The sequence below is a fragment of the Agelaius phoeniceus genome, chromosome Z (genome assembly GCF_051311805.1).
Source record: "Agelaius phoeniceus isolate bAgePho1 chromosome Z, bAgePho1.hap1, whole genome shotgun sequence".
Classification (NCBI taxonomy): domain Eukaryota; kingdom Metazoa; phylum Chordata; class Aves; order Passeriformes; family Icteridae; genus Agelaius; species Agelaius phoeniceus.
Window position 1 is genome coordinate 79,165,672 of NC_135303.1, and position 144,179 is coordinate 79,309,850.

Genomic DNA, 144,179 nt, shown 5'->3' on the forward strand with positions numbered 1-144,179 from the left:
AAAGTATGTATCTCAAGAAATACAGCTACAACTTGCTCAAGCCCAGAGCTGCGCAGAGCTTTAGCATTACAACCAGAGTAGAAGGGCTGGTCAGATCTCCAGAATACTGCCTTTTAGTCCATCAGTTCTATTCTGCAAGAAGGCAGAGGTATGCTGCAGTGAAATGTTTGTTTGCTTTACCCACAAGCAGTAGAATTATTTTTTTAAATTTTATTCTGCTTTTATTTTTTAGTGAGTAAGACATACAGATATTAGTATCATTGTGCCAGAAGGCTGTGCTTGTGTGTTAGCTCACACAATGTTGCATCCCAAGAAAAGGAGACAGCATTTTGAATATTCAGGTCAAGAGACCTCATGCACAGCAGGTAAATGTTTTTTAATACATCTTTTAAAAACTAGCAAAAGCTAGGAATACAAAGTCGTTCAGAGCACAGGTAAACATACAAGCAGCAAGAGGTAAACATGCAAGGAGCAAGAGGAAAACATGCAAGGAGCAAGATGGAGCATTTTCTTCCCTCAACTGCTTCAAAAATTCAGGAATCCTGAGTTTGAAAACTCACGTCTCTTGTAGATCTGATTGTCTGGAAATTGTCTTTATGTAAAGATGGTGTTTGCCATGTAGAACTCAGTCACTAAATTGTGGGATATGTGGTGTGTGTCCTGTTAATTTTGCTCTCTCAGGTCAAGTGGTCTGTGGTAAAAGGCTGTGTTTCTTTATGCAGACCTGTCACAGCTACAAGTCATGTGTGAATGAATGGCTCTGCAAACATCAACAACTGTAAGATGCTGAGAATATGTATGTAAGTTTATTACCTATGTTTAGGAACAATGTTGAAAGCATTTCCTAAAAACTTGATAGGGTCATCAAGCAGATATGAAGGCCCTGTTGCTCCAAAATGTGGTAAACAGGGGTGGCTTTGAAACATCAGGGTGCCTAGTGATGCTGTAGGCTTAAATGGCAATACTTGCATGAGCAGCCACCCAGAAATCCATTACAAGACACTGACTGTACTCTTTGAGACTCAGCTTTCCCCAGTCTTCAAACATGGTCAGGAAAAAGGTGTTACTCTTTAGGTCCTGATCTCAGAAAACATATTCCTCTTCCTCCAACACCACAGGTTAAACACCACAGACTCCTGGAATTTCATTATTAGAGCTAATATGCACTCAGAGGCTACACCAAAGGGCACAGAGCTCAGTTTTGCAGCTGAGTGGTCACAGCCCCCATCTTAAATCCCACTCAAGCCTTGATTGTGTCTTAAACAACCAGTAAAATTCAAAAGTCAGCACAAAGCCTTTAAATTTCTTGATTAAAGGAGGTCAACAACCTTGCTTAACAAAACGTATAGAGTTATAAATATTTGTGTGCATATGTGTGTTCTTCCAAACAGCCCATGAATCATTCAGTAATTACAAAAGGCCAGGCATAACCAGTGGCATGTAAAAATGCAATCTTTAGAATAATGATTTGTTAAAAACCTCAAATTTGTTCAGAAGATATGTGGGGTTTATGAGTTGCCATGCTAATGGGAGGCTCTGGGAAATATACTGAAGGAGCTTACAGTCTAGATGGAGAATTAGTGTCTTTCTCAGTGTGTCTGTGAAAAAAATAGCAATATATTTGTATGAAAACAGAGATTTTTTTTTTTTTACCTTTTATTTCATGATCTAGATGAACTAGACCTGCAATTAGATGCCAAGCGAGGTAAGCTCTTTGCTTTGCACAATAGAATAAAATTCCTAAAAATTCTTGTAGTGATGAGCTAAGATTGATCAGAAATTGCTCCAGATTCTTCTAAACTTCTCTGAGAGTAAAAAAATATTCTTGGCTTATTTCCACGTGGTTTCAGTTTTTGATAATAACATGCCTCTCCATATTCACCCAAATCTCCAAGGGCAATTTCAGCACGTCTGTAAGATTAAACAAAAAATGTCAACTAACATCTGTTCCTGTATGAACTCAGAAACACAAGGATAATCAATATCCAGGTACACAGAGTTATAAATGTCACTGCTCCATACTCACGGCTCTCAGATTCCAGGTGGGGCAGCTTGCAAAGATCAAACCTTTTCATGCTCCAAACAGCTGGCATTATACTGCCTGTATTGCCAAGAATATGAAACAAACAGGCAATTCCAGTGTTGTTGTGTAAGAGGCTTTCATTCATTTGTCAATTTATTATTTGTTAATGAACTGGTGGTTAAAAAATGAATAAACAGCTCTAGATACTTTTCCTTGAAAATACTAATGAAATTTAAGCTGTTCCCAGAAGGAGTACCTACTGAAGGCTTTCTGCAATTAGCAATTAGGTAGTATGCTAGACTGCATTAATAGGAATAAACTTGTAAAATTACTAAATCCACACAGCTTCCTCTTTTTTTTTTTTTTTTTTTTTTTTAAGTAATGGAAATGCCAAGATTGGAACAATGCTGTGTTTACCACAGCACAACAGGATGACAACAGGATGATCCTATTGGTCAGTCAAGTGAAGTTTGTTACCAACAGAATAAAGAGAAGAGCTGGTAGGGGATTCATTTAATAAAGAATTAAAGGTGAAGGGTGTGATTAATGTAAATTAAGATAATAAAAAAACAGGTAGCTTACAGATCTTGGAAGGTAATTGTTAATAAAAACAAGAAACAAAATGTAATATTTCTAAAAGAATTTGTCAGCAATCAGAAGTCTCTGCCAGAAAATAGTTTTCTCATAATGCAAGAAAAAATATGGCACTAAAATTGTTTTAATTCTGCCTTTGAAATTCTGTGTTAAAAAGGCAATTACCATCAAGAGGATAAAGTAACCTCTTTAGCCTCACATAACTGCAGGTCTCAAGTAAGCTAAACCTGATACAAGTAAATTCAAAGAAAAAATAAAATGCTTTCAGGAGAGCAAATGAATAAATATTAACTCAGCCAGTGAAGAAAAGGAACATTTTTTAAACCACAACAAAAAACACACCCAATAAAGAAGAAGTAATTATAAACAAGAAAAAAAACCCTATACAGAAAGCCAGGCTAACATTCAAATGATCCCTTTAGCTTCAGAATCCCTAACTCTAGTCACCTGTTTTCTGTCTATATACAGAGGCAGTTTTCTTTTAGTAGGCCAAATTTTTATTTTCCTTTTTTTCCTCCCAGTCTGGAAGTTAAACTTCTGGAAGACTTCCTGTAAGGTATTGGAGACCAGTTTTTTACCCATTTGAAAGATGGGGGAAGAGTGATGTCTCATTTTGCAGACTCAAGGTAACAGAGTGTATAAAAAGGTACATAATGGTATTGGTTTCATTCAGTAGCAGTGGAATTCATGGCACATATGGCCATGTAATCACCATTCTTTTTCTCACAAAACTGAAATATTTTCAATGTTTTCCAACCTCAATTCAACTCTGCTATTGATTACACTTCATATAATGTGTATCTCTCTGTTTCCAGAAAAATTCAAAAGCTATAACAATAAAAGAGAAAAAAAAATCACATTAATTGGAACAGCTGCTCTTTAGTTCTAGAAAAAGAAAACATGAATAAAGCTACTACAAAGTGCATTTTACTCATGGATTATTTGATCTTTTATGATCAATTGCTGTCTACTTCCCTGTGATAATGAATACCTAGTCTACTTTTGCTGCTCATAGAAATTGCAAGTAAATTTTGAGAAAGTTGAGAAATAACTTGTTATCCCTATTTGACTTTTCTTGTAGAGAGCTCCACTGTGACAGTTCGTGCCTGTAATAATATTTATGTCGGTGTGGAGCAATTCAGGATCAAGGTCCCTGAAGAGCTTATGCATATAACTATTGCAAAGTCAGTACAACCCTTTGTAAGTCTGCCAGGAAAAGCTACATGCATATATTAGAGTTTCTTCCAATATGCTTTCCCTTACTTCCTTCTTTTCATTACCATTATTAATACATAAATTATATAACAGTACCAGTTTTATATCTTCTATTTAAGAGGAGTATTTATATGCACACATCCAGTACATTTTAATACAAGGTTTTTGCTGTCTATCTAAGTTATTGTAATTGTATGTATGCCTTTCATTTACTAAGGGTACTGTTTGTTTTTCTTTAAATAGATAGATACTATTGGCAGGAAATAGAAAACAGTAATGCCAGGGGTTTTCTGGGGTGGAATTAATTTCTTCTTCCCTGTATGTAGTGTTTTCAGACTAGACAGGAACTGAAGGGCTCTGGAGCATCATTTTCTCAGTTGGCTGGACACAGAAAGCTGAAAAATTAATTTAATGTCTTTTAGTTGCAAGCCACTTAGAGTGCTGTGAGCCACAAATACAAAATATTTATGTTATTTATGATCAAAAAACATTCCCCCACATAACCCCCACACCAAAAGCTGCATATTTTAGATCACCTGAAACAGCTTAAGTAATAAGTAGCAAACAACCCAGAAAATAGATTACCATTGCTTTATCAGTTTCAATATGGTAAAGCTGTCTTTCTATGGCCTACACATTTTACCATGACATTTCTTGCCTTCAGCTATTCAGAACACATTCTCCTAAGAAAAAGAATAAAGCATGTTATCCTGAGCCATGGCCTCCCACTGTTGACTCAGGAGACCCTGGACTGCCTCTCTTGCTGCCACTGACCAGTACTGAATCTTATGGGTTAGCATCCACCAGGAATATATGGAGCACCTGTGGAAAAATCATAGTAGACAGAGCAAAATATTGTGTCCAGCTGAAAGTTCAGCTAAGGATCAGGACTAATTTTGATCAGACCTGAACAGTTAGCTAACACAATCTCTGTAAATCACTTTTGTGAAAAGCCTTTCTTATCTGTCCCCCTCTAGACATAAGTGCAGCTGTTTTACTGTCTAAAATATACTTTCTGCTTTTGGCAGTCTGAGATGAATTGTAATGTCCTTTTCTCCAGACATACTGTGGTGACCAGTGAATGATGTCCTTTCTTTATGAAAGAGATCTTAAAAAATACTACTTAAACTATTAGGGTATTTGTTGCCATTTGGACCTGAAATATCTGATCTATTCCATCCTAGGTATTTTCTCCCAAGGACTTTTGTAAATGGTATATGATTGAAATAGGCTGATAAATGGGAAATTTAAGTCTGTGACTGAAGTTTAGTAAAAAAGGAACAATAATATACTAAGATAAAATTAAGAATTTTTAAAGACTATTATTAAAATTAATTTTATTATAAATATGTGCCAATATGAAAATTAATTTAGATTTTTCAGGATCAGCCTTAGGGTTGGAACTGAAGAGAAATGCTACTCACAACTTCTCAGGAAGGGTGAAAATTTCATGGATAACATAATTTAAAGCAACATGAAACTGCTCTAAGAGTCTGAGCTGATTAATCCAGTATTAACTACATCTGCAACTAATGTACTCATCATAATAAACAGAAAAAGAGTTTTTCATCTCCATCACCCTTAGTGCCCCACCACTATGATCATCACACAGATGTTTTGATACCTGCACTGTTACCCTAAGCCCTTTTACAAGTAACAAATTGTTTCTGTAGCCTAAAGCGAAATTTTAAAAAGTAAACCCACCTTTTTTAGTTTTGCGCTGTTCAGCCTTAGGATGCATCTTAGGGCCCAGGGACATCAGGCACTTCAGAAAGGAGATATTCAGCAGGAATGGACCCTGTAGTGAAGAACCAGAAACATGGAGGAAAGGTTCTATTTTGAAATCCCATCTCCATGGGGCTGGATTTCTTGATCCAGAGCTATCAGGATGTGCCTCTACCTTTTTGGGACCCCCTAGCCTACAGATTTATGCTAAAGCTGTCATCTTGAACCATTCTTTTCGAAGAACAGAGCCAATATGTTTTCTTTTAAAAATCTGTATGAAGGTGGCTGCCTGCCTTCTTGCACCATGCCATAATGGATTGGATGATTACCTGCAGAGGAAGGAACTGTATCAACCAGAGGGTGGCTAAACCCACGGCTCAGATCAGGTGAAGGAATATCCTGCAGTGACTGGCTTCTTCTTCAGGAAAATTGTGCTTTCCTGAAAAAGCAGGATAATTCAAAATTCACAGGAACAGAGAAAGGGAAAACAAGGAAAACCATAATGTCTCTGGAGCCTGATGGCCAGTATATTCAACTAGAGGACACATTGCATTTCTGTAGAATATTAACATATAGAGCAGAAATGTTACAAAACTTATCTCTCAAAAGAAAGAAATCTATGTTTCAAAAGCTGAGGTCTTATTTTAACAATACGAATAGTTCTGTATATAATTTTTGATCTTAAAACTTTGCATTTTAAGATGAAGAGCAGTGTGTTTAAATTCCCATTCAGAAATAAAAGTATAGTGATATAATAGTTGAAGCAGTACAATGAAAATGCAAAGTTATGGGTTTAGGTTCACACCTTCATTTTCACTACTTTAGCCAGGAAACAGTGTCAGCTGGACTATTATTTATGTAAGATCTACCAGTACAGATTAAATCAAATATCTGGGAAAAGGAAGCTATAAATATTGTTAGCTCAATCGAAAGTCACAGCTCTTCACTCCAGTGGTTTTAGTTGGTTGCATTTGCTGTGCTTCAGACAAACCAGTGTTCATTAGTTTATATCAGTGAGCTGTTGAGCAGCCCATGTGTTTTCTTGCTACACGCAGGTGTGATTCAATAGCAGGAAAGAAACTTAAAGTGAAAACTTGATTAGGCAAAGGAAAGTTATCTGTTACCACTGAAGTTTTAAACTTAGGAGGGTTGTATTTTGGCACTTAGATTTTGAGACAAACAAGCTGGCTTGTGGTAGAATAGTATGAGCTCATGTCGGGCTTTTGTTGTATCTTGTACAAAAGGCAAAATCCTAGAATTTCCTCTCTTAATGTTTATGTCAAAATAATCACAAAGCAGGGGTGCATAGCATGGGCTTCAGAATAGTAAACCTCCATGTCTCAGGTATCATAGATTAGTTGAATGTGTTTTCTTTATGTTAAAAATCATAATCCTAAAGGCCAGTTACTTTTGCTTTTAACCTGTCATCAGCCTGAGAGGTGTGCTCCTCTGGGGGTTAGATACTTTCTCACATAAACATAACCTCAGCTTCTGTTTTTATGGGAGGATGAGAAGATTTATTAGTAAAATAGTCCCCCATGCAGGACTTTGAAAATATAAATATATGTTTAAATGTCCAATATTTCAATTGGTCAAAACAGCTACAGTCTCCTTTTCAAATTAAATGTTGCTCCTGTTCTTCATATCCAGCCAACATCCAATATCGTTTTGCTGCAAGTGCATCAAGATGCACAAGAGATGTAAGATATGCAATATGTAAGTAGGAAAACATGATGTAGATCTAAGTCTACATCCAGTAGATGACTATTTGGATCTATTTATATTTCCAAGTGGGTGCATTATTTTGTCAGGTAAGGATATCCCTTGTCCTTGATATTAATATCTTAGCCTTAAGCATTTTGTCTGAATGAAAAATGTTCATTTACAAATGAATTTCAGAGGAGCCATGGTATTTGCATATTAAAAAACACCCACAACCCTTTTTTCTCCAGCTAGCAGGATGACTACACATTGTAGGATGAGATTAATTAATGTGTCCTTGAATTACCTACTAGTGCTTAGTAGAAACAAATAAAATCCACTTTTAAAACTGTGAAAACCCAAACTTCATAAAAATGCAGAAAAAAATCCCCAAATCCCCTCCCCGAAATTAATTTTTTAAAAACTACAAGTTCTAAAGTAAGTATTTTAAGTAACTAATCCTTTACACTTAATACACTAATACACTTAAAAGAACTTCACCAGATGTCTATTAATATTAAGACACAACTTTGCCACCATTTAAAGTGAAACTTGCTTTATATGCTTATTACTGATACCAGTAGAAATACTGAAATTTAGAGGTACATAATTCACTTGCAAATGTGAATTCATAAAATTCATTTATACAGTTATGATGGTGCTCTCCCATCAAGCTTGCTGCTGTCTTCACCCTCATTATACATATCTTTTTCTTTAACGTTAAGTGGAATGGAAAATGTACTTTCAGAATTGCAAAAAAAAAGAAGAAAGTAGCAGGAGAATCATAGTTTCTGTACCTTAATGCAAAATCTATTTTCCTAGAAATTGATCACTTTTCACAGTTTTTCATACAGAACAGTTTTCCAACTAATTTGAAAGGTTGATATTGAATAATTAGTAAGGAGTATCTAACATAGTCCTTTTCTGATATTCTCTTAATCTCATAGCTTTTGATGGTGGGATTTCTTCATCCATCCATGCTGTGGAGACAGAATTAATTTTCTGTAATCCATGTTGAACATCTCTGTACAACCATTCCATAGATTTTGCACCATATTGCGAAATTTATTCTAGTGATGCTGGGACTCTCACTTGCATATCTGCCCTTTCAGGTTTTTCTACTAACAGAAATGGTTCAGTGTTTAAAACATTTAAAACTGCTTTTAAAATCAGGATCAATAACTTTTTGGGGAAGGAATTGCTTCTCCATCTCAAATTCCAGTACAAGAAATGTTCCTGAGAATTTCACTCAAATAATTCATGACAGCTCTGACAAGAAGATTCACAGTTATTACCTGTATCACAGAAACAGGTTTGATCACCTCACTTTTGTTCTATTGTTCATCTATCACATATATCTATTTTATTTGCAGCTGACAAGGGGGAAAAACCCACCCAAAACATGAGTAACTTTGAGTTTCTAAGAGAAAAGGAGGATGAAACAAAACTGCTGTCTTAGTAGTCCTATGGTCACAGCCTTTTCAGAACATATATGAGGCAAAATCAAACTTCTCAGCATTGCAAAAGAAGCAGTAAGGTCAGGTGTTTAATGAGTGAGGTAAAAGGAAGCAGTGCAGGTGGTGAGAGACACTGGGGGAGCCATTAAACAGCTGGAATCATAAGACGGGTGAATACAATTCTACAACACTTTAGAAAAGATTCTCTGCTGCACTCTGTGATTTTCAGTTTTTGAAACCAGGAAATGAAAGGCTAAGAAGGGATGTATCTATAAATACACCAGGACTGTTATTACTGGGGAGGATAAAGAGCTATTGCAGTTAAAAGGCAACACTGGCACAGTTACGAATGGTTATAAACTTGAGCTGAATACATCTAGTCTGAGAATTAGAATACTTTCTTAACCATCAGGGTAGTGGAACCACTTCTTAGTGCAAGCACCGGAAACATAAGCCTGAGCTAGATTTTACAAGAAGCTCTACTAAATGTGTTTCTGGGATTATAACCCTGAAAGAGGATTTGACTTGATGATGTGAGGAGCACCCTTTGAATGCTTAACTTTTAATTCCATGAGAAATAATGGAGATACTCCATGTGACCACATGAGTAGAACTGTGCATAGGCAAATTCTGTGGAAAAGTTGCAGGAAAAAAATTATTCTGTTCTTTTCCAGCTAAATCCTAGAAGATTTTAAATTTATGCCATTGCTATTAATTCAAGTCGATTCTTAAAATTCAAGTCTGCTGGAATCCTGTAATCCTTTCAGAGTGCTAAATTACCATCTCCAGTGCCTGTTGCACCACGTGACAGCAGAGTACTCTTGTGGTGGCAAAGGTTATCCACTTCTGTGGATATTGAGCTGTGAAAGTGAGGTCAGCAGGTAACTTGTAAGGAGATGCAGGTGGAGGAGAGGGAATCTCAGTGCAGCCTTCTGAGTTCTGGGGGAAATTACTGGGAAAGCAGAGGCAAACTCATCTCCAGGGTGCAGAGCAATAGGGCAGGCAGCAGCCAAAGGTCGCAAGCAAGGTAAGAAAGTCAGTTTCATTAAGCAATGAAAAAGGTTTCTCACAGAGACTGGAATCTCCATCATTAGAGATTTTCAAAACGAAGCTGAATAAGGCCATGAACAAACATCTCTAATTTTGGAATTATCTCCACTCTGAGTAGGAGTTAGAGGTTCCTTTCAGATGACTTTTTTTTTTTTGATTGACACTGAGAATTGTTCACAAATTAATTTCTACTATGATTTTTCCAGATAGACGTGCACTTTAGATGCCTAACTTAAAACATGTAAGGATATTTCTAAATGCATATTTAAAATGCCACTTTTGCTAAGCTTGCCTTCTGCCCATTAGGTCTATCTGCTAAGTAAACATCTTCCTGCAGATAATTCAGCTAAGAGGCATGCATTAAAACTTTCTGGCTGACTTTACCAAGATTACACAAAATAAGCTTCTTGGTGACTTTAAGATTTATCTTCTCAGAATGCATTTAAAAGGTGCAGAAATGCTCAGTCTCCACATTACCAGTTGGATGCAAGATAGGTATTGAAATACTTGAAAAACTAATATCCTATTTTAGAGTCTGTTAACTCATTTCAGCGTTAGATATTATGATATGTGATAAAACCTCTGCAAAACCAAATCCACAAGAATCTTAGTTTTTAAGAAAAAAGCTAATGAAAGGAGGTTATGACACTAACAACTGTTTTTCAAGGAGTACCTTGCCAAAAAGTCTTTCATTTTCCTTCTTCTGACTCCATGCTTCTCATATCATGGCAAGCCCACTTTAATGACCTACTGTCTCATAATTATAGTTCTAAATCCATACTTTTTTTGGTTTGTTCGTTTGAAGTTTAGGATTGTGCAAAATGATAGTTATAAATAATGAAGTGTGAAAAGGAATATATCCAGATTCTCCAAAACATTGTCACTACTTGTCATTACCAAGTTATTTGTACTGTAAGTACTTAAAGTGTGTTGCAATAACTTACATTCCCCCTCCTACCCCCCAGAAAAATCTGTGACCTAGTGACATTAATCACCCATTAACTTTTGTGGAAGTTAAAATCACATTTTGAATGTGGTGAGTACCATATTTCAGTGATTTCACATTTGATTTGCACTTCCTTGGACACAAGTTAGTTGGAATTGTCTCATAATTGTTTATCAGTTACTTTTCTCTTCCTAACCACTCTAAACAGCTCAAACCTGGCTAATGGGTACATTGTTGCACATGGTGCGATTTGTTTTCTCTACTACTTAACTCTGGAAATGCAAAGTGCTCCCTCAAATAAAGTCATTCTACTTTATTCACGGTCAAAGCACACAGTGCACTAGGTCCATTGCCTTTTCAAAGTGGTTTCTTCACTATTTCAATAAAGTTACTAGACTGAAAAGGCTAATATATAAAATATATATAAAAATCCAAGAAACTTATGTGCACTTATCCCTCCTTCAGAAGGAAAATCTGCTGCCTGCATAAAGTCAGTATTAATCTTCAGAAATTGTTGCAAGCAAAACTTTCCTTGCCACTTCCTAAGAATTAGAATCCATGTCATTTAGCCTGATATTGTCCAAAACTTGACATTGCTCTTACTTTGTAGGTATGAAATTTTGTGTATGTTTGAAGAAATTAAATTAAGGAAGGTATTATTAAATTATACTGAATGTTTCTGAGAGTATCTCAATGAGATCAAAGAACATTGAAAGTAGGTTTGATCATTTCTCTGTATGACAGGATCACTAATGGAAACTAAAGGAGTAAATGGATTAAGGTATTGGAAATGGGATGACATAATTTTCTGAGCTCAGCAACCTGGTTCTGCTTTCAGCATCCAGGTGTATATTTTCTGAGCCTTCAATCAGTTCACTTTGGAGTGTGCAGAATTTGGATTTCACCATGCTCTTCTACACTTGGCTTGGATGTTAAGATGCACTTAAATTCCAAAAGGCATTTCACATGACTTGTAGAATGGCAAAAATAAACCCTCTAATAATTGCAATGATGGGAAAAATTCTGCTAATTTGAAGCCAAAATATCTAAACATATTCAACATATGCCTTGCGTTTCAATTTTGTTTTTCCATGTTAAAAATTTCCAAGAAAACTAATAGCATCGTGCTTGCATATTAACTATAAAGTTCTATGACTATTTTTCACAGAATCATAAATCATAGAATCATTTATATTGGAAAAGATCACCAAGAGATCACCAAGTCCAACCCTTAACTTGGCCAAGTCCACCATTAAACCATTAAACCAGTGTCATATCTGCATGTCTTCTAAGTAGCTCCAGGAATGGTGACACAACCATTTTCCTGGGCAGCCTTCTCCAGTGCCTGACAACCCTTTCTGTGAATAAATTTTTCCTAATATCTAATATAAACCTTCTCTGGTGCAAGTGAAGCAACTTTTTACTTGGGAGAAGAGGCTAAGCCTTGATCAAAGATTTTTTTCCTATTTCAGACACATGTACCCCACCTGTTGCCAATGGGCCTGGTGCCATGAAAACTGAATTGTGATCAAAAAAATGTCAATACAATAGGTCTCAGCTAAGCTTGACTATATATATTGCAATAAAGTTACTGTATGGATTAAATGTCTCTCCAATTTTCTTCAATCCCACTGATAGAAATTCATGTTGTGGTTTGCCAAAATAAAATGTTAAATACAACCTCTAACTGAAAAGTGTCAGCATGCACACCATCATGGTGATTTGCTCTTATCTATTGGTGGTTCCACCACCTGAACTATTGGGAACAGTGGCAGAGCCTCTCACAGCCTGATCCATAAAAATGCTTCTGTGCACATGTGGGTTACCTGCACATAAGAGTTACTTAAATTAACATTCATGAGAGTTACTTGGATTAACATTCATGAAGACATTCATTCCAGCAGAGAGACAACAATGTCCCTGCTAACTGCAAGAGAACTGTGTTATCTTGGGAATATATCCATAGTCCCTCTCCTTGGTCAAAGTGATATTTAATTATGTGTGAGGGAGTATGTAACCGTACAAGGTGCTTTACTGATAAATAAGCTGAGAGACTTAAGCTCTAAAGAGTTGTCTAATGGCTGAAAAGTATGGAACACAAGTGGTACAGACCTTAACCACTAATGTACCATTAATTTTACTCTTTGCCTGTGCAGTCGTTGGCACTGGGACACCTTTGAAAAATCTCATTACCTAATTGCTCCTTAGGTACTTAAACCTCTTACTAAATCTGGCCCCCCAGACTCCCATCATGACCAAAAATCCATCAGGAGCTGGGCATATAAATGTTACTATTGCTTAATCTTGTTTTTGTTATAAGGAGACTTAATATATCTTTAAAAATGAGCATAAATTTTACTTTTATTGATATTCTATGAAATTTGTGTAATATGCACTTGTGATATGAATCTTCATTTTTTGTCATCACACACTTCAGCTGTTTCCAGTTACCTTGATGGACATGAATTTGAGGCTTCAGCAAGATCTTATTTAACACATGAATAAAAGGAGTAGGTTCACTTGAGATTCACTCTCTTTCTAGTGGAGTTATTAATAGATTATTGTGCAATAAGGAGAATGAGTTCAGTCTTGACTATTCAACAGTTTTCATAATGCACACATTACTCTATGCAAAGAAAAAGAATGAAATAAAAATTATTCTAAAATAAAAGTAATTGAATCATGTAGTTGGAGGAACAAAATGGAAAAGCAGCCAAAGGAAAGCATTAATAATACCTTTTTAATCAACAAATGAAATTGAAAAATAAATACTACATTCTTATTGACTAAGAATCTAACTCAGAATTTCATTTTTCTCAGTAAATTCCCAAAGCATCAGAAAATTAATGTACAAAATTAAGCTTATATTGAACAAAGGAACTGCAGAAGAAGTACTGTATGGAACATCTATTTTTTTAAAAGACCCAAAACCCAACCAAAAAGAAGACCAAGAAAACAGCATTGGTACCAAAAAAAAGTACATATTATTCCCTGAATAATCCATATAAAACTTAATCCACTAATTCAAGATGTTTCCCAGTCATTTTAGCACACCTCCTGTCTGTACTAACCTTGTCTGTTCAATTCCAACTCAGTGCCTCTGTCTGCTCCTGATCCTTCCTGAGGAAGGACTGTGCTCTGAACAACATGAGGAGAGCCACCCAGGCTATCACCATCCCCATGCCATGTGGGTACATCACTCTCAGTCTGATTTGAATTCCTAGGAAGATTTTATAGCTTCAGAATCATTGTGGTACCTTCAGGTTGTTCAGACCCTCCATCTGTGCATCAGACTCATGTGCCCAGCATCAAGGAATTTCTGCCTTCTCCACCAACCAACATGCTAAATTTATGATGCCACCACTTGGAGGGCACCCAGCTTCACTGATCTTTGTGTTGCAGTCTTGTTTTCCAGAATTAATTTTTCTGACTTTAGATCTTAAACCCCCAAATTAGGAAGTGTATTACCCATAAGGTGAATACCTTTGCTGAAACAGCAAAAGGATTTTAGAAAGCTATCAAGGTTTTCATGTCCTACAAACAACAGCTTAGTATTTTACCGTACTCAAGATTCATTCACCATGAAAATCAAATCTGTCAACACACACACTGAAGTTTCAACTTGGTTAACTGAACCAAGAATGAACTCCTGCTTTGCAAAGATCAGATCTGTACCTGTGGTGGCCAGTCACAATTCAATACACTTAGGATGTACCCTAATTTTCCATTTGATTACTCAAGAACATCCGAGTTAACCTGTTCAGATTTTGACAGCTCAGTATGCAATGTCACATCTAATCACATATCAATTCTTCCAGCCTGTTTTATAAATCAGATTGTGGGATTATTAAGGACAAATAGAAAACGCACTGAATACAGAAAGCTATGAATTTATTGCTAGTATAAATGAAATCTTAAAAATATAATCAGAAAGATATTATTAGAGATTATGTATTTTAATGAAAAAAGAAATTTAACACTGTTACAGAAAAGAAGTTCCAAAATAATGAAATTAAAATTCATATAAATTTTTTTCCTGATGTCTATGCCCTTTTTTCATTTTGTCCAAACCCTTTCATTGCCTCTTAGATTCCTAATGTTGACAGCAACCATTTGATGGTACTAATGAAATGCACAGCTGGTCATCACCATCTTATGTCCTTTGCCATGTGCTGTTGATATTGATGGTCTCCTGTCCCTTGCTAGATGACCTGCCTTACAAAATTATTAAATTTGCTCATATGTTTTTTACAATTTGATTTCTCTTCATTTTTTTGTAAGTTCATGCTACTTCCATTATACTATGTGTGGTGGTTTTCATGTGGCTGCTCATATGGACTCTTTGTTCCCTTTGTCCTAACCCCATCCTGAGCCCTGTAAGATAGTGAAGAGGTCTCCAGTGCCAGCTTGTGACCTGCCTGTGTATCAGGTCCTCTGATCCCATTTCTCAAGGCCTCATCTGTGATACCACAACTCTCTTTGTCCACAGTTTATCTTTATACTGTCCTCATAAATCTCTTATTCTGTGAAGACTATATTGTTTTATACTACCTATATAATAACATAGCTACACCATATGAAGAAAAGTAAAAGAAATTACATATAGGCATTAGAAAAGTTGCTGTTAAGCTAAAGTAAGAATGAATGAGGCTCCAGCCAGGCCAAGGGAAGTTCATGTGAAGCAAGCATTACAAGCCCCAACGCTGAGGCTTTGCAGACTCAGTACAAAGCTTTTTGTTTTGCCAGCAGTGCCACTATTGCAATTACTGTAGAGTTACAGGACAACTGACAGTCACAGCTGGAAACAGAAATCCTAACCTGTACCTGTGTGTATATAAATAATATCCAGATACAGAGTAGGATCACACCTTGCTGATCCGACCAAAACAGGGTGCCATTTGGGAAATACTTATTGGAGAAATATTGCAATTGCAAGTAAAACTGACATAATATATGTAATGAGTCCCAGCAAGATATCAAAGCCAATATCAAAGCTAGTTCATATTTGCTAGGGACAGCTGGAACAAATCCCGGAAAAGTTTAAGTCCTTTAAGTTTGTCTATACACTGAGACTTTAAAAAACTGTATAAATTTGTTTGATATCACTAAGTTTCTGTCTCATCATTTTTCTGAAAAGAAAAGGGGACCCATACTGGTTCCACTTGAAATAAACTAAAGCCATTGCATGTGTTTAAGAGAATGCTATGCACATGGCAGTCACTTTATCCTTTCTTCCAAATATTTTGTAAATTTTAATTGTTTTCTCACATATTTCAGTCAAAACCCATAGGCCATTAGAGCATTTGTGACTTCTGTTAAAATTGGAAGCTTACATGTTAGTGATTCAGCAAAATCTTCATAATTTTTACCTTCATGAGTGAATTTTCACCATCACAAATTGTTTACACCTTAAGTACAAAAATAATGGAATGTACAGCCAATCTTGACTTTCCCAGTGTAACTTTTATAATCTATTGTCTAATAGTAACCTACATTTGTTAAGATATTGTTTCTGATGATTTATTCGGTAATCAAACAGTAGATATTTAATTGTCATAATAAATAAAAAATGTAGCTTTTCAGAGCTAATGGGTGGTAACTTGTGGCTGTGGATTCTGGATGGATTTTGTAGGAGTGAGGACCAGATATCATACGGCCATTCTTTTTTTGTACATGAAAATAGCTTTTCCCCCCCATTTTCCTCCTAGCTGCATGCCCATTGCAGTAATAAATGGCACAATAAGCTTCTTCATGGTGATATTGGAAACTGTATCCAGGCAGAGATTAATCAAGTACTATATAGGTAATCTCTCTACATTCACAGCTAAATGTATTTAGATGGTTTGGCTAACAGGGTTTAGATGGGCTGTTACCATCTGAATAGATGTTAACACTTTGATAAGGGGTTTTATTACATTAGCTACATTTGGAAAGCAACTTGCATTTACTTATTGTGCATTAAAAGCAGAAAATTAAGATATTCAAACCAGACCAGTAATGAGATTGATCTGAAATAGCCATAAGTGCTCAGTTTGGAAAAGAAGCTGATTTAAACACTGTACTACCATAAAGAGCAGCTCTTAAACATACATTTATCTTGGCCATTTAAATAATTCCCTAGGGATTAGGGAGGCACTAATGAATGAAATATCATAGGGGAGTACTGTAGAGTCTTGCAAGGGTAAACTGTGCAGCCCAGCAGATTTGGACTTACAGACTTATCTATATTCTCTGCAATACCTCTGCCAAAATCACCTTGGACTCCAATGCTGTACAATAATGGGACTTCTATGATATTAGTGCAGGTTATTGTATTAAAAAATCAAGAAAGACATTTTCAAGAACATGAGATTTTATTTAAATGAAGAGTCTTCTGCTAAACTCTCTCAGCAATTATAGCTATTTCTACACCAGTGCCTTGGTTTAACCATTAATTATGAAAAGTCCCAGATTATAAAAACTTTACATAAGAAACAGAAAAATAACTTTCAGATGTAGTGTCTTCTGCAGTCCACATGGGAATGTATGACTGCTTGTGGGCATGCAGTACTTTCCTCCACTGAAAATCCAAGGAAGGAGGGATATTTAAGGAATAGTATTCATGCTGAGTAGTGTTGGAGAATCTGGGATGATAGACTGGAGTGTCAGGCATGTGGGCACAATGTTAATATAAGCACTCTGAAACCTTCTCTCAGCACCTTTTGTTCATCCTGGGTGGCTCAATAAGAGCAGCCTTGTCCTTTAGTACCAAAGGACAGACAGGGTGAATTCCTACAGTGTTGCACATTATATTTATGACCTCTACATTCTTCAGTGCTCTTTCATAGTGTATCTTCTTTGGCTTGAAATATGGGAGCTCACACTGATTAAGTGATTAAATTTTCCATTGGCTTTCCACAGCATTATAAAACTTTGCAGAGTAGCAAGATCATTTTTAAATGTAGCTCCTTATTTTGGTTACCTACCCTCCCAGTCCTAGCCAGGACTCCAGGATTTCTGGATCAAATGTTATTATTTCAGCAAATTGTGGTTATCAGCAGCATAGCAGCAGATGTAAAACACCTTGCTTAGTCTGACAAACTGATATTAGCCAGATCAAATAAGCATAAGCAAATCTGCCTGCCTAAGGTCTTGTGAGAACAATTTATACAATAAAGAACCAGAAGAGAATCCATTCATGAGGAGCTGTTGTCATGCAGGCCTTAGCCAAATTTTATCCTTTTCCTTCTGCCAGCCCTATAAAAATATATTCTAAAAGAGAAAGAAGTTGAAAACAGCTGCCTCAAATGTGCAGACTGCAGACAGAATGTTGGGAATACCAAAAGAAAATGATCACACATGGTCTATTAGATGTTCAGGAAGAACTGAGACAAGCCACATCTTTAAATGACAGTTTGAAAACACTGTACCAATATTTTTCTGAAGTAACAGCTCAAGTAAAAAAACCTGTTAGTCTTGCTTAAGAATCTTCAATATAGCAGAAGTGAACCTCAAATGAAAGAAGAAGAGGGACAAGAGAAAAAAAAAACAGAACTTGTTTTTCAAAGTTATTGTGGCTTAACACGAAAAAGAAACCCCTTGTAAACTGTTTGTGTTTGGCAGTCGAGAACTGAGAAAATAACCCTCTTTTATTATGACTGTTCTTCTTTGTGACTTCTCATTTCACTCTAATCACCCATTTAATTTGTGATTGTAAACATGTTTAATCATTTATATTCACAGATGCAGAATCTCCACCTACCATTTAGTGCTCTGCTGCAAGACAACTTGTTGAAGTGCAAGTTAGGCAACAGCATTAAACATGCTGATACACCTCAACCATTTTTCATAGTGACTATTTGTTTTGAAAGTGGACTCATCTCTTCACTAGAACTTCACTGGGTACATGATTTCATTCAGAGGAAAGAACCTTTCAAATGGTGTTACAGATAACCTCTGCCCCAGCCTGTAATGTGTCACATCTTGAAAAGCATCCTATAAAAATGAAAAGCCAAAGTGAGATCTTCTGTGGAGATCAAAGAGAGCCCTGTAATATAAAAGGCACCTGAAAATCAAAGGAAAGAGGTTTCAGAGCAGGCTGTGGGGTGAGGATGTCCAGCTAAACCTAATAACTCAAGCTAAATGACAGATTATTCTCTACCTCTCTGCCATTTCTGTCTCCCAACATGAACAGGAAGACAATCTATACAAAGAAGTACTCAGTTCTTGACATGTTAAACACTATTTTTGTTTTCCAGAATTTAAAGAGAAAAAGGAATTTCCCAAGTTTTGATTTTGTTTAATATCTCCAGTGTATGTATTCTGTCTCATGTACATGTACTGGTACATTCTTGCCTTTCCTAACATGTTTTTCTACATTCTTAGATTTCGCAAACATGTAAACTCAGATTTTTACAAGACATTTAAGCAGCAGATGTGTGAACAGTGCTTTGGGGTGCAGATGTTTCCTGTAGATGCAGTATTTCTCCTTAGACACTGAGAGCTTTAATCTATGAAAATAAATCTTATTTGCAAGATATGTCTAGACTAAAAGAAATGCTAAGCACAACAACTGGGTTTTAAAAAAACCTAGTGAAGATGGTTTCCTCAGATCAGTTCTGCACACAAAACAAAACACCAAACAACAAAAAGTCTTCAGATCTTTTTATCTAAAAAAAGTGTCTTGTCCTTCTGAGCAGATAATAGGAAATCAGAATGTTCCAAGTCCATTGAGTACTACCTTCTATTTCTCCTAGGTTCCCTTATAGTTCTCTGATCAAATACCTTCTATCTCTGCTTTCAAATCTTTTATTTTTATTTTTATTTTTGTTTCTGGCTGTGTGTGCACAGAGGGACGGGCGAGCAGATGTACTTGCTGAGAGATGCAACGCTGTAAATGAAAAGTTGTTTTAACGATGCTTAATCTGCATCTTTCAAAAAATATCTACTCAGCAGAAGCACAGAACTTCACATGGTAGCTGATTAAAACCATCGCCAATTTTTTTCCGGGGAATTTTAAAACTCTTTGATTTTTATCCCTGAAACAAACTATTGAAGCAGCATGTTGTTCTGTTATGTAAGGGATCTATCAGTCATAGAAAAAATGAAGTTATATAAAATGTGCAAGAAGAATTGTTTGCTCTTGATAAACATTAACTGTTGGGATTTACCATAAAGAGATCTCAAGATAGCAAAAAATTCTTCAGATAATTAAAAAAAATATCAAAAGAGAGGCATATTTATTCTCTATCAGGAGGAAAACAATAAAAATGAAGGGATTAAAGTCTTTAATTTAGCAGTCTTTTAAATTCTTTTTAGTGTGAAACTGAGGCAAAAGGCATTACTTGCCTATAAGCAGTTAAGTGATCATTTTTAGAAGCTGCATTTTTAACAATAATAAGAGAATGGAAAATGACCTGTTCAATTTTACTTCACATTGAGCCAGAATTCACTGTAAATCACTGATCCTTAGCATTCAACATTCAATTTCCTTCTATTTAAATGTGTATTTTTAAGAGATTGAGCTTACATGGGCTTCATGTATAATTTAACCTCCCCAGGCAAAGCTATTTTATTACTATAATCACATTAAATGTAAGTGATCTATAGAAAAAAATATTTAAGTGGGATGGAAATGGAAACAAATGGAAATGTGAAATGAAATGTAAATGCTGCTTGAATATATTTGTTAAGTCAAGTCTGCAAGTGAGAGAATATGGAAAGAAAAGTGGTAGTGGAACTCCATCTCTATGGAATCTATAAAAAATGCAGGAAACTGAAAAATCAGTGAATTGAAGATTCGTCTCTTGAGTCAAATAATTCAAAAGGCAAATTAACATCTCCTACATGGGGACTTGAGTTCTTTCCAAAAATCTGATCCATTACTAAATGATAGACATTTTCAAAAGCTCTGGAACTCAAATGGGTTTTTGGATGGGATACTAAACCCAGAGGTACACAGACTCAGCCCCAGGAAATTCAAACTACTCAGCCAGCTTTTCAGATTAATTTATTCTACAGATTTATAGAAATGGCTAAAAATATTAAAGACTACACTAGCTAAGAATTGATGTCTTCCATGTATGCAACATTCTTAATAGGTTTACATTAATACCTGCTTCCTGTCTAAAGTGTATGGATGGAGAAGGAAATCCACAGTAAACAACCTAACAGAATAATCCTGCTGTTAAAGAAGGGCCATCCTGAATGGCAATTGGAATAGCTGCTGGCAAGATAATTAGCAGTACCACTAGCACCTTTAATCTAATTGGACTCATGCATGCAAGTTAAATTATCCTCAGGATTTATGTCACTTAAGGGAAAAGCTGAACTGAATCAAGCATTTAAACATTATTTTTGGATCTGGCTCATTATACCACTTGGGATGGAATGTGCTGATCTGCTCTGATCTGCACTGACCCCTATCAGTAACAGTCTCTGCAGCCCAAAGGTTCTGGACTGGCACAGGAGCTCTGCACAGGTGCTGGGATCTTCACAGGCACCCCTGCTGCTGCTGCTGCTGGTAAATTGAATTAACTTGTTCCTAAGTGCATCCAAAATGCTGACACCACACCATGATCTTAGGAACTTGTGCACTGCATGATTTCTAATATTCAGGGAGGAGAGAGTTCTCTTCCTTTCTCACCAGATTTTTCATTGAAAACTATGTCATTTTTCACAATTATTTTCACTGTGAAGCTTCTGGTTCACGTTGTTGAATGAGAATCAACAATGAGGATTGGATTATTGAATTGCTGTAATTTTAGTGTTTAAAATGATGATTATTTTTAATCTGTTCTGGTTAGGACCCTAATGCCCTGAAATAATCTGATCCCAGAGGAAGAGAGGATTTTTCCTGTCAACCATTTTTTTCCATCTTTGATTTATTCTTCATAAGTAATTTCATGACTCATATTTTGTGTCCTTTGAAAGGATTGATTCAAGCCACTGTAGAGACCTTCTGTGAATTCAGCACTGGAATTACATGGCATCACTAGGATGCACCAATAATATTCAAATTCAAGTGAGAGATGAATTATGGAAAATTTTAATTATGATCCATCACTCTGGTGATGTTTAATTTATGAACATAACCTGGACAATGTTAGAACCTGACTCTCTGTATGCTCTCTGGAAATGCTTCTCAAAGTGGAATCCCACAGAGATCTTCTACAAGATGACAAATAAGTCAGAAAGTGACAGAAAGTGTGTCTTGCACTTTCTGGAGAAATACAGCAGACAATTTAGGAATAAAGTCTAACAAAGGATATTCAATGAGTATACATTTACTCTAAAGGCGAGAGTTACAAAACCTTGCAAAGTCTCATCCTCCTGTGTGGTGGGAAAAATTTTTGGCACTTCAGTCTGGGTGAAGTCCTACAAACCATTTGCTTTCCAGTCTCTCCCAGTGTGCAATATCCTTTTGAGTGGATATTAAGACATCTAATTTGTTTCCTGCTACTCCTAGGGTATTGAATGGAGATTCCATTGTTTTGCAGGGACTGCTAAGAGCTGGTGAGTCTGCCAGAGTCAATGCTCCTGCTTTTGTCTTGAAAAGGTTTTAAAGATCAATGTGCAATAATAACAGAAAAGTGGCCTCAAGATTGTCACAAGGATGTTGGGACAAGAATCAATACATAATTTATGACAGACAATTGCCAATTTTTTGGACAGAAGATTCCAACCTTCTCAAAATTGTTGTCTTCCTAATTTCACCAACCACTTACAGAGAAACAGTAAAGTGAAAGTACCTCCCAGCCTGACAGTCCTAACTCACCTGGTCTTTGCTGATAGCTCATACTTCCCAGAGTGCTCTCCTAGGCAAACCTTGATAGCAGCAACAACACAGGATGTGGCTTGTCCTAAGCCACATTCTTCCCCGCAGCATCTGCATCATGTTCCCCATATATTTTGAACATTTTAAGGCTGCATGGGCCATCCTCTGGGGTGCTGGTCTCTCCCTGCAGGACTGTAGATAGTTGCAGGAGAAACACACCTCTTTCAGTTTGACCTACCTCAAATAGCTCCTATCCTTAGCATTTGAAAATGAAAACATTAAGTTCACAACAGAAATTCCATGAAATACTTTTTTGCTTTGTGCTTTAAAAGAGACTCATTCTTTTGCTAACATCTGCAAAATCTTTCAGAGTTTTTCAATTATTACTATGATTTCCTTCCTTCCTTCCTTCCTTCCTTCCTTCCTTCCTTCCTTCCTTCCTTCCTTCCTTCCTTCCTTCCTTCCTTCCTTCCTTCCTTCCTTCCTTCCTTCCTTCCTTCCTTCCTTCCTTCCTTCCTTCCTTCCTTCCTTCCTTCCTTCCTTCCTTCCTTCCTTCCTTCCTTCCTTCCTTCCTTCCTTCCTTCCTTCCTTCCTTCCTTCCTTCCTTCCTTCCTTCCTTCCTTCCTTCCTTCCTTCCTTCCTTCCTTCCTTCCTTCCTTCCTTCCTTCCTTCCTTCCTTCCTTCCTTCCTTCCTTCCTTCCTTCCTTCCTTCCTTCCTTCCTTCCTTCCTTCCTTCCTTCCTTCCTTCCTTCCTTCCTTCCTTCCTTCCTTCCTTCCTTCCTTCCTTCCTTCCTTCCTTCCTTCCTTCCTTCCTTCCTTCCTTCCTTCCTTCCTTCCTTCCTTCCTTCCTTCCTTCCTTCCTTCCTTCCTTCCTTCCTTCCTTCCTTCCTTCCCTCCCTCCCTCCCTCCCTCCCTCCCTCCCTGCAAACCTCTATCATTTCCATTTTTGCATTGCTGTATTTCAAGCTGTTCAAAAATGTAAATATCAAACAATCTTAGCCCTGTGAGATGCTCTCATGTTTCACTGGTAACATCTTTTGCTTTCAGCACAGTTGGTTGCTCTCTATGCTCTAGCCTATCCCTTATCTTCCACACAATTCACACACTAATCCCTATCTTCTCCCTTCTAAATAATGATTGTCACATCAAATACTTTATTGAAACCCAGAGGGATTACATCTACTTCATTTTTCTTGTTTAACATGGTCTTATTTTATCAAAGAAAGTATCACATGTGTCTGGTGGTATCTTCCTTTGATGAGTACAAGATGGCACTCACAGACTCATCCAGATATACCCTAATCATATGCATTAGCAATTTACATCTCTTTCCCAACCCAAATGGACCCCACCACTATAAAACCATTTCACTCCTACAAAAGTCACACTTCTTCTAGGAATTAATTCTAATTTCATTCTTGTATCTTGTGATCTGAACCACTCTGAAGATCCCGTGTAAGGCCAAAGGTGGGACTAATACCAGTGGAATCAAATATCAGTGGTATATTCTCTGGGGAAAGTGACTTAAAAAGAACTATACCTGTGATTGTCACACCAGATAGATTTTATCTATAATAGTTATTGTGTTAGAGGCATTTTTCTGCAAATTCCCTTCTGTGAAAATATTAGGTTTTACAGTACCTGCAAGGAAAACTGATGTGCAGATATTCCAGTAATATCTTCTCTAGTCCCACTCTTATACAACTCAGCCAATGCCAGTAGCAAGAGAGAAATGTTCCAAGAAAAAAAAAAAAAAATTCCTTTGAAACTATATAGGATTTGGCATGAAAAATCAGTATATTCATTCCCTACAGTAAATACAGGATCCCATTCTCAGGTGAGGGAGTATTTCTGATGCTTCAGAGTAAAGACAAAGAAAAAAATAGTACAACATCTAATACACCTGACTGCTTAATAAAATTCTTCCCTGACTTTCACAGTGGATATAGTGAAGCACCCATGAAATATTCTTACATCAAGTTCAATGGAGCTGGTGTCTAAGTTCATGCAGGATTAACTTAACACTAAATATAGCTGCACTAAGAACATTGTCTCTATGAACCAATAGTTCACACGGGAGAAGATCAAATCAGCCAGATTCTTATCTCAGAGTTGAGAGAAAGGGATTAAAAGCACTTTCCAAGTTTCATCAGTTCATATGCTCAAAATCAGAGCTTTGGTCATGGTCCCACAAGTTTCCATAGTGAAAAATTACAAAGATTTTGAAAGCTGCAGCTCCATTTAACTGTCCATCACTCTCTAGCTCTCCTGTCTTCAGTCTCTTTCTTTTCAGGGTTTTCTCCTCTCTTATGTCACAATAAGAGACATAATTATATGTCTCTTATTATATGTCTCCCTGCTTCAATAATTACAGGGAATGGTTTTTCAGCCATCTGACACAGTAGATTTGGGTCTGGATGATGCCTTTTCTTTTCTTTTTGTATGACCAGATTGGGAAAGTGGTCTGGAACTGAAAATAGAGATGAGAAAGAAAAGGAGTTAGGAAAAAACTGTGAACTCTAGTACAGTCATCATGTATATTATAACATTAAATGACACCTAAGATGATCATGGAGAAGGTTCTAAAATAGTAATTTTTTTTCCCACTTCCAGCTAGATGAAAAAAATCCAGAACTTTTTTCCTTTTAGCTGAGAGGAGGGTATTACTAGAAAGGAATAAGTAGGTATCCACAGCACAGAAGCTTGGTGACTGGTTGACATTTACATAGGAAGTGTGAAAAGTAGACCAAGTAGGTCATCAAACCATGTGCGACTTGAAGAACACATAAGTCTCTTAATGGTGTAAATGAATCAGAAATTGTGACCGTGTATGCATTTTAGAAGGGCAGAATTTGTCCCATCATGTTGTCTGAAGAAAAGTATGACACACTGTAATGTGCTTTAATTTATTCTCCTGTGTGCAAACTCATTGTGAATGCAGAAACAGACATTGTGGTGATTAGATTTAATAGGATTAGGACTCCCTGATGCCTTGCTTGTACAGTGATTGTTCAAATTCTTGTAGAAGGAGCATTTTAATTTCATTTCTTTGTAAAATTCAAACTTCATTAGCTCTTCAGCTCATTTATAATTTAATTCATTACATAATATTTATTTTCTCTTCTAATAATGACACCATTACTTCACCTTCCTAACTGTGCTGGTAGAGGGCTGAGTTTTGGATTTGTGCTGAGCACAAGGTTGATAATATGGACATGGTTTTGTTATTGCTGAGCAGGGCTTGCATAGAGCCAAGGCCTTTTCTGCTTTTCCTACTCTTGGAAAGGAAGTTGAGGGCTCATGGGAGGTTGGGAAGGGTCACAGCTGGGACTGACCAAAGGGATATCCCAAATCACATAACATCATGCTCAGTATTTAAAGTGAGGGAAGAAGGAGGAAGAGGGGGACATTTGAGTGATGGTGTTGGTCTTCCCAAGTAACCTTTATGTGATGGGGCCCTGCTCTCCTGGAGATGGCTGAACAGCTGCCTGCCCAAGGGAAGTGGTGAATCAATGCTTTGCTTTCCTTTTGTGCGCAGCTTTTGCTTTCCCTGTTAAACTGTCTTTATCTCAACCCATCAGTTTCCCAGCTTTTATCCTTCCAGCTCTCCCTGAGTGGGCTGCTGTCTGGGGTTATGCTATGACAAGAACAAATGATCACTCTTTCTGTACAGTACTCTCTCTAACAGGCTTGGTACTTTTATTCTGTGGCTGATTTTCTGTTGCAATTCTCTCTTTAGTCCTAATGACTACCAGACCCAGGTTCCTTTAACAGAATGCTCCTGTATATACAGGTAGTTACTTAATCCTTCCCTACAGTGCAAAACTCAATGTCCCCTTTTTGTTTAAGCACAGCTTTACTGGAGAGAATCAAGAGATTAAAGGGAACAACTTTCAGATACCTCAGACTCATTTCCCTCTAGGTATCCATTATGCTCAGGTTTTTTTAAATCATTCTCAATTCTCTCTTGTATACAAGGTGGTGACTTAACCATGACAATGACCAAACAGAGGTTCTTAGGTCATTGTTACTGCCGTGAGCAGGAGCATATTTCTGGCAGACTGTTGCAGTCTCTAGGTTTTTGTTGTACTAACTGGGATTGGACAAACAGGGTGTCACCATGCTGTTATCACTATCGATTCAAGATACTTGTTGTTGGTGTTATTGGTATTGCTTGGAAAATAGGGCTGCATTCCTACTGCTACTCTCTCCCCCTTTTAATAGGAACTGTGAGCTCTGGTGTTAGTATGTGGGCATCTTCTGGAGCTTCAGCACAGGGAGGTACCTGTAACATTTGAGCCCCTCCTTCACCCTAATAATTGACCACATGATTCCTATACATGTGCTTTGTAACCAAAGCAAGACACAAGCTAGCTCATCCATTCTATAAAGAATACGCTTAACTCAGTGTGGTCTAATAAGAAATCAAAGCTGGAATCATAGTACCCTTCTATAACAGATTGTAAAAAATATCTAAATTAAGCCACATTCAGATGACAATTTTTAAAATTCTACTCTGCAAATGGGCCAGCGAGTTAAATATAGTGTTCTCTTTAGTAAACTGTATAATCACAGTGGTCTATTCTTCTTAAATATGCCAAACCCCACAGTTTCTAACATCTTCTCAGTGCCAAAGCAATGGCTGGAAAGTTAATTTATTAATGTGGTCTTATGGTTTGGGTGCAACTGCAGTTTATCACCCAAAGCTCTAGAGATGAAAACTTCTATTTCAGAAAAATAGAAGCCATTTCTTTTTCCCCTAAAGATCAAGGCAGAAGTTAACAGTCGGGGGTCACACTTGTCACTACAGCTTTGTAGGAATGAAGCCTAAAGCTGTGAGATATTTGGTGATTTCTTTCTGTTCTGTTCTACTGTGCTCTGAATTCTGTTCTGTCACAGTGATGTAGCAAGACCCACAGCCTTTGTAATCGTTCTTTTTTTAACTATCAATAGCTCCCTTTTACATGTAAAGTGTCTGCCCCCCATTGTTGGTGCAGGATATTTGACTACAGACTCATGTCCTCTTCTTCCAAAAGTATAAATTGACATTTGAAATGCTCCATGGCAGAGGATGAGAATACAGCCCCATCTGCAGACAGGACATCTGCTCCTCTCCCCAGAGCAGAGAGGCCTCTTCGGTAAGATTTGCCCCTCTGCCTGTCTCAAAGCATTCATGGATGCAATTAAGCTCAATTAATGGTAAAGTTAAGCTTAATTAATTGCCAGTTATGGGATTTCTTTGGTTTGGTTTGGTTTGGTTTGGTTTGGTTTGGTTTGGTTTGGTTTGGTTTTTTGGGGTTTTATTTTTGGTTGGTTGGGGTTTTTTTGGTTTGGGTTTTTTGTTGTTTGCTTCTTTCTAAGATTTAGCACTAAAACATTAAATGCATTTTTCAATGGCAATTCCAGACTTTTATTTCTGTTGCTTCAATGAACCACACTATTCATGAACCTACAATTGTGAGAGTTCCTCTTGAACGTGACCAGGCTGAGAGCGACAAATGGGCTATAATCAGAATAAATCCCAACCACAGCCACCCCCTCTGATCTCTGAGGAGCAGATGGAACACAAGGAGTTTCATTTTCTGCTGAGTTTCTGTACTCTTCATGCAACAAGTTTCATTTTACCCAAAATTATATATAAATTGATAATGGTAGGTAAAAGATGAATACTGTCACTCTGCTTGACTTGTAATACCTGATCTTTCACATGTTGAAGGTAAAAAATGTATGGTTTTTATAATTATTTAGTAATAATGTATAGTTCCATTTGGAATAGGATATTTGGAGGTACTTTTTTTGACATTGCATACAACATGGACTGTGAATGATCAGCCACAGTGTGGAAACACATTTCTCCAGCTTCTTAATACTCCCAGATGATGAGATAAAGAGTGAGATTGAAATTATCACTTTAGCATAAGTAACTCTTTCTGTAAATCGTTTTCATGATTCATTATGTAAGTTATAGTAATGTTCCAGTACTGTATGAGTATAATTATCAGTGGTAAAATGACAAAAAAGCCTCTAATTAAAGAAAAAGAGACATGTGAACAAACAGAAGATGCTTCCAATGAAGTTGAGGAAGTAGAAAAATATATCTTGGGCATCAATTTCATGGAGAGTAGCAAATATTAGTAATTGAAAGAGTAAAAAATCACCAAGTATTAACTGACATTCCTTCATGGACTTTTTAATCAGACTATAAAACTTTTAACAGTGCTTGACAGACTGCCTGCCTCAGTCCTAATTTTTCACATGCTTGAAACTATCTCTAATCAATTTAGTTACAGCTTTCTAAAGGACTGGAATCATATGAAGTATGCTTATCACCTTTTAAATATCTCAGATCAAACATTGCTGCTAAATTTCCTGTTAAGAATTATGTAAATCAAAAATCCTATGAAACTATCATAGGAATTATATAGGCCTATTTTTATAAACTGTACCTTGGTTCTTTGAAGATTATTATTCTATTAAAGATAAAAGTGTTCAAGGATGCATTATAATGCTAAAGTGATAAGTAGATATGGATTAATTGTGATTTCCTATAGGTGAATACAAGTTTGGATCACTAGCTTCTGTGGCATTAAATGCTCTTGGAGTATTTTATCTACCCTTCATTTTTTTTGTATACATTTTAAAATGTTGTTCAGGGCACAGAGTTAAACTTAGCACTTAAGCAAAAGCGTGATAGACAATTATCTTTTTTTTTTTTCCCCTAAATCCAGAGGATGCATGAAGGTTACTTTGGCTTATGCCCACACTTTGAGATTTGGAGAGAACTTAATTTGTGACTTACTAAGCCTGTGATTTTTTCCAAGGTTAGTGACAACCTTGATAGTGCTGTGTCTAGTGACTTCTTCACTGTTCAGTTTTTGGTCTAAGATGACACAATTAATAGCAAGTGACCATGTTAGAAAATAAAAGGCAGAATTAACTACCAGTTTACAAATCATTCAAGTTCAACTGAGGCAAAAGAACTCAGAGAGAGGAAGACTCAGTGGGTCTAGAGTAACACAGGGCATTAATACAGGAAAAGGTGATTTTTAAGCATAGAGGTCATTTGGACAGACGTTTGCACTGCCCATTTACTAAATTTTCTGTTCTTTGCTTTGTTAATTCACCTTACCTTCTCTTGCTTTACATACTAACTTTTCAATGGCGTATTTAGGTTGACCAAGAAATCCACACTAGAATTACATGTTTTGCCATGGTTTTGGGGAGGGAGACAAATAAATCAGTTTGATTAATAGCACAGTTCATTTAAAAAACAGAAGAGGCTAAATCAAATTATATAGACTCTCCTTCTTTACAGAATTGGTAAAGGACATTTTGCTGTAATTTCTTTATGAAAAATTTAATTTTCATGTAGGCATACTTAAAATCTACTGTTGCTTTAAAGAGCTTGAATAAATGAAAAGTCATTCCTAGGGAGATTAATGTAATGATTCATTATCCTTGTTATTAAAAATAAAAATAGTGCCTTATTTTTTATAGATTAATCTAATTTCTGTAGCCATTAAGACTTCTGATAAAATACAGGCCTGTCTACTACCAGAAATTTCTTTCCCACATAGGAATTATAAGACCACCTGGTAAATTTTCAGTGAATGACTGGATTAAATTTCTCTATAGTATTACTGGAAAACTATTTCTAACATCTTAGATCACTTTTTTTCTTCCTGATGAAGCTTGAGTAAACTTCTTGTATTTTGATAATGACAAATAGACCTCAAACCAAAACAAACATGGGTGCATATCGATATCTAATATTGCCTTGGTATTTCCACACTGACATAGTCTAGAGTGTTTTAACCTTTTATTCTATGTGAAACAGAGAATTTTTACTTATTTTTGGCTAGATTGAGAACAACTTTTTCACCTATTGAGCAAGCTAGGACCTGCCAGATCCTCAAAGGTCAGTTGCTGCCTGAGTGATAGACACCCACTTTTTCATAAGGGCCTCCAAATTTTTTCAGAATAGGTGCAAATTTAATCTTATTCCAAGTAATTTTATTTTTATGACTGTTCAGAAGTCTGGACCCAGCTCACCTTTACATCCTGTAGAAAGCCATAAACCAGATGTGTGTATTTTCTTTACTGCTTAATCTGATTGGTACTCTTAAAGCACCACTGGCTGAGGTCAGCCAAATAAAAAGATATTACCTTCCCTGCTGAAAAGTACCCTTTATCCAAGTTCAGCAGTAAAAGTTGCTGAGTCAAGTTCCAACTTTGCCAGGTTAAAACAAGACCTATTTCTCCTAATCTCTTATGATTTCCCTTTTAGCCCTTCCTTCACAAGTTGATATAACTTTACAAGAAATAGGTGTTCATTAAGAAGAACCTGTTCTATAAGGATCCTTAATTATAACTATCTTTATTCATAATCATAACATTTAAGAATACTTAAATTTATATTTATGCAGAAAGGCATATCTTACCTCCTTTGAGAAAGAGAAAGGTTCTTCTCTATCTTGACAGCCTGTTTCTGGGGCATTTATTTATTCAACATGGAACAGAAGAGCTTCAACAGCCATTTTGAAACTAGAGAGCCTCTAGAGCCTGTCTTCTCCCACCACCCCATCTGCCTTCCCTCCACCACTGCAAAATGTTCTGTAAATGGTGGTGCAAGGCTTGCTTTCAGTGGAGGACAGACTTGAACCTGAGGCTACCATATGATACAGGGATTGCTTTGGTATTGATGATTATTTTTTATTTGTATTTCATAAATGAATGTATGCATCTTTAAATTCCAAAGAGAGACAGTAAACAGAGGCCCAGAGAAGTTGTGAAATTTCCATCCTTGGAGAAGTTCAAAGTTCAGGGGGAAAAGGTCCTAAGCAATCTCATCTGATAGCAAAGTTAGATACATCTTAAAAATTGGCGCTGTTGGAAGATGAGAAAGAAACAGATAATTGCATTCCAGCCTGAATAATCTTATAGTTCTGAAACTGTGTTCAGTTCTACAAAGCATTCCTCAGCCTTGGGAAAGATTGAGTTACATTCCATCTGTGTCCTCACAATTTCATGTTGATTGGGGAGCCAATAATTGTACTCAGAATTTATTGGTAGCATTAAACTATTCATAAACATTGCCACATTCCACAGATTACTATGGAAAATAGGAATCTCAGGTCATTAAATAACTGCTGGGAGCCTAAGAGCTAGGAGCTAAACAACTGTGCACTAATGTGGACTTCCTTTGTGGATCTGTCTGTTCACTAGCAAAACTGAAAAGGCCTTTTCAGCTTTTGTGTAGCTTTTGCATGAAGCTCCCATTACTGAAAATTGAGTTTAAGTTTTCTAAGTCTAAAGGTATGACTTTTTTTTGCCATTGAAATTAATTTTATTACTCTATTTATTTAATAAAATAAATTAATTTTATTACTCTATTGAGGCTGTATCCTCATTTTTTTTCCTAGTTCATATCATTAAAACACAAAAGAGAAAAAAATCTGAGAGTTCTTACCAAAAATTTGACTACTTTACAAAGAAATAGAAAAGCTATAATTTTTATTCACTATCATATTTGTATAGATTTGGAGTATGAAATTGTTTTGGTTGAAGAAAGGCAATCATTTGCCAGTTGAACAATGTCACTAAAATTGGCAAGGATCCATCATTCTCCCAGAAAACACAGCAGACTTGTGGAACATGATTACCACAAACGAATCTGTCATTTCACACACTTGAGAGCGACATAATTGTTGCCTAATGTGTGATTTTGTTTCAGTTTACATTACCCTAAAAAAGGAAAGAAGTGTTAAAGCCTACTATTCTTACTCAGGTTTGTTGGGGGTTTTTGTGTAAAAACTGGATATATTTCAAAGATTTGTGTGAATTTTAACTGTAACATGTTCTAGAATCCCATCCCACTTCTGTGAAAACTGACGCTTTCCTGTTTGAATAAAAGAGAATTTTCATGTGGGTTGTAAGGACTGACCAATCCACGCTGTGGTCTGGCTGCACACTGCCAAACACCCTGGTGCATTAATTTGGTGTCTTCCTTGAGAAGCTGCACCAAACCAAACATCTGTTTGGAGCTCTCCATAATCCAAACTCCTGGTTTATGAGAACTAAAATTACCAGCCCATACTGGTTTTTGCCACTGGAGGATCTCGTCCATCAAAGAGAGCAAACAGAAGGAAATCTATTCCAGAAGGACAATTTACCTAAACCTCCTGATTTTATACCCCCTTTTCAAATGCACTATTTATAGCTGTGATTAATTAGTTTTAACCCTGATGAGGTAGTTTGCACAGCTTGCATGTAGTTTCTGGCACAGAGGTGGGCCCAAAAAATGTGGATGTACATAACATTATTGGTTGCAGGCATCAAGAAAACTGACTTGCATTTTCTTTACAGAGAGCTGGTGAATCCTGGATAGTTTGAGTAGGCTCCTCCTGGTTTAGACAGACTTTCCAATGAAATTTTACTTTGCTCCAAGGTAATGTACAGCCATTTTTCACTGTCAAATCAACTCCACAGAGGTATATCTGAAATTGCTCTACATGTTCTCAAATCAGATTGTGGCTGTCAACACTATATATGTTCCCAGTCCTACGTGAGGTTTTTGTATTAGATATTTTATAACCATTGCTGCTTTGCCACCTTTTGTTATGTCTTAGAATCCGCAACCAATATCTAATATTTTAGAATATTACGCTTCATAGAAGTCACATGTCCTGAATTCCTTTGAGGGGAGAAAAGGACCTTAGCAAGTAGACTGAAAACCTATAACCTAGAGAAAGCAAGGTCTTGTAATTTTCTGTATATGTACTAGTACACTACTTTCTGTAAAAAATACATTTTCAGAATTTTTTTTTCCTCTAAGAATATGCTTTTTGGATTAAAAAATTATTTTTTGCTTTATATGTTTTGATGATGATGTAATTGTTTTTTCTCATTTTCATTGTGGTCATATAGTCCACCGTCTGGATAATTTCTCTATGTTCTTTACATACATGTAGAGATAACTGGGCAAGATTAAGGAATGTGAAACATAACATCATTGTGCTTCTAGGCCATTTCATCATTAATCCCATTATTCAGAAGACAAATCACTTCAGGCTGGATGTTGGTATAGATATATTTTGATTCTAAGCATATCATATATAAGACTTTTTGATTTTTGTTTTTCTTCCACCAGAGCTATATCTTTAGGCTTGTTATAGTAGCGTCAATATCGTATAAGGCTGCCCTAAATATTTCCTTATATAAATATTGCCCAAAGTAAAAATTTTAGTCCTCTAGTGCATCATATCATTTGCTTACATTAAATCAATGGTAAAATTGGTACACTTACAAGAAAAAATCTATTGCAATTACTCTGAACTTAAAATAAGCCTGTTGCCACCTTTCTCCTTCTTCTCTTTCATATCTTTCTTCTCTTTCTCATCTTTCTTCTCTTTCTCTTTCTTCTAGGGCTGAGTGGCTTTAGAGCCTCTGCTACCAAACCCAGTTTCTTTGGCATGTACCTCCAGGCCACATTAGCATGCAGCTACCTTCATATTTTGAAACATTTTTCTCAGGCCATGTAGGAAACATAGAGCAGGTTTTGGATAGTAGTGGTCTAGAGTCAAACCAGAAGATCACACTGACATTCACATCAAGATTCAGAGCTGGTCCTCATTCATGAATTGTAAAAGATCAATAGGAATATCTGAGAAACGGCCTGAAGAAGGCTGAGGGAGGGATCTAGGAGCTGGTTTTGGTTACCTGAGACCCCAGGTGCACAGTGAGAGTAAGAGGCTGCTGACACAGATTGCAGCAGGAGAGGCTCACTGTCAAGAGGGGCTGCTGGGTGTCCATCCCTGGACATACTGTTTGGGGATAATGAAAAAGAGCAACTTTTGCTGCAGTCTCTCTGAAATTCAGCAAAATTTTCTCAGCTAACACAGAAACCTGTTGACAGCTATATAAAAAAGAGGGCTCTCTTAATAGGAAAGATGGTGTCATCATGCTCCAAACTCTATGAGAAAGCATAGAAAACAAAACTCAGCCAGTTCCTGAGTAACCTAGTGTGACCTCACAGCTGGCTTCACTGGGGAGGCTGGGCTGCCCAATTTTCACTGCTTCCTTCCAGAATAAGTATCTCATGAATCTGTTCCACAGCAGTGAGGTTCATCATGTTAGCAAAAGTTTATATTACCTCCTCAAAAAATACTTGAATATGAAAGCAATTTCTTCTATGTTTCCCCAAGAAACTTCCCAATACAAGACCTTGTAGTCTTTTGTAAAAAAAAAAAAATAAAGTTCCAATATACTGGTAAATTGTCTGCAAATATTACATTCCTCTTAATTCTCATATTTAACACAGTCATCTCAATTGAGCAGAAAAACTGTTCATGTTTTAAAAAAAGATTCATGTTTTCACCAAAATAATTCCTATAAACTATTAAAAATATATTATATTATATCATATTATATTTAAAATATGTTTTAATGTAAATCATATATCCTGAAATAATTTTTGAACAATAAATACTTTTTTTTTGCTATCTCACTTTTTCAATATTTTGGTTCTGTAACTAGCAGAAATATCTGTAATCCAATTATGTAAAAAGCCTACTTTTGGACTTTAATTTCATTTTCAAGAAGGCTGCTAGAACATTCTGAACTTTCAAAACGTTTAAGAATGCACAAAAAGACTAATGAGAAACTTATCAGAACTGGTGACTTTCTACAAAATATTTTTGTTTTGATCAGTCTTTTTCTGATGAAAATTACTTCCAAGATTTTAAATACTACTCACTCAGTTATGCTCTGAACTCTATAAAAATCAAGCTGCTGCTGGTGCTGCTTAGATAATAAAGGCAGGCTGATAAAAGCTTGCTGCAACAGAAATTCCAGTTCAGCCTTTTATAGGTATCCAGACTACATGAAAGTCACCTCTCTCTCCTCCATTCCCCTTCTCCTTCTTTGCCCTTCAATGTGCAGTCACTCACAGCCTACAAGAGTGAAACAATATTAAAGTAAACTCAATATGAAAGTAAGATCCAATTTCTGCAGGCTTTTTAATTTTATCTCTGCTGATGGTCTTTAAGACCTAAGGACAACTTGAAATGAGATCCTAAGGACAATACTATTGTTGTTTACTTCTAATGGAATTAATTTTGCATATTTTTTCTCATAGTTACAGGCATAGAAATGTCATTTCCAATTACTCTTTGTGAGGGGATGAAATAGAATAGATAAAGACATAAAAATACAATAAAGAAGAGTAAGTAGATAAGAGTGAATAATTCACATTTCACCAATGTCCTTCTTTTTGATGGATATCCTCCTTATCAGGCCTATATTTGCCTCTAAGCCTGGCACTATCTGACTTCTATTACTGCAATAATATTGGCAATATTGAATTGTGGTACTAAAATGCTAGACAAATGACTTAAACGTAAGAGTATTGCTTTCACCCCAGTTAAAGCTGCTTGCACAATCGTTTTGTCCTCATTTTGCCTCAGTACTCTGTTTGTCATGCTAATGAATGTTTGCAGAGCCATACTTGCCAGCAGCCCTAGGCAGGATCAGCTCTGCCTCCTGCCATAAAGGCAGCAAGGAAAGTATATCTGCTCATGGAAACTTCCTAAAAAGCAGCTCATGGAGTCAAGGGCTGATCCTCAGAACCAGAAGAATTTTTTTTCTCTATGACAGTTGTTTGCAGGCATAAATGCTTGCAGATACCAAAGTAGCAACAAGGGAGTATCAAGACTGAGCAAGATGTAGAAGGCGAGATATATCAAAAATACTAGCAGAATGTTCTTGTTGAACACCTTGCAGCTGTGGATTTGCATTCAAAGCAGGGACTCTGATTTGCAAAAAAAAAAAAAAAAAAAAAAGAAAAAAGAAAAAAAAACCCAAACCAAACCAAACCAAAACAAAAAAAAACCAAAAACAAAAACCACCAACAAAAAAGACAGAATCTCTCCTAAGATGTGATCCATTTAGTTTTATACATCCAAAACAGGCGAGCAGCCCCAGAAATTTTGCATGTGAGTTATAGTCCTGGCTAGATCAAAGAAAACACGGCAAGGTAGAGAGAAATAGATTTCCAAATGCCTGTGTATGGCTGCAGTGATGTCTAGATATTGGTCCTGTCTTACTCTCTGGTGTCAGGTTATAGCAATCTTTCAGAAGGTGGGAGAAGCAGAAAGGACAGGTTATTTAAACACACTGCAGTTTTCTTCCTCTGCTGTTAAATTGTGAAGATAAATTTAGCATGCAGCTACAAAACATGAGATTTTATCCAAGCCTCTGCTATCCTGAGTCATAGTAACTTAAAAGGACCTGTCAATGGCAACAGTGGAAAAAATATTTGGCAGAATAGACTCCAGTCAGAAAAAAATGAAGAAATAATAGAATTACCTTAGTGAACTTTCTAAGGGTTAGAAACTAGAAAGATCATCACCCAAGTAGAAAGATCATCACCCAAGAAGAAGAAAGATCATCACCCAAGCATGGAAATCACCATCTCTATACAAGTCTTACGATCCTTTGGATTTCATGTGTCTGGTGAACAAAACAATGGATAGAATATGGTTTGGATTATGGTTTTGGTTATAAATTTATGTCTATTTTTATGTCCATATACATGTTTGGGAGGCTGAAAAAAAAGGCATAAAGCAGAAATCAAAATGTACCTATTAACGTCCTAAGAAAACCAAAGAAAGTAAGAAAAAGGTAACTTGCTTGAGAGTCAATATTTTAAGGGTGAGTTGATATTTTGAGAGAGATCTTGTACAATGTTCAGACATCTGTCTTCTGCTGAGTCAGGTTTACTATGCTTGAAAAATCCAAAATACATTTCTTTCTGTTTCATTCTTAAAACCTCTTCTTAAAGGTGTCCCTTGGGATAGAAAAACACACTGCACAAAACTGCATGAGAGAAGCTTTGTGATGGGATTGCACAATTCAAAATCTAAATCTCAATGTAAATTCTTATTTACAGCCATGTTAGTTTGTGAGAAAACAGTTTAGTATCCTTTTTTGAGAGACAGAACTCAGTGTCAGATATTTTTAAAAGCAGCATGCAGACCTAAGCTATCACCCAGGAGTTAGTCTTAGCTTGAAAACACTTTCCTGTCATGGTTTATATATAACTCATGTAAGTTTGCACATCATTAAGTACCATCACCTATCCTGCCACCTCCCAGTATCCCAAGATGTGGGAACATTAACAGGCTAAGGACCATGTAAACATTCAGCTCAAATATGCCTCTTGAATTTCTCAGAATATGTTTCAAAACCAGGAAAGGATCTAAGTACATAAAAACTAAATAATTGCAATAAAAACCTTTCCAGGACATGACATTTTTCTGCTATATCTATCAGTAACTCAGCATGTAATTCCTGAGTAGTTATATATTTTTGTAAGAAAATCAATTCTAGAAATATTGTCTCTGTGCCTATCTTTTTATTTTTGGAAGAAATGAAAAGTACTACAGTACTACAGATAAAATACTAAAGTATTTATCTGTAGTACTAAAAGTAGTACAGATAAAATATTTTAAAGAGATTTCAGTTGCTAGTTCTCAACATCAATGGGCATGGAGGACCTAAGTATCTTTTGAAAATCTGACCACTTTCACTGGACTGTTTTTTCTGGCAAATCCTCTCTGAGCTCTCTGATGAAGTTAAAAAACCCCAAAAAACTAAAGAAAACAGAGATTCCTATCAAAATTTTGTCTTTAGCTTATCATTTATCTTAAAAATGCATTGTTTAGTTGCAAGACATTTTGAAATTATGTTTTGTTTGTTCCTCTACACCATAATTTTTCCTAGAAGCCACATTAGATGGGCAGGAGAAAAATGATATATTTGCTTTCAGGACAATTACTAAACCTGAAAAATGAAGTACTACACTCTTCTTTGACAGGTCACCCACAAAACAGACCAAAAGGTCTTTTCAATCTTTCTGCTTTCTCACAGAGTCTGGAGCATGATGACACCATCTCTCCTATTAAGAGAGCCCTCATTTTTGTATAGCTGTCAACAGGTTTCTGTGTTAGCTGAGAAAATTTTGCTGAATTTCAGAGTGACTGCAGCAAAAGTTCCTCTTTTTTGTTATCCCCAAATAAACATAAATCTCAATTTTATTGATAAAGTAATATTCTTTGTTTCTTTCTGCTGGTAAAATGACAGCAACATTTGCTTGATAGTAGTGCCCTGGAACATATTTTAATCACTGAAGGTGGTAAGAAGCTCAACAAAATTCTTTTGTTGACAGAAGGAAAACAGGCCTTTAAGGAAATTAATTTTGTCCTTGGAAAAAAAAAAAAAAAAAGGATGTTTTATAAAAACTCCTTCAATTTACCACAAAACAGCTCCAAAAAAATGAGTTTCTTACTCAGATTTCATATCTCCAGCTTCCTTACCCCTTGCATTTCTTCTCTGATTGTTTAAGTTTCATACCCTTTTAAGTCACTAAAAAGATATACTTAGACTGTTATATACATCTCCTTCTATTCCTTTAATTCTGCATAAATTGCTTTTTGGAAATGGCAAGCCAAAGAAATTTTTTCAAGCTATCATCTATATTATTAATTTCTTACTATTCATTCTTGAATTGAGAATGAATGAATGAAGTCTTCATTGTGAAACTTACCTCTAGAAAACTAAAAAACTTTCTGTCTCCAATATGAGCTACCTGAAAAACTAAGACAAATTTAGGGGGGTATGAATTTTCACATGAATTTTTATTTACCATAAATAATTGCTTGGTTTTAATTTTTTCATTTATACTGCATCGTATTTCAGATTCAACATGTAATTATTTAACAGAAATGTAGAACTGATAAAAAAATCAAAAGAAGCAGAAAATTCTGGAGAGCTGATGTTTGCACAGCTTGACCAGATAGTCTGCAAGACAGAAATGTTTCTGAGTCTGATACTCTCTGCAAGCATGTCCCAAGAGCTTTCACTTGTATTATCTGCATAATGCAGGTAATTTCTTATGTCTATAAAATAGGGAAAAATCAAATATTCCTTTACCTGATGTCAGAGTTTCATCTGAATTCCCCTCATTCTATACAGCTCACTGAATCATGATTGATTTTTCTATGATGCCTGTCACCAAGGTTTGTCTTTGAGCTTTAATGGTTTTTTGAGTTTCCTGCCTAGTCAATCATCTAAAAAATCACTGTGAACACAACTCCTTTAAATAAGCATCAAATTTACAAAAAAAAAAAAAAAAAAGGGGGTCGCTGGGTAAACCATAATTTCTGCCAAAAATATAAATGTTTTGTTAATTTATTTAGACCTCCCAAGTTCATATTGCATGTATGACAGCTAGTGAGAAAAATACATTATGCTAATCTCTATTACATATGTTTTAAGTATTAAGTTTCCTGGAATTTTTAGGAAAATTTTGGAGAAAAATCCAACATTATAGTGTTTTTGTGTATGGAGTACATGCAATTCTAGCCAGTTTCCCGTTAGATCATGTTTTAATCTGCTAAGGTTATTTAAGAGCAAGTGCCAAAAATCTGATATGATACTGTAGGTCAGGCTACCCTTCACAGGATCACTAAAAAGAAGGCACTACAATCAGAATAACATCCACTGAATGTTTACAGTCCAATAAAAATATCATCCAATAACCTATATAAAATTTCTTAAAAATCAGAATAATTATGTTCACTATATTATTATTATTATTAATAACAATAACAATAACAACAATAAAAATATAACCCTACAACTCCCCAGTGTAACAAGGATACTGTAAAACTTGGCCTCTAAAAGAACAAGTTATTGCATCCAGAGTAACTGAGGCAGGGGACCTCCATTTCTGAATGTCAGGTAAGAAGTGCAGTAAACACAGAAACATTTTCAGGATCCCTGAAGAATTAATCTTCTGCTGAAATCCCACCTATAGCAGTAAAACACTTCTATTGCCATCAAATCTGCAACAAAAAGTGGAGCTGAGGTATGTTTCATAGAGATAATTTTTTTGCGAGTCCTATCTCTGGAGGTTTGACACCTCTTACCAGGTGTAGAGACTTCCCAGCCATCTCTAGCAATGAAAGATTTGAAAACTTGGACAGGTATTTCCTGCCACTGAATTCAACAGTATAGCCTTAATTTTATTGTAACAATAGTAGTTAGATTATCCAACATAACAGAGAAGGGATGTCATCTATAGCAAAGATGTGAGAATACAAAATGAAGCTGTTCATAAATATACAACTTGTAAAATATAAATAAAAAGAGCAAAACCAGTGGGATTCATCTCACTTGACTCCTATCACCCAAAATCCGTATTGGGGGTTAATTCCTGCATTTTTGCATACCTATTTAACAAGTAAAGGGTGTGCTACAGAACCTGCTTGTTTCCACTGACCACAAGAGCTTTAATGCTGTGAATTTAGATCTGATACCTGACTTTTAGCCAGCTACAGTCAGGTGAGATGAACTTTATCCTAAGTGTCTAGAGAAAATTCTAGAATGGGTCACCTGAATTAACCTAAAATATATCCAAAACATGGAGTTTACATACAGGTATTTTCATATGTGTTTGAGATAATCTGTTGTTTCTCCCTGGCACTACATACACAATGTTTAAGAAACCCTTAAGTACGTAAAGATTCTCTGCAAAATAGACCACATATTTTGCAGTTGAAATTGAATTTCTCTTATAAATCACAAACCTCTTACAAATCACAGGGACTTTAAGTTATATAACAGTACAGTGAAAACTCCAAACTCCAGCTCTTTTTCTTTTGGAGACAGGACTCAAAAACTGATATGAAGTCTTGTCAAATGAAGAAAGATTTTTATTTTCACTGTCACCACCAAAAAAAGCTGAAAAAGAACAACTTGCTCAGGATTGCTGTACTTAAGGGATTTGTCTTTCCTTTTTCAGAAGCTTGAAAGCCACTAAGAGTGACAGGACTGAGTTCAGCATGCCCCGTTCCTAATGGACCATCCACACCTTGTGCCTCTGCCCTGGGAACTTTTGCCAGCGCTGTACACTTAGAAGAGAGACTGGGAAGAGGAGAGAGGTCATAAGCAACATTTTTGAAATCACATTTTAATTAAATTGAGTAGATTCAATAAATTTAATTTTGTAACCTAAAACATTTTATTTTAATAAACCTGAAAAAAACAGTTTCTCCAAGAGCTTCAGTATTTTTGGTTTTCACTCTGAAGTGGAAAGGAATATATGTCAAAGTAGCAACACATCAATTCTTGATGAACATATTTTAGACATGGTTCAAAAATGGCTCTTCCTTCATAGAAACATAAGTCATTTCTGAACATAAAACTGACTTTATAAAACATGATGTCTTTAAGAAATATTCTCAATATAGAACCCAAAGTTACTGAAATTTATTCAACAAATTCATATGATAATAAATTTATAAAAAACAGAATTTTTGCTGATATCTGACATCTTTTTCTATGCAGTTTTGGCTATATTTAGATTTATACTAGTTTCAATGAGCCAAAAAAAATCCTTTAGTAAGTTAGAATTTATCTAACATTATGAATTAATATTTTGGTTTTCCTTTAACAAATCAAGAATTTGTAAATGTTAGTATGAAAAATGAAATATTTCTTTGACAAGTCTTCACAGTGGGAATTAATGGACAAAGTTATTTCTCTAGAAATTATATTATTGGATTAATATGATTTCTTTAAGTTATATTACTTTCCAAAACCTCTGGACAACCCAGTGGGTTTATCACACATATTTTAAAAGGTTCCTTAAAAAAATAGCATTCCAATAATATTTTTTATATTTAGCCAAATGAAGTTAAATAATTTATCTTTTTAGATAAAAACTGAATAGGACTGTAATAACTTAGGGGGTGAAAAGACTATTAAAAGCACTTTATTTAATTACCTCAGTATTCCTATCTGCATTTTCTGATTCAGATTTATGCTGAAGACTTGCAAAGGAATTAATTTTTTTAATTATATTAAAAATTATGTTGTTTTAGGGAAAAATAAAATGTGATGTATTTACTGAAAGCACTTCTAACAGCAAATGTAACTGCAGGCAAAAAAAAAAGAGCAAAAAAAGAAAAAAGTAATAATTTTAAATAATCTCAAACTCTGTAATGATTTTGAACTTGCATGAGCATTGTTCCTTAGCTTGAAGAGCTTTCCAAGTCAAACATCTATTTTGAGGAACTTAAATAGCCTACAAATTCTCTAGCTTATTGTTGCAATTTGCATTCCACGTTGTGCACTATTAGAGCACTATCTGATGCACCCACACAAATACATAAAGACTGATTCAATAAAGTTGGCTGTTCCAGGGCTGGTGTGCCTTCCCGAGCTATTGAGGAGGTGTTTCAGCTGCATAATTGAATAGATAAAATCTCTCTCAGTCACAAAAGGCATAGCTCACTTCCTGCAAGGGAATAATTCATGTGAATGTCAGGACAAATTTCAGCAAAAGCTGCAGAGTCATTGCCCTCGTGCCAGAGAGAGGAGACATCTAAACAAATTTCCAGATTCATGGTATCTAGATGTTTTTAAAGTTTACAGGTAGAATAGGATAATGCTGTACTTTTGATAAACACCAAATAACTGAGTGTGGTTGATTAATCTTTACATATAGATATGTGTTTCATTGACAATTAGATTTACATTATTTCATTGCAATTGTCATCTTCATGGAATGTGGAAACCCAGGGCACCAGGAATATTTCTCTGTCTGCTCTGGGGTGCCCTGACCCCAGGGGAGCACTGACTTTGACCCTCATTCATGGAGAAAGTTTCCTAGACCTCAAGATAGATTAGAATCCACAAAAGTGTGAAATAGATTATAGAGAGTAGTGTAGGTCTATCACTTGGTGAGAAATTTAGGTTTTGGGATTTTTAGTACATTGTGGATGGAAGCAAGATGGAGGGCACAGGGTGTTGCCCTGGGTTTCTTCTTCATGCTTCTTATTCCTTCTTCTTCTTGGGTTTGGGTGGCATTTTGTAATTGGGCAGAAAAGTCTGCATTGTGGGCTCTGTGGGAGCAGTTATTGGGTTAAAAGGGAAAATAATCTAGGTGTCAGTTCTTAATTGGATAGTTTAGTCTTAAAAGACCTTGTAACAAGAGATTGTTGGCCATTTTGTGCCTTCTAATGAAAAGCTGCCAAACTCACAGTAGTGAGACTGTTTTACTGATAAGAAATAATAAACACCTGAGTCTGAGCACGAATTACTGTCTCAAGTGCCTTCAATCCAGAATCAGAGAAATCAATGTATGCATCTTAGCCTTTTTCTAAACTCTTAAAGGATCACCAGTTTTCTTCTCTAATTTTAAAACAGCTAAAATTTATCACCAAGACTGTCATTACTCTGCTGTGTTTTAGCTTAAACCGCAGTCTTTGCAGTCTTAATTTTCGAGGAAGGATGTTATCAGTCATGATGAACATAAATATAGTGAAATACTGGGAAGTGCCAACATTTTAAGACATGTACAGTCTGATGCATAGTTTAGTTATAGAAGAATTTTATTTAAGTAAATGAACAGCTTAGAGTAGTTGACAGAGTGAAACCAAAGGAACAAAAACGTTAATACAGCTGTCTACACCTTTATGTTTACTCTGTGTTTGTTTAATAAAGGAACCTTTTTGAATAATATGTGAAATATAGTAATTGAAAAATTTGCTGTCAGGGTCTTGGAACATTAAGCTAGAAGGGTCCCTAGAAGATGTTATTTGGTCCATTCATACAGACAAAACAGGACCAACCTTACCACTGTACTTCAGAATTTGGGGTCTGTACAGAGGTGCACAATCTTTCAAGTCACAAAGTTTTCCCTGACACCTTGTCTCAATCTTTTTTACATCAATAAAATTCTACTATTTCACTTACAAAGCTGAGATTCCTTTCACATACACCTCCTCCACCATTTCTTCTTCAGTCTAAACAATCTTGAATCTCTGTCTTTCTGCAGGAAATATTTTCTGCATTCCTATGAGTTGTCCCACTGTACTGTCTGCAAGTGGTCCAAATGTCTCTCAGGGTGAAGTGGCCAACCCTGTACTAATGTGTTACTCATTTTGCATAGGACAAGGTTATGCCATTGCTCATCTCAAATTATTCTGTTTCCCAGAATGATATTTACCTTGTAAAGTATCAGTGCTGCCTCACATTAAATTTACAATCCAGACACCTCTGAACCTGTAGCCAGCTACAGTGCCAGTACTATGTCCTGCAGCTGCTTCACTGTTTATACCTGCCAGGGCTGGGACTTAACATTTGTCCATGTCAAATACAAATTTACGTTTTACAAGCTATTTCTCCAATTTATGCACATAACGTAATTTCAAATCCTCTCAGCAAGTGTACCACAAGACTATTTCTGTATCTTTGCACCTTCTAGCAGCACCTGGCCATTTACAAAACCACTGAATGGCAGCAGGGTTAGAGCAACCCTTACCAAATTGCATTGAGTTCTCCTTCTATTTCCATAGTGGCATGGAGCTATTTAAAATAAGCCTCCAAGCAGGTTCCTGGCCAGACTAAAAGCTGTGATACGGGTTTTTTTTCCTAGACCATGCTGTCAGGCATCAGGACTACTCTGCAGTTTACAAGACTGTGTTTATGGAAGTTGTGTTGTTAATTAAATCTATCTTGCTATATATTCTTGACCACACTTAAGCTCTTGTCTTTGCTTAGTGAATGAATAACTCAAAAACAAATTATGAGCAAATATAAAAAGAGGCAGATGGAATGCTTTATTTTTTTCTTTTACTTGTTTACCACCCACCAGGGCAATGCTCTTGGGTCAGAATGGTCTGTGACAGACAAGAAGAAAAGAGACCAGATGTTAACTATAAATTGTTATATTAAATTAATGCTAGTCTGAAATACAACAAGCAACGGGGTCACTACTGCTGTGACACAAAAGAGAAAAAGCACAGACTGGGACAGATGTGTCTATTTTTTCCAAAAGGATTTTTTATTATTATTTATCACTAATCCAAAGCTTCAGTGACAGAAGTTTCTATTACTAACCTCAAGACATACAGAGAGATGTAGATGCTTCTCAAAATTTTGTGGTTCCTGATCTGAACCTGGTCAAAAGTAGAACAGGGCTGTGCAGATACTAGCCTCAGTTGTGGAAACCATATTGGGAACCTAGTGGAATAATGCCAGGGGGCTAATTTTCCACTCCAAGGAGGCTCAGATCAGAAAATGGCCATGCTGCTGCCAGCGCCCAAGAAACCTTGCTCACAGCTAGGTCAAATATCTGTGCATGGCGCTGTATCACATGGTGTAGGGATAAGGAAGTAAAGTAAAATCACATGGTGTAGGGGAAAGGAAGTAAAATACTACAAAGTCTGTAAACTAAAAAGTTATCTGATGAAATAATGCCCCCCACAAAACTTATAAAAAAAAGCAATCCTCCAATTATTCTAGTTACTTTAATTGTATATTACTTAACTGGCAGTGAGACAGCTATACATATTATAGATGAATACTGCTTTTAAGGAAATTCCCAGCCATGTCTCATTCTGAAGTAGATCCTTAGCCAGTGTAGAATGACATATCGCCCTTTAAGGCCAACATGTTGTAGCTGATTAAAACAGCTTCAGATGTGGCCCACTAAGACCTCTTCCATATGGCCTGCGGCCGTGACCATTTGGTGTATCTTATTTCTGTACATCTGCACTACTTCCCCTGCAGTGACAGGACAGGACCTTCTGTAGCGACAGTTGATGCTTGTTTGATGTGAGGTGAACCATGGGCATTGACAATAGATGTCCATGAGATAAGAACATCTTTTAAAATAGGCATAAGCTTAGAAAATTGAGTTGGATTCACAGGAAAGGCAAAGGAAATGCTTTCAAAGGGAAAAAAAATCATGACACTAAATGAAGTGATCCATTTCAAAGGCTGAGATTGACTCTCTTTTAAAATAAACATTTTTACAGCATTACTATTGAGATGACAGCAAAAAAAATTAAGCATCCATAAGGATAGCCTGCAGTAAAGGGGGTGATTTAAAGGAACAATTGTAGGCATAATTCCAGTTGCTTTTACCAATACTAACATTACAGTGTAGGAGAAACTGAGCACATAGGCCACTGGTAGCCTACAAGTTTGTTTCTTGTGCACTGCAATACTAGTAAAGATAAGGCCATGGGTATTCACATTTACAAGTTCTGAACTATCATTGTTAAATATCCCTAAAAGCAGAAAACCCTTGCTAGAATCAAGAGTGTAGCTGTAAAAGCATAAATGCTAGAAACACAAATTGTCATGGATGTATTCACTACCCACTCTACATGTAGCTTTTTGTTGTAATCTTGAAATGTTAAGGTTTACTGCATTTCTAGCTACTAATTTAATTCTACAGTATGGCAAAAGAAAATATAGCAAAATGCGTTCATATCTTTATTTCTAAATTTAATGCAGTGGTCTAAGTTTATTTTTCTTTTAGAAAAGCCTATATGGGACATACATTTCTGGTCTTCCTGATTTTACTGAATATCTTAGACACATCAGAAATCTTTTGGCCTACTCACTCAGACAACATCAACAAACATAGCATGAAGATAAGACTAAAATAGACCCTGCAAAATATGGTCCCTGAAGAAACATTACCCTGGAGGATAGAAAACAGAACAGGCATGTTTCTGCAATCCCTCCTGTGAAGAGGGGAAGAGATAACTCTGCTCATAGAAGGCATCTAGTACTCCCACACAGGGTCTCCTTCATGCAACATCAGTAATCACAAGCAGAAATGAAAATGGCACACATTTCAGGTTTAAGTTTTACTCTGCTACATATATGAGAGGATATATTTAATATTTGATTATTATTGTTTAATCTACAGACATTTTATCACTGACCAGAAAATGTTAGCATGATCAAAAGGTTTTCTAACTTCCTAACTTTTATATGAAATGCCTTTTGTAGATGTACAGAAATACAGTCAGAACAGCATTGGGCATTTCTTTGTAGAAACACTTCCTAGATGTGAATTTCTCAACAGCCATCAAATTAATTTTTTTCAACGGGACAAAAGCTCTGGAAACCCCTGTAAATCCCTTTGCTACTTATAGAGTTATGACAAAATATTTTTCAGCCTCAATTCCTTAACAGTCAGTACTTGCATTCTTACAAGGGGCAAATCAGTATCTCCCTCATGCACTGAATGAAAGCAAAAAGAGACAAAATGGAACATGGGGTTTAGAGTGTAGATCCTTCATTTCAGAGTACTTATCCTAAATCTTCTGCTTAAACCCAAAGAATAGGACAGCTCCAATCCCCAGCCAGTGAGATGTGTACTTATAATGATAACCAATCTCATTTCTTCAGTGTGGTCACCTCCTTCCATTCTTTTATCTTGATTACCTCCTGACTTTTGCAGTAAAGCAGCATTTTTAGCTGCAGAGCCACGTTCCTATCAAATGACAAATATGAAACAGTAGCGTCTTGGCAGCAGTGGTCAAAATTTGGCAAATATATTTGTCAAACAAATGGAAAGGTAAATGTCTCCATACATGATGATAAGAGGTTTTGATTAATCAAAAATTTAAATATTAAATTCTCATTTAAAAATATTGGTGCTTCTTAAAGTACAGGGGAGAAAAATGAATGTCCAAAATTGGATTACGTATTGCTGCAAATTTCCTCAAGATGGCCAGTTTACCATAATCTAAAAAGGGGCTCCACCTTACAAATAATTCCTTAAGCCCAAGGTGGTCTCATTTAGCAGAGAGAAATGATGACATTCACACCAGTTGATTTCCTTCTGTTGGAAAAAATCACATGCATTATGTAGTTTGCACTCTTTTTAAACTTTTTCTAATAACATTGATGTCAGATGAGTGCAGGCATTCTGACTTGGCAGTGAGATCTTCTAGCCAGGCAGAATTGGAGTGCCTGATATTAAAATGTCTAGGGCCTTCTCCAGACTTCATCACCATTTCTTTGGCAGTATCAGTACTTTGTAATTTCAGGTTTACATCTCATAGTAGGTGACTTCATACAATCCTTTAATGGGTACAAAAGCCAGTAAGCAAAATCACATTGTAGTCAAAACCTGGTAGATGCCAGGCACATATTTACTGGGTTTACCTGGCTGGTATCATGTAAGTTTGAGTTGTTATTTCAATCTTTCTCCTGCATTTAGTTCTGTGAAATATAGGAAAAGAGTAAGCATTGCATAAATTTTGTAGAAATTCATGTACTATTTTATGTTCCTACTACCTAGGAACATCCCAGTAGATGCCATATCTCACTCCCTGCTGATATTGCCATAACAGACATCCAAATAGTGCTAGTAAGAGGATTAAGAAGCTGAAGAAGAAATTTGTTGAGGGGAGTAGCATCTGGACATCCTTACTGAGGCAGCAGGAAAATAACCAGTCACTGCTGACTCAGCTGTTTAACTAGAGAGGGGTGGGGAGCCTGGTTGGTGGCTCTGTGTAGGTAACATGGGCAGTATGGCTGAACAAAGGTCAGCTATCCCAAAATATATTTGGGTGGATGGTTCTTTATTACTGAGCAAGACATCTGTCTAGAGGCTCATATACAATCTGTCTAGTCAGTGGAAATGTCACACCTGTGTAAGATGTTTGTTTCCAGATGTAGTAATTCTATGGCTTTTACAGTGTTTAACCATGCTGCTGGCAAACAGAAGCTGCTGGAAAATCTTTGAGCAGTCCAGATGGACTAACTTCAGTGATGATAGAGCCAGACTGTTCTCAGTGATGCCCAGCTACTGGACAACAAGGAATGGGCATGAACAGAACCACCTAAAACTCTATTTAAAAAGAAACTTTTTATTTTTATGGTAAGACAAGTGAAGTACAGGAAATGGTTGCCCAGAGAAGCTATGAAGAGAAAGAAACCCAACTGGAGGGACGTCTGATCAACCTGCTCTAGGTGGCCCTCCTTGAAGCAGCAAACTGGACCAGTTCTCTCCAGAACTGCCTTCCACCCCAGCCATCCTGTGATTCTGTGGTGTCTGGGATTTGGTTTTGTCCTTTTGCAAATTTTGCAACTCTTCATTCTCATAACAATTTCTACAGAAAATGGCTTTAAACAGAATCAGCTTGTCTTGTGAAAGGCTGTTTATATTTCAGAAACTGGAGTATTATCCAGTGAATCTTCAACAGCCAAAAAGTTCAGTGAGATTATGCAGAGCATAACTGGTGCCAAAGAACAAACATGTGCATGGTTATATTGCAGTGCTGTAACATCATCTACTCAGCTAGGGACAGCTGATATGATTTATTTTGATTGTAATAGGATTTGGGATACACACAACAGAGCGAACCTTTACAAGTAGATGGCAATTAGTTCTGTAGATACCGTGGAAAGTGGAAGTTATGGGAGCAAGTTTTCTCAGTTTAGGACTCTATCCAAGGGTGTTTTGATACATGCACTTGAAAGAAAAGTGCACAGAATCTTAGGAAAAAAAAATTATTCTTTTTTTTATTCTAGTCATCACCTGTTAGCATCCTCTCCCTGTCCTAGCAGATATTACTATCATTATTAGTATTTCTAATTAATAATACTTACAATTAATCACACAGAGTGATTCTTAACTAGTATTAGAATAATTTCAGCAGAGGGAAAGATACTGTGATACCATATATTGTTTCTACCAAAGAAATACCATATACATTTGACCCCAGACAGTGTTCGACTAAGACTTCACCAACTGATTTTCAGAGAGTTAGTCTAGCTGTTAAAAAAAGTTTAATTTATGTGGTCTTCTAAATATTGCCATGCACAAATATTTTGTAAATTTGCTACAAGGTCTTGAATGTGTCCAAAACATATATAATACTGTAGAAAATAACACAAATGTGTTACTGCTGTTATATATGTAAAAAAGTAAAATACAGTAAATAAATTGTCAACAGCAATGGGAAGATAAGGAAAGTTAAATAACAGCACACTGTCTGCTTCATTCTTGCTTGAGAAGTGATAAAAACTGAACTAAATTAATAGTCAGTGTATAAAATGGGGAATAGTGAATAGTCAGTGTATGTTTGCTGAAAATTAGAAACCTAAAGTGTAAAATTACCTGCTGTAGATCAATAATAAAAATGACAGCAGATTGATTAAATGCATTAACATGGCACAGAGACAGCCTGCAGGGCAATTTATATAATCTTTTCCAAATTTTAGCTGTTTTTGATGAAAATTCATTTCAGATCTGGATGATATGGGGTTTTAGACTGTCCATTTGAAATGATTTTCATCTTTAATGACTATTGCAAAATCATGTCTGGTCTTGCTTTAAAGAAACACTTTTTTTTCAATTAATGAGGAAGCACTCTTTTCAAATGCATATGTTATGAAAAATCAAGTCAACAGAAATATCACAATATTCAGCTGCTGTATCAGCTTTTGAACTGTGTGCATGTCTACATAAATGAAAAAAACCCACAAAAATGAACCAAAAAAATCTACACATATGTACACATGCACACACACATATTTCAATATATATGTAAATACTAAAATCCCAGATTAAATTCAATAGTGGCTTCTGATACAAATAGACTTTAAAGCTATTTCCAATGTTAGTGAAATTACATAGCATTATTCCTTCTATAATTCTTCTCCTTTTGAGGATTATTGCTATTATTATTATCCCAAATCCAGAGATATACATACCTTATCCATTATTGCCATATCCAGTTGCCTTCTGATTCTAAGTCACATATTCTGCAATATACTAATGTCATTTATATTCTATATCACATTTCATCCTGTACTTACAGGTACTGCTTTTCAGTTCTGCCAGGTTTTTTCAGTCTAAGTAAGGAATGTGTGGATTGTGTTTTCCAGTACATATATAATTAAATATGGGTACCTATCAGGAGCCAGAATCACTTCTGAAATGTACCACCAACTAACCCAAACTCAGTAGAAATATTTTTTTAATGTCACAGCTTAAATCTTGTATTTATTTACTTCATTTGAACAATGCATTAGGAAACATTTTTAGTACATTTGAACAGTGATAGGAAATAAGTATATTGTATTATCTTCTAAATTACACTAAAAATGTGCAATGCTACATATTTGGCTCCAAATATGTTAGTTTTATTAGTTAGTTGTTGTTTGATTAGTTGATGTTAGTTTGATTAATGAAAATCACAAGGAAAATAAAGATTAATATGGGCCTCATATGCATAATGGTATGGGCATTATGCATATGGGCCCCATATGCATAATGGTCACAGGATTTTGCTCATGTGACAGAATTTCCCTCTATTTTTAGTTCAACACTAAATAGATAGCACAAAATATGTATTCTGGCAAATAAAGAGGCATGTCTAAATTTTTGACTGTCTTCATAGATCGTAGATATTTACTCTTTTGTCATGTTTAATAGTATTTTGATGCCTTAGGAAACAAATAGAATTCATACTATCCTATGTATACATGGAATGAGAACAGTACATTAAGAACAGAAAAATAACTTTTTAAAAAAAGACTTTGTTCTAACTGGCCTTCAGCATCAGTTTATACATAAAAAAAATCTAAAGATAATATTATTCCTATTATTACTGTTACATTACTATTAATAGAAAGTCCTCTTATTAATCTATTTTCCTCTAGACTCAGCTTGCTTTACTAATCAATATGGGTTGTTACTAGAAGATAATAAGCTAACTGACATATAGTCTCAGTGTTTTTGTAAGATAAAGGACAGTACTTTTAATAATTTCTTATTTCAAAGAGTATATAAATATCCACATACTTCAGAGATCAGGTTTTTTCACGAAGAGGAAAAATTAAGATTTGAGATGTAATTTTGATATTTTTCTCTGTTTTAGTTGGGAAACACTTAAAGTTTCAATAACAGCAACAAAAATCATGCCCATGATCAGTTTGGGTTATCACAGGGTTTTCCACAAGTTTTGAAATTTTACGTGTTGTTTATAGTAGTTTATGTTATAAAATAACAGTATTATTTCAAGCTGGTTTTGCCTTAAAGGCTTTAGAAAAGCATTTTTTAACTGTTTCAAACCACTTTTTAATTTTCAATTTTTTTCCACATAAAAATACATTTTGGAAAGGTGGAACAAACTGAAACCAATGAATTCTTAAAAGGAAGATTAGATTTTGGTGAATATGTATATTCCAAATAATAAAAAAAAAAAACAAACAAAACCACAACGAGTTTTAGCTAGTCAAAAATACCATTCCAACAACTTCCCACTAAATCTGTTAGAGGTCTGGCATTCATGTTTTATATCAACATTCACAGTGACTAGTGCTGCAGTGAAGTTCCTTGCCATAATTTTTATATTTCTCCTTAACAAAGAATGAAGGTTTTGTTTTTATTGGTCTTCAAACCCTAGGTAAATCCTAGAATTTGTGCTGAATTAAAAAGTTTCAGTGTTATCTGGAAATATCAATGGTTAAATTATCAATAAAGTAGTCAGAGGTCCAAAAATAATCTTTCATTTGCTAGGGAGCTGAGCTGTAAAGCCTCATTAGGTTCTCTCTACAGTTTTCATTTAAAAATAATAATCTCAGAAGTGAGAGCAGTAGTCTGTGAGGATGTAACTGAACAGATTTCCACATCAAAGTGTCACCAGTTAAGATACTTTATCTGAAATATTTATAGTGTGAGTTGGCAATCACTTTCAAGTCACATGGCACTACTCTTGCTATGAGCTAAAGCCTTATTGCAAAAATAGTCTTTCTGAGATTAATTTATCAATATAGGTTTTATATTGATATGTCAAATCAATATTTTATTGAATTTTTCAGTACAAGTACCTGGGTCACACTTTTATAGATTAAGGCTGCCATGGCCCCTACGTTCAGATGAGTTGCCCAGATTAATTGGTTTACAGATACTTGCTTGTAAACTGACTGGAAAATGATGAAGTAATATAATGCAGAGAAAAGAAGCAAATCTTTCAGGTTAACAGACTGATTCAAGAGGGGTGGGTTTATATTGATCATGGGAAAACTGCAGATAAATGTTAGATGCCAATAGGTTCAAAATGCATGGTAAATGAAGGAATTTATCCTATCATTTTTGAATGGTAGGAGATACTTTTTAAGTACAGATTATGACAGAGATGGTAGATATAGAGAGGTCAAACTCTCACCAAATTTAAAGACAACAATGAAGAAATAAATGGCAAGATTCTATATTCCCCTGTCTACTCTACTAAAACTTCTTGTCTAACTAAATATACAATTATCTGTTCTCCACACACCATGTGACAATGTCCAATACTGGAATTGGACCGAGGTTGCTTACAGGAAAGGGGTTTGGGTATGGCATGTTCATTAATCAGAACATTTCAGACAATGAGTCATCGGGAGCTCTAAGAAGCAGCATCATCAGCAAAATCCTTTACTGCATTGCTGCTGGGAAGGATGCATTAATGACACTGATAATGTTGAGAAACTGACAGTGTAAAGATTACTTTAGAGTAAAAAGTACTCTGAAGAAAGTAGGTCACATAGTAGTTGCTCACATCCAGATCATATGGCCACTCATCCTTAATTTTAAATTATGTTTCCTGTTATGGGGCAGTTGGGTTTAGCATTTTTTTTTCTTTGATAACCTGAGAGGAATGCTTGATTTTTTTTCAACACAGTAATGAATTCTGCTACAGCAAATATACTGTAGTTGATAAAAGCAAACTATTTGACAAACTGTCAGAGATGCATATACAGAATGACAGCTACCCCCTTTAGTGGTGTTGGAATAACAGACTTGAAAATTAAAACCAGCTATAATTAACTTTTACAAATATTGGGATGCAGAGTAGAGTCTCCAGACAATCATTTCTAGGATGTTCAAGACTCAGACTTGACTCTCTGTTCTCTCTAATTTGAAGAAAAATCTACTACTTAGCAGTCTAATGGCAATAATCCACAAAGGAATGTAATGGAAGCACAAGAGGAGTAAGGACATGGGAAGTCCAGCCTGAAATGATGTGATTCCTCAGGAGTATGTCAATGAAAAGTTGTGTCATTTGGAACCCTTATTCTTTGCTGGCTTCTTTCTTCTTTGAAGCGCAGATGAGAAAACACAGTTAAAGGAGAAACATTTACTTTATGTGCCCTCATCTCCTGCATCAGTGAATGTGGGAAGGTCTGCTTCCAACCTCATGAACCAATGTGCTGAGGAAAGAAGTGAAGCATAGCCCTCATGTCACTGTAGAAATCCCCATGCAATGGTTTCTCTGAATATCACTCCAGGAATTCTAAAACTTAACTGAAAACTGGCAGACTTTTTACAGGCTCTTAAGCCTTCTATTACACTCTCTACTTTATTCTGGAATAGCCTACTTGGGAAAGTAATAGAAAATGAAAGTGCTGGAAAGCAGTAGGAATTCTCTTCCAGTGGCTGAATAGGCTTGAATCTACTTCTCAGATGTTACCTCAAAAGACCTTACAAAATCAGGACAAAGTAACATTGCATCTCCTTCCCATACAGATCCTGGATAAGGCTCTTCCTTTATTTCAGTGACACAGTTCTACTGTTGAAGACCTCTCTCAGGACACAGAGAAAGCATTTGGGCTTGTCCCTTAATACTGTGTTTAGGAAAATTACTCTTATGAAGGAACATTGCATAAGAGGCATGTATCATAGGTTTTCAAGGTTTATTTCAACCTGTTATATTTGACATAAGTGTAGAGGCTTATGAGACATAGAATGTTGTTCCATACTCAGAAAACCTGACCTATGCAAAGATATATCTAAAGCTCCTCTATCAGGATGATAACTCTCACAATGTCTGAGAGATGTTTTTTTCCTAGCCTATCAATATTACCTATGAATGCTATGGGACCAAATGTATTATAATTTGGTTGTAAAAGAGGCAAATCCTGAAAGCATTTGAACCTCACAAATAATATTATTTCACTGGTGTTACTTCAGGTTTTCACTAGTCCAGAGCAGAATCTGGCCAAGCCTATTAAAAGACTTGACAGTTGATGATACAATGAGATATGCCCCAAGACACTGAGCAAAAAGTCACCATAACAGATGCATTGCAGAAAATCAATTTCATTGTACTAGAAAAAGAAAAAGCAGCTTCCTTAGTTTCAGAGGAAATTTTCTGTCATTGTAGAAAGTGGATTCAAATACAAAAGGTGGTGATCCTACATGTTCAGATAGGAAATTTCTGTCCTTTTCTCAGAAGAAATCACTAGTTATTCAATCACTGTTTTTTTCAATGCTCTGTTCAGCCATTTTAAGATGATGTTCTGCTGGGATGGTGATGGGTATTCTTAATTTACCACAACAGTACAGTAAATAAAAAGTAGATCAAACCTCAGCAACATGAACTGAAATGGAAGAAAGAAAAATAATATGGAATAATAAAGCAGAAACATAGGGAGTGATATTTAATTAATTACTAGCATTAATCAATTAAAACCATACTTCAAGATCACCTCAAATAAAGCCATTTCTATAGATATGTACAATCCACCTGTGTACATCCCATCCTAATTGATTTTTGCCTCCTTGAGATGGCAACAGTAATTGCAGGATTGTGTCAAGTGTTTACTCTACAGGAAGAAGATAAAAAGGTGTAAATTACCTGACACTCATGGGTGGCAGCAGATATGTGCAAGAGAAAGAACAGATACAGGAGATACTTTAAACAGGAAACCAATTCATATGCCCAGCTCCAAATGTTTTGGAAGTTCTTGTCTACTTGATCCCACACAAGAGGAACTCTTCTCATTCCCATGGCCCTTCTGCCCAGAGTCTTCATAAACAAAATCCTTTTGTGATTCACCTAGATCCAAGTCTGGAAAGGATGCTTCCCGCTGCTAACAAACCACAATATTAAGAAACAGTCTTTCTGTGGCAGTTCTTAAGTGAACTTGTCTATAATTTGCTAAGAATATGTCCCAGGTTATCCTACTCCCAAACAGAAGGGTTGTCATGCTTTGGAGGTATCTGATGGGTACATCAAATACAAAGAAATATTATTTATATAAAAAAATACAACTGACAAAATGAGTTCAATTAGATAATTTGTAGTAATTTGGTTTATGCTTCACTAATAGCTTTCCTAATTGCAGACAAGCAACAGGCCTGTAATTCAGCACACTTACTGAAGATTCACTGAGAATTGAAAACATATTTGCAAGATTTGTCTTGGGGATGATATGAGCAGAAGCTGAATTTTTGGGTTTTTTGTCTGTGATTGAAACCAGTCAAGCTATGAATCCAAATCCTAAGGAGAAAGTCAAGTAATTCAAACTAGTAAATAACACACAGACAGAAATGTGGTTTGTTCCTAGCTCAGCAAAAATAGAGTGTTAATGTCTGGAAAAAGTCTTGTACAGATTTCTGTCTTTATGATTGCTTGTGGGGGAAGCACAATACAAATGATTTAGGGGATCCATCTGAACAAGTGCAAGACCTTTCACTGAGTTTACTGATGGTGGAATTGCAGGGAAGAAAATGAATGGGAAAATAGACAAGTACTCCTTACACAGCATCAGTGTCTCTTGGGTTCTGCTGAACAGCCACCAGTATCATCACACACTCCCTCTGACAGACCTTGCTTTGGCAAATACTGCAGCAGTGTCATGAGCTGTGATTTCTGCTGATATGCTTTCAGATTGCTTTGTGTTTCATCTTGAATAGAAAAGTATGGTAACCCAGCTTTCCTACAAGTGATTGTGGACATAAAGTGGGCTCAGACTGCATCTCTACACATGGTTAAGCCTACCACGTGGCTTACTACCACTAAAAGCATTACTCCCATCCCACCTCATCCCATCCCTTTCTCCTTCTTCACTCCCTCACTCCTCATATCCATTCCAGGAAATATTGTCTCTTGAGACAGATAAGGGTCTGACTGAACTCTTCTGCAGTAGAAGAAGCAGAACCCACCTCAGCAGAAGACTACACTGTATTTTTCTAGATTATTTTTCCAAATTTGTGGGAAACCATGGGGGAGAAGAGTGTGTACTAGAGCAGTCATGAGAGGCCACAGCACATGAGAGAGATGGGAATAAAATCTATGGGGAGAAGGATAGAGAAACAAGAAAGCCATGGCATGATGGGATGCATTCACAAGTGCTGAGAGAGTTGGTAGGCATCATAGCGGGGCTGCTCATGATTATCTTTGAAAGGTTGTGAAGATCAGGAGCAGTGCCTGAGAGCTAGAAGAAAGAAAATATCACCTCACTTTTTAAAACATGGAGCTGAACATGGAGAAGAAATTCTTTACTGTGTGGGTGACAGTGGACTGGAATAGATGGCCCAAAAATATTGTGGAGTTGCCCACACTGGAGATTTTCAAGAACCATCTGGACACAATCCTGTGCGCTGTATGCTCTGGGATGGCCCTGCCTGAGCAGGGAGGTTGGGCCCCTCCAACCTGACTCATTCTGTGATTCTGTGAAGAGGAGATGTGATTAACATGACAGTGACCTATCAGACCAGCTTTCCATGTCATAGCATGGCAACTTGGAAATTTGTCTGAAAACCTCACTTTGGAAATCACCCTCTTTTTCTCTTCTGACCATCTGCCATTTTTTACCTGTGTTTACCCTTTCCATGATCTGTTTGTTCTCTCACTTCCTCTCCTCTCTCTTCCAGCATTTCAGCTCTCACGTTGATTCTTGTTTCCCTTGCCACATCCTCATTTTCCCCTAATTTTTTTTAATTTGCTTTAAAAAAAATTTAAAAGTCCCCAAAAATCAGTACCCATTTTAATCTGCTGCATAGCAAATACATCCTCTGTAATGCGTTAATGCCTCAAATCAAACTTTCATACTGAGAAGTTACATGACAATAGAGATGACAGCTGTATGTTAAATTCTAATAATTGAGATTTCAGACTGTGTTGACCTTTCTCTCACCCACCATTTTAAGATCTGTGTCTCACTTCATCCAGTTCCTACCAAAATGTTTTTAGAAGATGCTTTTGAAAGAATTAGAGCTGCCCATGCACCTTAGCAACCAGCAAGACACCAATCTAATCTAAGCACAAATCTCTGACATGTCCCATGTAGCAAAAATCATCACTGAGTGCTTATGAGTGTGAAGCAGCTCTTGATGAACCAACACAGCTCAGCCTTCACACAGACTCATCACAACAGATGAGGAATCTCAATTTCTGCCCTGCAAGCTCTCCTCTCTGGGGGAGGGTTTTCAGCATCACTGGAGACACAAAGCTCTCCCAAATCCTGCACAAAGGAACAACAGGATGCAGGAACCAGTCCTGCTTCAGTACCCAGCAAAGATAAACAGGATAATTTTCCACACACTTCAACAGATGTGAGGAGTGAAATACACACGTGTCTGTGCTGTCAGATGCATGGTGACCCTGGGTGATATGGAGAATCAGCACAGGGAAGGGAGAGAGTGATATGGAAGAATTAGCACAGAGGAAGGAGTGAGCGATAGATACTGAGAGAAGAAGCCAGCAACCAAGCTGGGAGCTAATCTGGGTCTGCTCTGTTTCTAGGTCATTTTACTGAGGAAGTCAAATGCTGCCTTTTACTGGAGATAGACTGTGGGATGCAGTTCCAGCACAGTGATCGCTGAGTCTTCAAAATGAGGTTCAGTCAGATTAGGTATTTCCTCTATTTCCTTAGAAAGGGGAGAAAGCAGCCAGATGTATCATTAAAGTCAGTATTCCAATAGCACAACTAATTAATCAGACTTTGTGTTTTTCACATTTGACAGCCTTGATTGTGTACAGTATTTCCTATTTTCTGAAGTGTCAGAGGCTCTCAAATTTTCTGTATTTTCTGAAACTGGACCTTTACCTCTGTAACTTGAAGACAAACTGTTGGAGGTTTTGATTAAATATTGATTCTTGCATTCAACACTGTTTGTAAATGCCTGTTACAGAACACGAAACAAACAGATCTCTTTATCACAGATATAGATGTTTCATTTTGAAGCTAGTATATTTGACCAGATTAAGTTGTTTCCCAAAAGTATGTTATATATTTTGATAATTATGCCACAACTATGTGAAGTTAAATAACTCTCTTATTTATGACTATTTTCATTTTGGTTATCTGGATCAACAGGCTATTTTTGAAGTGTACACTTTCCTCTCTCACTGCCAAAACTATACTCTGAGCCCTTTGTACCAGCACAGTGAGCAGATTTTTTCCTTCCAACTATGCTTGAAGGATATTAAAGCCATTACTTTTTTCCCCCGTATATTTTCATAAGCTACTTTTAAATTATATTATTTTTTCTTGCTACCATAGGATCTTCTCAGTTCCCAATTACTCGGCTCCCACTTAACAAGTTGTCAAGTGACTATTCAAGCAGCAAAAGGCATGCATCTATAGAATTGGGAATTATTTATTGCTTATAGGTAGCTGAAAATTAGCCTAACCAGTCCTATGAAAAAGAAAAATAAAAAATAACTTCTTAATTAGTTGGAGTGCTTGGCAACACTAAACAGAAAGTTTCAAGGCAGTATGAAGACAAAAGTATAATTGTAGAGATGCTATTCCTGATCTTATTTGTCTGCTTTGAGAATTCACAGATATCTGCTCCCTACCTGCCTTCCCTAACCCTGTCATGCCTGCACGGTCAACAGCTTTTTGTATCCAGTCTGTTCTGATAGGAAATGTGACATTTCAGTTTCTGTGCACTGATTCCATCCTTGAGGAGAGGGACTCTCAGTAGAGGGAGGAAATGGGAAGGATGGGTGTGCAGCTTCCAGCCTGGGAGTACAGAATCATCTCTGCATGACTGCAGGTTCTTTGTGTGACAGTACCCTTCCTGACTTCAGGTGGTGCTCTGACCTTCTTCAGAGATCCTACCAGCCCTATTAGAGGAATCCAATAAACCTTGCCTTTCAAGCAAACATTTTTTATTCCCCATTCACCGCTGCATAATACTTTGGTTTATTTTTTTAAAAAAGGATGCCACTGTGGACTTAAGCAAGTATGATAAAGTGTACTACTCACGTGATGCTCTTCTTAAAGTAGTACGTCAAAAAGGCAAATTTAGTTCCCTCTTCAGCCTAACAAATGCACGTCTACTATAATGAATCTTTAAATGCAAACTTCAAGACTTCTGTTTAATTTGAGCCAGTGAACAGCAGCAAATGAAACCATTTGGAAGTAGTGCAAGCACCAAGCAATAAAGATACAAGGGCTCATTCAGACTGAAATTTTTGGCCAAATTTATTAATCCAATGCCTAATACACTGAAACAACACGGAGTTAAACTATTCTCTGATGCATGACTACTTACTATCTAGACATTTTCTTCTCTTCTTTTTTCCTCCCTTTGTCAGACTGGCAACCATTCACTCAAATTTGGCAATGCTAGAAACCAATTCTCCCTATGAACTTGGCCAGCCAATCTTTTGGAGAAAGGCCAATTCACTTCCCACCTGGTGGCCTGGACCCATGCCCATGTATTGTTTAGGTGAGAATTGAGGGTCACAGGGGGAAAAGGCTAGAAGCAGCAGGGGAAGAGAGAGGAAAAGGAGTTTCTGCTGGCTCTCTTGTCTTAACACTTGGCACTACTCCATATGTCTGGAGTCATCGCTTTTTCATTTCTTGCTATACATTGCTTTGGCTTCAAAAAAACTCCAAAAACGTAAATGAAAGTGATTTCCAATTAGAAAAACTGACAAAATGTTGAACAAAATGTTTTTTTGGACAAAACAAAAGTTGTGTGCTGGTATTTAGCAGATCAGCAAAAAGATAGAAAAATAATTACACTTAACACACTCAATTCCATTTTAAAAGCTGAAGACTGTCACTATTAGAAATTATTGCATTCTGTAGAGCATATGAGGCTTAATAGGACTTTAGAGGCCACCAGTGACTGATCATCTCCCATTAGGCACTCTTCAAAAAGCGGAAAAGACTATTAGTTTAGCTAGACACTACTGTAAGTATTGAACACAACACAGCTCTTACCTCAATTACTTCTCTTGTCACAATATTCCCTCATATATATCATTCAAGTATTTTAAACAAATTGGATATTTTATTTTCTTCATTTTTTGAAATAATGCTCTCATACACTTTTTTCAAGATTTCCTAGGCTACAGATTCAGTTTTATCTCCTCTGACTCAAACAAAGTCAAGTTCTACTTATCCCCTTCAAGAGTGAAAATGGATGAAAGTGTCAAATTAAGTAACAGTTTTCACCCAGCAGATATTAAGGGTACGGGAGGACACTGGAAGTTATGGATTGTAACCCTGACTTGCATAGTTCATTTTAAGAAGTACTGTCAGCTCTTTATTCTGATAAGATTCATCTGTGAAAGACCCAGACTGACAGCAGTAGATAACGATTTTAATGGAACAATATTTATAGCTGATTTAGAATGAACTGTAATGGATCATCACAAAGAAATGCCTAGCTGGCTTGTGTTCTCTCTGACAAATATTCCCACAAGTGTAATCGTATTAGGGAAGGTTTGCATTAATTTTAAAAGAAAACCATGTTTTATGCTTAAAATGGCATAGCTGGCAGCATTATTCCATGATTTTCATAACACATTCATTTGAATGACAATATCTGCTCTGAATTAGCAATACCCAGATATGATACATCTAAAGAGCCAGATGAAAATTTCTCTACCATTTTAGAAATGTCTGTATAAAATTAAGAGAATATAGAATTGTGTAAAACTTTACATTCAAAATTATGAGCAGTGGTAGAGAAACAGTCTTCCTGGAAGGTTCTGGAGTATGCTGGAACATGGGAATCCCAGAATCAGTGATGCAAATCATGAAACATAGAAAAAGGGTAAGCAATGCAGCATCTTGTCATCTCTCCCCAGCACCTTCTACCATTGTCCATGAACTTGAAGAGAAAACCACTTAGAATGAAATTGTCTTGCAATCTTTATTTTTTGTCTACATCTTCAAGCCATCATTCTTCTCTGCAGTGATAGCTTAAGACCAACAGTGATTTTCACTGGATTATCCAGTTTTCTTTGTAATAGGATTTAAGTAAATCACCCAATGGACTATAGATTTCAGGAGCAGAAATCATTTCACTCCTCACATCTAATTGCTTGGGTACCAGAGGGTCTGCCAAACTTTCCTATGACAGAAGTCCCAGACCAATGAAACCCTCCCAAGCCCCTGACTACCTCTTGTGCTGGATACCTCAAGAAACAAACCAACTACACCTGTAATAAGGTCTTACAACATAAAGGAAATGAAACCAAGATGTGTGCAATACAATTATGCAGGAGGTGATGGATTAGAGCTCCAGGAGGAAAGAACAGAGGATGGGGTTTCAGTGCAGACTTAGTAGACTTCTGCAACTGATATTGGCAAACTTTTATCTGGGGATTACACATTCAAAATTCAGTTTCAAATGCATGCAGTTTGATATTGCAAAACTGCACAGCACACAAAAGATGTCATTGCGTGTATTTTGCCCTTAGTAGAAGAGGAATAAACAGGTTCAAACACTGAAAGAAGCTACACTAAGCATTGATTCTACCAGTGTGGATGTAGGCATCTCTGTGCGCTGTGCAATGTAAAATGGACACTAGTCTAGCCCTAGACTGCCATTTCATAATGGCAGAATCTATTAGTCCTGTGACAAACATCAAGACAAGAGCAAAATACGCACGTGACAAAACTATATTTGCCAAAAAAACCCCTACAGCAATTATTAAAATAAAACAGAAAACATTTAGAATTCTGTTCAACTGATTATAACCACCTAAATTAGAAATAACACTACTTATAAACAGTGAAATACACTGCATCATACCTTATTAAAACTAATTTGGTTTTCATCATATAAGTAAGAAGTCATGCACTTACAGAGGCACTCCCATGAATAATAAAAAACAGAAGGGTAATTTTATGGGATTAAATTGAAATTAAGGATTATTTTATGCAATTCATAGAAAAATTTACAAAAAACTGCAAATTCTGTGACATAGGAAAGTTATTAATATTCCTTCTAGTTTATACCACCATTAACTACAACAGCAGATGAGAGGTTCAAGAACTTTTATGTGAGATTTTGAACATCAAAAGTTTAAATTACACAGTAAACTGAAGGCATTTTTAATGACCTCTGAAAAGGGTTGCTACTAGCTCATACCATGAGCCACAAAAGCAACACAAAAATTATTCCAAATTAATATGTGCTTTAAAAGCCCAGCAAAGACTGAAGAGAAAACCTTCATTTATAAAACCAAAAGTGTGCAAGTTAATTTAAAAATTAAATGTTGTTACATCTCTGCTGGATAAACTTATATGTTTCATGAACAGATGGGTGAACCCATCCACAAAGGAGTTCAGCAACATGTTTAAAACCACATAGGAAATTACTGGTAGAATTCACGACTGAATTTCAAAGTACTGCTCCCCAGTGACCTGCTCTGTCCCTTGTATCACACTTTTTAATCAGAATGTCTCCACTCCCAAACTGTTACTAATGAGTTAATCATCAATTTCTACTGCTTAATTAATTTTAAAAATTCTACAGGAAAAAAAAATGTTGTAATAGGAGAATTTTGGAAGAGCACAGCTAAGTAGTCAGCTTCCACAGAAAGGCTGAGGAGGAAAAAAAATAACTATGGAGGAAAAGAATTAGGGAACTGATAGTGATTCCATCTATTTAAATACTCAAAAGGAAGAGCTCTCTTGATTGCAGCACATCCAGGGGCTACTGAATAATTACAAGTGAACTTATGTTGACTTCTTCAGAAATCTACTGAAAATTTCCTTTGGGGGAAAAACTCTGTACGCAGGAGGTTTCTTTTTCTTTTCAAGCATAAATACCCATAGCCCACATGACACCATTCTGTGTTATGAAATAACTGAAGAAAAACAGATCCCTGTCTTATAAGAAATACTCATCACTGGCATTTCAGCTAGGCTAATGCAACAGTGTGACAGACTATCTTTATATGTAAGAATCTGGGACATTAAAAACCCCTCATCTTTGAGCAACTCATTTTTCAAAAATTATTCTCTCCATTTTGAGCCCATTTGAATGATCATGAAGAATTTTTTGTTTAGTTTTAGCAAATATATGTAAAAATGATGCTTGATTCCAAGTTTTAGAAGAACCAGTGTATTTATGATGATCAAATGGTGCATGTATTTACACATCCCATCTTGTATTTGATGGGATTGCACAGGATGTGAATGAGTGGGGAATTTGTTGTGTCATGACTTTTCCTCCTCTCAGGAAGAACAGATTTCATTTCTGTGAGCATGAACACTTTTAAATTTAACTTTTCCTCTTCCTTTTTCTTGCCTTCAGCTCCCAACACCATCTGGAGAAAGGGATGGAAGCCCCTGGCAGCTCCTTACGGAAGACAGAGGGTGACTAGAGGCTATGCAAGAAGGGAAAATGCTGCATTAAATTAAAAATGCATCTTCTTATGCAACAGGGAGATCTTGTTCAAGATCTGGCATACGTAGAATTAACTAAGGAACATTCAAAATACCACCATTTTTCATTCCCAGTGTGAGGCATGTATTTTGACCTTGTCATTTCCAGTGCAAGCACGTGTCAATATCTACGTATGAAAATTCAGAAACATAACACTCCACTGCACACACTTCTTCCCCTGGGGAGACAGTGAGCGAACAAACACATGCCAGATGGTAGTTGCATTGCTCAGTGCACTACTGGAAGGCACTCAGATATTGCAGAGACAAACACAACACACACTGAAAGCAGAAGGTCTCCCCCCTTTTGGCGCTGTGTGCTCATACAGCCCCTAGCACAAAGGATTCCTGATCCACAGCAAGGTCCATGCATATTTGCAAGCAAAGTAGCATATCCTAGATTTTACGTGGTGGATATAATGGCTGACAGGTGGAATAAAAGCACCTTGAACAAGAAAAAAAGCTCTGGATTCAAGTCAGACATTTAATCCTATTACAACATAATGCTAGGGAGAAGACCACCAACACATAAATAAATATCCTAACACTTATAAGAAGTTAAAAATATTATCAGGTTCCAAGGCTCATACTGCCAGCCCTTAATTTATGGAATTTCAAATGAAACCTGCAAATCTCGATACCATTTTCTCAATTCAGGCAAAAGTATTCATCATCTCTTTTTTTAAGGGAGAATTTGTAACATTTAAAACAGTTGATAATTTTCACTGCAGAGGGTACTTTCCACTGCAGTAGGAAAATTTACTTTGAGAATTGTACTGATGCCAGTGGGTGTGCCATCCTTTAAAAATCAGCAGTAGAAAACAGGCAGTAACATGTTATTTAAATTTATGCTATGCAATTTCACTCAAATTTTACAGGATGGTTTGAAGGGAGGGGAAAAAACAGTGTTTCCCTTCTGCTGCTTGCACTTCTTGAAAGACTTTGCCAAGGTAAGGTGACTGAAAACAGCCACTCAAAATAGCTGAGACAGCTTGAAATAGCTGTGAAGACCACTGCAGGAGCAGGAAGACCAGAATGAGCCAGTAAGGCTGTGAGGAACATCCCACAATTCAAGTGCCAGGTGGGTACTCAGGATTCAGGAATCATGGCAGGTTCTGGGTCCACAAGGCCATAATTCTCAACAGTACTTAACTTAAAAATGTGCAATTATTTATTTTCCCTTAGAAAATCCACACAAATATGAGCAAATTGTGTCAAAATAGTGACAATTTGCTTTGCCATGCCGGTTGAACTCTGCTTGCTTTTGCACAACAGCAGAAACAAATGGTCAGCAAAGGGGGGTATGTTTGGATGGACAATAGTGAAAGGGGAATTTATTTACTCTGGGAATCTAATTTTTCTATCTAGATAGTAATCTTGTTCTAAGCACCTAATTATTATTAGTTATTTGTGGGCTGCCCTCACAGCTGATTCAAAAAGAGTTTGTTATTCAGGAGTTTACACAGCAACTAATTATAAATACATTAAACTTAAAGTGAATTGAAAGACCAGAAAACCAACAGTTGTACCTGTAACTAGAAATTAAGTGTTTTCAATAAAGGAGGCTGGGCCTTGACAGCACTAATGAGTGGATGAGCTGAGCAAATTTATAAGAGGACAGGTGCATCCACAGACACCTATCAGGTGTTTCTCTGAATTGTGTATTTTCAGTATGGGACCTTCAAAACTCAAGTTCAGAGGCCTGGACTTAGTACTTATGTATTAATACGTAAATATTTCCTCCATCTCTAGGATGCATGCATAAATTTAAAAGACATAGAGAATAAAACCCAGCATATTAAAACCATATTTTATTATTATTATAATTATAAAATGTATATTATAAAATTGCATATTATTAAAAAGTGTAGGCATGGGCCCATGAAGCACTGCTTCACTTTTCTGCACGATAGTGCAACAATGGTTGCACTGGGTCTGTATCTTTTTTTACCAGCATAAAATAGGGCATAGTGCAAGGCATGCAGAGGGTTATTGTCCTGCTGATGTTCCTCTCATTCATTTTTTTGGGCATCCATGCATTTCTGCTTGTCATGCTGTAATGGCTTTCTTGCCATCCAAGCTTTTTCTTTTTTCTGTTTTCTTAAAACTCAGAAACTTTATATATATATATATATATTTTTACCAAAAGCTTGCGTGTTACGGTTTAAATTGAAGTAAAAGAATCTGAACAACAAACACTGCAGCTGAGGCCGACATATCCACTGACAATGTGGATATTTCATAAGCAATTTCATGAATTCTACAACGAATAACTACATAATCTATTTTAAATGTGTCAGTGAGGTACAGGCCCTTGAAACTAATCAAAATACACAATATCAGAAATGGAGGAGGAATAAAGTCAGATGAGAGAGAATAAAAAATATCTTTAATTTTTTCCTATTATTCCTTAAGTCTCAGTCAGGTAATAGAAAATCAAACAAGAGTCATAAACTGTATAACAAGAGTCATAAAAATTGCTTACAAAAATAAAATGTTTTTTCATGTTTACATCTCACATATATTGGTCAAATCTTGTTGAATCAAGTTGTCTTTTATTTTCTACAGTCTTTCTTCCACTTTCTCATCTTGCAACTGCACAAACAGCTCACTGAAGAGTAATTGCAAAAACAGCTCACTGAATTTCCCAAAATTTCTGCTCTTCTTTTCCCCAAAGAAATAACCCATGGAACTCCTGACACTCTGTATAATTTATAAAACAACAACAGCAAGCCCAGCCAGTTTTGTTACAAATAAGAATATCACTGACCTGAGAGATGGATTTTTTTTTTCAAGTACCATGCTAGCTGATGTCACTATCAGCAAGGTAACTGGGAGTTCAAATTTGAAAAATGCACTAGAATTTATTTCTCAGCAATGTACTTCAAAAGAATTTGTTTATAATGAGCTCCATAGTAGTCTGGAGATGAAAGATGATGACTTATTAGAAGAGATTGTTTATCTGAACGTTACCACAAACAAATATTTGATGGAAGTGTCAGCTCAGTATTCAGAGATTTACTTTCTTCTCTGGCATGCCAGGGAAACAGAAGACTATCTACAGGTTTTGAAGGTTTGACAACATGTTGGCTGCTTAGCAGTCTATTGGAGACTGGAGAGAGAGATTAAAGCTTATTTTTAAAATTCATGGCTAGCAACGTATAGAGAGAATGTCTCTGAAATGGCAGACACTTCTGACACACACATTTCAGAGAACTGTTTCTCTGCTTACCCACCTATCTGTTAGAGTCAATGTTAGAATGAGGAAGTTTTATGCAAACACTAGTCAATATTTCCCCCAGAATTTAATAAAACAATCCTTGCTATTTCACTCTGAAATGTTTCCATTTTTATTATAATAAATAGAGAAAAATTTCTATGAGCTTTATTCGAACATGAGAGTTTGAAAAAATATTTGCTGTTGATGTCTTCATTCAACCCTTTAACTCAATATAGCAAGATTTTACTAAAAGCTCAGGAAAAAATAGCATGTCTGCTTCACATGACATCTACATAAAGGAAAGTGTTTTTTTTATTTTTAGTTCTGCTGCATACAGAGGAAGATCTTCTTCCTGGAGATTAACTTTGCCTTGCTGCCAATATCCAAACTGAGAAATCCTGGGGCCATGGATAATTTGAATCAGTTGCTCTCCAGCATTTGTAGAGAGTATCTCCATCCTTACAGTACACTAGCTTTTGCAAGTGTCTGGCACAGGAATTTCACCAAGGTATAGAAGCAAGTATCTGTCCTGTGTACAAGAAATTAGCCGTATGTAGCCAAAACCTGCCTCAGAGCACCCTGACTGTCTTGCTGACTACACTGAGGCAGAATTACCACAAGGAAGGATGAACACACAAGCCTGTCGGGCACAGGAGGTCAAACACATGGAAAAGTGGCCTATGTCTCCACTGGCAAATATCTAGGAATCCACCAAGGGAAAGGCTGCACACCATGGCTGTGGAAGTGCAGGGTCCAACAGCTGCATTCTCACCCTGCACTCACAGGACCAGAAAAATCAAGTCTGGAAAGGCACTCAGCAGTCATCTGGACTGTGCTATGCCCAGAGGCAGAACTGCCTGTGCACAGGCTTCTCCCTCTGCTCACACACTTTATTACTCCCAGGGGTGGTGGTACTTTAATATTAGTGCTTCTTCATTGTTGAAGCTTTCTCCTTTGTGTTTGTATGAAAATATATACAGAGAGGATTGTCATGTTCCAGAACTGAGAGATTTTTGTGAAACTTTATTACTTTTTAGAAAGTTTTAATATATTAAGCAATGTAGATGAAAATTGAGGTATCTTGTGAGTTTTCTCAAAGGGAAGATTATTTCCCTCACTTTAATTCAGAAATAGTGATCTTACATTTTTATGTAAATTAGCTGAGTGAAATTGGGTTGTAGAAAGATTATTCCTTATGCTGACCAAATATTACCTTTTTTTGTGTGTTCCATGGAATTATTTTATTCAGTGATGTACACAGAAAAAAAACTTTTTAAAAAGTTAAATGAAAATGTGGAAACAATGTTTAATTCTTCTCACTGTCCCTTTTTTATGGGGAATAAAATTAAATGCATATGAAATTAAATGCAAATGTTTCATGCAAATATAAAATATCATGAAAGAAGATCATCACATTCCCTGAACTATCTGTCTTCTGACTACACTGAGGCAGAACTACCCCAAGGAAAGATAAAAACACCAACCTGTCAGGTAAAGGAGGTCAAACACAAGGAAAAGTGTTACTCTCACCTAAATTTTAATTAACTCATGTTTATTAATTTATTATTTGTGCTCTGGACAGGAGTCTTTGTGCTGTGGATAATCTATCTGTGAGGAACTGCATATTTGGAGCATGGGAAAAGGATGTCCTGGGGGAATTCAGTTTATTAAACAAAAATAAAAAAAAGAGCAGAAAGGAAGCAAAAGAGAACTCTGCATCCAATGGGGAAGGGGCCACAGAGAAGATGGATGAGAAAACGTTGATATCTAAGGTGATCCTGATGGTCAACTGATGCCTCACAAAAACTGTTGACTCACTATTAAAACAGTTCATCTTGTGATGTCCCACTCTGGTTGCAATCAATTGCAATTATTGGAGTTCTAGGATAAGAACAGTAGTGAATCCTGATCACTCACTCTTGTCCTTCCAGGCTGATTTAGCAATAGGCATGAAAGTCAGTAGCTCTGATTTATTTGTGGAAAAAGGCTCAAAAAGTCTCTTAATGTTGAAATATATGGAGTTGATTGGATTATTGCTGTGAAATGCTATCATAATCCAAAATGCCCTCTGAAGAATGATTTTGAAATACAACCTACTTGATTTTGAAATACAACTTGGCATCACTCTAGCAAGCTATTACTCTTGCACATGATAGAGCAGTAAGGTTTTAAACTCTACCTCCCCTTCTGTGAGACTGCCTCTGTAGATGTGATTGAAACCTTTAATTAGGATTTATAATTTCCTACCCTTATGTTCTTAAACTGATAGATTACCCTTTGACTGCTAATGTTTGTGATCAGACAACACCCATCTACTTTTTTATTCACTATAGAAAGTAAATGAAAGTTTCTCTCTAGCCTCTAGCTCTTTACCCTTTCCTCTCTTTCTTGGGGCTTAGTATATTAGAGACAGAATCGGAAGCATCAGATCATGCTGATTAATTACCACCCAGAAATATGTGGAAAAAGAAGTGTTTGATATCAATGTTCAATGACAGCTTCATAGCTGAAGCTCCTCATACCAGAATCTGAAAGGATTCAGGGGAGAAATCCATGCACTTTAAAGTTTATGGCAAAGTTTTACTGAGGTCAATGCTACCCACAAAGAAGGTAAAGAAAATGAAAGCAACTTTTTCTCTTAGTTCCTCAGAAAACAAATTGCTGTTTGTGAAGAATTTTGCAGCAATTTGAAAAGCTGTATCAAAACCCAAATTTTACTCAAATTTCCAAACAGCTTGAAACACTGTATTAAAACAGAAAATTCATGTACTTTAAACTGTCATGACTGAGGCCTTCTGTTCTTCCAAAAGAACAATTGTATTATCTCAAATCAAAGCCATCCATAGTCCAGTAACCAACTCCACTTTTTCCCAAACCATCTTTTCATGGTCACTTATGAGTCTATCGACCTCTACTTCTCATAATTTAAAAAATGTCCTTGTCTGCTTGCCATGTATGACTACCCCTCTGTAACTTGTTCATCCGTATTGTTCCTCTCTAAATCTTTCTGTCTTCTGTGACATTTTTCGAAGTTAGCAAGATCAGAATTGCATACTTTGTTGAAGGTTCAGACACACTGTGGAATTATAGACCAGCAAAATTAGATTTTCTGGGTTTTTTCCTTCTCATTTATAGCATTTTTAGGTGTTGCAGGGCAGTTAAGTCTTACTGGATAATGAGTTCATGCATCTGCAAAACACCTGTAATTTTAAAAAATATTCCTGAATATTAATATTCATTCGGTTTCTGTTTTTTTAAGGTGTTATTAAAATATTTTTCTTTAATGAATTATTTTTTATTCATGTACATAAAATTTCCACTGTTACCTAATCATTCAGTCAGTCAAAAATGAGAACTTATTTACAGACTGTAAGAAAAATAAGTAGAAAAAGAGTTTTGCTAAAAAATATTAAGTTTATTCTCAGAGCAAACCAGAACTTAGAAGGTTCTGCATAGCCAGTGGTGTAGTCATTTTTGCCTCCTGAGAAAATGTCAACATTTGGATGAAATGTAATTTTTTATAATCCAGATAAACAGTGTAATATGCTACACTGACATGCTGTAGGATATCTGCTTAGAAAATAATTGCTCTGGTTCCTCTACTGGCATGTGATAGAACCTTCATTCACTGGGCTCCCTCTCAAATTAGCTGCCTTTTTCTTCTTTGAGGCCTTATCTAGGCAAAAAACACGCACAAATCTGGGTTCCAAGTGAGATAAAACCACACAGCAAACCCACCATCACCATCAACAATAAAACCCAGAGAAATTCAGCTGTGGTGGCAGGAAGGCTGTACCAGCTGTGGAGAGCTCAGCTGTCGCAGGCCCCAGTGAGGACGGCTTTGCACAGCACCTGTAAGCATTTAGGGAAGCCTCTGCTGTGCCAGCTGGAGCTTCACACACCAGCGGTAGCTGGAGCAGACCCTGGAGAATACCATGTGTCACTGTGCAGTGACAGCAGTGCTGGCGTCACTGAGCAAGCTGAGATCCTTCTTCTGGGAAGCATATTGAGAAAACATCATCTGCATGCATACAAACACAGAAAATAACAGTGCTTTGCTCAAGTGAGAAAGTCCTTGTGCCGCTTCCAGGACACCTTGCCTGAGTGCTTACTTCTAAAATAAGCCATGTCTAAGTTATTAGGCCAAACAATGGATCTAAAAAATATGTACTCTCATGTCTTATGTATTTGCATCTATACAAAGAAGAGTGAGAAAAACTTGGCTCTGCACATGTGTAAGGGTTAAAATATGATGTCCACTACCACTGACTGGCTGCAAGACCTACAAACTAAGCCTCAATTGCAACTAACATAACCAAGGGCTTGGTAGCCATAATGCATTAATAACATGTAGCTGCAGAAAGTTTACACCTTCATGATCTTCATGTAAATCAGAAGTATGTACTAATATTAATGAGAGTATTGCAAATGTAAACATGGGAAACATCAAATGCAGCAGAATTGAAAGGAAGAGTAATTTGCTTATTGACTACAGGAAAACATCCAAATTGCTTAATATTGCCACAGGGCTTGTAAATCAGCCTTAGTTCTGCAGCCTTGCAGAACAGCATTTCAATATTGTTGGGCCTAGTGATCTGTAGAGCTGAAGAATTTTAAATGAAGGGAGTGCAGATCTGTAATTTTTGTGGCTAACTATCAAGAAGTGGTTTAGAGATCATCAAGAAACTACTATTAATTGCTGACATACTGACACTGACAGCAAAAAGTAGGTAGCATTAGTTCAAGATGAAAAGATGCAAGTTCAAAAGATATCTATTGATGGAAAGTTCTGATTTGCTGAGACTTGAATAACTGCAAAGCCAGTGAAAGAGTTTTGCATTTGTAAAGGTCCATATGAGTTTGCTTCATACCCTTTGCAATTGTGATTTTTTTTCTTTTTTGAGTGTTAACACTTTGACTAAGGGAGGAAAGCAATATAAACATGCAAGTGTATAACAGCATACTCTCTAAGTGGTTCTATCAGAGAATTTCTGACTTACACAGTAATTTCATTAAAATTCACCCACACAATATTTCAAAAAATTTACTAGCCCCTGCCCAATCAGATGTAGCCTCAACCAAGATTCTCATGCACCCTGAGCAGCACAAACTAGGCTACTGCTGCAGCAAAGGGAAAATCAATTTAAGAACTGAGAAATATCTTCTCTTCAGTCTTAAGCTGAAGGATCTTGAAGAAAGCTCAATGCAGCCCAAGGCAGGTTCTCCTCACTACAAATCCAGAGCCCAGAGCTGCACCCCAGAGCACCCAGGCACAGCAGGGCAGAGAAAGCTTGCCCTGACTTCTCAACGTGCAGTGCAGAGCAGGTGGAGTAAATCCAGCCCATCCCTGATCCTTGCTTGATTCATTTTCTGCAAAGTCTCACTGGGAATGATCAGGGATCTAACACACGGCGCTCGGACACTGTTCAGCACCTCCAGCTTGCAGTTAAGCACTGCTGTCAAAGGGGTTCTGCAGGGATAGATATTGGAAACCCAGGGCACCAGGGATATTTCTCTGTCTGCTCTGGGGTGCCCTGACCCCAGGGGAGCACTGACTTTGACCCTCATTCATGGAGAAAGTTTCCTAGACTTCAAGATAGATTAGAATCCACAGAAGTGTGAAATAGATTATAGAGAGTAGTGTAGGTCTATCACTTGGTGAGAAATTTAGGTTTTGGGATTTTTAGTACATTGTGGAAGGAAGCAAGATGGACGGCACAGGGTGTCGTCCTGGGTTTCTTCTTCATGCTTCTTATTCCTTCTTCTTCTTGGGTTTGGGTGGCATTTTGTAATTGGGCAGAAAAGTCTGCATTGTGGGCTCTGTGGGAGCAGTTATTGGGTTAAAAGGGAAAATAATCCAGGTGTCAGTTCTTAATTGGATAGTTTAGTCTTAAAAGACCTTGTAACAAGAGATTGTTAACCATTTTGTGCCTTCTAATGAAAAGCTGCCAGACTCACAATAGTGAGACTGTTTTACTGATAAGAAATAATAAACACCTGAGTCCAAACATGAATTACTGTCTCAAGTGCCTTCAATCCAGAAACAGAGAAACCAACAGCTGGTACCACCACAGGGCTGTGCCCACAAATACCTATTGTAAGCGGGGAATCAAAGAGAGATACATCTTAAGGACAACATGATTAACTGGGTACCTAGGAAAGTCTTGCAATTTTTCTTCTGGTGACAAGAAGAAATATGTACTTTATATATATACTTTATAATTTTTATACAAATATTTAGTCTTTTTTTGTTGTTGTGCACCATGGAAAATGCAAAAAACACTCTAGTTACTTCGAAAACATTTTCAGGAGGCCTCAGGAAATCAGAAAAAGGAGAAAGAAATTAAGAAAATAGATCTTAAAAGGATGAATGTTGGATTTATAGGTGCCCTAAAATGCCTTCCCTTTCCAGCCTGGAATAGATTGCAGGAAGCATGAAGTCACCAATCAAGTCACCACCATGGTCAAAAGAAGACACTCAGACTGTGGAGTATAAACTGTGATTTCTTCCAATACTCAGGTTTTCACCAATCATTTCGATTTGGGCTCTGGATTTCTATATAGACACTAACAATATAACTATAGTTCCCATTCATCAGAGGCTGCAAATTCAAGTACTTCCTTTGGATGCAATAGGAGCAGCTGCCTACCTGATCTCTTGGATGAGCTGTCATTCTGGTCTGACATTCAGAGCAGACACAAGTGCATATACCAAAACAACTAATTAAATCAAATGCACCCATATGAAATTTACAGCCTCCTACACAACTGAGACTAATAAAAATGTGAAGCCCACAGGAAAATTTTAGGTTTAAGAATGATATGCTATTTAATATCTTCATGAAGTAATTACTTAGGTGCTTTAAAAATTATTAGGTAGTTTTAAAATAAACCCCAAAAATTGGACTAGAGGTTGAGAAGACCAAGATTATGTCAGTTGCATACTCAGTGGCTTTTATTGCCATGCAGAATATTTCATTGCCATGTTTACCTAACATACAGTTTGGCATTGCTTTATTTTTTTAAAAACTCATCTTCTAGGGTTTGGTTTTACAACATGAAGCTGTTCATTAGAGTAAAGAGGTAGAAATATTTGTTAACAAATGGCATGAACACAGTCCACAGAGTATCTGTAAAGCTTTTATCTGATAATATAGGCTGGAAGCAAGGAGGTAGAACATTTTGTACAATGATTCATAGAGCAAGTCTGCATTGCAGATGACTGAGCAGTGAAAACTAGAACAAATGCACCTGAGTGAACTTCTGGCTACCCCACTCCTGACAGCAAGAGTATTGCACGTGAAACTGGCTCAGATGTCTCTGTGCCACACAGTATTGTGCACTGGGAACCTGCCAGACACTCAAACAAATCACCTTCCTAAAACAAGTATAATATCACCTTTTCACTCACAACAAAGACTGATGCTTCTCAGCCATTGTGGCTCAGAATAAGATAGTCTGCAGTGGTGAAAAGCAACCCATTCATCAAAGAAATTATTCTTACTTGCATGTCTTACTTGCAGTTTGGTTTGTTACTGTGGAAAGTTTGCTATTAGTGTTTTCCACATTAAACAGAGAACTTTGTCTTTTTTTTTATTGTCCAGTTTGGAGTTTTGATCAGCTTTGTACAAACTCCTCCAGAATGTCTTTGAAAGAAATGCTCTCTCCACTAGATCTGAAAAAAAACTGTCTCTGATAAGCAAGTGGAAGGAAGGAAGGAAGAATAAAATTTTAGGAAAAGTAATGAATAAATACTGTTAAATGCAATAGAGGCTATGTGCTGAATTATAGTACTGAGTCATGTTTCAGTGTCATGGCCAAGGTTGCTTTATTGATCTGTTGCTTTTCTACCAGTAAGCAGACTCCAGCTGGGACTTTTCAAAGCCATCTAAACTTGAACATATACTTTTTAATAAATTGGTGCCCAAATAACTTAGACTGAAAACTGTAGCCTGACTAAACTGACATCACTTCTTGAGGACATTATGAACAGCTGTTGTCTGAGGAGAAGCTCAGAAAGAATTTGTGAATAGCTAAGACATTAAGAATCTCTCCATCCACAGGACCAGCTGGTGCATAGAAGGGATGCACAGATTTAACCTTCCCCCAGCCACTGCACAAATTTCATGAGAGGACTCTCACTCATGCTCAGAGGAAGGCAAGCTGATTACTGGCAAAGCTGAGAATCATATTCCCATAGAATTTCATTGCAGAGGGGAACATTTACAATGAATCTGTTATCCTGGCCCAAGTACATCTTGGGTAATACAGAATGTACTCATTATAAAGCCCTCCTTTAGTGGGCAGGCCAATTGTACTTCCCTGTGTGCTGCTTTTCCCCTGCACCATTGTTTATTGTACTCTCTACTTGATGATACAAATGAGGTTTACTTTTTCTGAGCATTTCTGTTCAATGATAACATTTGCTGTAGTGCCTGAAAAATACCTGTAACAACACAGCTAAGGGAAAGGCAATCAGAGAGGAAGAGAGCTGGAGATGAAAAGAGGAGAGGACTTGGACAAATATGAGCATTCTTTCTCAAAGCCAGCTTTATCACTGCAGCCAGAGACATGTAGTAAAATGGCAATACAGTCACAAAAGGTAGGCAATAGCCAGTGCTCCTCAACTACATACTGAAAGAGCAGATGGCTAAAGGGAGTCAGTAAACAGTGGGAGAGAAGGAAATTGAGGTGCCCCTAAAGTAAGTGCTAATTCTTATCATTCCCCTCACAGGGATGGGAAGTCACCTTACCATTTTCAGGACATAGGTAACACTCAACAATTTTAAAATATTTAAAAACTTGCTGTGAAGAAAAATAAAGAAACAGTTGCCAGCACTTTAAGAATTAAAACTTACCTAGAGATAGTAAGAAAGAGCTGCTGGGAAGCAGCAGGGTCTGTGCCCAGTGACAGGCTAGGCGAGGGTACTAATCCCACACACTGCCATAGTGATGACAGACAATATAAACATAGCCATAAGTTGCACCTCTGTTTAAGGGGCTCGGCAACAAAAAACTGATTTAGTTTACATATATAAAATCTGTAACTCAAAAATTATCTGAATAGGATGATGAGGTCAACACTTTCAGGTATGAAAATATTCTTTCTACCAGCCTAGCCTATTGCCCCTTTTATCTTCACTTCCTTATCTATGCACTCATTACCTCTTTTCTACTTTCATTTTTAGCACTTGAATAAGATGAGGGTTACCATATTTCTGTTGAAGATGCACACTCATGGAGGTTCATGCATGATGGATGTTACTTTTTCCACATATGTGGTGCATTTCACCTCACCATTTCAAGCTGTCATCAGTCTGAAATTTACAATAATAGATACTGAATAACCAGCAAAAAAAAAACCTGTCTACATAAAATTTCCAAAAGAGCACACTTCCTAGCAATCCTGCATGTATGACTACTTTACTTAAGGACAGGGAAAGGAGAAGAGAGGAGAGAAAAGAGGAGGAGCAGGGAAGGGAGAGTTCATTTTCCAAATGCAAGATAAAAAAGTGACAGAAAAGTCCAAAATACCAGTCCAATTTTTTTGTCATTAGGGCATGCACAGGAACTTTTAGGGCTTGAGTTCTCTGATTTAGACACCTACTTTAGGACTGTGCTCTGAATATACCTACTTCTCCCTATCATCTTTCATAGGAGTTTAGGATTATTAGCTCCATAGAGCAAAATGAGTATCCATGGACAGAGCCACTGAACCATGTTTCACAAGCACTTTTTGTGTTAGATAAAAAGTAAGTTTCACCTGGGTTTTGACCCACTCACTGTCTAACTTCAGACAAATTGCTTCTGTGTCAGTTCTCCTGTAACACTTTGTCTTTTATCTGTCACTCTTAATACTCACGAGAGAAATAGAAATGTACCTGGTTATCACGAAAGCATTTACTTGGTTATCACAAAGCTGCTCTGAGAAACAGGAATTAGTTTACCATTGTAATCATCTGCATATATCTTCAAAGTTTTATTCAATCTGTGAGTAAAATAAAATGGGGTAGTTTTTCTCTACGCCTAAGAAAGACAAGCTGGGCTTTGCCCTTGTTGAGCATTGGGGTCTGCACAAAATATCTGCCAAACAAATAGTCCCTCGAGGGCCGTAGTGCAGCCCCAGTGCCTACCTTGTGATGGACATGACCTCAATAATGAGCTCTGCTAATGGCACTCAGGAGGCACAGAGGCCACTGCTTTTTCCTATAGCTGTGTCAGTTCAACAAAGTTAAGAGAATTAAACTGAAATGGGAGCACTGCATGAGACAGTTGTTGAAGGTAGATCCAGATGAATGAACAAGAAACTGCAGCAGCTACATAATTTCTCCCATTAGGACTGAATTAATTAATTTTCCAATACCTCCATCTCCTTGTCCTTTAAAAAGGGGTAGTGCACCTTTCTCTACAGCTGCCAGAAGATTTAGAAACATGCTTGGCAAATGTTTGGGTCTTATACACAACATCATCATCATCATCATCATTCTTGAGAAGCAGATAGATTATTTCAAGGTGCAGAAATTTTGCTGCCTCGGAGCAGAGACAATGTTAGTGCTGCAGGCAGAGAGGAAGGCACTGCTCTGTGCCCTGGAGAGCTGTCCTGTTGCCCTGAGAGCAGTGGAGACTGCCAGGTCTCTGCTTTGGCAAGGGCTGTAGAGCAGACCTGGATGATTTGAGGACACTGCAACAGTCATTTGTGAGAGCATCCATATTGTTTCTTTAAAGTTCTTTAAACTATAAAAACAACCCCTGTGTAACATTGACCTAAATGCATTTGAACTGCAGCAGGGTAGGTGAGATGGCTCTTTATATCACTGCTGGCTGCCTTTTGTGTTAGCAAGGCAGATTCCCAGAGTGCAGGTGTCTGCCACAGCAGGTAGGACTCTGGGCAATGGCACTTTTATGAGGCATTTAAAATCTGCAATTTCACACTGCCCAAGGGAAACGGCAGATAATATTCACCCCAAACGTTCAGCAGGCAGATTTTCAATAATCACACATATTTCACTTCCCCCCTCTTATGTTTTAATCTATTCCTAGAGTTTCCTTCATATGGTGTTTCATATTTTTGAAATTTCCTTTACAATTCTGTAATCATCCTAGGAATTTACACCATCCTTCTTTCACTTCATACAGCAATAAGACCCTTTCTTCTCCACTAAGCCAGGCTGTTCAAGGTTCTGTTTCAAAGCCCAGCAAGGGTTGTTTGTCATATTGGAGCACTACACAGACTTCAGAAATAATGATATGTAGTTGTATTCAGTACTTTCTATACTAAGTAGTACTGAAGAACTAACAGAATTTTAGGTAAAACTGCATTATGGTAGCTATAATGGGATTTAATTTATTTATCTTAATGGTAAGTAGTACTTTTAAAAAAAACAGTCTTGCATTTACAGTATTCTAATAATCTCCTTTTTCTCCTTGACTTAATTTTGTCAAAGTTTATATTCAGTCTGACACAAAAAAATTCTGATGTACATGACTTTAATCATGTTCACTGTGCAAGACTGCAATTTAGCACATATTTTTCATCTCATAGTTTCTAGAAATATGAGTGTACTAATGGAAAATATCAATATGCTAGAGACTATATTTTGAAATCTAAGAGTGAAGTGAGTGAAAAAAGTAATTTAAAATGTAATTAATTTTCAATACCAGCAGTAAAATCACAATTGTGATTAGTGACATATATTCAATTACAGCATTGATGAACTACTTGTTCTACAGAAAACATGACTTTGTGGGGAAGTCAATATTACTGAGCAAATTAATTTTGAAGAGAAGAAAACCATCTGAAGAATGAAAGAAGTCAAAGGTTTATGAACATGTGAAAATGTTTTCTTTTAACAATTCAGGACAACTTTCACTGGAAATAGTTAACAACTTTTATATGATGACAGAATTTCAACAGCAGAATGAAACCAAGTAGAAATGTTAAGGCAAAAATTATTCAAACTTTATCGAGACATGAGTAAGGCTGGGGAAGAGAAAGTGGCATCTATTTTGTCCATATCATGAATTTGCTTGGAAGAGGAAGATTATGACTTTGCTCATGGTTCTGGTTTTTCATATCAGGTCACATCAGTACTCCAAGACCTCCTTGTTAGCAAATATCATGTTTAATTTAATTTTTGCATACATGATTTCTTCATACATATATAGTAGCTTATAGTTAGAAATGATGTGTGGCATTTATCCTGACTTCTCACTGCCCCTCAAGGTTACTCCTCGAGGCTGAGCAAAAGAGATTTGCCCAAAGTCATCAGTATGGATGGGTGATATTCATCTCTACATAATAATAGTTTTATCTAGCTTTAATACCATTGTTTTAATATAATTGCTTCAATATTGCTTCATATTGCACTATAATAGTTGCTATAGCTCCTATACTCTGCTGCAATTCATTCTGATTAAAATATTTTTGTCTAATCCTTATAATAATGAATGTTTTATAAATTATAAATTTATAAATTAAAAAATGGAAATTTATGAATTCCATATCTGGTTTGCCATCCTTAATTCTGCAGGACAAAGCTGTATAAAAGTTCAATTACACCTGTACAATACTTTAGACATAAACGATTAATAAATCCATCTGGTTTTGGTTTATTTAGGTTTTTTTACAAAACCCTAATAAATACCCAGATGCCTTGTGCAATATTTCCTGGAGACCTTACTAACTGTGAAACAGAAAATAGGATAGCAGAAAACATTAATGTTCTTGGCAGGACATATGGGACTGTGTCTCCTGAACCCTTATCAGCTATGCCCTTGGGCCTCTTGTTGAGCAATACCAGCACTACTCAAACAGATAACATGCAGAAGAGGAGAAGTATTATAGGTGTTTTCAGGGGGGAAAAAAGAAGTCTTTCTGTACTTTCTGTACTCCTGTGGGTGAAACTGGACTAATTGAAGGCCAGTTCCATTCCTTTACACAGGCATCCTTGTCTGCTGTCAGCACCCGTGCTTCTGCCGCTGGTGCTGTCAGCGGCTCTCTAAGGATGTTCCACCTTGGCTGCAGGCCTCCTGACCCTTCTCCTAACTGATGCCTGCAGTCCACAATAATCCATATGACCAAGACTGACTTAACTCACTGCCTGCAAAAAGACGATCTTCTGAGACTAAGGACAGCCTGAATCAACACCCAACAGCTTTGATAAGGTATCATATATTCAGAACAAAAACATGACAGGGAAAAACACTCAGAAAACAATCCCAACTGTCATCCAAATTCCAAGCTGTCATCCAAATTCCACAAAGAGGCTCTAGGGCTGAAGTACCTCAGACCATCTCTGCAGACTGTCTGTATTGGTCAGTCCTGCTCCATTCCCAAAATGATTTAGCAACTCCGCTGCTTCAGCTGGTGGTGTCTGATCTGACTGAGAGCTACCAAAAGCAATAAAAACAGTAACAGCAGATGCCTCACTTCCCTGTGGGAGTGCAACTTAAGACCACTCACCTACTTTTCCTCAGCCCTAGGGATTTCCATTCAATTAGTGCTTTGTGAGGTGAGCTTGTGATCTGAACCACTGAGGTGCACATATTTACATATTTGTAGAGTCTTTGAATATTCCACATAGCCTTAGTGTCTCCACTAGGTTTCACTCAAAACTGTTTCTCAGTAGATGAGAAGCCTGTCTCTAGTCTTTGTTTAGAAACAGCAGCAAAGAGATTATAGGACCAAGCTGTTCTTCTAACCGAGGCTGCAACTTTAAGAAGCTTCTCAGTGACAGATGGTAGAGGAATATAGAACCATCACACTCACTATATCCCCAATCTGATCTGAAATTTAAATAACTTGACTCATTAAAGGATAATGCATATGCACTTATACAACATAAAAAAACCCCAACAAAACAACCTAAACCAACAAGCCTGATTTCACTGCTTATGTTAGCCTGTGGTAGGTCATTAAAGGGTATCAGCTTTGGCAGACGATAAAATTTCTCAGATAAAAATGACAGCAACAGGAGGTTGTCACAGGCACAAGCAATCTCTTCTAAAACACTGAGACTCTATGGCTGCAGCCAGAAATCCTGCCCTCTAAATCATGTAGGAATGATCCAAACCAGAGTTAGTTTTAAAAAAAGCAGTAGTACATACCTGCAAATTCTGTTCTTGACTAATACATTCAGTTAGCTTGGTATCCATGCATTGCAAGGCCTAAATCTGAAACTGTCATTTAAAATCTTTCTAGTGCCACACAATTCCCACTTTTCTTTCCTCCTCTTCTCCTCCTACACAGCATTAGTAAATTATTTTAAGGTAATGAGGGCTCAAGGGTGTTGTTATTTACATACACTTTACTGTGCCATGGGAGTCAGTAACATTTGCAATAGATTGAATCTGGATAGCTGACAAAATCTAGACATTAAAACACCGTTTGAGTCAGTATGCAATAATATAATGCCAAACACCCCATTAAGAACAGCAATTGCAGTGTAAGGGAGTCATCTCAGAACTGCAGCTCCAGGTGCTGATGTTATTTTGCTTGTAAGAGCACAGCAAGTTCTTTGTGGTAAAACTAACCTGGCTGACTCTATCCTCTGCAAGGGAAGGGACCATGTGGAGAGGAAGGGACAGAGTATTGATGTGTTGCAGAAATGTGAAAATGCAGGGAGTTAGTCCGACTAATAAAACTGCAGGTTAAGTGGAGGTGGCCAGGACCTTTACAAGGCTAAGAACCTGGAGAGGTGAAAGGAGATGAAAAGCAATTCCATGCTATTGCCATATTTACTGGGATAAATGTATCTGAAGAAGGCAATCAGGGCAGAGACATTTTCTCAAAGATATAATTTCAAAACTCCTTAGTAAAATTCCAACAACATAAAAATAATAAGAAGTAACAATCAGTACTTTGGTTTTTTAAAACCATCCTTCTCAACAGAAAAGGCGTAAACAGATACATCAATAACAGGAAAAAAAAAAGTGGGGATTTTTTAGTCATTTAAAGGTTTTTTTTTAATTTTATGTCAGCTACTTGCCTGATTGTGACACTTTTCCTTGGTTATTTTACCTGATGTTAAATTTCATTTTCTACAGCAGCCTCTAAGTCATGTTTTCTCCTATAGTACGCACCCTGGTATTTTTTAATTCCTTCCTTAGACTTTTATTAACTCTGATTCAAGAGTCTAATCCTATTGAGTGTTTAGTTCTTTACCACTTTCAGTCTGAGGCATTGTATTTCACATTTTCCTTCACAGGAAAGCAGTTATTACAGAAAAGTCTTCTATGGTATAGGATGAAGGAGCTTGTTCCAGCTGTGGAAAGGAACAAAGCAGGAAAGAGTCTGGAAAATATACTAGGAGTTCTGTAAGAATACATTGGGAATAAGGGGAGTAGCCACCTATCAGCTGAACCTCCTAAAATAAAGGCCATTTCAATTTTCCCTGGGTTCAGTGACTTGAAAAGTAATCATAAATCACTGCTGATAGAAAACAGAAATTAAATTTGAGAAAACCATGGAGGGAAAAAAAAAGCTATTTTACTTTGCAATTTTTGAGCAAAGTTGTACTGAAGAGAGGAGAGGAGTCAGGATAAGCTCTGGTGTGCTGCAGCAGACTGCCAGGACACACTGCACACCATGGGGTTGTCTGCTGGGACCCCCTAAGAAACAACTTCCAAACACAACAGAGAAGCTCCATTCTGCTTAGATAGTTACATTTTTTTTTTCCTTGTAATTAAGAAGAAAGCTGAAGTCCAAGATACATTTTTACATGTTACCAGTTTTAGCATTGCTCCCACCCACTTCTGGCGAGCTCACCTTAGAAGAGGTGGTAGGGCTGGGGGCTCTGTGGAGTCTAGACAACAACATTCCTTTCTAATCCTTGCTTGAATTAGCTACCAGGAAAGGCAAGTCAGGTATTTGATACAGACAGTGGAGAGATAAAGGCACAAGCTGGAAGTGCCGGGTGAGCCAGGCTAGCCTTGAGTTCCCCAGCAACTCCTGCAGGCCAGTGCAGTCTCCGGCTCTCACATCACAGGATGGAGAGGAAATCGCAGAGGTCGGTGGGTGGATGCACCTGCTCCTCTCAACTGCACCAAGCAGGATGAGACTGCCAATTCGAATTTATAAATCAAACTGTAAGCATTCTCTAAATCTAAGTGTAGGGTCGAGCATTTAATCCTGAAATAGGGAGGAAAAACAACAAACCACCAGTGCAGGAATGCTTTGCTTACTTTGGAAAATATGGTAGTACTACTCTTTCACTGTTACACAGACTGTCACAGTAATTGCAAGCACAAAAAATGTATTTCAATTGTTCTTCTGAAATGCATGTGTCCTTTTGAGGTTTGTGGATAGCTTTTTGTTGCTGTTTCCCATCCAAGCCAGCTATGGTAAGGCCTCTGAGCATCTAGCTTTCAGCTGGCTGTGTGCATATGCATGTGAGAAAAAATGAGTCCCCAACTTAAAAGACCTTTGAAGTCATTCATGGCAAACATATGGCTATTTTGCACCCAGACACGCCCATTTTTGTTCTTCCAAGTCTTTAATCAGAGTTATCCTTCTAAGCTTCTAAACAGGGCTGAAAAAAGAAAATATAGCTTTTCTTATGCTTGCTTGTAATTTCCCTTCCCTATGTATTATCTAAATTCCGGACCTGGCAGGAATGTCATTACATAAAATGATCAGTACCCTTGCTCCAAGTTTTAGAAGGCTATTTTTTTAACAGTAGTATATACAAATGGACTTTTAGCTTTATTAATAATCTACATAAAGGAAAGGAGACATCTCTCAAAAACATTTTTCCAGGAAAATGATGAATAATGCTGAATTTCATAATATAAAATTCTTCCTCTCTTTCACAAAGTTCGTCAGGAGGAAGAACTGTCACCAATAGTAATATTATTAATCTTTATGATTGCCAGAAGTCCTGATTTTGTTTATACTTCTGAATTACAGATATTCAGGGGGGGCAACCAAGATAAGTATCTTGAAAACTACTAAGTGGCATGTAGATGGGTAACTATGACAAATGCTAAGACAGAAAAAGGGGTGATTTCTTTTAATTTCTTTCAGGTGGAGGCTGGATATTCTTTTGTTTTCTAAATCATGGCTCTCTAAATCATGGCTAAGGCCATGTTTTTTTCATGCAGATTAAAAAGCTATTTGAAAGTGCAAGGTAGCACAAGTAATGGACAATTAGTCCAGCCAAAAGGCAAGATGTACGACAGCTTATTTGCTTTAAGTGAATCTCCGCCAAGCAAACTTTAAGAAAATAGTTTCAGTTATTTTCAGTCACATGGCTCCAGACTAATTCTTCAGCAAAGAAACAGACATGTACCGCTTCTCTAGATCTAAAATACAATGAAATTTTAAGTATGCCTTATTATTTTATTCATAATTTTTAGGCTTGAATGCTCTTAGGTAAGCATACTACTGAATTGAAAACCATTTAACTTTGTCTCTGTCTAGACAGACATTAAACAGTGGAAGTAGAACACAGCCAGATAACAGGAAAAAACTCCCAAAACTTAAAACCTACGAACAACAAAACCTTCCTATTGTTTTCTCTGTTTTCACACAGACTTTCAGAATCCAAGTTCATCACAAGGTTATTGAGGTGAACCAGTGGAAGGATATCAAGAAACTAGAAGTCACCCTTAATTTCTGAATGTATATTAGAGAATTAATAAAAACCTTCTGTAGAGGTTTTAGAGGTGTAGACATCATGTTTTTACTTGGTTGAATGTTTACATTCAGCACCACGACTTTTCAGTTTGAATACATAGGTGCCAGTAGCTCTGTAAGGATGTTCAACTGAAAAGACTTTGGATTCACGCAGATCTTCTGTTTTCAGGCAATTGCTGAACATCCTTCCATGCACAAAGAGTTCAAGTTCAGCCTGACAATTTACTAGAAGAAATTTCAGACTCAAGCAAATACAAACCTTTGGATTTCCAAGTTTATTCCTCACCAATTAATGTCTATTTGTTCTTTAAATGAGAAATAATTTTCTTTAAAAGCCCACTCCTTTCCTGTCTTTCAAAGCCTTTTTTTTAATTTTGCCAAACTCTTAGACATCAAGTGCTCAAAGGCTTTATTCTGTATAGCTTTAATAAGTGCAAAGTTAAAAAATAGTTATAAAGATAGGATGTTGAGATGAGGATTTTAAGGAAGTAACCAAACAGTGGGAAAAAAGTATTAGATACAGTAAACCAAAAATCACTAAAATTATTTTCAGATGACAATACTGTCAGTATATTAAGAATGAAATGATTTATGGCTTCAGACACGGAACAATTAGCATAGATAGAGTGATCAAAATTAAGTAATTTTTGACATACAAACAACTGAAGACATGACTTACCAATGTAACCACCTGAATGCAAGTGATGTGTTTTTATGATATCCTAGGAATAGGCACACTAGAATACTCTTTATGTCTGCTGGATTTGCTGGTGTTTCATGAACCCAGAGAATCTCTAAGTAGATTTTCTTTAATGCAATCTTCCTTTTAATTCCCATAATTTAAAAGAATAGTGAATTTACTTCAAGAAAAATTTCTTCTTCTCCTACATCAGCAACTCCTCTGAACCAACATGTTTTATAGAGACAACTTCCCTTTTTAAAAGCAAATTATACAAACCACCACCAAGGCCTGTCTTTAAGTTAAACATACATGTCTAGCTTTTTCACAATGCATTTATAGAGGGACTTGGATTTCATAGGTGGACTATTAAATGAATAAGAAAATGGTTGAAGGGTCACATCCAGAGGGTAGTGTCAATCAGACCAATCAGACTCCTGATGGACATCAGTGACAAGTGGTGTCCCTCAGGGGTCTGTACTGGGACCAGTGCTGTTAAATAAATTCATTGATGACATAGAGATTGAGATTGAGAGCACTCTCAGTAAATTTGAAGATGACACCAAGCTGACATGCCTGAAGAATGAGATGCCATCCAGAGGGACCTGAACAAGCTGGAGAAGTGTGTCCATGGGAATCTCAAGAGGTTCAAAGCCAAATGTAAAGTGCTGCACTCAGGTCACAATAATGGGCCTGGTACCAGCACAGGCTGGACATGAACAGCCCAGAGCAGCCCTGCCCAGAAGGGCTTGGGGGTGCTGTGGGTGAGAGGCTGCACATGGCCCAGCCATGGCACTCACAGCCCAGAGAGCCAAACGTGTCCTGGGCTGCATCCAGAGCCCCGTGGGCAGCAGGGCAGGGAGGGGATTCTGCCCCTCTGCTCTGCTCTGCTGAGACCCACCTGGAGCACTGCATCCAGAGCTGGGCTCCCAGCACAGGAGGGACAGGGACCTGCTGGAGCCAGCCCAGAGGCTACCAAGATGATCAGAGGGATGGAGCACCTCTCCTACAAGGAAAGGTTGAGAAAACTGAGTTTGCTCAGTCATGAGAAGGTTCCAGGGTGCCCTGATTGTATCTGAAGTACCTGAAGGGAGGCTTTAAGGAGTATGAAGGGAAACTGCTTCTAAGGGCCTGTAGTGAGAAGACAAGGGGAAATGGTTTCAAACTTTAATAGAGGAGGTGATATTAAGTAGAAATCCTTTACTGTGAGAGTGGTCAGGCACTGGAACTGGTTGCCCAGAGCCATTGTGGATGCTGCATCCCTGGAAGTGTTCAAGGTCAATTTGGATGGAGGTCTCAGCAACCTGGGATACTAAAAGGTATCCCTGCCCATGGCAGGTGGGTTGGTGATTTTAAGGTTCCTTCAAACCCAAACCATTCTACGATTCCATAATATAAAGGGAGTAAGTGAATATGCTCAATGTGCTAACTAACCAGCACTTGTCAAAAACTACAGGACTAAGGCTGTTACTGTAAAAGTTCTTTGTTTATATGCAGGAAACTAATCGGGGAATGTATATCATATTCCATAAAGAAAGTAGAACATCTGTTATTGAAAATCTGATGTAAAATACAATTTTTTCCCCTAAAAGCTATTTTTCATTTAATAAAACAATGTAAATATGAAGAACATTGTTCAGAGAGAGAAACCATGGATGAACTTGTGTTCTCACTCTTCTGGTTCATCTTATCTTCTACAAAATTGTTCACTAAACATTCATTAAGCCTAAGGTATTGAAGAAGGAATGGCATGAAGCTGTGTCAGGGAAGTTTAGGTTGGGTATCAGAGGGTGGTTGGGCACTGGAACAGGCTCCCCAGGCAAGTGGTCACAGCATCAAGCCTGACAGAGCCCAGGTGTGTGGACAATGATCTCAGGAACACACATGGTGGAGTTCTTGCCTCTGTACTGTGCAGGGCCAGGTGCTGGACCCAACGATTCTTGTGGCTCCCTTCCAACTCAGCATATTCTGTGATTCTATGAAATTTTTGTCAGTTCCGATGTGCAGCAGAAAGAGCCTAGGTTTTCAATAAAAATGCATATTTTAAAATAACCGATAAAGAACAAACTCTGCAAAGGGAAAATCCACCACTTGCCTCCTTGAATCTCTCTGCTACCTCTAACACCCTTCCTGCATCTCCCACTGAGGAGCTCCCTGGCACAGGAGGGATTTGCTGGTGTCACTGAGGACACGCTACAGAGGTAACAGGATTGCAGGAGTGCAACTGAGGACAGATTTTGGCTCACAGAATCTTTCTTTCTGGTCATGTAATGTGTGATGGAAAGATCCCAGTCTGACTCTGACAGACTGCATCGGCTTGTCAAAGCTGGCAGCCAAGGAAGTAAAAACCTTGTTTATTGTAACCTGGGAGCATTTGATAAGGATTGATTGAGACACAATACACACAGGCTCCCAGACTATAATACTTAGAATCTCTCTCTGTTCAAATAGAACCATGTTTCAAAGAAGCATTTGGGGTTTATAACCTCCCCTATCTCCCATTCATCCAGAATAAACATTTTAATTTGCATGCCCAGATTTTAATTGGTACAGCATGTGGAATTAATAGAAACCATTATCAGCTAAATCAGCATGACCCTTCTGTGAATTAAAATATGTCGCATATTTAGAACACTAAATGAGAGAACGGAGCTCTCTAACAGCTAAAGCAAACAATTTTCTGTAAACTAGGAGCACACTCAGTACACTGCCACACAGTCTCTGTCTTTGAAGTACGTTCAAAAAATTAAGGAAGGAACAAAGGTGCTGGTGGTTTTACTCCTAATACTTTCTCAGCCCTTTGCACTGAAAACAGTGTTCAGGAGAAAAGAAAAACTAACTCTTAAGGCCTTAATGTTGAATAGAATTATTAAAGAATGGTTGAAGATAGAATTGGCAGGAAATAGAAAATATATATAATCAACTGAAAAATCAGAGGGAACAGAAAGGATGAGATTATTTCAGAGTAACAAAATATGCCAAAAATTACGATGATTCCTTTCCACCCAAAGGTACATTTGAAACGGCATTACTGAGAATCTAGGATGGTTTGAAATGACGGGAAAACAACACAGTTTAAGACCTCATTTGGGAAATTTCCTGCTAGCCTGTCTTATATAACTAATAAGAGGATTATATACTTCAAAGCTGGGTTTTATCATCCTATTGTGCTGACCAGGGCCATCGGTTCACTGGTTTGGCTGATAAACTGGAATTAGATGTCAGAAATGGACCTTTTCATAATAGTAAGTAGTGATATATCCTGAGCAATTTATAATTTAAATAACCAACAGCAGCAATTTGCAAAATATGTTAGTGAAATTCAATAGCTAACTGAACTTTAGACTCCATTAAAAGTGGAAACAGTTTTGACTAAAATTAGAACAATGCCAAGATGATAGAAAAAAAATGATTGTATTACTTATCACCAGAAGAAAGCTGTTATAATAACCTGCAGTTTCCAGCAGCTGAGTTCCAGATGTCTGAAGACTGTCCTATCCCTTGGAAAGTCCTCTTTCCCACTACATGAAAGATGCATCAATCTCCTCTACCCTTCCAGCTATACTTGCACGAGCACTATTATAAAATACTTTACAGATTTGTGAGGATATGATATTTATCTAGGAGTTAAGAAATCTATTCTCTAAGAACAAACCATCTGATATGTGAGAAATTACTTATTATTCTTCTGTTAGCTGTGCCCTCACATAGGGAGAGATGACCACATACATATCTGCCATATAAAAAATAAATTTTTCCAAATCATGGTTTTGACCACTGGCATTGAAGCTAGTCTGCACTAGTGCCCCGACCATTGTATTGCTCCAAAAATGCTCCTCAGATTATTCTGTTTGCAGTTCAGTTTCATGTTTGTGATGTAGGTGCACTCAGCTGGCCCCCTGAGCTTATCTACGAGCAGGTAGATACAGACAGAGTCAACCTGTGTCACTTGGGCCAAGCGTCTCAGTGAAACTGTAGCCAAGATGGGCTGGTCAGGTAGCCCAAATCTCAGCTACGGCATAAAGTAAAGGAGCAAAACTGCTCAGAGTGATACTGTTACATGACTCACTTCCATGTAATGCAGTGATAGAGCTGTTATCGTGTCCTGCTATTCCTGGAGCTCTCCATCTCCTTGGCGCTCTTCTTCCATGGAGAAGGTGATGAGGCTCCCAGCCAGACAAATACTCTGGTCATGGCTCTAAAGGTCAGTTGGGAAATATGGTCATCACCTCCTTTAAAAAAAAAGTAATTTTAATTCAATGGAAAGTTAGGTCATTAACCTCCTATGTTATAATGCTTCTAATGGTTGTTTTTAAAAGTAGTACATCCTCACTCTTTGGAATTTGCTAAAGCTAATGATTCTAAGAAACTAATTAGAATCGGGAGATTTTAGACTTGTCAGCATGACAGAAGCAGATTGCCTGCTCCCTTCCTACCCTCATTGTTCCATCTTGCCCTTGGTCAGTCAGATTTGCATGGTGAGTGGCCAAATGTTATCTCATTATTTGACTTAAGGACCACTCACCTGCAAGGAAATGAAATCTTCCAAACTGAGATGCAGGTTAAGCTTATGTCTGAAGGATTCTGATACTGGCTGATTAGAGTGCATGAATTTTCTCCTTTGCCATTAAACAAGACCCTTATTCATCGTTTTTACCATGGAACAACAAGTACCTCAAGAGCAGGCAAAAAGCCTAGTATGCTTTCAACCCAGTGAGCTTCTTAAAATGGCAATTTCCTAGTTTCGTGAGGTTTTATCTCTAGTTGGATCATATTCATGACTTTCCCTGAGGCAAAAACTGATTTTTTTTTAAGAGGAAACCAAGGTTTTGAGTGGGTAGTGAGTGATGTGTACAGGAAAACTTATGAGTAACTTCTATGTGAGGTAAGTAGGCAGAAGCTCTTCACAGGAAAAGAGACGACTGAGTAGTTATGGTCTAGCTGTCAAACAGCAAATGTCCCTGCAAATTAACTGTGAAAAGCAGCTTTCTGCTATGGGATTTTGGGGTTGTGGGTTTTAAACAAAAGGAGATTTTAAAACAATTTTCAAGGGAATATTATTATTATTATTATTATTATTATTATTATTATTATTATTATTATTATTATTATTATTATTATTATTATTATTATTTATTATTTATTATTACTACTACTACTACTACTCCCATTATACTCATTGCCATGAGTTGTCACTGATCATAACAGTGCAAATAAGTTCTAGATTTAAAAAGTGTATTAATTGAATTCAGGAGTTTATGAGCACATAAATATAACACAGCCGATACAACCTTCAGGAATTTTCTTAAAATACTGAGAAAATCATGAGAGGAACAGTAATCTACAATTTGTAAAATTTCTCACAGGTTTCCCAAACCATCTTCTACTGATCAGTCGAGCAAGGGTACTAAGCTGAGTAGACTACCAGTCTGTTCTGCTATTGCATTCTCAGTTAAAAAAATATAAATAAATGATCTATTAGTTTACCTATACTTCACATATGCATAGCATTAACAACCAGTCATAGAAGGAAAAGATACTTATTATCTTTGGTTATGAAATTGTGGTATTCACATATTCAGGGAAATATAGTTATCAGGAATAGTGACTACTTGTGTGTCACCTGAACCAATAACTTCAACCTGCACTAAATTTTAAAAGAGCTCTGCCAATTATCTCTGACAATTATCTCAGAAAAGCAGGCATTTTTCTGGGCACAAAGAGCAGACAAAGAGCAGAATTTTTGAAGAAGGATTCTGAGCTCTTCTTCTATGCTCAAAACATTATAAAAATCTGATACTGACCCCAGCTGTATTTCAGATTTCAGTCATCAGAATTTTGCAGAGGCAAAAGAAATCTGGTCATAGGGCACAAAAGCCAAAGCCTCTCACTTGCACCAGTGGAAGTAGTGGTGGCCACACCAGAGAAAGGCCACAGTGCTAGAGAAAATAGCTTTGTACAACAGAGAAGGAAGAGAAGTGACTACAGCCCCTCATGCTCACAGGTCCTTGCTAAGTAGGGACACTGAGAGCAGACCTCCTTCAACATGACCAGGTTGCCTCTGCTACATATTTCTACTTGCTGTACAACCTCTCTAAAAACAAACCTATTTGTAGCTTCAATTTTCTGGAGGCCTCTTGTTAAAACGTGGGTAGGATGGGTACCTAGGCTGTAGCACCATGATCTCCCCCACTCCCTTGCTACAAACTCCCAACATATCTGTGAAACAGGGTGCTCCAGGATAGCATCTCTCTTACCTCACATTGGTACTTAGTGAGGCCCAGGTGTTAAAGGAATTAAATTTCCCCTACAAGCCTGTGTCTCTCGTTTATTATTTACTAGTGCTGCTGAAGATAGAAATTAAATTCTCCTGCTTGGGGGACCTTACACTTCACATCCAGCACAGCTGGCAAGGCCTGCTGAGGATATTGTCTGAACTCTAGCATTGCCCCTCTGTCAGTGTGCTGAATCAGACACAGTCCTGCTTTTGGCAGCTTATGTGTCAGACACCTTATCATGGATTACCAAATTACTTGTCTTCACATAAAGAATGAGAAAGAGGAAAGAATCAAAAACTTTGATTTAGGAGACTTCCAACTGTTAATTTAACATTTACAGAGAAATTTACATTTTTTTAGCTGTAGATAAGAGTCCTATGAATTATACTTCAGAATCATGGGACAGACCAGGATGGATAGGTTTGGAGCATCACACAAATATCTAAGTTTTGGCATAAGGCTCATGGGGAAGCACTGAGCAGAATTCCCAGTAACTTTGTTTGAAAAGGGTTGCTTGCTTAAGGCATGGCAAAGCAGGCAACTGTCTGTCCATAAAAGCACACTAATGCTGGCTGTAGGAAGATCCTTGAAATGAGCAGCTTATCTCTCCTGCCTGAGTAGCCAACACGGCTTTGTGCTTGCCTCCACCTTATGCATTCCTGCTTCTTAATCAACATTGGGAAGCTTCACTGTGAAAATGTGGAGAGACTTGTTCTAAGGGGAGGAGTGGCTTGTAATCCAGACTGCAAACTGGAGAGCACTAGTGCTTAATTCTACTACGGAAATCAAGTTCTGCCTGAATTGTTGGGGAAGTCAAATTGCCACAGAGGGAATTTCCCTTCATGTTAGGTGCAGCAAATTAAATTAAAAAAAAAAAAAAAAGCCATGAGCTTGCTGGCCATTTTGTGAGCACATCAGAGAAGAAAAAATTTGATCTAATCAAGTTGTCTTTGCAGAGCTTACAATTAGGGGGTTTGGTTTCATTATTACTATCCTTTTTATTTTTTCATTCTTTCAAACCAGCTATATTTGACTAAGAGTTTTTGCCTTCCTTGAAGTCTCACACTGTTTTCATGGAATTACGCTTTGTCAGTGAAGAGAACTTCTAACACATTGATAAAACAGGGCTAAGGAAACATCTTGTAATGCACTTTTTAAGCATCTGCAAGTATACAGTCTGGTTGCAAAGAACTAGTAATCGACAAAGCAATAAAAAGAGTATGGTGCACAGTATTGATTTGTTTTTCCTTTTGTACCACTTACAAAAAATGGATTATTTCAGCTGAAGTGCTCCATCCAATTTTAGTCACCATCTATTAGACAAGCTAAAGAGAACACAAGAAAGACCAGCAACAATTAAGAGGCTTGATTCAGAGAACACAAAAAGAAGGATTCAGGTTTCCATAGTTTAGGCAAGACCTGGGAGAGCATAACAATAAAGTTCAAACATGCAGAAAAGTGAAAAAAAGAATTCAATTGTCACCCATGTCAACCAAAGGCCAGGCAGGGAGCAAATCCTTTATTTTAAAAAACAGAAGTCTGCACAGGACATAAGGAAAAATATCCATCCAGAATTATATTTAGGCATCAGGACTGGTCAACTAGGAAAATAGTAGGAACTTCAGTGACTGCTTTCAAAAGATTATAGGAAGAACAACAACTGGAGACCATCTAGGTGTATTTAATCTTGTCTGGAGCCAAAACAAATTTCAGTCTGGTGTGAACAGGGAGAGCATCAACAATGTTGATCCCTGTATTCCAAGGCCAGGCAGAACCATTTCAGTTATCTCTTCTGAATTTCTGCATAAGAGAGGCTGGGAAATTCCAGAAAACGAAGATTTTATTAAACAATGGAATCTAAATGAACCAGGAGACCAAAAAAAAAAGAAAAAAATTATTATTACTACAGTTTAGCAAGAAATTAGGAATTTTAGACTCCATGATTTGTAACTGAGTTCCCAGAAAAAAAAATACAGGAAAATATCATCTGACAAAGTATTATTTCTAGGTACTTATGAAACAAACAGGTAAGAAACTTACGCCTAACCACTCAGTGTGAAAATAGAGCTTGTGAATTTAATTAGGAGTCTGACACTGTATGACCCAATATTTTTATAGGTAAACCAAAAAATGTCCTCAATAGCTACAAATAATTTGTTGTGAAAGTTTGTGTTCTGTTGTGGGCTTGGACCTTGATAAATATTTTCATCAAAGACAGAGATGATGAACCATGGAATATCTTTAGATGTTAACCATTGCAACAGGCTGCCCAGTGACAAGGTGGAGTCAGCATTCCTGGAAGAGTTACAAAATAAAAGTAGGTGTGGGACATAGGGACAGCTTAGTGGTAAACAGGACCAAGCTAGGTCAATGGATGGACTCAATGAGGTTTTTTCCAAGTTTAAAAATTCTGTGATTCTATTAAAGGCTGAAAATACTTTGGAGAATACAATTTTAAAAATTTTAAAATACCCAGACAAACTGCAGAAATAGCTAGGAAAAGGTTACAGTTTAGTTTAGGACAAATAGCATATATAACATTTCAGCATGTTCAACTGCCATGGCAAATAGAAGATTGAAAGTAAATGAAGAGACAGCAGTTGAAAAAAGAGAAAAGAAAAAAGAAAAAAGAAAAAAACCCCACCAATATCTGAATAAATCAAGGCTTAATAAAAATCAGTGTTGCCATCATCTTGGGGTAAAAAAAAAAAGCAAACAAGTGTATACATAGGAGTGTTATATGCAGGAGTAATAAAGTAATCCTTCCAAGTGTGATGAGGTATGATTTTAGGGTCCAGCCATAGGCCTCATATTTAAAAAAAGATATTGAGAAAATTCTGATGGAGTCAAGAAAACAAGACATATAGAAAAAATAGTAGGAAAAAAAAGGTTTTCAGTTATAAGTGATAAGTGATGTTTTAAAGAACACATCAGAAAAATGCAGATGTGTTAGTCTCCAAGTGTACTGAGGATAAGATTCAAAAAATAAAAAGTGAACTAGTACACAAACTTTCTAATATAAATAGGGAATATAATTCTAAGGAAAAGTCTGGAATTTTCACCAGTGGAAGGCTTTGGAAACTTCTTCCAAAATGCTCAATGAACTGGGATAGGAATGCTTAAGAACATCAGAGCATTTTGGGCATTTACAAATCTATCCATATATTTCTGAATGTAAGTTGGCTTTCAGGAGATTTTACATTTTATTTTTATATATTTGCCTGCACTTCTTGCCTGCCAATCTTTTGATAAATAGAGATCTCAATTCCAATTTAGTTGTGGGTGGAGTGATCCTAAAATCTAAATTAAGTCTGTGGGTACCTTTAGGAAATCATTCTTCACCAGATGGACTTAAAAATTGTTGAGAAACCATTTCCTTAAAGGAAGACAATAAAGGAGGATATTAAGTCATCTACAAGACAATGAGGGCATTTTTTTTTAGTTTCAGAGTTTAACTGAAAATGCAATCGTAGATTGAACACTGCGTAATGTAATTGCTATCAAGGACATAAGGAATAAGCCTATATAGTTTGCATTAGTCAAGAAAAATCACCAATATTTTAATTTAGATTAAAACTTTTTTCAGAAACACCCTCTCTGGAGAAGTTTGGTGTTAAACCATGGCTCTCCTGAGCCGCAGCTGATTGCATTGGCTCGCAAGAAGCAGCAGCAGCTACTGTGATTTCCTGAACATGTAGTTTCTGACAACTTCCCTTTGCTACCACTATTCCATTCTTTATTGGGATACAAGGACCACAGGTAGGAAGCTGGTTACATTGGTTTTCCATCTGTAGCAGTCCCATAAAGAGCCTCAGAACAGAGTTTATATATATATATATATATATGCATGTATCTAAATTTGGAAGTAACTAATTCAATATGAAATGCTAAAAAGATTATCCTTTTGCAAAAATTGGACCTTATTCTTGCCTTAGGTTTATAGCAAAGTTGAGGCCTTGAGCAAAATCCAAACTTCTCAAAATCTACCAGCATGTCCACATGTGGCTGGCATTCATAATACCAGCATGTATGTTTAACTCCTTCTACATCTTGCACAGGGTTTTCTAGCCCATGGATTTAATCTTTTTTAACTAACAGCAATTAACAGTCAGCTTTCAAGCTCATGAATGGAATCCTGATGACTACCTTCTCAGATATGCAGAAAATATACAATATGGAAGATAGCAGCCTTGTCACCTCAAAAAACCATAAGAAATGGAAGATTATCCGCCACAGAAGAAATATCATCCCAGTTAAAAACACTATGTAGAGATAGCTACATGTTGATCACTTAACATGGCAATTCCTTCCTTCTTGTTGGAAGGCTAAGATCCACCTACAACGTACTTGTCCATCTGAAGGGTCTCATGCAACAAGAATAGCAGAACAACCACCTTTGCTCTTATATATGAACGTCCTGCTAAAGCAGCCCTCTGGAGAAAAAACAAAAACAAAACCTCCAAAACTTTTTTTCCCCTGTTTTCCTTCATTATTCTTTGGCAGAGAATATGTGTGTTTACCTTTCCCTTCATATCATAATTGCAATGCAGAATAAATGGAGTAGAGGAAAGCACCTGAATATGATATCATCATTTTTCTTGTTTCTTGGCAGCAAAGGGAATTTTCTTACTATTCCATCTGTCTGGAGAAGAAAAAATAAAAAAAACACCATAATAAATTAACAGTCAGATGAAGTTTATAGTGCTGACTTTTTCAAAGTCACATAAGGATGGCCAGATGGAGTCTGCAGGAGTTACTTTAAGGACAACTGACCAGAACAGGAAAGACAAGTATTAACATTCTTTGTCAAGTATTTTATGTAATGCCCCAGGCCTTAAGTCTCCCACCATTGCAACTTATTCTTTCATAAGAACATGAAAAGATAAAGCTGTACACTATCCAGACTCAATGTATCCTTTTGTAAGCTGAACAAATTCTGCAACATTTCCTATAGCTGCTGCCCTCTCAAGCAAGGTAGAGCACACTGATATAACATTCCTGGAATTTCAGATATGTATGGGAACAGATGAGCTCTCAGCTTCTCATCAGTTCACCTTATCTGGGGCCACCTTTGACAGGCTCTGTGCTGTACCCAGACAAAGTGGCAGTGACTTTTGCCTCCATAAACACTGTGATAATGCCAAGCTCTTTCAGTTCTTCATGGTGCAAATGGTTCTGCTGCCTGGAGGAGAGTGTGCCAAAAACTTAGGGAAAACAATCAGAGACAGTGTGGAAGGTCCAGGAGGAGGTGTGTCCCTGCCTCAACTGAAAAAAATCCACCTCCCTCTCAGGTCGTCTCATCCTTCATCGATCACTCACCACCCTCTGTACCCACAGCTTAAGAAATATCTGTATTATAATAGATAATGCTGACAGCACCTAGTTCTGCCATCATAATGTTGTTAGTAACTGTATACACCATTAGCCACAGTTCCTGTTACTCAGATTAAAAAAAATCCTGACAAGGCTAATGACTGCAAGTGTCTCTGGATACAAATCCCACGAAGCACTATAATCCATCTTCACTCTGAAAGAAATGCAAACCTTCCTCTTGCTCTGTCCCACAAACTTCCTGACAAATTTCAAGTACAAAGGTATCCTAAAGTAATTTTATTTAATTTTCATCACATAGAAGATATACTAGAGTCCTGCACACCACATTTGTAATTTTTCATTGTGCCAATATGCCAATATGGCAGTATGAAACTCCAAATAAATTTCTGACATCTGATTTCAAAATATGTATGCATTTTTTAACTTTAACGTCCCTATTTCATTATTTAGACAGTTTCAAGTTTTTATATTATTTCCTCAATTTCATACTAAGATCCAAACATTACTCTCCACTACAAACTGACAAATATCCTTTAACTAAATAAACAGCAATCCAACTACAAAATGTAAAGCAGAAAGTTATACATGGACTGACAAGGTAGAAGACTAAACAGTTAATTTGCAGCACTGCTACTGTATCTGCTGACTTAACTTTTTATTAAAAGAAGAAAAATGTAATCTTTTACAATAAAAGCATTATGCATGCTGCATAACTTACAGAGGAGCAGCCAAGTGTTCCCATTGTACTTTTATCCTCATATAAGCACCACATTGTCAGAACACAAACTTCCTATCATATGAGCTTTTTTGAGTAGGACTATTTCCCACATTAGAGCCCTAAACAGATATATTTATGTCACTACAACCACTCTTTGCAGTTAACACTTTGTTTTAAAGACTCATTTCAAGTCAAGTATCAAAATGAAGAGGCAGCACTCAGATGAAATTCTCTGCAAATAATTTGGTCCAGGAGCATTTAACTTGTCTCTCCATCCGAGAGAGATGACTGAGTATTGAGGTAATCAAACACAGTCCTTAGGACTAACTCCATAGTTCAGAAAATGGCCTTAGCAATTCACCAGTATATCTAAATCTGAAAGAAAATTTTCTAGCAGTTACATTTGTGCTGAGAGTAGCCTGTACCATGGCACCCAGACTCAGGGTTGAGCTAAGGATCATTGTCTGAAGGGAACTGGAATTAAATCCTCACAGATCTTTTTCTCTAGGTCTAATATAGGTCTCTATTTTCTACTTCACTGCATATAATCTTGCATTGACACAACTCACATAGAGCCAGTCACTTGAAGTGATAGAGTTCCACCCAGACTTGTAAACAACAAACGCCGGAGGAGGGGCATGGACCTCTTGTCAGCCTTCACCAGCAAAGCTCTGGTGTTTCCTGGACTGCCACTTCACTACTCGACTGTATCTAGTTCCTGACATCCTTTCCCAAGCAAGCAAAGAAAAAACCCAAAGGGCATTGCACTCTGCATCTTCTGCCCCAGCTGTACAGGAGTCTGCACTCCCCTGCAGCAAGGGGACCTCCACTTGTGGACTGCAGGATTTCTTTTTCTTTTCTTTTTTTTTTTTCCACAAGCTTGAGCTGAATGTTACTCATGAGCAGAAAAGCACATAAAGCTCCTGAGCCTAAGGCTGCAGTGCATCTGTCAGAGCAGAGCTAAAATAAGGTTCAATATTTTGGCTTTCCTATAACTGTACAAGATTATTTGGCACTGTGCTTTCTGAGTTTGTGAGGTCAGGTCTTCAATGTTGCTTTGTTATTATGTGGACTTAAGAGGTCAGTTTAAGGTCTTCTGAGCTTTTAATTTTGGAACATTGTTTTGCTATCCATCCACACCCTTCCAAACAAAATGAAAGCAGCGCAACAAATATTCAGTGAGAATCACAGCTCTATCTGTGCGTGCCACAGGGAGACGAAAATCTCCTTTCAGCTTGAGTATTCATCATGGAGATGCCTGTAAGCTCCAGATACATTTTCCAGGCATTTAAGACTTGCAAATTATAAAACTTTTCTCTGAATCTTTCATACAACTATGACTCTATTAAAACTGCTTCAAAAGCTGCTTTTTTAAACTAAAGATGCAGGAAGTTGCACATATCATCTTTAGTTGAAACATCTGAGTTGCTGAAGTGCTCTCTTCTTGGACAGACTGTGTAATGAGTTTTTTATACATACATAATAAATTAATAATTTAATTTGCTGGTTTAAAACTACCAGTGTTGGTGTTGTAATGAAGATCATAATCAACTCCAGAGAGCAAATAATGCCTGTGAGGTTAGATATTGACTTTAAGGACAGCAGAACATGACCTCACACCTCATTCATATGTTATCAAGCTGCAGGGTGAGTCACGAAGCAATTTATTTCTTTGTTTGCCAGGACAAAAGCACTAATGAAAAAAATATCCTACTGAAATTCTTTTCTGTTAAGAATATGCCAGCTGCTGGAAGTGGGGTTGTCCATGAGCCTATTGAGCTACTCACTTTATTTAAACTTCAGCTTTGTATTGCGCACCAGTTTCTACCATTTTAGGAAGACTGTATGGCAGAAGTTAAAATTCCTTGCTCACACAAGAGAAAACTTACACTTTTATTTCAGGGACATTTGGGATAGATCTGTATGCTGTTTTCAAAGAAAAATCTTGAGTATATCATATTAAGTAAATAGAACACCTACAGAATCAATAGAATATGTTACTTATTAAATTTTCTGAATATTTTCTTATTCCTTGTTAGTCTGGTTTGCACAGAATTACATCTTTTAACTATCTTCATACATGTCAAAATATAAAAGAGTGCATAATTGCTATTATGCAGTCACTGAGTTCTACAGTATTTTGGTTAACTCTACAGGACTTTTTAACATAAAACATATTAAAGACACAAGAATCTGTTACTGTATGAGATTCAAAGCCAGATTTCTGAGGCTTTTGTCTTTTATGCTGTGTTGGCACAAACCTAGGTATTACTCTAACTACAACTCTATTGCAAAACACTTCCAGGGGCAACATCAGTAATATTTTGGATGACAAATGACTTTTCTCAAAATACCTTTCATTGAGCCAATGACATATTAATTCTTAAATCATAAAATCCATTTCTTCACAAATGTTTGTTTTCTAACACTGCTGTTTTGCCTGCAGGTGTAGGACTATTATTGAAGTGAGCTGGCATATTTATTAGCTGACTTCCCATTTACTGAAACAACAGGGCCTTACAAGGTCCTAGGGAACTTTCTGACCCTGAAAAAGCAGAGGCCTTCACAGGTAGCCCTATCTGGTTACCTGCTTTCCTGGCTCCAGAGGAGATGCTCTCTGGGAAGAGATGCTTTTTTTAATCAGTTTTCATCCAAGAAGGAACGTTTCCTTTTTTTTTCCTTTTTTTTTTTTTTTGAGTATGCATTAGTTATGCTAGTTTTTAGCAAAGAGATTAAGCTAGATAAAAAGCAATTTATTGCCAAGTACACTGAGTATTTGGCACCAGCTACCCTAACCAACAAATTTTGTGTTGAGCTGTTAAATAATCTCTTGTCCTACTTCTCCATATGTGAGCCTAGAAATACCTATCTGAGATTATCCTTTTCAGTTGTAATCTTCAGTGACCCAAAATAATGAGAGAGAAACATTGTCTTTCTGATTCCTGGGGCCTTTATTCTTCCTTGTCCCCAAATAACATCATCTTGAGTTCATACTTCAGTAACTGTTTTCCAGCAGCCTATGGATTCAAATAATCATAGGATCTTCCTAAACGAAGGAAAGAAAACTGTAGAGGCACAGCACAAAAATTCAACACTGCACTGTAATTTAAATTCTCTGTGCTATTCTTAGCCTTGAAGTGATATTCTGAACAGCTCTACAGCCTCTAAAGGAAATGCTTCATTATTTCTTTGATGGTTGCCAACTGTCTACTACTGTCTTTACTACCCTGGAGGTAACTACATACAGAAAATTAAAAAAAAAGTCCAAACAACAAACTAGAGACAAAATATAGAGAGAGACAACATGACACTCTTGATCAAAGCAGAATGGACATTTTGTGTTCTAGCTTCATAATGAACAGAGTATTCAGAAGCACTGAAAACTTAAAACTGGTTATATCCTTTTCTTAAAAGCACCACCCTACTAATAACATACCCATTATACAGGGTTTTAGCAGTATGCTAAAATACAGCTAGAAATAAATACAGTGATAGACAGTACACAAATGAAAAACATTTCTGAAGTAGTATCCACCTAATAACTATATGCTAAACGCATATTTTTTCTTAGTTCTTTTAAATTGTGATTCCTATGCAAACCATAACATGGCACATCTGCTAGTCCTCATATTTTTCTGTCCTAATCTATAGGCGGTCATATACAGAGCTCAAAACCAGAACAGCTCAGTGCTTCACTGTATAATGTTACCTTGCCTGTGCTTTGCACTGGTTCACCAAAGAGTGCTTCATCCCCAGATTATGAACATCCTTCATCTGAATTGTATGGAACAAATTATGTTGCTCTAACTCAGAGTAGGCTGGTCCTCAGTGACGTGAACTAAGGTTCCCATGCCAAGGTAAGGGAAGTCTTTTCCTGATGGCAGTGGACTCTTAATATATTTACTTGCTAAATGAAAATAAAACATGTGGTGGTACTGTCATAAATTAAAGGTAAAGGAAATGTCCCATATTGCTCTGACTGGGAACTGGGAAGCTGCAAGAATTCAGGCTCCCATCTGCAACACATAATGACTGTAAAACAATTCTGCAATTTTTCACTGCAGCTGCAGCCAGCCCTGAAAAAATATTCTCATATTTAACAAGTTTGCAAAATTACAGTTCTCAACCAATTGCTCTGTTTGGCTGCCCCAAATAGGCCATCTGGGTTTGTAGATTAAGTCAAAATCAAATGGTTAGAGTTGAGAAAGTTTTTAAAATACATTTCCAGTGATCAAAAATATTTAGTAACATCACCTTTGTTGTCTCCTTCTGGAATTAATCTCTGCAATGATGCTCCTGGTTGTGAATATATTTTTGGAAAAAAGAGACATTTACTAACCTGAGGTAGAGTTGCCAAAACCTATGAGATCATTTGATCTTGAAATGGAAAACAGAAAAAATGTTCATATCCCATGTAATTTATTGGAGAAGAAAATACTTGTCATGGTCCTAAAAGCTAAATTTAAATTTAAAGCCCCTCTAATTAACATAATTTTTGCATATATTTTTCACTACTATCATTCAGAAAGTTTCCCCTATTTAGCTGAAGATACTTTCTTTAAATCTTACAAGAGATTAGCTATGTGTAAAATAGCATTGGTTTCTATTTAGCTTTCAGAAGTCACTAATAACATAAGGCAATAGGAAAATCTACAGTGAACATTCCAAATTCTGATAAAGAAAGCAGAGTCTTCCTGTGCCAGAGGCAGTCAGAGGATGAACAAGTGCTTCACTGATCATAGTGGGAGATCCTCCATCAGACATCAATGGTTCAGCAGCAATTTTCTGCATTTGATGGTTATTGACAAATGAATCTTCCTGTTAATGCTCTGATGGAAAATAACTTGCAACTGTGTGGAGCATCCCAGTTATCCAGCAACACTAAGGCACCTGGTTCCAGACCATGGAGACAAGTGCTTCCAAGGAGAACCTGTCCCCTTGAATCTGATCTTCCTCACAGATCTGACTGGGTTTGTCCTGTAGGAAGGAATCATACTGTGTTCTTAAAGGTAGCTAGAACTGACACAGATCTTAGTCTTTTAGAAATTTTTACTGATCTCAAGCCATGCCTTTTCACATGGAAAGCTTGGAGCAGACCTGGAAACTGTAAAAAGAACATCATAGCCAATGAAAGCCTCACATCCATAGTCTTCAAAGACTCATAAAACTGGAGCAAATGATTCATGGTTCCTATTACTGCATCCTAATCATACTCAACTCGCAGTTCTACATGGTTTGGGAGCAAAGTGAGACTTCACAGTTATGAACAAGCTGTCCTTAAAGAGTTTGAATATATTCAAGCCCTAAACTTGTATTTGAAGGTTGTAGTTTTGAATGCAAACCCACACTCCCTCAACAAACATAATGGAAGTGTTTGCATGACAGCCCCCAAGCCAAGCTGAGCTGTCTCAGACTGCCATGGTGTGATATACATGGTGCTGCCTGAGCTTCCTGTTCCTCACAGCAAAAAGTAGGAGGCAGATACAGAAATGATGATGGTTAACATTCAGCTCTGAACATCTCAGAGGTCATTGTTTGCCAGGCCATCCCAGCTGGTGAATCAAAGTACCTAAGACATCTCTGGCAACTCCCCAGTCTTTTATTACAGAAGGGGTAAGAATCTCTCAATTTGTTATTTTTCATTCCAGATTAGTTAAAAATAGTTATAATGAAAAAGAAAAAAAAAAAGAGGCGGTAATCTTATCCTAAATTTTGCCTTTCTCTTACTTAAATTTGCCTTTCCTTTAGTGGAGATGAAGTATATTAGCCCATCTGAAATTAAACTATTTGGCATGAAGCCAAGTATTTAATAGCCTGAAATGAAGCCAAATTATTTCCTTCTTTCTTTGCATCTCTCTTCTATCTGCTTTTATCATCTTGGTTGGATCAAAGACAACAAACTAATATTAAAATATTTCCAGCTACTCAAGATGTCTCTTGGAAAACATCTCCCATGACTGATAGAAAAATATACAACATGGGAATAATATCCTTAACTTCTGAGAGGAAAATTAAAAGCATCTTTTTTAAACTGACAAATTATTTTTAGTTTAGAGTCCTACCTTATTTTCACAGACAGGGAGGATCATAAACTGTGAATAAACTCAATAAAAAATAGTAATTTTATTTACCTCTCCATTCCTCTGGCTGTGAACTGTGAGTCAGATCATCTGTCTTCCTTTGGACTGCTGAGTGAGTGGAATAACATGAGCTCTGACCAAACACAAATTAATACATAGCATAATTCAAAATAATACAATATCAATATCCAAAGAAAAATGCCAGCTACTGATTTTCTAGAACAATACTTATATTCAAACTGAAGCCTCCTTGGATACAAACCCAGGGAGTATTTATTCCATTAGTGTCAAACCCACTTTCCTTTAAAATTACCTGATAAAATCAAAGTAAACTTGGACCTGTCATATCATTAATACATCATTTCTGTTTCAGACTAGAAGGAAGGATTATACAACAGGAAAATGACTTCACATCACCCCCTGGGCCCCCGCTCCCAAACTTAGTAATTTTCATGCACTAAAATATATTGCTTATTCCCACAAACACTCTCCAGGACATAAATATAAACCTTAATGAACAATGTACTGATGTATGAGAGACTAATTAAATGAGTTACTAAACTAAAAGTTTTATACAGCATAATGACACATAATAATCAGAATTTTCTGTGCTTTCAGATACTCCAAAATATAGCATATTCATCTCAATATTTAAATACTATTTTCTTGCATTTAATTTTAAAAATAAAACAAATGAGTTATGTCATTGACTAAAGTTGTTTTGAAATAGGTTTGGCGGTTTGCTTATAAGCTACAACTTGCTTTTAAGGTGCAACTCTCATTGTCAGAAATAATCAAATTCCTTTAAAATACTGCTTGTAACTGAGTGACAAAATGTCTGTGGAATTTATTTGCATCAAGATTATTTGAAGATATGACTAAATAGGCATATTAGTGTCATATAGCTGTCATTCTAAGAACAGCTTCTTTTTGAAGTTGATTGGAAGCTCATATTAAACTCCCTTGTATGGTGTAACTGCCAGTAAATTAAATATTCTCCTTAAGCTATAGATTTCTGTTCTCAATTAAGCATTAACCTTAGACGCAGAACCAGTAAATATATTTTAATATAGTATCACAGTCTTTTCATCTTAATAAAGAGCTAACTCCAACTCGTAAATGTTCTATCCTAAAATAAATAAGCAGAAGTATGTCATGGCATGCTCTCATCTCAAGGGTTACTAGGGAACTACAAGCATTGATGCCTGCTTCCCTCATTATGGATAGAGTACTTCTGTTCATAGGAAATTCTTAAAATTTTTAATACAACTGCACAGCACTTTTAGTGCCTGACAAAGTTTATCTAGTCAAACTTTTTATATAATTCAATCACAGAAGGCAGCCAACCCTTTACCTTACTACGTAAACCTACTTACACTCATCTGATATAACCTCACAGCTACCATTTGTCTCCATTACCTTTGCACATCCAAATATTTATCTGCATCACCTCCCTTTATTACTTAAGATTTGAATTTCTCTAGATTTTGCTATTCATGGACACTGATTTCACTGAAGGATTAAACTACCCCGATCACTATGTCTCGTAGCACCTTGAGTCAGTAGATGTAAGCATCTTTACAAATGAGCTCTAGACAGCATTACCTCACTCAAAGCACCCTTACAAAGGAATTGTAGACAACATTGCCTCTATTGGAATGCCAAATGAGGGCAATATGGGGAACTTGTGACAGTAAAATGGGCAACAGACATGTTGCCAAGGCTGATAACAGCAGGCAAATCTACTGGAGTCAAGGTAATAATGCATAATACTTTCTGATGAAAACCGCAAAAAAACATTGCCTGGGGTCTGGTGACTGTGCTGGTTTTGGCTGGGATAATTTTCTTCCCAATAGCTGTTGCAGATCCAATATGTTGGACAGCTGATCCCAAAGGACCACAAGGATATTCCATACTACATGGCATCATGCTCAGCATATAAACCTGGGGGCAGAGGGCTGAAGATCCACTGCTCAGGTATTGGTGTGGCATCAGTGGATTGATGGTGAGCAATTGTTTTAATCTGCATCATTTGCCTTTATTTCCATCTCTTTGCTATTTTCCTTTTCATTACAAACTATTATTATTACTACTACTACTACTACTACTACTACTACTACTGCTACTGCTACTACTACTTTAGATTTAATTTCATGTCATTTAATTCTAGTTATTAAACTGATTTTATTTCATATGAAAAATTTTCTCACTTTTACCCTTCCAAGTCTCTTCCCTGTTTCCCTGGGGCAGGAGTGAACAAATAGCTGTAATGGCATCAGTTGCTCTTGTGGATTAAATCATGACACTGGGCTACAACAATAAATTTAGGAATATGGGAGAAGTGCATACCTGCAGGTTACTGATGTGAGAGGGGCACAGTTACAACTCATGTGGATTGGTATGAATGTCAGTTCATGGTGCGCAGTTAAACTGAATAATGCCATGAATGAGTAATAATGTGTAGAAATGTAGTTCCCTCTTGCAGCAGCAGAGAAGCTGATCCAACATTTCTATCAGATCAATAGAAATCTCATTCATGAAAGAATGCAAAGAGTTAGCCAAGAGCAGCTAATCTTGAATAAGCAATGCATTCACACTGGATATGTGTGACAACAAACTAATATTAAAATATTTCCAGCTACTCAAGATGTCTATTGGAAAACATCTCCCATGACTGACAGAAAAATATACAATATGAGAATAATATTCTGAACTTCTGAGAGGAAAATTAAAAGCATCTTTTTTAAACTGACAAATTATTTTTAGTTTAGAGACCTACCTTATTTTCACAGACTGGGGGATGATCATAAACTGTGAATGAAACTGGATGTGTGTCTCAGGGTTAACTTTAGGAACATGAGGATGGATGTCCACTTACAGTGACCAGCAGCCAAAGGAAGAAAACAGCAACACAAAGATTCTTCACCACTGAATATGCCTTATTAGAGCAAGGTATCTCAATGTAGATTGCAGGCACTGACACCAGCCACCAGGCATTTAAACTCCCATTTTGAGGACAATTGGTTTGGAATAGAACACAGTGTTGTTTAGGTCTTGAAGTAAATTTAGAATAATTTGATTTGTCTAAAACAATCCCCATCTTATCTTCTCTTTGCTGAAATGCTCTTCCAGAGCAGGAAGAGATATAACAGAAAATAGGCTGATTTCCTATAACTTTCTATCATCTGACATTTAAGCTACCTGCCTCGAGCAATAAGGCATTCTTCACAGCTCTCACATATTCATTGTGAATTTCAAGAGATTATATATCTTCTTTCCCTAGGCCCTGTTATATTATAGTTTCACAGAAAGATACAATTCTTCATAATTGCTTGTGAGGGGCACGTGGCATATATGAATGACAAGTCATATCCAAGCACTGCATGACATGCCCTTTACCCAAAGAAAATAATCAGCCCTAAGAGAATGCAGCTGGTGTATCTTCACTTAGAATATTTCATAGAGGCTGAGACAATCTAATCACTTTTTGTATCAAAATTGTTATAAAACATTAGAGTAAAGCGTGAACTCATCATAATTTCAAATTGTTCTTTCCAAGGTGCTTCAAACCTCAGGTCTTACACTGCACAAAAAGAAGCATTTACACATCTTTTCAAAAACACCCCCCTACCTTCATACTATTTCTATCAGAGAGCATTAAAATCTGAAATATTAAACATGATTCACAGCCCTGTAATAGGAAACCAAACATAATTTTCAGCACTGGCATGCTGAGGTTGCTGCTGTTCTTTCCTTTGTGAAAGACTAAATCTTAGTACACAAGTTTCAAGGGTTCTTGAATGTGAACCCAAGAAATTTGTCAAAATTAACTGAAGCATAAGGACCATTAAAAAAAAAGTAGACACTAAAGGAGAAAATTCCTTTGAAACACATTAAATTTTGGGCAGTGAATGCAGACAGCCGGGGTATGTATTTATATTCACACTGGAGTATGTAAAACTTGCTATGTAATTCAGAGCAAAAAATCTCAGGCTGGGAGAGAATCATATTAACAGACATTTACAGGAACTTGCTCAGTTGCAGCCACTCAGGCAACAGAATCTCCTGGTGAGACCCACTTAATCCTTTCACAGCCTTGGAGCCCCTTTATGCCACCAAGGGGTACATTAAACATAGAGGTGGCACTTAGAATTGCATAACTGTACTAAACTCCCAGGTCTTGATAGTTTCTGTCCATTGCAGGAGAAAAACTACTGAAGTCAATGGACATCTTTTTCTGAATAAAAATACAAGGGTTTGACTCTCATACCCAGTCTCAAGCCAAACATACTTAAAACCTGAACACTAAGATTGAGGAACAGCCATTTTCTGATTGTTGAATCTACCAGTTATATATGAAAAAAGATGCCCAATTTCCACTTAAAGTGTCACATACCAAGAAGCAAAGAGGGAAGGGAAAGCAATATACTGCTGTAAATTTATTGTATTCCCTTGGAGTCAGCTTTGCTTGGCAGCCTGCACAGCTTTTGAGGATCTTGGGGGAAACCTGCAGGTTGTGGAGAGGTTCTGCAGGGACTCTTGCCAAATTAGACTTCTCTCACTGAACTCAGACTGGTTTGAGAAACTCATTAAAAAATCAAAAGCTTCCTAACATATTTGTTTATGTTGACAGCCCCGTTCAAATATAGGTGATGTGTTTAAAGAAATTTGCTGTAAATTCTTTCAGTAGAAGAAATGCACTAGCTTCAGTCATCTTACAGCTCCTGTCCCAATGCTATGCATCAGAGCAGTACAGCAAAAACCCCACACAACCAAAAACATCAAATAAACATGGTTTGCAACAGCAGAACCATATCAAATATCCACAGACTGTTAACATTCTGAGTGAAATGTTCTGTCTCACACATGGTTTCTTTGTATAGCACCAACTGCTTTCAGCTTTATACAGTCTCATAAACAACATTTTGGAAGTAGAACCAAAGACATGTTCCTTTACTCAGGGCACAGGGAAGTGATCCTGCCTACCTTTGTGGAAAACAAGGCAGCATTCAGAAGAATGCTGGAGAAGCATTCTTCTTTAAAGACTTTCTTTACCACATTTTGTTTCAAAATACAAGATAGCTGCAGAGGGGAACCTTATACTGCTTTAGCTTCTTGGACAGCCAGGCAATGGTTTTTTAATAAGACATAATTCCCAGAGCCAGAACAGCCTTGTATTTTCTACTCTGCATTTTAATATCTTCAAAACGAAGACTTCAGCAATAATCTGACTTAATTTCCTGAGTCTGAATCAACATTAGTGACCATTGCATCTCTACTGTGGAGCTCATAGAAGCATGGGCATGAAATGAACCCAACCTTATGAAATAATAATATAGTAATAACATATATAGTAATATATATGCATATATGTACATTAGAGCACTATCTACTCTTGGCAGCTAATACTCTGTTTAATTAGGCTAAATTCTATATCATGTAAATGATGCAAGATATAAAAGCATGCTCAAGATTTATCACTACCTCCATTTTTTGGAAAAAGAAAAAAAAAAGAAAGGCAAAGTTTTTGAAGGGAAAGAATTACTGACCAAGCTAGACAGATACTCACCTCCAGATGAATGCAGATAATAAACCAAGGAGAGAAATAATGAGAATAGATAATGATTACCATCCTGGAGACAAGAAAATTTAAGGGAAAGTGAGAAGTCCTAGCAGTCAATCTGGGTAAAATCTAGCAGAAAGAAAATTAAGAGAAACAGGAGGTATATCAACCACAAGCACCAAAGAAAAGAGCTTTGTCTTATGTTTATGCCAAGTAGTGCAAAGAACAGCATTCTGGCTATTATCCAAAAAGGAAAATATTTTATCCTAAAAGGAATTGGGTTCCTAGGAGAAAGCAATGAGGAGGTCAATTAAAATTCTGAGACAATGTGTGATTAGCTTCTGAAAGGTGTCCTGGCTGTCTGCAGTAGTAGAAAACAAACTCAATGACCAACAAACCCCCCCTCAGTTCCATGTTCCTTGATAAACAGGTACTTTATAACCGATGGCCACACTAAGCCCAAGAAGAGTTAAATGTGTTGTTCTGAGGCACTGCTCTTGCCTCTACACAAGAAGAACCTGAGAAACAAAATGGGACCTTCCTGATTTCCACATGAACCCAGCCCAACAGTGCAGTGCTTATCAGGACTTGAGACATGGATAACATCTGTGTCCTTGCAGCTTTACACAGAGATCCAAGACTCTGAGCTTGCACTTATGTGCTGACTTAGTATTACCTGAACAATGGAGATTAAGAAATTTATGTAAATTTTAAATATGCTGAAGATATTTAATGAGGCTACATATAATTTTAAAATATATTTTTGAGGTCATTAGCATGTCCTCTTTTTCTACAACCATGGCCTTCATCACAACATTCCCCAAACTATGGCCACTGAGGTCTATCAGTCAGACTGGGGGACCCACAGTTCCTTCTGCATCTGAGAGAGGGTAACTGTTCTTGACCCCAATAGACATTCCCATTGCAATTCCAATCTTCTTTCCCTCTCTTCACAAACTTTAAAATGAGCTTCTCATAAGATATATTTAATTTAATGAACTGCCCTATTTCCATTTTCTGAGTCTCTCCAGCTCCTCGTTTTCCAAGTGTCCTTCCTTTTGCACGACTGTAACCTAGTTGTGGTGACTGCTGGAGTTAAGCAGTAAAGGTTTCTAAAGAAAAAGCTCATCTCAGGCAGCAAGAGAATCAGCTCAGGCAGCCAGGCACCATTTTCTCAGGCTGTTTGCTGGGCCTATGATTCTTTCCCAGCATGTTGTATTTCAATGCAAAATATACGCTGCAAAACAGAATTAAAGATTTAGAACATGGGCTGTTAAAGAGTTTGAGTAAAGAGGCATTAATAACCTTTATCCACAAAAACTTCTCACACCAGCACTTTCAGCAGATTCTCACACAGGATTCCTGGATGGCTGACACCGCCTTCCCCCTTTCTTCCTGCCCTCCTTCCACTCCCCCTGCAGATTTTCATATAAAATAATACAATTCCACAGTTCAGTCAAATAAAAAAATACTCAGATGGAAAAGGCCTGTTCCCAAAAATGCAGTTTGTAGGACAACACTCTTTCCAAGGGGAACGCAAAGTGCACTGCCACTGCTGATTCATTTCATCTCCTGCACCTGCAAAATAAAAAGTTCCTTTATTCTGATGTCTTTCACCATCAAAGAGGTTACAGTGCAGCCCACTAGGGGCATATTTTGTTTACTTTAAATTACAGTGTTCAAATATCACTGTAGCTTGCAATGGCAAGCTGGAGCTCAGTGCAAACTGACAGCTTGGATGTTTGTTTTACTTCCCAGCTGAACTCTGCAGCCCTGCCAAGCTCCTGTCCTGCTCACACTGCTGATGTACCACAGGTCAGAGCCAGCTCAGGTACCTCTATTCCTTCACATCTCTACAACTGCAAGTGATTACAAACTGCTAAGTTATTGTACCCAAAGAATGCAGAAAGGTGCTTTCATGAAAAGCAACAGTTTTCAAAGTAAACAGTGATATGCATATATGGGTTTGTTTACCTGAGGAGCCTGAATTTAAAGGAGAGACTCTCTCAGAAGTTGCTCACAAGATGAGAAAAAATAGTTTTGATATGAACTGTGCCATTTGAAAACATTCAAGTCTATGGAGTACACTCCATATAACCCCTCTGTATTAGGGGTATTACAATGTATTACAAATTTAAGTCAGATTATACTTTTCTTGTATGTTTTTTTCTGTGAAGTTACCAAATGCCATGTATTCTGCTTGCTAAAATATTTTTCAGATCAGTCATTTATTTCATTTATTTATGCCTTCACATTTAAATTCTAAATGGGCTTTTGATATTTTCAACATATTTTACAAAACTTTTTAAGTATTAAGTAATAAAATTTTAAAGTATTTCTTAGGACAGCATAGATAAAATCTTCTTAGCACACATACATGACAATTAGCAAGAACTGCCCAGAATTCCTCCCCATTTTTTCCCTTTACACAGAAAACCAAATCAAACAATATTGTTGTGATATTAAAAGTAATTCTAGGATAGGAAGGATGGCCCAGTGCTTTCACCATTAAAGCAATCTTATGGTTGCCTCAAACTAATTACAAGGGTGTGCCACTAAAACAAAGAAGGAAGTAGAGGAACAGATAGTCAGATACTGAGCAAAGTAACAATGTGTCTCCCATGAAAGGATTCACTGAAAAGCTTTACTGCATGTTGTGCACAGCTAAAGTACTTTAAAAAGTCCAAGTGCATCATAAATACATATTGCACCAGAGATAAGCAGTCAGAAAAGGCCTCATAACATCTCCAAAACACTATTAAAAGGTGGGCCTGTAGAGCTGGGGATGTCTTTCTTTGGATTTTGGCTTTTCTTTGGATTTTTGCTTTTGGCTTTTTTATGTTGTTTTTTAACAATGCACAGCATTATGACTGTAAAACACATTTGTGGTTTATGTGACTGAGAATGTCTTCCAATTTTCCCATCTCACAGACTTTTCAGACACCTGGAAAACTGAGACCAATTAAATGAACTTAGGCAAAAAAAACAAAAATCAAAAAAACTCAAACAACAACAACAACAAAACAAAAAACCAACCAAACAAAACAAAACAAAAAACCAAAAAAAAATAACAACCAAACCTGTAGCAATTTCCTGATAGCAGGCATGTAAATCAAACATTTTAAACATTTTCTTCTATGGATCTAGAAAAGTAATTTCTTTAGATTTTGTTGACTGTTGAGTCTCTGTTTCCTGAGACCTATATACCCTTGTTTTGTTTTTTTTTTCAATACTAAAAATATAATAATCTAGCCTTCTGTTCAATGAAAGCAACAGTGACTAAAATATATATGAAAGAAAACTCTGTTTGGTAAAAAGTCAGACACTCTCAAATCAAGTCAAAATATTCAGGTAAAGCAATCCTTTCAAGAAAAAAAACCCCACTTTTGCAGCCTGCAGGGGAGTGCTGACCCTGAGCAGGTCTCAATCAGCACATGAGTTTTGTATGGCCCAACAGGGAATATGAGATTCCACAGGGAATTCTGGTTCTCTGATGTAATGGAGACAGCCACAGAATTTCAGTAGGTTTATAAGATATTCAGTGTCTGCAAACATAAGTTTTCATTTTGTAAAATTGAGGGTTAATCTAATAATGTAACCCAAATAAGCACATATACACATATGTATATGTATTGGCCCTGTAGCCACACAGCATAAATATAAGCACTGGGTTAACTATTTCAAGATTTGGGCCATAAATAATTAGATTTCTTTCCCCTGTAACCAGAAGACAAAGGAAGACAACCATTACAATAATATATGATGAGTTCCAGGAGCTCTCTACTAAAAGATTGTGAGGTGCTTAAACAGATGTAATAGTATGAAATAATAATTTATCCAAAATAATTCCATTAGAAACATCAAGATTACTACATATGCCATGAGGTTGTTAGCAGCCCAAAAAAAAGTGAAGAAAGAGCAGCATCTGCTACTGCAATTCCTTCCAGCTACTTATTTGCAAGTGAGACTTGCTGAAGGACAGAATCAACCAGCAGACAACTGTTGTAAAAGTTAGGTCTAGCCTAGCCTCTTTTCACCTCTTCTTCTGTAAGTACGTGTGCAAAAATGTTGGAAATTTTTGCTATTGTTTATACACGGCAGAAAGCAGTGAATATTTCATTCTACTGCTACATTAACATCATACCATAATTACAGATTTCTCCCAAATGCACTCTATTCTGGATTTCAATTTCCTTTCACACAGGAGAAAATACATGTTTTTCTACAAGGAGATGCTGTTCCAGAACTCAGTCTTCTTTACCTAAGAAGTCTGAAAAAGATTTTCATCTAAACAGTGTGCAAAAAAGAGAATTTCTCTACTTCAAACATTAGATTGTGTACATTGTCAGATGTACACTTACTTGAAGACATAGATACCACAATCAAACAAAAACACCAGAAAATACTTCAAGTGAGTGAAAAAATATTTAGTATTTTTTATAAATGTTTAGATCTGAAAGGACATGCAGAAATGTGTTATTCTCAGGATTAGCTTGACCTTTTTCTGGTTAAAGGTATCTTCAAGTCTATTTTTCTGTTAATACATTGAGGTATTGAAGATCTAAGCAGCTAATATTTGTTGAACTACTGACTCTACCACACACAAAAGTCTAGATCAATTTCAGATTTGCAACGTGAGTACTAATATCTGGGGCCATTCACAAATAGACAGGGTTTTAATGATGAAATCACTGGAACTAATGAATGACAGTAAATGACAATGAAATCAATAGCCTCACTATGATGAAAAGCAGATACACATTTTTTCACATTTCTAGGTCTTTTGCTTTTTATGTTTGTGTAGACCAGTGGATTTTTTGTGATTTGTTTTTATAACCCATGCCAGATTCTCATTCAGTCAACCTTTGCAGTATTTCTGCACAGATCTTTTATTCAGATGTCTCAGAGCACTTACTAAATAATGTACCTTATGCTGGTATTAATGATGATTAAATACCCATAATTTTTAGGTACATTTATCTTTCAATAGCTTTTTTCCCTGTGTAAACAAGACTTAATATCATGTCTTTTCCTTTCTGTGATTCCAGTTCCCTTCCTTTCCACGTGAGACATGCAATCTTTTGACAGTTCTGCCTGAACTTTATAGAGGCAATGAGGTCTCAAGATTAGTTAAGGCCTTGTAATCTTTGTAAAAAGCAGAAATATGGACATACATTTAAAAAAATTTTTTTTTCGATCTACTGCTTCAGTCAAAACCAGCGACACACATATGACTGATGGGGACTGCCCTTGAAGAGAAATTAGTAGATAAATATAAGTTCAACACAGAATCATACTATAATTCAGTTAAGAAGTCAATGAATGGATGGACAACACATGAAAACCTTCTTTAGTTGTGGTGTTCACAGATCTACTTTTTTAATATCTGAATCAGTAATAAAATCCCATGATCCTAGGCAATCCATTCAGGCCAGGATCCAGGAATGCATTTAACTGAATGCATGCATGTCCATATCCTTCCTCTTCAGTACAAAAACAGCCCAGTTCTCAAGTTACTGTAATCAGCTGCCTGAGCATAAATGTACCATCACCCTCTGCTGGAAAGAGTTTAATCTACAGTTAGAGACAGCTACAAATGCAGGACACAGAACAAAACTTCAGGCACACAAATCCAAGGTTGCAAAACATCATTTTATAGATAATTATCACCTATAATGGTGAAGATAATTGCACCGAACATTTCCAGAGTTAGATTACATCCTTTAGATATCATGTGAGTATTGGTTAAAGTGAAAACTCCATTAATTAAATGTTAATTATAAGTAATTTTTTACCAATATCTTCTTACTTCAATCAACAATTAAGAAAAATTTTCAGTCCTTAAAGCATATGGAAAGTATTTCCCCATTTTCAGAATTAAAATATTTGAACTCCTACTCCTTTCTTTGAATATCTTAGTTACTGTTAATTTTAGTGTAAGTTGAGCTGTTCGCCCTGCTTGTGCTATTAAAGAGCCATGGTAAGCAGAGGGCTCTTGATGGCTGTAACACAGACAGAATAAAAATTTTAAAAAAATCATTGAAAACATGAGACAAATAGGAAAAGCCAGCTGCTCACATACCAAGGCTCAGAGAACTAAATGTGTAACAGATGGTCTAGACTACCTTTGGCCATCAAAATCATATACTATCCAGCAATATACTACCCAGCTGTGCAGAAGAGTAAAAAACCACATAGATTCAAGTGAAGGGAAACACATTATGGCTTGAGGGTTCTAGCAATGAACATCTTTTCATGAAGCAATGTTAATGGACCACCAAATCCCTCTTTGAATCTCTTTTGATTCAGACCTGCAAGCCATAAAAACTGTCCACTCTCTGGAAAATGTGAGATGAAACGGGATATGAAAACTAGTTGCATTTCTGCTCTTAAAATAATGTTATATATAAACTGATTTTGTGTTTCCATGTGGAAAAATGTATGAAGTTCTACTCTCTCTGTCTCAGAAATAATTAGCTGTTACAGATATAGAGCTGCAGATGTGCAATGGAAACATACCAACAGCATAAGCATAAGGGCATACTGGAAGGAAGATGAGCATTTTTTTATTTTACAGCAACATTTCACTTAACTTTCAGCAAATCTTGTCAATGTACTGGCATTGCTTGTTCCCAAATATAACAGCCCGGTTTGACAAAAAAAGGTTTAGGTTATCTCAGTCAATGGCACAGGCATTTATGGGGAACATGGTAGATTATATGGTAGTGGGGTGAACCCTCTCGCAGGCTCCAGTAAGCATCAGCTGGAAACAGCAGAGGACAAGTTCAAAACAAGTATGGCAAGGTGGTTTCCACACAGTGGGAAACTAATGGGGAAAATCCTTTCCACAGCACGCTGTGGACACTATAAATTTTCAGTGTCTCTAAAGAAAACCCCAACTGGACAAATTTATTGAGGAATAACACAATAAAGATGATTAATTACAAAGACACTTGTCACTGGCTTGATGAAAACACGTGTGACTGCACATTCTTACACTCTTCCCCAGGCTTCCCTTACCATGCAATATCACAGAATGTATTCTTTAGACTTGTTTTCCTTGATCTGGTACAGTCTGGCACAGACAGGCTCACCCATGCTCAAATTATATATAGTTCTTACAATGCTTAAAATTAACCACTGTTTTTGTGGAGTACCCTGCATATCTAAATGTCTTCTGAATATACACAGGTGTGCAACTCACCTCTCTCCCTCTGTTCTGAATCTCAGAATCACAGACTTATTTAGGTTGGATAAGACCTCCAAGACCATCAAGTCCAACCTTTCACTGAAAAGCACCTTGCCAGCTAGACCATGGCACTAAGTGCCATGCCAGGTGTTTCTTGAGTATCTCCAGGGATGGCAACCCCACCACCTCCCTGGCCAGCCTGCTCCATTCCTTAATCACCCTGTCAGTGAAGAAATTCTTTGTGAATTGGACAGCGCTCTCTCAAAGCTCACCACAGAGACAACAGACACATGCAGCTGATGTTGCCTCAGCCCTTCTTCCTCATCTCACATACTCTCTTAGCCTTTAAATAGTCCAGTGGCTGGAGCAGTCATGAAGAGAGAAAAAACTGGATACATTCCTTCTTGGCCTTCTAAAGGAAGGGTTAAAACATAACCAAGAGATGGAGCATGAAGTGCACTGCTTACCCAAGTCCCCAAGCAGTTCATTATTGGCCCAAGCAAAGATGTATTTCTCTATCCATAACATAGTTTAAGAATAAAACACATTCCGTCTGCTGGTCAGGACAAAGCAAGAAATGGGGGCCTGAATCTCTTAAATCAGAGGAGAATTGAGCGTAGGACCCTCACACATGGGAGAGCTCTTCAGCTACCGAGCTGTGAAATACACAGAACAGATTGCCAGGTTTTTACAACAGTTTGAAAGAGATCAGCTCCCACATTCAACTTCTTGCACAGACAAATCTTACACATCTAGCTTCAAAAGAAAATCCTGTGTTGCAAGCGAACAGAGAGAGAAGTGTGGTCCTGGAGTGTGAAACAAAGAGCTTTCTGATATCTTCAGGACTCTCCCTTTCTGGAGAGTTCCCTGTTGTCTAGGTTAGGAAAGCTTTGAATCCTCTCTTTCAGTTCCTTATTCCAGACTGTGGATCCCATTTGTGTCTCTCTTTTTCTATTTCCTCCTCTTAAAAGAAATTTAGACTTAAATTTCTTCATAAATAAAATTGAAGCCATTACACATATCTTATCATAAGAGTGAAGAAAAGAAATAAAAGAAAAACTTTATCCTCATATGATGCTGATGCAGTTTAACATAGAGATTGCTACTAGCTACAGTTAACATTCCCATTCTTGCCTGGCCCTGACCTCCGAAAGGTGCTAAAGACCAGCCTTGCATCAACAGGAAACATTCATATGATTTTTCCTCAACACAGTTCCATCAAAATAAACTTGAAATTCACTTTTAAAAATATCCTGGTTCATTTTGACTGGGACTAAATGATTTGTTCTAAAAGTCCTGAGACACTGGATGTGGGAAAGACAAATGCTTTCAGCAAAGAGGTGGTTTGGGAACAGATAACAGTAATTTCTTCAAGTCAGCACAAATGCAGCTGAAAAAGGACACATGCCACAAACTAAATCACCAAAGAAATAACTAAACTACCAGCTAAGATGAAGAACTGAGCAACACTGATAATCTAAAAAAAACCTCCAAAGATAGTTCACTTTCAGAATATTGGGTTTGAACTGAGAACAGCACACCCGGGAAGACAGGCTGAAATGTGAAACTAAATTGAGAGAGACAGAATGGGGTGAAGAGGTAAGCTTGGGAGTTGCCTGCAAAGAGAAGCTAGCAAAAGCTTTCACAGTGCTTTATATCATTCAAACATTAAAAATAAGAAGGGAGAAGAGAGGGAAAGCAGGACCCATGGATACATGTGAAAGAATTCAAATATGGAAGAAGACATGATAAAGGAGATTCTTAAGCATTTCTCAGAGGATTAAGGGGAAACTAAGAGAAAGAAATAATATAGATTTATCATAAAATGAAAAAGTGGAATGGTATAGGAAAATGACAGGATTATCCATGTCAAAAGAAGTTGGCTGAATAAACAGGATAAGAATTAGATAAGAATTAATTTAATTATATATATATATATGTATATATCTGAGGTGTGCTTGGAAGTGGCATTAAAGATGAATATTAGAAAGATAAATATAACAATTATACAAAGCCCTGGAAAGGACTTGCACTTTCAGAAGAAAGGATTACTAAAACATTTCGATTTATTTTAGTGTCTTTCAGAAATTTCTACAGCTCAAGCATGTCCATATATACTCATGCTTGCTATTTGATTGTAAGACTACAGAGTACTTTATTGCCTCTCAAATAATAATACTTTGACTATGCCAAATTTTAGCTATTATTTAATGACACATTTCCAATTTCCATATTTCTGTTCCATAAAAATTTCCTAAAAACCATGCTTATGTAAATAAGGTCATTTCAGGTACAACCTTAACAAATTAGCAGCTGTTATGCCACTATTAGTCACTGAGAAATTGAGGCTGTTCCCTCATTCAATTATGATGCTGCCAATTCCATTTCCTGGCTTTTGTCTCTCTGGTCAATACATGCAGCTTGGGGAAATTCACTTCTGCTGTCCTGTAGACCTAACAGTACTGCACCACTAGACTTTCACCTTAGAAAATGCTGAATGGTCACCGACCAAAAACATGGACACATTTTGGGGTGAAAGGCACAGAAGCAAATTATATTAACATTAAATTGAGGAGGAATACTTGTTATAGCTCAGCCATATAATATAGCAATGTTAATCTGTTAAAAGTCATGCTGCTTTAAGCTACATCTTTTATTTGTATATTTAGTATTATGTCCAGTCAGCTCATGTAGGAACTATACTTCTGTGCTTAAATGACAGAGGCAGCTAAAAGTAACAGTATTCTGTAATAACCTAATTCTCAATTCCTGTCTGAAAGGCATCTTTATTACTTGAGTTCACTGGCTGTGCTGGTAAGAAGCACAAGCCTAGTGAACACAGACAAAACAACAGTACCATCTGTATGAAATTTGGAAAACATTTTGAATTCTTGACTAATCTGGGGAAAGCACATAATTTTTATTTCCAGTTCCAGAATGCTTTTTCAAGTGTAAAAGCTTTCAACCTTTTCTGTAATTTGTGCAGTGTAACTATTTGCCTTTGTTTTGACAGTTTAAACAAAATCCTTCAGTTTCTCCTGCACTTGTCCCAGGCTGAGATGATGCTTTGCAAATACAGGTGACTCAACAGCAGTCTTCCAAAGTACTATCAGTGGCTTGGGCACTGCTGTTAATAATCTCTAATATTCTCCCTTTAAGTATGTGTAAAGGCATCATGCTACGTGTTTGGCACTTACATGCTTTTTTTGATGTTGTTTTCTCCCTACAAAAGCAACAGGCAACTGCTGATTTACAGTCAGTGTGTGATTGACAAACAGATGGGATTGTTTTCCTTTATAGTTATGATCCCCCAGTTTATGGCATCAACTATGTGTGAAATGTTGCAACTACATTAATAATATTTATCTTATTTCTGGAACTTTAGTATTCAAATACACTAAATATTTCCCATGGGACTGTTTTCCTTTATAGTTATGATCCCCCAGTTTATGGCATCAACTATGTGTGAAATGTTGCAAGCTACATTAACAATATTTATCTTATTTCTGGAACTTCAGTATTCAAATACACTAAGTATTTCCCATGTCAGATACTGGTTTCTCTAATGATTTTTCCCAGTTTTGTCTAAAAAAATCCTTAGAATTCTTCTGCCCTTCAATGCTAATCATTAATGACTGACCATAAGAGAAAGAGAAAAATTGAGTCTTTCACACCAAACATCCATTTCAGAGATGCTATCAGTACACATCCATTTCAGAGATCTTATCAACACCCAAGGCTCATTTTTAACAATGTTAACCTAAGCCTCCTTCTTACAGTTCCTCACTAACCTCCTCCTTCTCTTTAGCGCAATTAATATTGTAACTGTTACTATGTCAATCACTGAATGAAATGTAGGCAAGCTTCTTGTTTTCAGTGAACCATTTCAAGCTTAAAAGCACTAAGTGAAAAGTAACCTGCCTTTTGGTAAAGAGAAAATGGAATCAGTTATGATCTCTTTGTATTCATTCTTATCTTCTGCAATATTTTTATCAAAAGCTATTGAAATATTATAACAACTAAGTAAAATACCTGAATCACTTCTCTACCCTTTACTTTAATCTGGATGTTGGGGTCCTAAACAACAATAGTGCTGCTGGAAACAACCCAATATCCCTTACTTTTTTGCGATGGAGCTAATCAGGTTCCCTTCTTCTCCTCAGCCCCTCAAACCCCTCTTTCCCTCACACATAGGTAAAATTCATGCCCTGCTTGGTGTCCTTTACTTGTCCACCTTCACCCTAACATTTGCTTTCATTTTTGCAAAAAAAGATATTCAATAAATTTTCCTGTCTAGAGTGTATTTAGTCATGGCCCGTCCTTGCTTCCTAATACACTGCCTGTTTTTTATGTTGCTGCCTTGCCTGTAGCCAGGATAAAAAAAAATTTAAAAAAACTCCCAGCAAACCAAAATTAAACCAAACCAAACCAAACAAACAAAAACAAACAAACAAAAATCCACCCCACACAAATAAACAAACAACCCCCCCTAACAAACATGCAAACAACCCCCAAAACCAAAAAAAACCCTCAAACAACAAACAAAAATCCCACATGCAAAATACTCACTTTGGGTTCATTTTTAGGGCTAAACTTAGCTTCACTATACACAAGTCTCATTTTACTCCTGCTCTTTCTAATTTCCAAGGTATACTTTTCTTTGCTAACCAGATTATTTTCCAATTTCCATTTGGTTCTTCTTTGGACATAGTTCAGTTAAGGAAGTTGGACCTGCCTGGCTTCCTACAGGCAGCACCCAGCATTTTACAAGATCCTGTCCTGCAATGGAATAAATCTGCGTGAACTAACTGTGCATAAGTTAAGTCTCAGAATGAAAACAAGGTTCTTGATTGACCAAAGAAATATGTTCTGAAACTATTTCCCAACAGAGGGAGGACCTGAAAAGCATTTCAGGAATAAGATTTCCTCACTCTATGGAAGAAAACTATTTTGTCAGTACCTTGCCTTTATTCAGTTTTTCCTTATTGAAAACCAAAACGTCTGTTCTTGAGCAATGGACATCTGGAGCTGGCTGCAATCACTTATCAGCACCTCTTATAATGAGAGAATAAGCAATTAATGAGAGAATAAGCAATTAATGAGAGAATAAGCAATTAATCAGCACATCAATCCTCAGAGAAAGAACTACAGAGCCAAGGATGCCAAGTTTTATTGGGCTGCAGTGGCTACATACTGGTGTTTAGGATTTGCCTACCTTCACACCTGATGAAGCTACAGCAGGCTCTTGAACTTAAATCTGTGTTCATAAAGGATGACAAAATTATTATTACCTGTTATTCAGGCAAAGCTGAAGAATTCATTGAGATTCTGAGCTATCCATGATTAATTAATTATAGATTATGCTTTGCATATCATTTGGGCATCCCATTAAAGAATGGGGTTATTCCTAAGGCTGATCTTTCCTAAAAATAAGCTAGTTCTGAAATTTTTTATTCAGCTCTTGCACTTCTTGTGTCTCTATATTTTATTGAATTACTGTTTTCAAAGAAGTGGAACAAACTCATCTTCCTTATTCTTTCATATCTGTTTCATCTGAACACACGTTCTGCCCACAATCACCTTGCCTTGTTACTAGAGGCTAAAGTAGGGGAAAACCAGCATATTTCAGAAAATATTTCTTCCTTCCTTCACCCAGTAGCTAACTCTTTCAGAGCCAAGAACAGAAAGAAAGATGGGACCTGCTTCAGCCTAAGCTTTTTGAAATATTCACTGGCTTTGTGTGTCTTATTTTTAACTACATGATCATAAAGTTGTGTTAAGAGTTACTATCAAGTCAGATACATTGAAAACATGACACTCCGCAGCTTTCTTTTTAATTTATTATTTTTCTATACAGATGTGAATAGTTTTTGGAATTTTATTATCCAAATTTTAGCATCTCGTTTACTTACTGGTTTTGCTGCTGTCTATATAAAAATCATCACCAAAAAAGACACCAGGAGCCAGATTGTTTTCAGCAGTATTAGTTCAGGCAAGAAAAATGAATATTTTACTTACAGAATGCCAGTCACATACAATTAAAAGCCGTTGTAAATTTTGAGGCTTTCAGAGAACTCTTAGCTGTCACAGCTGTCTAAAAATATCTGTCATAGGGAAAATGTTGGGTTTTGACTGTTACCAATAAGTCTTTTAAGGACAGACTCTGTAGATTTGCTCAGAAGACACATTTGCACATTGTGGCTCTGTTATTTGTGGATCTGAGATTTTGTTTACCTTATCAGAGACAGACTTGGGTTTTGCTGGGCTGAGCAACCTAAGGAATGGCCTTACTCTTCATATGTTCTTATTACTTTTTGGTATGTTCTATGAACTATTTAGTATTACTTAGTAGTACTAAGTAGTTCATAGAACGACTTACTTACTACTTAGTTCTACTAACTGTTTGGTAGGTTCTATTAAAGCTGTTAACTGTTCACTACATCAAGCACAATTTTTTTCTTGCTTTTTCTTTTAAAAAATAAATATCTGTGGGTACCACACATTTTAAAGTTCTCAGTTTACAGTACTAAATTAAGTGTTTTATCCCATCATCGATAGGATAAAATACACAGACAGTATTTTCATGAACAGCCTGGGCTGTGAGGAACCCTCCCCAAACTTGCATTGAAAAATATTCCTAAAAATTTCAGCTACAGTATGACAGCTTGCTTGACTTTTCTCTTTATCAAGGACTACATCCAACTCCAAAATGTGCCAGCTCTATAGCTGGAAGCTGATGCTTCCTCTAAGGCTTTCATTACAGTAGTAGCAACCCATGTAAGTGGCATATAAAAGTTCCCAAATTCCAAAAATCAGACAGTAGAACTGCTGCCCTGTGATGGCATGACAGCCTCACATGAAGCCAAAGATATTCAGAAGTGCTGGCTCAGAACAGCATTTCTCCAGCAAAATCAACACGAAGAGCCCTAATGGGAACAGGGACAGCTGTGCCCTGTGCCCAGACATGCTCTAACATTCCTTAGGGTGCAGAGGGAATGCTGGCTGAAGACAGCCACATAAGGGAAGTTTATTGTCCAGCCTGCATTTCTTCCCTAGAAGTTCCTCCCTTGCAGGACCCACTGCTACAAAGTGGCATTTATTTGGCTTTAAAAGGAGTCAAGCAGAGACTTGGGAGAGAGGTAAAGAGGTTGTTCTCATCTGTAACTAAACTGGAGCCTGGAATCTGAGCCCAGATGACTTGAAGTCATCTACACTAGCCGGGAGTGAAACAATTAGGAGAGGTGTGGGACGGTGTTACTTACAAAGATGAAGGCCACAAGGAGATCCTTCTGTTACGTTGTCTGTGTTAATCAGTCTCTTCAGTCCTGAAAATTGGGTACTCACCTTCCTCATCACTATTAAACAATTAACAGTCCTACGTGATCTGAGTTCAGACCAGAGCAATCCAGGTCAGTTTCTATCTATGATGAGCTCTTCCAGTACGAAAGGATAGGAAACGTGAGGCCAATACCACAAGGAAGCCTTTGCCTTAAGTAATGAAGACAACTAAATTGCAAAAGGCTATCACACCACACCACATCCAAGAAAGGGACCAGCCTCTTTTTCAGGATATCCTCATCACCAAGCAAAGCAGCATCAAGGCTCCATCCCTTTTTTTTTCCTTCTTACTCTAATAAACTCTCAGTGATACCCTATCATATTCACAGACAAAATAATGACCATTTTCAGCACAAAGACCAAAAATGGAAAGCAGAATCATAACATTCCCTTGTTCCTTCCCTGTTGCTTTTTCATTCATTAAAAATGAAAAAAAGAACCAGAATCTGAGTCTTCATTTATGAAAAAAAGGAATTACTTACGAGTTATAGCCAACACATCTTTACATGAGCAAACACTTTCTTTCAACTGAAATATTGACTTTATTCAGATGAGCTTAAAAGACCTGCAGTATCACTGGGAATTTATTTCATATCAAACACAATTGTATCTTTTTTGCATTATTGTACTGTAAAAGATCACCACATGCTGATACAAAGCTAATGAAAATGGAAGAACCTAGTTTTGAAAATTAATTACTTTGCCAGAAATGTTTTCCCTTCCTTAAGCATGGAGGAAAGGTATAAAGGGTGCATGAGATATATATTTGCCCCACAGTATTCAAAAAGGCAGATCCAAAATACCAGGCTATGCATCCTAGCCCAGAGAGGGGGCTCCAGATCAAAGCCAGAAAAATCTCCTCTGAGAGCTGGGCTCTGCACTGTGAGTGCTGCAGGAAGGTCTGGCCTGGGAGAACCTCCTTTACCTCTGTCCTGTCCCCTCACTGCTGTCCATAGCATCCCTCAGTAACCAACTGAGGGAATACAAATTTTTTCTTGCCAAAATATCCATTCTGGTTACATGTGTTCAAGAGATAATCAGGTCTTGTTAACTCATCACTATTAAAATCTCTGTAATATCAAGCAGGAGAGTAGAAAACGACTCATCCAGTCAGAGATGAAAAGCAAGCAGAGCTGTTTCAATTTTCCAGCAGCAACTCTTGACAGGCACAGATTCTGTCTCAGACAAAAAAATGACTTGAAGTACTTGAGTAAATTATTTCCAACTACTTCTGTCAGCAGTGGCTGTATGATACACCTCTCATCTTCAGCCATTAAAAAAATGTTCTGTAATATGTTCTTTGAAGACCTCTGGTGGCAAAGACTGAGCACTGACCTTCCCTCTAATTTGGATAAAAACATGAAATCTGCACCAGAGGGGCTCATGCAGTGATTTTGAATAGAAATCCCATGCACCTTCAAACAGCTTGCACAGTGGCTGACTGCAGTTTTGCTTTAAGACTTAATTCCTGGAACTAATATATCACTGTCCTCACAATACCCAGCACCATGAACAATTGCTTAACTAGAGCTGACCAAATAATTATTTTAGCTTCTTTTGATGCTGCATGGAATTATCTATAAATCGCAAGTACTGTAGACATAATATTAGACGAAAAAAATAACATTTATCCAAATAGCTAATAATTATTCCAGCTTTTTTCTTTTGCCTTCCTTCTTTGTGAACCATAGGATTAAGGCAAGAAGGGATGAATGCTTAGGGAATATTCCCTCTTCTTCACTTTAAGAAAAACATCCATTATCCTTTGGTTTTCTTTTAGGAGTTTTTTTTGTTGTTCAAGGAATCAAAATTATCCAAGCCACTCAGTATAATGCAAATTGTGGCTATAGATCATTTTGAACACTATATGCTAACTAATAATAAAATTCTGCTTTCCAAGATGTAAAACCATCTCTCTGAATGGCCCAATTCTGTGTAGGTTTTGTTTAATGAATGAGCTTGTTGTCAACCTATCCAAAAAGCTTTACTGCTTTCTCTTTTCCTTTTATCGGAATGAGAACATCTACAAAATCACAATAATATAAATATTGTGAAAGGTTAAATTTTCCTCCTAGCATTTTTAGGTACTTATAGGAAGCTTTAGTATCTCTATTTCTCCCAGATAGCAATAACCATTTATTATCCAGAAAAATGGGTCAGGAGTAAAAGGAAAGATTCTCTCAATTTGCAGCTTGATTTCACAAGAAAGGAGAAATTAGCACCCTATTTTTCAAAAAAGGCAGAAATGCCCTCTTTCATCCACAGATTTCCTACATATACCAAATGTCCAAAGAGATGCTGTCTCTTCTCTAATACCATCAGTAAAAAGCACCTCTGTGCAAGAAGATGTCTTAGCATTTGAAGAACCTAAATCTTTGATGAATCCAAGTCCCTGCAAGACACATATTCTTCTCAATGCTGAGCACTCTAGCCTCACAAACTATTTTTTTTTCTTTGTTTAATGTTGTCATAGAACTTCATCAAGGTCTAAGATAAAACCAAAGTGTTCTGATGCAGTTTAATTCCCCCAAGGTCTTAGCAAAATTCTGAACTTAAATATCAGATCCAAAGGGCTCATTACCATGGAAAAAACCCTCATTCTTCATATTATAAATGAGAAACAACAGTGACAAGGCTGATGCATGTAGAGATCTTTACATATTTTTAAATAAAACATATTTAGAGGGGATTTCCCCATTTGCTTTTTTGCTGCTAATCACATAATAGTTTCAACTATACCATCCCAGCAATTCCTTGGTTAAACTACTGTGGAAACAGGAGCTGAAATCAAATTTGTCAATTCCACTTATTTTACAACTAATCTTTCAACAGCTGCAAAAAATCCAGATGTAATATGTCAATGTGTCCAAGTCTCATGGCTTCACTGTCTTATAAAATTATTTCTGTTTTAAACCATCCTATAAGCTCTTCATAGTCAAAAGTCACAGCTTGATTTCAAAATCTGATGTACGTCATGTGCAACTCTAACAAGTATCTTGTAGCTCCTGTGTGAATAAGTTATACTGAGGGGGAAACTACAGGAAAAAGAGCAAGTCAGAAGGATAATGAATGGTATGCAAGATATGCAGGGGAGAACAGCACCAAGACCTGAACTTGTTTCATAGTATCACACCACCATACAGTTGTGACTGAAACAAACATCAAAACCATTCAAGTATCATTCATTCCTGATAAAGCATTACTGATACCTTTGGACTCTCCTCATCTTCCTCACAGGTGGACAAAAGACATCAGGCTGGCACAGGACTGTTACTTTGATTGCAAAATGGGTGGTTTCAAAGGCTTGAGATGTGCACAAGGAAGACATTTAAACATCAAGGAAGAAAAGAATACCAACAGCTCATCTTTATTTCAGTAATTTTATAGAAGCCCTCAAGAAAAGCAGTGAAGGGCCAGTAGCACATCTGATTCAGTGGGAAGGTTACAAGAACATCAAAAACATTCAAATGTCTAAACAAGGGAGTTTCAACACTTTCAACACGATCCCATTGTTCCCAATTTGCAAAGCCAAAACTCATCTCACAGAGAAAACAGAAAGATAAAGAGGAACAAAATGAACACCCAACAGGTGAAGCTTCATGAGGTTCAGTTATCTGTACAAGCACAGTTTGTCCAGAATATTGTTATGGATTTTTCTAGAAGTTGTCTCCTAACATTTTATCCTATAGATGTCTCATAGAAAAGAAGCTGACAAAGGTAGCCTCAACTTTGCCTTGAGCCAAAATCATAAATTATTTTTATTGCTGCCCTTAACAGCACACTATGTCCCTTACCTTTAGTATGCACAACCAAAAAGAACTTGTGCCAAATTCTAATATCAGGTACTTGAACACAAAAAAGGAAAATTGACTGAATCAAGCTTTATTTATAGCTTTTAATGCTCAAGTATAATACATGATATCAGCAGACAGAAATTAAAAGACTTCATTTTATACACATCTGCAAAATATATATGATTTAGCATACAGACACCAACAAAAAAGTGAACAAATTAGCTAAAATACTAGTTATAATAACACTCCAACTTTATGAAAATCGGTGTAAGTTCATTCATATTGATTCTTCCAGGACTAAAGTGCAGACAATATCACAGCTATTAATATATTCTCCATTACTTGAAAAAGTGCAATAATAATAATAATAATAATAATAATAATAATAATAATAATAATAATGTTGCACCCAGGGTGGTGCAAGAATGTAACCTGATCAAGTTTGTAGATATGTAATATTTTTTTGAGAGAAAAAATATAAAATTAGCCAGAATAAGATTAGACAAGCTTCTGAACACTTCTTCCAGTCTGCAATGTTGTCTGAATTAAATATCCCTCAAACAACTGTGAAGATTGAAGCCTAAAGTTCAGGGGAACTTCCTATAAGTTGTTTGGTCAACATGGTTCTAAAGCCAGTTCCCATTAGTGCATACTTATGTTTTCCTCTTGTTAAATTGTCAAATTTCAGCTGTGATGAGTGAAAAACAGTGTTTTGTGATAGCTCCCTACACAGAACATTTCAAAAGTAAATAGGTAAATAATTCACTAGACTGTCAATGAATAGAAATTAAAACTTGAGCTATAACTCCCTCCAGCACTAAGCACAATTTTCTTGACTCTTTCAATCCTGTAAAACCAGATTTAACAACTGCATGTTTAATACTCAGCAGATCTAAGGAATAGTTTAATATTCAGTATTTGACATTTACAATAGAGATGGTGTCAGGAAACACAATACAGTTGTCTCAGGTTCTAAAACCAAGATTCTCAGTTTTCATGAAAGTTGGAACAGCGGAGATATTGTTAGTTGCTTCCAATTCAAAGGTGTGTTCAGATGTACAGCTTCCATCTAACTTCAGCAAAACCAGGAATCTGAGCCCAGATGACTTGAAGTCATCTACACTAGCCAGGAGTGAAACAATTAGGAGAGGTGTGGGATGGTGTTACTTACAAAGATGAAGGCCACAAGGAGATCCCTCTGTTACATTGTCTGTGTTAATCAGTCTCTTCAATCCTGAAAATTAGGTACTCACCTTCCTAAAATAAGAAGTGAAGTCACTACAATTATCTATCCACTCGGAGAGTAGGATAGATAATTGCAATTAGACCATGGCAAGACTGTCTCCATTTCAATATCTGGTATACTTACTCCAAACTGGTGCTTTGAATAGCTATTCGAGGTGAGCCTTCTTGACACTGTTTCATTTTTTTCCCAAAAGATATCGCTCAAGTTTCTTTTCTGAAGTTACATAAACTATAACTGGGCAAAACTCAAAATCAATGTGTCAATGGTTAAGAATCTCTCCAGATTCTGGAAAACAGAGATTTAAAACTCTTCTGCAAACCCAGGTCAGCACAATTTTCAGCAATGGCCTTCTGCATTCTTGGAAAATTCCTTAGCCATGAGTAAAGTAATGGAAATTCTAGTTAATCTTTTTTTGCCTCAGAAAAGGCCACTTCTATTTTGTTGCATCTCTCCAGGACTGTCTTCACGTGCACAGTAGACCAGGGAATGCCTGTGAATATGAGAATTGCTGAGGGTGGCCTCTAAGTCTCTGCTTTTAGATATGGCTCTCAAGTGGCCTGCATGGACTTCAGTCCTTAACTACCTCTGTCCTGTTGAATGGCTGATACTCCAGGGCCATCAGCTGAGCTGGGAATTTAGGGTTCTAATGACACACACCTAGTCACTTAGGTATCGAAAGATGCCTAAACCATAGGTGTCTAACTGAGGTCAAGAGGAGCATATACAGAAATCCAAACCAATTCCTACTACTCATTCCACATGCCTGAATGGAACAATCAATCTGCTCCAATGCTAATGCTTTGCTTTTTAAGATGGTCTGTATTGATTGTTGCAAATGGAAGAACCTAAGAGGACCTCTAAACTCTCTTTTATTGATACTTTTTCTTGTTTAGGGTTTGAAGAATAGATTATATTGAGACAGAGTATGAAATGAGAAAACTAAAAAAAATAGCTGCAATAATTCAAAAAAGAAAGTGCAAGTACATGGTGTGAAAATTTATTTTATTGAGTGCATAATATAAAAATTAATCTAATCTATCCTGTTTCCAGGAAAATATGGAGATTTCAAATGGAAAATAGTAAGCACAATGTCAAAAAATTCTCCACAGAGCCCTTATCCCAAGACAGCTTGCGACTGCAGGAAAATGGGAAGCTCCACTGATGACAGAGGAAGGCCAGTTATTCTGGGTTATTGCTGTGGCAGGCCTTTTACAAGGATAGAAAATAAGCCTATCTGCAAAAGTGACATTTGCCCAGAACTTGAGATGGATAATGAATGGCATAATCCATATAACAATGGGGAGCAAAATAACTGCTCTGTACTTATCCTTTGTGATCCTTCAGCAGTTTCGTAAAAATTGCATCATGGCAGTAATACTTTAAGTTTTTTCTAATGACTAAGCTTTTTACAAATGACTTTTATTCATTAGCAATTACGAATGCTGCTCATCAATATCCTTTTGGATTCTTCAAATGCTTTCAGTGTTCGGTAATACATATTCTGCATAACTACTGTATGTTTCATTTTCAATAATTTATACAATATATGCCCATAGTTGTTTACAACTATGACAACATACTAAAAATACAATGAAGAGTTCAGACCAAGCATTGTCTTAGGCCTCTTTTTGGTGATTTTGTCACAAAAAGTATGCAAAACAAATGCATTGCCCTGTGACTTGCAATATTCCCTTTATAGAAAAGTAAATGCTGCATTTTTCTGTTTGACACACTGTTTTGATTCTATATTTGCCTTTTGTGTTTTGTTACTTGATTAGTGAAAATAAGCCTCAAACCACTTCAAGATGATGTGTCTTCTGCCCATTTCACCCTTGCTGTTTTTGAAAGAACTGGAGCCCTAAATGCATTATCTAAGGAAACACGAGTTAGACAAGCAACTGGTTCCAATTGCAGGTCATAATCTCCCTGCCCCATCTACCTCATCTTGCTAAATCCTCCTAAATCCCCTAGCTTCTGCTCCTCTAATCATGAGGGTTAGAAGCTGCAAGGGCTGCTTTTCGCTTCATTAAAATTTCCTTTTAATCTTTTATAATCTGTCAGCGCAGTACATAAACACCCATCAGAAGCTTATTCCTTCTAATTTCACAAAAGGGGATAATTTTACTATACATTCCATATTTGCAAAGTTAAGCTGCATTTCACACCACCATAAACCTTGGTCAGAAGGATGAATAGTTAAGCAGTTGAGCAAATGGCATTTACCGCTACAGCTGGGTGCATTATTCATTGTGAAGCATTTATTTGGTGAAGTTAAACCTTGGTTTTGCTTATGAAACATCCAAAAGCTGATCCCAAATTATTTCAGTACATGGGGCTCTTTTCAGAAAGTACATTTGAACTGTGTTGTTGCCCGTGTGCCCCTTGCGTGACTGGCTGCCTAAATCAAAGAGATTAGTTTTCCTTCCTGACAGGGTGACTAGAGTTTCTTTTAGAGAGCAACAACTAGTTACCCAAGCAGATATTGAATAGGTCATCCATCCTCTGCTACAAATTTTCAAAATTTCAGTGAGCAAATGAGCTATTATCTAAACATTCAATCCCAATTATTAACAATGGTTATTTCCCCTAAAAATAGTGCTAGCACTGTATAAAGTCTACATAACTTACATAACTTTACAGTTCTGCAGCAGAAATGCTTCAGATACATCATCTAGGAAACCACACTATACAAACGTTCTCTGAGAGGTAACAGAAGAGAGGTCTCACTCATGGGAGCAGTGATATACCCTCACTTTCACTCTCCTTCCCCTTGTAAAAGAACAGATGGATGTAAATAGGAAGGGACAACTGGAGGCAATCTAGTCCAACCTTCTACTCAAAGCCAGGCTAAATTCAAAGCTTTATTACATTCTGTTCTCATTCTAACCTTTCCTTATAAGCAACTCATGACAGAATATGCTAATGCTCAAGAAAAAGGGAAGTGGCAATTTTTAATTTTTAAACTGATGTTGGCTATATATGATTTATTACTCTTTTCTTCAGGTTCGTTTGTTCTGGTTTTTATTTGGTTTTGTTATTGTTGTGGGGTTTTCTTAAATACAAAGCATTGAGCTCCCCTGGTTTTTAGAAATAAGAAACAAACATGAATAACATGACTATTACTAATTTATTTCTTGTACTACTGTAATCAGAAGACATGTCTAGGCATAAATATAGGTTTAGAGCAAACCCATTTGGAAATACTACGAATCCATGCTGTTAGCTGCAGCAGAGACTTTTCAGAATATCTTCCTGGAAGTGACAGTGAAATAAAGAACATAAGGTTGCTCTAACTGTACATGACCTCTTTGATTGTATCTACAGTACTATAAACATTTTCCTATTCCAATTTTTTATTTTTCTTTTTTCCCCAGAGGACAGTGAAATGAGTGGGTGATTATTTGAAGGAAAAATTACCCATTTGCCCATGGAGGGGCCTTCCTTCCATTAGGTTCTCATCTGAAAGCCATGTTGCAAACACTTCTTCCATTCTAACATTTATATAGAATAAAGGAAAGCACCTGAATTTATAAAAAAATATAAATTCACAAATTTATTTATAGTAATTTATAATTTACTCAATTTTTGTTGATGCTACGCATAATGAAGAATCTGCATCTGATCCAAACATTAGGGAGTTATCTTTGAACAGTATGCAATACCATGAAAAACTGTTATGAAGTAATAACTAATAATTAAAATTTAGCAGTAAAAGCTCCAAGGAAATATTGCCAGCCTCTTTTAAATCTTCTGTCACTGATGTCAACATTGCATCCCTCTAGACTTCAGCTCCAGCCCGTACACCATTTATATGCTCTCTCTCATCCTGTGATGATTTATCCTCTTCTGCCAAACAGATTATATACCATAACAACTATTCTACTCTCCACAGGAAACAATAACTGCAACATTAAAGGATTTTGAAACTGCTTACCTCAAAATGGGTTTGAAATTAAATACCCTATTTTTGTAGACTGGAACTGAGCACATTTATTTTAAAGTATTGGATGTAGCTAAAAATTCCCTTGACTTTCCCTAATGTAATTCTGTAACCTTCCCAAGCATGATAGCTTTCAAGCTTTCAGTATGCCACAGTCCCACTCCTTCAAATATTGCTGAAGACTGCCAAGCAAAGGGAAAAAAAAAAAAAAAAAAAAAGCAAAGGAGTGCCAAGGGAAAAAAGTAAAAAAATAATAAAAAAAAGTCAAAGAAAAACACAGTCAAGCCCTAGACACAAAACCAAAACAAACAGAACTAAAAAATCCAAAAGAGAACACTTAAAAGTCTATTTCTCCTCCTGGCTGAGACCAAGCCAAAAAAAGTTAATCAGATGCTATTATGATTCTTTATAAATAATTAATATTTCTTCTGCTTACAACAATGCCTTATGTTCTGAAGGATACAGAAACGTCTGCATGAATGCCTGGGGAAAGCCAGCTTGACTACCCAGTCCAGTTCTCCTTTTGAAGCAGTTCAAAAGGACTGGGATAACCAGCTCAGAAGGACACAAAGTATCTATTTCCCATGCTATCATGTCTTAAGCATTACAGAACACTTGCAATAAACTAAGACCTATAGGAAAGAAAGAATCAAAGCTACAATCACTGGATGAAAGAAGAAAATTGAATGTACCAATACTATTTTGAACAAGCAGCGGCAGACACCTTAAATTTTGGGACTGAATTTTTCTTCAGAGGGGTTTCTCCCTCCACAAACTCCAAAAGGTGTGAAACTACTACACATGAGACACCTGTGCTTGATTTAACATTCTTTTATTAGGTAAGATACATCTCTGGTTCTCTATTGAATATTTCTGAAGTCTGCTTTAGCAACCATATTCTTTACCTAAACTTCCAAGTACCTTTAAAGGACAAGAGAGAGAAGCAAAAATCCCTTGCAGGATTTGTGAGGCTGAGTTGTCAGCATTGGCAGGGGAGGCTGCTGCCCTGGCTATCACACCTGAGCTGAAACACAGGATGTGCAGTTCAGAGACACCCAAAAGCATCTGAACAGAAGGACATCTGAACTAGAATGTACTTTCTCAAGAGGGAAGACAGGCAAGGGCCAAGGAGGATCCTGAAGGCTGGAAAGCCTGAGGGTAGAAAGGATGAAGGTGGAAAAAAAAGCTTTTTTTCTAAGAATCCTTCACCTGATTGCTACAGGTTTCCCAGGCATACCCTTTCCTCTACACACAGCATCCAAATGCTCTGGACTCTGACCCCTGTCTCTGAACACATACACACAACCTGACAGCAGACCCCTCTTTCAGTCAATCTGTTCCCTAGTGGGCATCAGTAGGATTTTGGTCATGAACTTTAGTAAGAACATGTCTAGCCCAGAGATGCTTTATCTCATATTTAACAAATATATTATTACCTAACCAATGGAGCCACACACTTTGCGTTAGTTTAATCCCTCTAGCTAATATTTTTCAAATTGGTAACTTTTAGATCTTGTAAATAATCTATCCTCTTCTGTAAAGGCATTTCTGTTTACAGTTGCAAGATGCACAATTCACCCTTACTTCACATAGTTTAAAGCTTGCTTATTGGTGACTTGACTGTCTTCCCAAATGTTTTCCTTACAGTACTGAACTCAAATTGTACTAAAGGTGCTTCAGTCCATCCTGCCCTTTCCTAGGATCTCTCAAAATGGAAGGTAAAATGGCAGTATCACACTTGACATTGAAACTTCAGCCCAATTCCTTCCATTCATCCAGAGATTCAAACCAATGGTTTGCAACAAAAATATAGTTAAGTTATTTAAGCCATAATTCTTTGTGCACATATGACATTTTCAGAAAAGGTGTATCTCCAGAGACAGCAGTTGTGCAAACACACAGTCATTATGTTGATTTTGTTTAGTACCTCTTGAATGCCAGGCTGGCTGTGTTCTAATTCAGCTCATGGTCAGCATAACAATATGCTTACAAGAGGGAAAAGCAGCACGCTTCAGAAATTCTGTACTGCCAAGTCCAAGCAAATGCTTTATTTAGGTTTGTATTGTAATGAAATCTGGTGGGACATTTTCAAAAAGCAGGTTAGTGTCTTTAGAAGTACAAAAATCATCAAAATATCTATGTACCTGATAAATCTATAATAAAATTCAATTAAAATTACTACTAGGATTTAGGATTTAGGAATGAAATTACTACTAGGATTTAGGAATCATTATATATTTAAAAAAATCCCCGTGGGAGCCTACATTATTGAAACATTAGGTATATAAGTTGGCCTTTTTAAATATTCAGATCCAAGTAAGAATAACATATAATAATGAAAATAGCCCATTCCAAATCACTAATATGTCATTAAGAAACAACATAAAATTATACCTTGTTATTTCTTTTAAAGTTATAAAATAAAGCCATCTAAGTGCATATCCCTTGTGTAAACACAGTTACAAACCTAAATCTTATTATCCTACCAAAGAGGATAATAACTCTTAACTCCACCTCAATTTTATCTTTATGCTACTGGATAATTTCTCCAAGAAGCAGGCATAGCTGTTTTCCCCATTCTTCTTTGCTTTCATTATCAACTTGAGAAGCTTTTTACAGCAAGTTCTATCTATGTATTTGCACAGGATTTTCCAGAGAGTAGGCATATCTGCTCTATTGAAACAACAGTAAAATATTTGACATGAGCTTCTTAGCCATAACTGGATTAGAGGGGATCATTAATCACACAGGTAAAACACTACATACCTTCAGAAAGAGAGGTGTCCTACTCTGGCAGTTACCACTGGGAGTTTCAGGAAATGTTTGGATTTGCTATCTATGCTTGTATGCAGAACAAAACAGCACTCCCATACAGACAACAGGGACCAAGTGACCACTGCCTAATGCTGGCTTCTGAAATGGGGAAGATATCTGGGCCTGTCAAAGGTCACATGTAAGGAAGTACAGTATTGGTAAGAAGCTCAGATACAAACATACCTTGGGGTAAAGCTGGAGACACAGAAATTCAGTGTATAGTCTTAAATGTATTCTTGGTGTCAGTGCTCTGTCAAGAAAGGAAGATGTACTGTAAGTCATTTGCAGCTGCGTGTCAAGTAAAATTTATGCTGAATAAATGCATAAACATGGACAGCCACACAAAGATCAGAAAAGAGAAGGTCCAGGTCAAAACCCACTATTTACCCAAATCTTTGCATATGGTTTCCTCCTACACATAGTGTAGGACCCTGATCTAGAAGGTGAGCACTAATTTATTTCCACAGAATTACAGAATAGAAAAGTTGGAAGACACCTGTTGTCTAGTCCTCATCCTGCTCAGGGCAGGGTCACCTACAACTGGTTGACCAGGGCTGAGCCATCTGGTTTGAAGTATTTCCAGTGACGGAAACTCCACATTCCTCTTAGAGCAATCTATTTTCTGGAGTTCAATTGCCATTTTAGAAAGAAAACAATGTAACAAAAACTTTCAAATAGAACTTCCTGGTTTTCAGTTTCTGGCCTTTTCCTCTTGCCCTCTCACTGGACACAACTGAAATAGGCCTAGCTAAATCTCTTCCACTTCTTTCCATCCTATACACATTGATAAAATTTCTCCTGAGCCTTCTCTTCTCCAAGCTAGACAACGACAGAACCTGAGTTTTAAAATTCCAACTCCTAATCACCTCCAATTACCTAGAGATATGTGTTGGTGCAGAAACTGATTTAAAATAAAACCCCAACCAAACAAAAAGCCTTTAGAGGCTGAAATTTGAGGTTGAAATGTAAACCTGCACTGGGACATCTCACTGAAAAAAGCATGCATATTTGCAGTGCAGACAGTCTTGTGTTATAAGCTATGCTTTCCAATAGTGAAAGCAATCCTATATCGTGTCCCTTGAGAGCAGTGATAAAGTGTACTGACTTGATTACTGGTTTAGAGGAATGCTGAAAGCATAAAAAGAGGAAAGAAATACATAGAAGGTTTCCTTTAAAGGGACACATTAAGATCAAGAATTTTGTTCTAAAGAAATTAAATCAGGCCTAACTTAGTAGGAATGAGAAACATAATACAGAGAAGATTCTGTAAGATATTTAGTTCAATAAATTGAGCTTCAAATAGTTATTAAAATACAAGAATGATCAAAGATGAATCAATGCTCACTCATAGACTATATAGCTAAAAAAAATGCTTCCAACTATGCAGAAACCTGGATAGATAAAAATTACTGCAGATACTTATAGGTAAATATAGCTGAGCAGACACCATAAAGCTGCTGTCTGTCCTGCATGAAAGAATTATGTATCTTTCCAACATAATAGCATAAACTATTGGGCGTTTAGTCCTGCAGAGACATAAAAAAGTGCATGTCAAGTGTTCTGCCTGTTTGCCTTCTTCAAGTGTTTTTCTAAGTGTTTGGGAATGAACTCATCATAAAGTATCTGTCACCAATGGTAATACTGGTACCCAGATTATCTTCAAAACCATTTTTAATATCACATCTTCAAACTCCTGCTTTGAGACCAATGGGTTAGTTACCCAGCTGAACAGTATGGCTTTAGACTGGCTTCCTTCACTCTGAATTAAATACAAATAATCCCTTTAATTTTAAACCCCTGTCCAGTAGGAGTATGTAGGGAGGTCCACAACTTCTTCCCTTTGCACCTCAACATGCGTTAATAAATGTATTAGTAGTTGCCATATACTTACTTCTTGTAGCTTGTAACTCTTTGCAACCCACTTCTACATGTAGGACAGCCAGATCTTTCAAGAAACTCAGTTCTAAAAAAATTATTTTACTGTGTACTTACCAAGTAAATTTCAATTTTTCAGTATACTAGAGAAGGCAAAAACCCCTAAAACCATTACTAGCCTCCATTTACTAACATCCTCCAACAGTTCATGATGAGTATTTCCAGAATGAGAACAGGGTGGGCTTCTTTAATACTATACTGGAAAGCTACTTTCATTACGTCCACCAGAGGTACACTGCCAGTATGTCAAGTTGTCAACAGACTCTGTCACCAACAGCTGACTCCAAAAGTTGCTCTTGTCTCAGGAAAAACCCACTTTATGGAACTCCAGAAGGAAACCTTCATCTCTGTCTGCAATAAAATGAGTGTGCGTCTTCTCCAACAACAGAAAACCTGAGTACAGAAGAAATATCAGGGGAAACTTCAGCAAACTTCAACATGACCAAGCAGGCTACAAATGTTGCAGCTCCTTCTCCTGTCTGAAAGGACAGAGCTATCTCCCCAAAAACTTGGTGCAACATGACCCTGAGTAGGGGTCCCCATCTCTTCCTCTCTGCTTGAATTTTCCATACCAAGTCATTACTTGCAGCCTCATAATATGAAACAATGCAAGCAGAATTTTGTAGATCAGTCACCCACCTGAAGGTGATACAAGTTTTAAGCAAAATAGTTCAGTACAACAGAAAATTGCCTCATTATGCACAAACCAATCTTATTTTTAGATTCTATCTTATGTTCCCTTGTGTTACACTCCACTTGACCTGAGCAGAAATTAATACAGAAAAAAGGATCCAAACTTGGATATTTCCAAGCTGTGATTTCAAATTGCCTTTTTTTTTGTTTCTTTTAATCAGCAAACTCTTTATATAAAGTGCTAAAGAACAATGTTCCCATGAGACTTAGAGGAGTACAGTCACGGGAGATTTCTGGTAGCAAAGCTGAAGAACAGGAATAGTGCAGCTTCTAAGCTGATTTTTTAGCTTTCAATAGATATACATTACTTTTTAAAAAAGCCCAAACAAAAACAGAGCTTTTCTCTTTTTTCTTACTTTATCACTGTAAGGCAGCATCAAGCACCCTGTACAGATGAGCACCAGATCACAGCAACATCAAATAGTTTGTGTTTGAAGGGACCTTAAAATACATCTAGTTCCTATCCACCTTCCACGAGCAGGGACACGTTCCACTAGAACAGCTTTCTCTGAGCCCCATCCAACCTGGCCTTGAAGATGAAATATTGCTGTACAAAGCTGTATGTATTACAATGTCTCAACTTAGTGACAAAAAAGTAGAACAATGCCTGTCAGTTTTTTCCCAGTAGAAGGTGAAACAGTGCCACCCACTGTTTTTCCAGAGTATCCCTTGCTGCAGAAAGCTGCAGAAAGCTACGTTGGTGCTTCACATTCACGAGAGCAGCAGCTCATGCTCAGCCTTCCTCCCTCAGTCCCAACACTGGGCTTTACTACTGGGTGACACATCAACAGCGATATTTCACTCGCTAGGAAAGCTGCACAAGGGAAAATTCTTTGAACTTGTTCTACTACAGCTGAAGCCTCAGGATAGACAAAAGGCCAAATCACAGAGGAATTAGGGGTTTTTAACCCTGGAAGCAGGAGTTTCTTTGACTGTACCTGTGGGTTTTCACAACCACTAGTCGTATGCAACTCAAGAGAATCTCAAGCCCAAGAGAGGAACGTATTACACCTGCAATATGTTACATACATGACACACTGTAATATGTTACATTATGTAAAATTAAAACTGTAAAAACTTCCTTAGGGTCTAAATATCCAACTGCTTTTTTTCATATCCTTCCATTCATTTTGTACCATCCCTTAATCAGACCAGACAAGTATCAACCACTCCCTCTTAAGCTAGGTCACAGGTCATTCTCTATAATCAACACTCTTACCCACCAGCTTATTTTCTATTACTAAAAGGAACATTTATGTAATCCAAGGATCAGAAGTTATTAGAACTGGTAACAGTCATGCATTGTTAAGACAAAAAGAGCAATTAAGGACTTCTTCTTAAAAAATAACAGTGCTTGTACACATCTTACTTACCTTATCTCTGGACGGTGGAGATAATGGCAACGCTTTCCAACCCAGTAAAGTACCAGTCACATAAAGGTCTACAACTACTTGGTTTTCCATTAACAAAATACTTTGTAGGCCACTTTACAACATGGGGTAAAGTGGGCTGTTGCTCATACTCAAGAATGTGCAGGCCAGTATTTCAATGATTCAGTATTCTCTTTAACAACAAACTACTTGCCTCTTTGTGAGAACACAGGAAAATTCCAGAAAGGTCAAGTAGAGTGGATGAAATTATATAAAATTCTGGGCACATTTAGTTACCTCAGAACCAGTTACACTTCGTTGATAGCTAAATACCCCTAACCAGTCATTATGTCTTGGCAGTGTGTGTTTCAATAGGACAAGGTGGGTAATGTTTTAAATTAAAAGATGGTTGATCCAAGCTAAATACACTAAGAAGTTTTTTACAATGAGCATGGTAAACCAGGTTGCTCAGAGAGGTGGCAGATGGATGCCCCATCCTTGGAAACATTCAGAGTCAGGATGGACAGAGGTCTGAGCAACCTAATCTAGCTGAAGATGTCCCAGCTTACTACAGGCTTGAAATAAATGACCTTTAATGGTCCCTCCAACCCAAACTACTCCATGATTGTACAACGTTGTATTTAATGATTCAGACATCATCTAGCTGGGGCTCAACCGTGGTCTATTAACACTCCTAAGACATCCAAGTAACAGCTATGAAAACTCAAGATACCAACAGCTGAAATCAAGGACCCAGGCTAAAGGGAAAACTGTAGATTCCAAATGCATTTGAGAGTTCTCTCCGTGGTTCTGGAGGTGACAGCTTAAAACTGTGTATGCATGTTCACAACACAATCTTTGGAAGGAAGTTCCATCATGTCTGTACTAACACGCCTAAAGATTTCTCTTACTGTGTAAGTGAATTGCCAACCACTCATTAAGAAACACTTTTTATTCTGAGCTCACTTTCTCCTTAGACTGAATAAGCATTTAACTCAAGTACAAAATTAGAAATTTATCACTAGTGCTGAGTATCAAGATAGCTATTTCCTAGTGATACTCATATTAGTGATACTCAGAGCTGGTCATATGAATTAATACTTTGTTGTGACAGTTTAACATGGACCTGTGGATCTGCTACAAACATGCTCACATGACACTGAATCAGCAGAGAAGGCTTTCAAGAGTAAATATACAAAAGACTTTAAGTATTCCAGCTATTTATTTGCCAGTGTACAGTATACATTAAAAAAGAAAAAAGAAAGAAGGCCCAAATAACATAAAATATGTATATAGTGTTTGCTAGACAAATACCTGACTAAATCAAAGCATACCTTATACTTCATGGAGTCACAATGAAGTTCAGGCACATACTTTATGTTTGGTTTAATGGCTTACAACTCTTTTGGTCTGTTTAGCAGAAAATGAACCAACTGAAGCAGAACTTCATCATTAAAGCCTTTCACATTACCATCTTCCACAACATCATACAGTGGCTTACTGTCGGTACCCCAACAAATGTTCTTTCGAGGGTTGTTTTTAATAGTTTCTGCATTTAGTGCTAAAGTATTTAGCTGGTAGCAAAAGAAAGCAAAATATTTTCCATCAGTCACTACTGCCTGCGATACAAAAGGACGGGTCACATCTGCTTCATTCCAGAATCCTACAAAATAAAACAAATAGAAAAGGACTTGAGATTTCTATCAGCACAAACACCTAAACCCTAGTCCCAAAACATAGAAAAACTCCGGGAATTGCAGCAGCTACCTAGTAAGGAAAAAGTCCTGTCTGCTTTGGCAACACAAGCATGTTTTATACAGACTAATCAAAACACAATTACTAATAAAGGTTATGTCTAAGATCAGTGGCACAGAGGCATGCTTGCATTTTGTACAGTTCCCTATCAACAGTTAATTAAAATCACTCACTCATCAGCCAAGTGACTTTTCCAAAACAGTTAAGTTAGTAATGAATCCAAAGTCCTGCAAAGGAGCTGAGGGAAAATGTCTTTTTACTATTTCACAGCTCTCAAGACGCAGTGAGCATTTGTTTCATGACAAAAGCATGCACATATATGCACAAACATAACTGACTATAGTAACCAACCAGACACCAAGTGTTAGTGTTTCAAACAAACCCTACTGAGCACTAACAGTATGCTAAAAATATTTACATACTTATGCACATGCACTAGTATATACACAGATATTTTTTAAGAATATTACTATTATGTGCCACAACGCTAGAAACTGTTACAGAAGAAAAAAAGTCATAGATTTGAATAATGCTGCCCTTCCAACTCATGATGTGCTTACAGCTGACCAACTCTGAAGACAAGACTCACACAACTTCAGTATTTTACATCCACAAAGGAAGCTTTCTAATACCCCACTACATTAAAAAAAAATTGATGCAGAGCCAGTAGTATATACTATAGTCAAAGAATTTTCTTACATATATTGTTTCTCAAGTGGAACTACAAGCCATCAGGTGTCTTACACTAACACTAGACAATAATTGTATTTATGAGAAGAAGTTAAAGACTGATCTGGTTTAACCATCCAGGTATTCTGGGACTTTTTTAGAAAAATGTAGGCATAAAATCCCAGTGTAAGGTGGCTAACGTTTTTCTTTCATTCCTATTATTTTCATGGAATGGAAATTACTGAAACAAGGGCTAAGAAACATGGTTGTTCCAGAAGGAAAAAAACCAAAATTGCTTGATGTCTACCACATTTTCCTCTTAAGGGGGAAAGAGCAAGTGAAAGCAATTGAGGTTTTTGCACAAGCTTACTGCTATATATGGAAAAATATTTTTCTCTGTATTTAATTCCCCTGTATAAAAGTACTCCAAGTCTTAACTAACTCTTTTATTAATTCAATTGCATCTGTAAATTCAATTACTTAAAAAAAAGTCTTCAGGAAAAAGAAACGCAAGAAAAAGGTGTTGGGGAGAAAAGGTTAAAAAACTTTACAGTAGGCATTCATAACCAGGAAAGATTTGTCCAGCTGACCATCTCACCTTGATACATTGCTTGTGCTGCTGTCCAGGCAAAGAGACTTGCAATTCCATTCGATCGATAAACGACTTCGATTTGATCCTCGAGACGCTCCTTTATGAACCTCTCCCGCTTCAGTCTGTCAGGAAGGAGATGGAACTGGGTATGTCCATAGCAGCATGGATCTGCCACCTTTGTTCCTGCGCTCCCCAAAACAAAACTATCAGTCACAGAGAGAACACTCTTTATCACACTTACAAACACACATCTTCACCATCAGACTCTAAAGCCAGAACCCCTACTGCAGATCTGTGAGGAGCTGCCTACTTCCAAAAGGCCAGAGTCCACATCCTAAAATGAGAATTTCCCTGGAGATGTATCAAAATTCAAAATGCTGGGTCAATTCAACTAAACTTCTTCAAGCAAATTTGGACACACAATACCACGTGCACAGGAGAATGCTACTCACCATTGCCTAACTGACATGAAATCTCAATAGAGATCTATACACTATATATATTTATACAGTACACTTATAAATAAAAATACAGAACTTTTTCTGATCATGGGAGAAGAAAGAATAAGGTGGCA

The 144,179-nt window shown here is 36.9% G+C and overlaps 1 protein-coding gene and 2 long non-coding RNA genes across 3 annotated transcripts in view; all 3 read right to left on the reverse strand.

Annotated features, from left to right (window-relative positions):
* Positions 1-1,232: 1,232 nt before the first annotated feature.
* On the reverse strand, positions 1,233-82,158 carry LOC143692164 (uncharacterized). The gene is made up of 3 exons (XR_013180015.1): positions 82,090-82,158; positions 5,537-5,630; positions 1,233-1,911 (listed from the first exon to the last, which is right to left on the reverse strand). It is a non-coding gene; the product is annotated as an uncharacterized LOC143692164 (long non-coding RNA).
* A 45,990-nt stretch (positions 82,159-128,148) lies between these two features.
* LOC143692162 (uncharacterized) lies at positions 128,149-140,091 on the reverse strand. Its single transcript, XR_013180013.1, has 2 exons — positions 138,584-140,091; positions 128,149-138,117 (listed from the first exon to the last, which is right to left on the reverse strand). It is a non-coding gene; the product is annotated as an uncharacterized LOC143692162 (long non-coding RNA).
* A 1,701-nt stretch (positions 140,092-141,792) lies between these two features.
* Positions 141,793-144,179, reverse strand: part of MRPS30 (mitochondrial ribosomal protein S30) — a 4,752-nt gene continuing 2,365 nt past the window's right edge. The window contains exons 4-5 of the mRNA XM_054652054.2: positions 143,612-143,788; positions 141,793-142,252 (exon numbers count right to left, since the gene is read on the reverse strand). Coding sequence (XP_054508029.1) covers positions 141,984-142,252; positions 143,612-143,788 — 446 coding nt within the window. The 3' untranslated portion in view covers positions 141,793-141,983. The remainder of the gene's footprint in view (positions 142,253-143,611; positions 143,789-144,179) is intronic.